The 143,788-nt window shown below is 48.1% G+C and overlaps 3 protein-coding genes across 4 annotated transcripts; 1 reads left to right on the top strand and 2 right to left on the bottom strand.

Annotated features, from left to right (window-relative positions):
• Positions 1 to 40,596: 40,596 nt before the first annotated feature.
• On the top strand, positions 40,597 to 58,370 carry GNAT2 (G protein subunit alpha transducin 2). Its single transcript, XM_038379769.2, is given in 11 exon segments — positions 40,597 to 40,867; positions 45,746 to 45,788; positions 47,052 to 47,193; positions 48,108 to 48,236; positions 48,238 to 48,266; positions 49,863 to 49,886; positions 49,888 to 50,005; positions 50,341 to 50,453; positions 57,236 to 57,257; positions 57,446 to 57,599; positions 58,099 to 58,370. Coding segments are annotated over 11 exon segments (1,083 nt in total). The 5' UTR covers positions 40,597 to 40,749; the 3' UTR covers positions 58,290 to 58,370.
• A 3,736-nt stretch (positions 58,371 to 62,106) lies between these two features.
• Positions 62,107 to 118,295, bottom strand: GNAI3 (G protein subunit alpha i3). The gene is made up of 9 exons (XM_038380015.2): positions 117,949 to 118,295; positions 84,365 to 84,407; positions 84,109 to 84,250; positions 81,658 to 81,815; positions 69,402 to 69,530; positions 65,982 to 66,111; positions 65,245 to 65,398; positions 63,387 to 63,584; positions 62,107 to 63,279 (listed from the first exon to the last, which is right to left on the bottom strand). Exons 1-8 carry the CDS (start codon positions 118,244 to 118,246, stop codon positions 63,415 to 63,417), a joined length of 1,224 nt encoding a protein of 407 aa, XP_038235943.2. The 5' UTR covers positions 118,247 to 118,295; the 3' UTR covers positions 62,107 to 63,279; positions 63,387 to 63,414.
• An 8,491-nt stretch (positions 118,296 to 126,786) lies between these two features.
• On the bottom strand, positions 126,787 to 137,122 carry GPR61 (G protein-coupled receptor 61). Of its 2 annotated transcripts, none has more exons than XM_038380106.2 (3): positions 136,928 to 137,122; positions 129,088 to 131,129; positions 126,787 to 127,699 (listed from the first exon to the last, which is right to left on the bottom strand). In XM_038380106.2, the coding sequence occupies exon 2, from the start codon at positions 130,711 to 130,713 to the stop codon at positions 129,367 to 129,369; it is 1,347 nt and encodes a 448-aa protein (XP_038236034.1). In that variant the 5' UTR covers positions 130,714 to 131,129; positions 136,928 to 137,122; the 3' UTR covers positions 126,787 to 127,699; positions 129,088 to 129,366. The 2 variants fall into 2 exon arrangements, with proteins under 2 accessions (XP_038236034.1, XP_043356275.1); XM_043500340.1 differs by lacking the exon at positions 136,928 to 137,122 and adding an exon at positions 136,505 to 136,847 and having other exon boundaries at positions 126,818 to 127,699.
• Positions 137,123 to 143,788: the final 6,666 nt, after the last annotated feature.

Here is a 143,788-nt window from a genome sequence, read left to right as displayed (position 1 = left end):
CTGGTTTATAGTAAAAGTAAAACAAGTTTATTTAACAGCAGGATATAGGATTATGTGATACCAAGTGTAGGAAATAAAGACAGAAGGGTTCACAAGCAAACAAAAGTAAAAATAGGCTTCTAAGAGTAAAACTTAATTTCAGCACGTTACAATCCTTCCCCTTGGTTGAAGGCTCAGACGTTCTGTGATCTCAAGAGCTCCGGCCTCTGGAATCCCCCAAGAGATGGATACCTGAATGGCTCTCTATTTCTGCTTCCACCTCCCAAAGCTCATTGACCCTGTTCGAAGAAGCAGGAGGACCTCCTGCTGTTCTTCCGTTCCTGTAGGCTTCCCATCCCCCTGCTGATTCATATGTAAATGGGACTTCCATTGTTTTGATTCCATAAGGCTTAATTTACACTGGAGACAGGTAGCTGCCTTCCCTCCTATCTGGGAGAAAACCCTATGTCTGGTCACCAACTTTAAAGTGTAATATCGATGAGTATCCATAATTCCTGCTATAGTGTTAATGCAGACTAGTGTATTACAGGCTTTCCTAAAAGATCTCACTCCATACACTTCTATCACACAGTAACGTTGCATACAATCTGTTGATTCAATATGTATCATTTGAGGGTCAGACCCCCTGTCTTTAGAGCCCAGTAAACCTTTGAAATGGATTATTCTGAAATATATCCCCAGATACAGTTTCTTGCTCCTTCTGGGGTGTAGATGCTGTGTTGGCTCCACCCCTGCTTGATAGCTTTGTTTACCTTATATGTAAATGTACCTTCATTGTCTCTGCCTGAGCCCAGGCTGGTTAGACAAGCAAGTACACATTATTTTGTCTAAGGCAGCCTGAGCTCATGCATTGCTTGCCAAACATGTTTTAAGAACATAATCCTAGCACATATCCATAACCCTTTGTACACCCCTCTTACAGACATCAGGCAAGAATATTAGTGATCAGTGAGATATGAGTTTTTCAATGACATATGATATGCCACCTTTTGGGTATATATCATGGCAACAGTGTGTTAGGTGTAGTGAGTATGTCAGGCCTGACAGAGTTGCTGACACAGAGTAGTGAACAATCAATGGACCTGTGTGTCACACAGGGCAGGGGTCTGATGAGGAGCTCAAGTGGGCTAGGGGTGGGTGGGGAGCACCCTCCTGCAGGACACGCTTGAGAACAGTGAGTGAAGCAGGGGATTCTGCCTGTTCCCAGAGAAGGGCAACAAAGGTGTGATAAGATTATGACCATCAACAGATGGCTCAGGCAGTGGTGCTATAAGGAGGGCTTTGGGATGTATGGCCACTGGGAGGCATTCATGGACAGAGGACAGTTCTCTTGGGATGGAGATGGAGTTCTCGTCATCTGAATAGGGAAGGAAATAGACTTCTAGGATGGAGGCTAGCACAACTGATAAAGAGAACTTTAAACTAGGAATCTGGGGGAGATGGTTGGGAGATGTCCAGGTAATCTCCATGCCAGATTTTAGCATTGAAAGGGAAGAAAACAAAGTAAGAAAGGGTACAGCTGTGGGTAGGAGAATGGACATAAGGAGGAAGGGCAGTGTGGATACCAGTCTAATTGGTCATACTGGCTGTAGAATGACTGTGCCTAACCAGGTAAAGTATGTGAGCGAGGCCAAACAGCAAAAATTAAGATGTTTGTACACCAATGCGAGGAGCCTAGGTAACAAAATAGAGGAACTAGAGCTACTGGTGCAGGAAGTGAAATCAGATATTATAGGGATAACAGAAACATGGTGGAATAGTAGTCATGACTGGAGTACGGGTATTGAAGGGTATGTGCTGTTTAGGAAAGACAGAAATAAAGGCAAAGGTGGTGGAGTAGCATTGTATATCCATGATGAGGTAGAACGTAAAGAAATAAGAAGCGATGCAATAGATAAGACAGAGTCCGTCTGGACAAAAATCATATTGGGGAAGAAAACTACTAGAGCCTCCCCTGGGATAGTGCTTGGGGTGTGCTATAGACCGCCGGGATCTAATTTGGATATGGATAGAGCCCTCTTTAATGTTTTTAATTAAGTAAATACTAATGGAAACTGCATGATCATGGGAGACTTTAACTTCCCAGATATAGACTGGAGGATGAGTGCTAGTAATAATAATAGGGCTCAGATTTTCCTAGATGTGATAGCTGATGGATTCCTTCATCAAGTAGTTGCTGAACCGACTAGAGGGGATGCCATTTTAGATTTAATTTTGGTGAGTAGCGAGGACCTCATAGAAGAATGGTTGTAGGGGACAATCTTGGTTCAAGTGATCATGAGCTAATTCAGTTCAAACTGAACGGACGGATAAACAAAAATAAATCTGTGACTAGGGTTTTTTTTTTTTTTCCAAAAGGGCTGACTTTCAAAAATTAAGGAAATTAGTTAGGGAAGTGGATTGAACTGAAGAATTTATGTATCTAAAGGCAGAGGAGGCCTGGGATTACTTCAAGTCACAGCTGCAGAAGCTATTGGAAGCCTGCATCCCAAGAAAGGGGAAAAAATTCATAGGCAGGAGTTGCAGACCAAGCTGGATGAGCAAGCATCTCAGAGAGGTGATTAAGAAAAAGCAGAAAGCCTACAGAGAGTGGAAGATGGGAGGGGATCAGCAAGGAAAGCTACCTTATTGAGGTCAGAACATGTAGGGATAAAGTGAGAAAGGCCAAAAGCCATGTAGAGTTGGACCTTGCAAAGGGAATTAAAACCAACAGTAAAAGGTTCTATAGCCATATAAATAAGAAGAAAACTAAGAAAGAAGAAGTGGGGCCGCTAAACACTGAGGATGGAGTGGAGGTTAAGGATAATCTAGGCATGGCCCAATATCTAAACAAATACTTTGCCTCAGTCTTTAATAAGGCTAAAGAGGATCTTAGGGTTAATGGTAGCATGACAAATGGGAAGGAGGATATGGAGGTAGATACTACCATATCTGAAGTAGAAGTTTCAGAGTAGCAGCCGTGTTAGTCTGTATTCGCAAAAAGGAAAGGAGTACTTGTGGCACCTTAGAGACTAACAAATTTATTTGAGCATAAGCTTTCGTGAGCTACAGCTCACTTCATCGGATGCATTTGTTAGTCTCTAAGGTGCCACAAGTACTCCTTTTTTTTTGAGGTAGAAGTGAAACTCGAACTACTAATGGGACTAAATCAGGGGGTCCAGATAATCTTCATCCAAGAATATTAAAGGAATTGGCACATGAAATTGCAAGCCCATTAGCAAGAATTTTTAATTAATCTGTTGTACCGTATGACTGGAGAATTGCTAACATAGTTCCTATTTTTAAGAAAGGGAAAAAAGGGATCCGAGTAACTACAGGCCTGTTAGTTTGACATCTGTAGTATGCAAGGTCTTGGAAAAAATTTGAAGGAGGAAAGTAGTTAAATGGGACAAAATACAACATGGTTTTACAAAGGTAGATCATGCCAAACCAACCTGATCTCCTTCTTTGAGAAAGAAACAGATTTTTAGACAAAGGAAACGCAGTGGATCTAATTTACCTAGATTTCAGTAAGGCGTTTGATACTGTGCCACATAGGGAATTATTAGTTAAATTGGAAAAGATGGGGATCAATATGAAAATTGAAAGGTGGATAAGGAATTGGTTAAAAGGGAGACTACAGCGGGTCATTCTGAAAGGCGAACTGTCAGGTTGGAGGGAGGTTACCAGTGGAGTTCCTCAGGGATTGGTTTTGGGACCAATCTTATTTAATCTTTTTATTACTGACCTCAGCACAAAAAGTGGGAGTGTGCTAATAAAGTTTGCGGATGATACAAAGCTGGGAGGTATTGCCAATGCAGAGAAGGACCAGGATATCATACAGGAGGATCTGGATGACCTTGTAAACTGGAGTAATAGTAATAGGATGAAATTTAATAGTGAGAAGTATAAGGTCATGCATTTAGGGATTAATAACAAGAATTTTAGTTATAAGATGGGGATGCATCAATTAGAAGTAACAGAGGAGGAGAAGGACCTCGGAGTTTTGGTTGATCACAGGATGACTATGAACCGCCAATGTGATATGGCCGTGAAAAAAGCTAATGCGGTCTTAGGATGCATCAGGCGAGGTATTTCCAGTAGAGATAAGGAGGTGTTAGTACCATTATACAAGGCACTGGTGAGACCTCACCTGGAATACTGCGTGCAGTACTTGTCTCCCATATTTAAGAAGGATGAATTCAAACTTGAACAGGTAGAGAGAAGGGCTACTAGGATGATCTGAGGAATGGAAAACCTGTCTTATGAAGGGAGACAAAGAGCTTGGCTTGTTTAGCCTAACCAAAAGAAGGTTGAGGGGAGATATGATTGCTCTCTATAAATATATCAGAGGGATAAATACTGGAGAGGGAGAGGAATTATTTAAGCTCAGTACCAATGTGGACACAAGAACAAATGGATATAAACTGACCATTGGGAAGTTTAGAGTTAAAATTAGAGGAAGGTTTCTAACCATCAGAGGAGTGAAGTTCTGGAATAGCCTTCCAAGGGAAGCAGTGGGGGCAAAAGACCTATCTGGCTTTAAGATTAAACTCGGTAAGTTTATGGAGGAGATGGTATGATGGGATAACATGATTTTGGCAATTAATTGATCTTTAAATATTCATGGTATATAGGCCCAATGGCCTGTGATGGGATGTTAGATGGGGTGGGATCTGAGTTACTACAGAGAATTCTTTCCTGGGTATCTGGCTGGTGAATCTTGCCCATATGCTCAGGGTTCAGCTGATTGCCATATTTGGGGTTGGGAAAGAATTTTCCTCCAGGGCAGATTGGAAGAGGCCCTGGGGTTTTTTTGCCTTCCTCTGTAGCATGGGGCCCGGGTCACTTGGTGAAGGATTCTCTGCACCTTGAAGTCTTTAAACCATGATTTAAGGACTTCAATAGCTCAGACATAGGTGAGAGGTTTATCGCAGGAGTGGGTGGGTGAAATTCTGTGGCCTGCGCTGTGCAGGAAGTCAGACTAGATGATCATGATGGTCCCTTCTGACCTTAATATCTATGACAAGGCTGCCCTCACCTCCCAGCACACAAAATGGGTATGCTGGCCGAGCACCACGGGCTCTACTCAGTCCCACCGTAGTCCAGGAGGTCTTTGATTCTGGTGGCACCAGCCAGGACCAGCCTCCAGGGCACCCAGGGGGACACCACCCATTGCTCACAAAGGCGTGGGCTGTGTAGGGTTTCTGGTAGGAGACCTTCCCCCTCGGTGGTCACTGAGAGTAGCTTCCAGTTCCCGGCAGAGAAACAGCAGCTCAGATAGGTGTCAGGGAAGACCTGTCGGGTGGAGATAAAAGAGCTGCCAGTCGTATTGGAGTACCCTCCATGCCGGACTATGAGCATCATAAAGGAGTCTCTGCAGGGCTGGACAGCTGAACAGATGCACCTGACTGTGAATATAGGCCCAGGGGGAGGCTCAGGATACCCACAGAGAGAAACCCAGTACACTCCTGGCCAGAAAAATTCCAGGATCTTCTTCTGGAGGCTGGCTAGGGTCCCTGGGGGTGGGATCAAGGTGGGAACCTGTGCTAGAGCATGGCCAGGACTAGCTAGCTGATCACCAGTACCCACCCCCAAAGGGAAAGGCACCAGAGCAGCACCATCCACCTCCACAACTGGTCAGACAGCCTGGCCTCCTGAGTGATCCAACTCCCCTCAGTGGGGCTGCCATGATCCATCCCTCCCCTGCACAGAGGATACTGTGACCTGCCCCCTCCCCGCCATGATGGGTTATAGTGCTGATCCCTTGGCTGCACCCACAGAAACCTCCAGCCTAGAGCAAGGAGGAGGCAGTCCCAGGGGGCGACTCTGCTCGGGATCACAGGTTCAGCTGCAGGCTCCACATCAACTAGAGGATATTGACAAACAGCAGGGTGGTCAGAGAAGAGCAAGGGGGAGCTGGCAGGTGGGGAGAAACTAAAAGAGCCCAAACCACCCGCTGAGCCAAGCACCTGCTCTGATCTACCAAGTTGGTCCCCAGCCTGCCACGGGGCATTTAAGCAATTGGAGGGAATAACCCTGCATTGGTTTAACAGGGGGTTCCATCCCCGTGTGTTCTCTGGGGTGCAGAGGGCTGGTCCCAGCTGCCAGCAGCTCCAGGTGTCAAGCTGATTGCCTGGCAGCATCTCCCAGCAGCTGCCAGGTCTGCCCAGAATTGCAGCTCATGCACTGAGGACTTTGCTCAGGAGATTAGAGCCATGCATGAAATGGGCTCCAGGGGCAGCCCCGTGTCACCTGATCTCTGAACCGGCAGGGGTTCTCCTTCGCTCTAACCTACCACCACGCAATTCTCTCCTGGGGGGCTGGGTGCCATCTTGCCGTTGGGCCTGTTATAAAAGAGTCCAAGTCACATGCTTCATAGCAAGGTAATAGGGACACCTGTATAGCTGCAAATTCCCCACTGAATCAGTGCTCCAGGAAAGCGCTCACAGGCGCCGTGCTGCTGGCGGGGCCGTCTTTCAGCTGAGACGCAGAGCCAAGGCTCTGTCCACCACACATGTGATGAAAGATTCCTGGGCTCTTGTCCTAATAAATTCTATCCTGGATAACTATTTCCTAGGGGTCACAGAAATTTATCTGGCCCCCATCACTATAGCCTCTGAGCCCCTCACACCTTTCATGGATTTCTCCTGTGCAGCCAGGCAGTTCACAGAGGGGGAACTGAGGCACAGAGAAGCTAAGGCCTGATCTACACCTAAAACTTGGGTCACCCTAGCTGTGTTGCTCAGAGCTGTAAAAAATGTCATGCCTTGTGAGACATAGTTAGGTCGACCTAACATCTGCTGTAGACACTAGGTCAATGGAAGATTTTTTCTCTTAATCTAGCTGCTGCCTCTTGGAGAGGTGGATGTTGAAGCCTCCCTGGGATACTCAAAGCTGTGAGGTACCTCGCCACCACCTGCCCTTAGTCTGAGGAAGCCATGTCTGTGCCTGCCTGGAGTCAAGTCCCCAGGCTACGGCCAACACAAGCCAGCCTTCTAGGCCACGCAGGGTTCTACTGTCACTCCGCAGATTAGCAACAGGTACACACCAGCCCTCAAGTCCTCCGAGTGTCTACCTGGGAGCTTCCCATCCCAATGCTCGCAGAATTCACTGATCTGCTGTTTTCCAAAGACAGAGAACACCCCAATGCACCAGGTCCACCGCAGGTCACCACCCTGCTGAAACACACAGTGCTTGGATTTGTTTATAGTGAAATCAAGTGTAAGTTTATTTAACAAAGCTCAGAGAGTCACAGTAGTAGCATTGGAAACAAATGGTTACAGATAAAATAAACTCATAAGTCTATGCTCTAGAATGGGTGTTAATTAACAAGATGCGCTCCTGTCTAATAATATATTGCTCACCAAAAATCCTTCCCAGCACTTTACAGCCAGTTGCTTTAAAGGCTTCTTTCAGGAGACAGGCACGCCGGTAGTTTGCCTCCTAGGTGAAGAATTCAATGTCTCTTTGCACTCCGAGCTGTACCATAACAATCCTTCAGCTTCATTCATGAGCAGACACATCCCCTGCTGTTTGGTTCTACCTGTAGATTTCCTCTCTTGTCGATTTTGCAATCTCTCACTTGGCCACTGGGCTCAGTGTGCAAACAGCCATTGGTGCGAGGCAGACGATGCACACATGGCTGGACAGGGTTAGGTATCAGTTACCTCCTGCCTGAACAGGCATGTCTCCGAGCTACATCACCTCCTGGTGACCTGCCTTAACACCAGGACCTTAACAAATAGTGTTCAGTACAGACACCACACCTTAACTCTTCTCCACACAGACCATTTCATCTTGATGCCCTGGACTACTGGCTCTCATGCCACCTTTGATGAACTATTAGGCAGATATCTGGCCATGGGGATCCCTGTACAATCTTATGCATCCCCCTATTCCATCAAGCAGTTGCTGGGTCACAGTGGATTACCTACATCAACAGGAAAACCACTTCCATTGATGTGGGGAGCAGGGCTGTCCTTACCCATACGCCAAAGTACACAGCTGCATAGTGGCACCAGAAATGTGGGGCGCCAAATTTCCTGGTGCCCTGTGCAGCTGCGTGCTGCTCCAGCCCCTACTCTGGTCTTCCCTATGGCCCCGCCCCTGCTCTGCCCCAACCCTGCCTCTTCCCACTCCTACTCTGCCCCAGCCCTCGCCCCCACTACAACCCCTTCCTCTGAGGACTGCAACAGGGATTGGGCCCAACCCCGCACTCACTGGGGCAGCGGGAAGTGGAGTGACCCGGCCCTAGTCCGCTCCACTCTGCTGGCTCCCAGCCACACTGCCGATGAGTGCTGGGGGGTGGTTCCCCCCGAGGGAGCCCTGGGGCCAGCCCCTCGGGGAGGGGCTGTGTAGGGCACCAAAATGGCTAGGACGGCCCTGGTGGGAAGCAGCAACACTGCCGCAGCACAGCTGTGCTGCTGGAGCATAGACCATGACCAAATCACGGTCTTAGGGTAAGGGTCCTGGGGGGATGTGTGCAGACCAAGGAATTGACCCTGGGTCTGCAGAGTCCCCAGGCACCATCCTAAGCACAAAGCCATCAATCCCACTGCAATGCTAACCCTGTTTTCAAGGAGCTGCACATGCCTGTGGCATTATGTAAAAATGAATCCAGCACTGATCTAGAATACAACAGGTAAATGTCACAAAGCAACAAAACTGGGTAATTATGTTCCTTATTAGAGATGGGGAAACAGAGGCACAGAAAGATGGACCAACTTTGCCATTGACCTGCTGCGTGACTTTGAGGCGAGCCAGAAAGAGAACCACAGAGCTCAGGTCACCTGAGTCTCAGCCCACTACTCTAAAATATTTCCATACAGGATTTGCTTTCCTCTCATCCTAGAGAGCTGTATGGTGTTTTAGTACACCATTAAAAAACTGTCAGGTATCAGGGGGCAGCAGTGTTAGTCTGTATTCACAAAACAACAAGGTGCTACCAGACTCCTTGCTGTTATTAAAACCTGACGTGCCACCAGGAGGTGGATTACAAAAGTAGATTAAATCTTCTAGATGGATTGGTAGGGCTATCTATATCACGAGGGTCCGGGGGTTATAGTGGATCACAACCTGAATGTGATGCAGTTGTGGAAAAGGTAAATATTCTGGGGTGTATGAACAGGAATGTCATACTTAAGACAACAGGTAATTGTCCCGCTCCAGTGAGACCTCAGCTGGAGTCCTATGTCCAGTTCTGGGAGCCACAGGTGAGAAACATGGATAAACTGGAAAGTCCAGAGGCGAGCAATCAAAATAGTAAAAGGTTTAGAAACCTGGCATATGAGGAAAGGTAAAAATCTGGGTCCATGTAGTCTTGAGAAAAGAAGATGGGAGGGGGGACCTGATAACAGTCTTCAAATACTAAGGGCTGTTATAAAGAGGCTGGTAATCAATTATTCTTTGTCCACTGAAGACAGGACAAATAGTAATGGACTTTATCTGCAGCCAGGGAGATTGAGGTTAGATATTAGGGAAAACTGTCTCACTCTCAGGGGAAATAAGTGCTGGAGCAGGCTCTCAAGAGAAGCTGTGGAATCCCCATCACTGGAAGTTTTTAAGAACAGGAAGGACACACCTCCCAGGGACCCTCTGGGTTTACTTGGCTCTGCCTCAGCACAGGGGCCTGGACTAGATGCTCTCTCAGGCCCTTCAAATCCTGATTCTATCTGTGTGCCTCTACCTCATAGGGATGCTATCCGGCAAAGGAAATGTTTCAAACGCTCAGCAGTAAGCAGCACCCAGGAGAGGGAGGGACGGATGTGCATAGGAAAGATTCTAGGTCAGTTAAATATGTGCTAATAATAAGGGTCTGTTGTGGAAACAGAAAAACAAATCCCTAGGCTGAAGCCAGAGTGAAGGGGTCTGTAAGCAAAGGGGAAGAGCGTTACAGTGAAGAGTTAAGCAAGGGTCAGTGATTCATGTCTCTGCTTGTCCCCTTAGCTTTCACTGTCCCTCATTTTAGGTCTCTAGTTCACTCTGCCCCATTCACCCCTCAGCTCCTCACACTCTCTCCCCCTTTGGGGCCTGGGGTCCACATCTCAGCATTGGAAGTGGAGGGATAGTGGGAAGTGCCGGAGTTAAATTCTGCCCCTCGCTCATACTAGCCCAGCCCCACTGCAAGCATAGCACATGGCCTGTGTTGCACAAGGGGCATGTGTGTGTGTGTGCGCACACACACACACTTGTGCAAGGCTGTGAGCATGTGAGAGTGCTTGTGCACAGCAGGAGGTCCTTTCTTAGCTACCAGTGCCGGCTGAGGGCAAAGCCATCCAACAGAAAGGTCCCTGGGCAAGCAGGCTCCCATCATGCAGGGAGCAGGCTGCTGGGGCCATTAGTCCAGAGCAGGCCAGCCCAGAGGTGAAGGCAGCACTTAGCTCCCACACCAGGACGGGGGCTGTGCTCCAGCCTACAACTGAGCCACTTTAGCCAAGTGCCCTAAGGAAAGGATCCTTCAGGCTGAATGAGGCTGCCCCTTGGTGTCTGTACCAACCATGGGTTGTGGGTGGGGGATCAGCCTGCGCCATCCCCCTTCATTTCTCTCTCTCTCCCTCCCCCACAGCTCAACCCCTCACTTTCTCTCCTCCTCCCCTGGCTTCTCAGCAGCTCCCCAGGGCTGCCTGTTAATTGCAAAAAGGCTGAGTGAGGGGGATTGGCCAGCAGCTTATATAACTCCTGAGCTGAGGGAGGCCGGTTTCCACAGACAAGGCCCCCCCCCAGCAGCGCACCTCACCTGCCCAGCAGGGCTCATACTGCGAAAGGGGGCAGGGAGGGTTCAGTCTCTGAAGTCTGAGCCTGCCAGCCAAGGGGCTGGACGCAACAATGGAGGGGTGGGCCTGCCTGCCAGGAGACAGGCTCAGACACACTAATGCATTTCACTGAGGCCACCAGAAGGCAATGTCTTTCAGGCATGACTGCCCCAGGCTGCATTTGAATTACCAACCTAGCAACCAAAGCAGCCACGTCCCCCTGAGCCAGCCCCACCAGTTCCCCTTGAGACACTTCTTTAAACCTCCCCCATGGCTCTTCTTTAAACCTCATTCACTTGGCCCACTTCTGCTCTTGCCTCACCCCCCTCTTGCACCTTTTGCCTCCCCCTCACACCCCTGTGTCTCTTCTCCAGGGCTTTAGCTGGAGCCTCCTGAAAAGCCCCTAGATGCAGAGCAGCTGTCATACCAGCGGGTGGATTTCAGCCCAGGGCTTAGGGACCTTTCCCAGGCGATTGCTCTGCAAAATCACCCTAATCCGTGGGCTAGCAAAGGGGCTATTTTTAGAAAGCCTCCAAGCAAAGGGAATTCCACACACTCAGCCTGCTGGCTCCTTCCTGCCATGCACCCACCTTGGAGTGTTTCTACGGGAAACCTACAAGGGGATCAACCACATTTGCTCCAATCCCTCAGACAGAGACAAACACCTACCAGATCTCTATCATGCATTCTTACAACTACAATACCCACCTGCTGAAGTGAAGAAACAGATTGACAGAGCCAGAAGAGTACCCAGAAGTCACCTACTACAGGACAGGCCCAACAAAGAAAATAACAGAACGCCACTAGCCATCACCTTCAGCCCCCATCTAAACCTCTCCAACGCATCATCAAGGATCTACAACCTATCCTGAAGGACGACCCATCACTCTCACAGATCTTGGGAGACAGGCCAGTCCTTGCTTACAGACAGCCCCCCAATCTGAAGCAAATACTCACCAGCAACCACACAACAGAACCACTAACCCAGGAACCTATTCTTGCAACAGCCAACTCTGTCCACATATCTATTCAGGGGACACCATCATAGGGCCTAATCACATCAGCTACAATTTCAGAGGCTCATTCACCTGCGCATCTACCAATGTGATATATGCCATCATGTGCCAGCAATGCCCCTCTGCCATGTACGTTGGTCAAACTGGACAGTCTCTACTTAAAGAATAAATGGACACAAATCAGACGTCAAGAATTATAACATTCAAAAACCAGTCAGAACTGGTTCAAAAACCAAAACTTCAATCTCTCTGGTCACTCGATTACAGACCTAAGAATGGCCATTCTTCAACAAAAAAGCTTCAAAAACAGACTCCAACGAGAGACTGCTGAATTGGAATTAATTTGCAAACTGGATACAATTAACTTAGGCTTGAATAGAGACTGGGAGTGGATGGGTCATTACACAAAGTAAAACTATTTCCACATGTTTTCCCCCCCACCTCCCCCGTTCCTCAGATGTTCTTGTCAACTGCTGGAAATGGCCCTCCTTGATTATCACTACAAAATTTCCCTCCTCTCCCAACCCCCCCCCCCCCCCCCCGTTCTCCTGCTGGTAATAGCTCACCTTAAATGATCACTCTCCTTACAGTGTGTATGGTAACATCATTTCATGTTCTCTATGTATATAAATCTCCCCACTGTATTTTCCATTGAATGCATCCGATGAAGTGAGCTGTAGCTCATGAAAGCTTATGCTCAAATAAATTTGATAGTCTCTAAAGTGCCACAAGTACTCCTTCTCTTTTTAAGGGGATCATTAAAGATGATCATTTTCAGGTAGCTGCAAAGCTTGGGGCTATAAATAAGCCATGCAAAGTGGCCAGCTGAGCGAACATGGCATACACATCAAAGAGCGGCAGGGAGCTCAGGGCAGGGCGGAGGTGGAACATGCTGCACCATCGCCTCCCTCTCTGGGAAAGAAGGTCACTACTGCATGCAGTCCCCATAGAGCACCTGTGACTGCCAGCGGGGAGGGGGCAGCAATGCTGCATCAAGCCCTGGGCTCAGCCATTCTGCTCCTCTCCAGATGGGCCCTGCACACACATAGCAGGCCGGTCACAGCCTGCTGTGGCCATTGTGGGATCCAGCTGGTGAAGGAGGATGACAAGATGGGTCAGGACTTAGCTTGGCAGGGCTGGTCTGCAGCTACTGGGGAAAGCAGAAGAAAGAGTTAATGCCCCTCTCCTTAGGCAGGATCTGGAAGTGGGGCGAGGTGCCTTTCCCTGCCTATTTTCTCCCAGTCAGATCCCCACCGAGGCTGGGGATCAGGGCTCCAGGCATCCAGAGTTCCAAGCACCTGCCAGCCAACCTCGAGGCATCTCCCCAGGGACTCCGTGCAGAACCGCCACCCATCCTCCCCTGCCGCATCCTGACTTGAACCGTTCGAAAACTAGTCAGTTTCCAGCCAGATTTTCACTGAGAAAAAGGCACATTCCCATGGCCTTTTGAGCAGCCACTCAGCCTGCCATGCCCCTGCTGGGCACTTGGGACCGGTTCCCAACCCCTCTTTTGCGAAGGGAGCCCATGGGTGAGCAGCTGGCACCAAGAGGTCAGGCTAAGGGTGGGGATGAACTGGCACAGAGTCTGCCGTGCAGGGGGACCCAACAGCTGTGTGAGGTGGGTAGGCAGCGTGAGTCTGTTCCCACTGGCAATGGGACCTTCTGTGGCGATAGGGCCAGGGAGGTGGGAAGGGTCTCATAGAGTAAGTGTGATAGGCAGATATTAAAGGGTTAACAGCCAGGGAAAGCAAGGGGGAGCCTATGACTGGCCGCAGCCCCTGCTGCCAGAGCGATGGGGTCATCTCTACCGCATGGGCTGAACTGCCCATTACCCATGGCAGCAAATACCCAGAGGGAGAGCGAAGCCAGGAGGAGTGTTTGCCTATGGTGGCAAATCCTTGGGATGTGCAAGGCGGCAGCTCCTCGGATGAGAGTGGGAGATGCTGATGCTGTATGTGCGGGGAAGCTTCCTCTCCTAGGGTCTCAGTGCAGACCCACAGCACTCACAGCTATCCCCTATTGTGATGCAGTCCCTCCTCATCTGCTAGCCAACCTCAATGCGTCTCCCCAGGGACTCCCAACTGAGCCCCACCGAGCCAGTCCCTCCTCTTGCCATCCCATGCTGGAGGAGGTGTGGGTTGCCCCAGGCCAGTCCCAGAAGGGCACATGTCCCCTGCGACCTTAGCTCAGCTTGAATGGGTGTGAAGGGTTTGGTATTTTAATTGGTTGCATCTACTGGCACTGCTCCATTATGGATTCCATTAGCAGCAGGTTTATTAGAAGTGTTTAGAGACTTGCATGCTTCCCAGGGTGCTTGGGAATCTTTGGCTGCTCATTGCATTGTCCCTTCTAGAGACCTTCACAACAGGGTCTTTGTTTCCTGTTTAACACACAGCAAAAGAGAGAACAAACTGCCACAAGCTGGCCAGGCCCTGTCTGTGGGTGGATACCAGCCTTTTGTGAGCAGATCAACTGCTGGATCTTAGCGCTTTTAAGGCCCCCAGGTCGGGGTAGAGCTGGGTCATGGTTCCTAGCCTAGGTCTCTAAGACACATTCTCAAGTGCGGCTCCTGTTTCTTCCTCCTTATCTTTGGACATGGGGCTCTGCAGCCCAACTGCCTTAAACCCCCACAACCCACGACTCAGCCTTCCCAAGCCCCCATGCTCCGTCAGAATCCACCTGGCTGTGAGCTCTCTGAGCTTCTTGATGAACCCCTTCAGAGACAACCTGGCAGACAATCAAGAACACAGGGATTAGTAAAGGAATTTTTTAAACCACAGTCACTTTTACTCTTAGGAAACCACTTGAGAGTTACAGATCTTTGCCAAATAACAAACCGTACATACTCACACATACACACACACACACACTCTTCTCACTTGTGAAGTCTGGTCAGTATCTCGGTCTAGGCAAAGTCCCTCCTGCTTCCTCCAACCTGGTCTTCTGGCACATGGCAGCCGACAGCTCCCTGACTCAGCAAGGCCCCTCTTAGCACACTTCTCCAGAGTGGTAGCCATGTTAGTCTGTATCAGCAAAAACAGCAAGGAGGTCCTTGTGGCACCTTAGAGATGCATCTGATGAAGTGGGTTCTAGCCCACGAAAGCTTATGCCCCAATAAATTTGTTAGTCTCTTAGGTGTCACAAGGACTCTTCATTGTCTTAGCGCACTCTTCCTTTTCCCCACTGGGAAATTCTAGCTCCTTCCCCCAGTCAGGCTTCTGTGAAGAGAGTTCATTTTCCTGGCAATGGGCTGGTACTTGAGAGACAATCAAAGCAGATGGCCTTACAGTGCTCCTTGATGGCTTTTCAGCCATAGTCATTCAACCAGGTGTCAAGCGCCTAATGCTACTTGGAGGTTCTAATCCAACATGGAGGTTACACTAGGAAATGAAAGTCACAGTCCAAGATGGTGGTTGCAACGCAAAATGGAGGTTACAATTTGATGCAGACATAGCTTTTGGCACCACCATGCCAGTATTCTTGTGACACCACCCCTCAGGGACAGGGGCAATGCCCAGTCACTGGTGAAATGAGGGGCTCACTTCAGCTCATCTTCCCTTGCAGGGGAGCTGAGGGAAAGAGCTGTGGGCCATAACCCAAAGCCCCTTGGCATCAGGGTGTTTTGGATCATAGCTAAGGGTCCGTTTTAGTCACATATTTTTAGTAAAAGTCATGGACAGGTCACAGGCAGTAAACAAAAATTCACAGCCTGTGACCTGTTCATGACTTTACTATATACCCCGACTAAATCTTGGTAGTGCCGCAGATGCTTGTGGAGGGGCCGTGAGTGCTGGGGAGCAGCCCGGGAAGTGCTGCGGGTGCGTGGGGGGAGGTCGCAGGTGCTGGGGAGGACTGGCCCAGGGGGCACCACGAGTGCTCCAGGGGCGAAATGAGTGCTCAGGGAGGTGCAGCCTGGGACCCCCACTGGTGCTGGGGGAAGGCGGGGGGGAGTTGGTGGGTCTGGCAGACTCCCTACCCAGCTTCTCTGAAGCAGTGACATGTCCCTTCTAAGCTCCTAGCTCCACATGCTGCCAGCTCTGCAGCTCCCATTGGCCAGGAACCACGGCCAATGGGAGCGGTGTGGGTGGTGCCTGCGGGTGAGGCTGGGCGCGGAGGTAGGAGCTGAGGGAGGGACATGTCGCTGCTTCTAGGGAGGCCCCCAAGATAAGCGCTGCCCAGAGCGCTCGTCCCCTCCTGCACCCCAACCCTCAGCCCTGACCCCCCACCCAAACTCCTCCTGCTGCTTCGCTGTGCTGGGGGGGCAGTTGCCTGAGACTGCTCCAGCAGCAGCTGGTGTGACTGGCCCAGGGGCTGCCCTGAGCTGCTCGGGCAGCCCTGGAGCCAGCTGCACCAGCTGCTTACAGAAGTCATGGAATCAGTGATTTCCCGTGACAAACTCTCAGCCTTAATCATGACCCATGGAAGTGGTTGCTTGGGAGGCTGGGACACGGGGAGAGGAAGATGGGCTCCAGATTTTCAGATTCCTTTCTGATCGCATTGTAACAAGAAGGCAGAGCAGGCCAGTCCCTATGCCTTGAGGGAAAGGCCATGCTGTCTGGGACCGAGTTTCTCTGCTCTATCATTCCACCAACATCCAACGGGTTCCTTCTTTCCTCAGCCACGTATTCCAACAGAGGACACAATAAAAGCTTAAGATCAGGATAGAAGTTGCAGCTCCTAGTCCAGAAAGGAGGCTGTCAAAGGACAACGCAAGTAGCATGGGAAACCTGCAAAGAGCTCGACAAGCGTTACAATATAGACATTTCAGGCATTCCTGACGTCTGGTCAAGTGCTGGGGGATGGACTAGATGATCCCTTGATGTCCCTTCTAACCCTACAGTTCTGTGGTTCCATGTTCTCATCCGGTGGTGTACGATGGAAAGGCGGAGAAGTGATGCTGTAGATCAAAAGCAGCAGTGGCAACAAGATGCTATTCAGAAATGGAGAGCATGACAACGAAATACCCTGGACTAATACAAGGAATAAAGGAGCAAGTATAATGGGCTTCTGCCCCAGAGCCCCAGGATGGGGGGAAATAGCAGCAAAGTATTCCTAGGCCAGCACTAGCTACTGTACTACAGTCACAAGGGGTTAATTACCTAGCTGTCTGCTGGGTAGGAAACTTGCCAAACATGCATAATCAAAGTGGCTTCTAAGTTACATATAAGACAAACTTTAGGACACAGAGTGGAGACCCTAAGCCAGCCACCTCAGCTCTACTTCACCCCGTTAGTATGCCTGAGTGGGAAGAATAAGGCAGGTGGGTACCTGTGACTGTGAGGTACCTGAATTTGTCACCGTACAGAACAGGCTCACCTAAGGCAGCTGCAGGAGGGGGGTTTGATTTCAGGAAAGAAAACTTTCGGGAACTGAGAACTCCAGCAGTCAGACTGCACAGGGAGAAGGAGGGAAATGACTTACCCTGTGTCTTAAAGAAGCTCTTCAGTGGGAGATGGAGCTGTGGCATCGTAGGGGAAGATGTACTTTCTTTCAAAGGCTTTTGAGACCAGGTCAGGTGCATGAGGGTCTCCCATGCCTTCGCCACCAGCTGGGCCACATTAGGGTATGACGGCACAGCAGCCTGGGGGCAGGAGTCCATCCTGGCCCAGGCTCCTTCAGAGTTGAGGCTTATAGATTCCTCGATCAACTGCAACTGAAAATCAGATTGATACTGAGCAGGCAGAGACCTGAGTGGAGCTACACCTGCCTCTCGCTACCCTCCAGGGTCAGAAGGGGAAGTCTACCAGTTTCATGCTAAGAGCCAGGGTATCTACATGGGTATCCTCAGGGAAGGAGTCACTGACATCCACCAGTGTGGAAGTGTAACCCTTCTGCCAGGGGGAGCCGGTAGCAACCAGGGCCGGATTCAGTATCTAGGGTTCTTTTTCAAACAACAACACCACAACACAGAACTGGCTCGAGCCCCACCCAGTAACCTGGGAAAATTATACTCCATCTTCAGGCGCCTTTAAGAGGCCATACTTCCCCACTCACAAGCCCAGAGTCTGAGTGTAGAAAAGAAACTTTAATGAAAAGAGGGAAGTCACCCGACATTAATTAGGGAAAATGCTACAAGCAGGATTCATAATCATAAAACTGAGCACGATGCCCACCCCAGAGTGCGTGGGGCAGAGCCTTCCACCTCATGTTCTTGAGTTCTACAACTAAACGTTTCTTTTCTGTGCCCCTCTCTGCTCCCTCACCAGACCCCACTCACAGTGGTTGCCCTGGGTCAGCGATGACCCAGGGCTCAGAGGTCCAGCTGTGTGAGTTCACCTCCCACCCAAGGAAGAAAACACCTTGCTTGCTCCACCATCTGAGCTTTTGCTCTGGCTGGCTGCCCCACCAGCCATGGTTCCTCTCTGCTGGCCACCCCGCCAGCTGCAGTTCTCTCTGCTGGCTGCCTGCTTACCATCCCCCCCAGCTGACTGCTTGCCGCTCCCGCAGGTCGACTGTCAGTTACCTTAGCTGTCAACTGCCTCTCTGCTGTGACGTCTGCAGACCAATCTTAGTGCTTGGCAGCTTTTAGCAGGCTCAGCGGAAACACTGCCCCACCACAAGTGATTTCAGCTCTCACTCCAGCACTTAAAATAACAAAGGCTCCTAATGAAGCCTATTTAGTTCTATCTGAACAATGGGGAGGAACAGGTTAAACCAGACCAGGGATCCTTATGGAGAATCCACACCTTCTGGCTGGGACTCTTGTTCCCCACCCCTCTTTAACATGTCACTGGCATTCGAGCCCCTGGCTTAATGAGATCTTTTCAGCCGAGGGCTACCCCCTTCTTTGGGACTAGTTAAGCACAGTTCTGCTCCACTTTATTTATACAATAAAGACAACAACATTGATAACATTTCATGACCCTGGCATTCTGATTTAATAATTTTATTAAGATAATGTTGAAGTAAAAAGAAAACGGTACAGAGTTTAGGCATAGAAGTTTCTGATCATCAGGGAATAAGATACAGATTATCAAGGGTGAGAAATTCAGTTTAGGAGCAGGTGGCATAAGGAATACATAATCTGCAGTCTCCCCGATTGGGGGTAAAAGTTTAACGGGTCAAAGTACAGACATTGAGATATGGGGGTATGTTGTCCATCTAATGGCTATGTTCAGGTGTGGAGTATAATGAGTGGATACGATGATGAGGATGGATCTACCCTCATTTTGTGGGATTTAATGTTCAGTGAGTTTATGGTTCCAGTTCATATGGTCCAATGAAAAAAAAAAGTCTCTCAGTCCCTTTCCCATGGTTGATGCATGATGTTGTACCGGCTCACACCTCCTGGTACTGTCGGTGGCCAGTGATGTGTTTGATGCAGATGTCTCTGGACCATCGGATTGTGTGCACCGCATGAGCCGTGTGTACCGTCGACCGATCCCGCAGGTCCGCAGCACACGCTCATTGCAGGGGTCCCAAGCGCCCAGGGCTCCGACAATCGGGGCATCCATCTGCACCTCGTAGCCCTTCGTTCTCAGGGTGTCGGCCAGGGGGGCATATTTTTTCCAGCTTAGGAGCTCAGGATTCGCGGAAGGCCGGGGTCCTGTTCTTGAAGGAGACCGTGATGGCGATGAGGATGATCTTTTTCTGGTCCTCGTCGGTGACTACCACGTCAGGTCGCAACTGGCTGTCTGTCCCGGGGATGGTGGAGTTCACGGCGACCTCCCCCAGGCGCAGTGTGATGGCTTTCACCAGGCGGTTCTGGATGGCGTTGTGGTGCAGCTGCCAGGCTCTGGAGTGGGGCTTGCAGCTGTACAGGACGTGGGGCAGGGTCTCGTTGGAGTAGCCGCACTTCCTGCAACGCTTGTCTCAGTTCCCGTGGCAGACGGCTCCGTTGAGCGGGACGCAGTTGAGCCAGGCGCGGTGGATGAACCGCCAGTCGGTGAAACGGGTGAAGCTGCCCCTGGCGAGGAAGTGGTTGCTGGCGTCCCACTTGCTGGTAAGTTCGAAGACTTTACCCTGGTCTGGTTTACACTTCAGGGTTTCCATGTACGAGTGGACGGCCGCCTTCAGGGTCCTCTCCAGCATGCCCCTGGCACTTGGGGTGATGATGGTGTTGTCGTCGGACCTGATCTGCGGCACCAGGACTCCCAGATCCTGGCGCTCCTCGCACCACTCCCAGCGGCAGCCGATGTGCTTCCCCAGGCAACGCGTGGCATTGAGAGCGTGAGACCACAGTGAACCGATGTCACCACCGTCCCGTCCAAATTCGCCATCCAGAGAACCGCTCAGGAATCTGGCGGTGTCTTGGTTGGAGGGGGATCTGCCAATCCGCTTCTTTGTTGCGTCATGGAGGGTGTTTGCTGTGATGTTCCTTACCATGGCGTCAGGACACGTCAGCAGGCGGAAGGCATGGGTGATCACCGCGATGTCACACAGGTCACCCATGCGGGGGAAATTGGCACCGCCATGCCTGTGGGCGATATAGACCAGCTCGTTGCTGGCTCTCTGGGGAAGGAACAGCCACTTCTTCACCAGCTTCAGGACGATCTTGTCTGCCTTGTTGAGGGGTACCTTCGCCACGGCGGATCCCCTTAGGACGAAAGAGATGCGGGGGATCAGGAAGGTATTCAGGGCATTTATCTTCTGCCACGGTGCTAGCAGGGAGGCGTCGATCTTGGCAGCATCCTGTAAGATCTCCTGGATGGTGTCCTCGGGTGTCTGTCAGACACGGAAACCCGTCAGCATGCTAAGATGCCGGTACGCCTGCCCCTCTGCCAGGGGGATGATGGGTTCGCCCTGGATCTGGAACCCTGTTGCCTGCACCGAGTCCCTTTTGCTGCCATCGATGTGGAGAGATGCGCACTTCTTTGCATTGAATTGGAGCCCTATCCAATCGGCAGCTCGACTTGTGGCATCTAGCATACGTTGGAGGTTCTCTGGGTCGTCTGCGGTCAGGACCAGGTCATCCACGTAAGCCAGGACGCTCACCCTCTCGCCGTGGAGGTTGAAGCCATCTGTGTCGTTGGAGATCACTCGCAGCAACGGCTCCATGGCGAGGTTAAAGATGATGGGGCTGAGGGGACAGCCCTGCTTAACTCTGCTCCGGATTGGGATCTCGGTGGTCAACCCTTTGACCGAGCGAATGGTTGTGCTGCATCCCTCGTACACCTCTCGGATCACACGGAGGAAGTTCTCTGGCATCCCAAACTCCTGGAGCGTGGCAAAGATGTGGTGATTCATAGATTCATAGATTCATAGATACTAAGGTCAGAAGGGACCATTATGATCATCTAGTCTGACCTCCAATGGGGCATAGACTACTACAGTGATTTGTACCCCAACACCAGCCAAAGTTGATCACTTTGAACAACACCGCTCTATCTGCTGGATAGCTCAGCAGAGTAGGAGTGTTTGTGTAAATATATAGTTTGCTCCTGAAGTCTCTCCCCCTCCATTCTAGCTGTCAGGAGAGAGTTCATTCAGACCCTGCTTACAGAAGGAAGCTGATATAATCCCCAAATCCCTTGTCATGCCCCATCACCCCATAGGGAGCTGAGGGTGCGCTACACTTTTTAGGATTTTATCTGCTGGATGAAGATGCAACAGACTATGAGCCCTCTGCAAAAGGAGTCAAGGAACCAGAAGCAGCCAGCATGGCATTGCCAGGGACTGATCAGCGATGGGATATTCAATAAAACATGCTAGAAATTGAATAGATGGAAGACAATCAGCCAAGAAAATAGAGTCAGCTGAGGCTTTTAAGGGGCAGTTAAGGACATTAGCAAATGATGAAGCACCATCAGCATTAGGAAAATGCTAATGCTGCCAGGGAAGTTAAGGGGAATAAGAAGGGCTTTTATACTTGTGGCAGGAGGGGAAGAAATATTGTAGGTAAATGAGGAGGGAGACTAAAAATTAATAATGATCCAAAATGGCTGAGATACTGAATGCTATTTACAATCTGCCCTTAAGTCGAATTTTAATTTAGGGCCCAATCCTGCAAGCGCTACCCACTTCCACTGACTTCAGCAGGGGATGCATTGTGCTTGGATCGACGTGAAGGCAGGGTAAATGACCTCAGAGAGGAAGGAAGGCCCAGGGTTTAGGACACCTGCCTGGGACTTGGGAGACCATGAAAAATGGAAACACTCAGAATTGCTCGTCGCTGGTGAAAATCTTGGCCCCAATTGATTTCTTAAGGCACTGTGATGCCACTAACAAAATTAAACACACACAGATTACACAAAGACATGGACATACGCAAGTCAGCATTTCTCAAACTGGGAGTCCCGACCCAAAAGGGAGTCAGAAGGCTATTGTAGGGACATTGCAGTATTGCCACCCTTATTTCTGCGCTGCCTTCAGAGCTGGGTGCCTGGAGAGTGGCGGCTACTGGCTGGGCACCCAGCTGTGAAGGCAGCGCTGCTGCCAGCAGCAGCACAGAAGTAAAGGTGGCATAGTATGGTTTTGCCACCCTTACTTCAGCGATGCTGCTAGTGGCAGCACTGCCATCAGACCTGGGTGCAATATCACAACCCCCTACAATAGCCTTGCCAACCCCCTTTTGGATCAGGACCTCCAGTTTGAGAAATACTGCCTATAGGTTTCAGAGTAGCAGCCATTTTAGTCTGTATTCGCAAAAAGAAAAAGGAGTACTTGTGGCAGTTTAGAGACTAACAAATTTATTTGAGCATAAGCTTTCGTGAGCTACAGCTCACTTCATCGGATGCATTCAGTGGAAAATACAGTGGGGAGATCTATATACACACACAGAGAACATGAAACAATGGGTTTTATCATACACACTGTAAGGAGAGTGATCCCTTAAGATGAGCTATTACCAGCGGGGGGGGGGGGGGGGGGAGGGGGAGGGGGAAGGAGGAAAACCTTTTGTGGTGATAATCAAGTTTGGGCCATTCCAGCAGTTAACAAGAATGTCTGAGGAACAGTGAGGTGGAGAAATAACATGGGGAAATAAAAAGAAAAGGAGTACTTGTGGCACCTTAGAGACTAACAAATTTATTAGAGCATAAGCTTTCGTGAGCTACAAGCTTATGCTCTAATAAATTTGTTAGTCTCTAAGGTGCCACAAGTACTCCTTTTCTTTTTGCGAATACAGACTAACACGGCTGCTACTCTGAAACCAGTGATTATGGGGAAATAGTTTTACTTTGTGTGATGACCCATCCACTCCCAGTCTCTAGTCAAGCCTAAAGTTAATTGTATCCAGTTTGCAAATTAATTCCAATTCAGCAATCTCTCATTGGAGTCTGTTTTTGAAGTTCTTTTGTTGAAGGATAGCCACTCTCAGGTCTGTAATCGAGTGACCGGAGAGATTGAAGTGTGCTCCGACTGGTTTTTGAATGTTATAATTGTTGACATCTGATTTGTGTCCATTTATTCTTTTACATAGACACTGTCCAGTTTGACCAATGTACATGGCAAAGGGGCATTGCTGGCACATGATGGCATATATCACATTGGTAGATGCGCAGGTGAAAGAGCCTCTGAGAGTGTGGCTGATGTGATTAGGCCCTATGATTGTGTCCCCTGAATAGATATGTGGACACAGTTGGCTTTGTTGCAAGGATAGGTTCCTGGGTTAGTGGTTCTATTGTGTGGTGTGTGGTTGCTAGTGAGTATTTGCTTCAGGCTGGGGGGCTGTCTGTAAGCAAGGACTGGCCTGTCTCCCAAGATCTGTGAGAATGATGGGTCGTCCTTCAGGATAGGTTGTAGATCCTTGATGATGCATTGGAGAGGTTTTATTTGGGGGATGAAGGTGATGGCTAGTGGCGTTCTGTTATTTTCTTTATTGGGCCTCTTGTTCATATTCTGACCTATTCATATTCATGGATAGTAATTCCATGCTCGATTAATAAGAATATAGCGGTAGGGATATATTACCGACCACCTGACCAGGATGGTCATAGTGAAATGCTCAGGGAGATTAGAGAGCCTATAAAAATAAAAATTAAAAAAAAAATCAATAATAATGGGGGGATTTCAACTATCCCTATATTGACTAGGTACATGTCACCTCAGGACGGGATGCAGAGACAACCAGATAAAGCAGAGTTAGATGACTGCTTCTTGGAGCAGTGAGTCCTGGAACCCACGAGATGAGAGGCAACTCTTGATTTAGTCCTAAGTGGAGCACAGGATCTGGTCCAAGAGGTGAATATAGCAATCAGCCCAGACTGAGCTGAGCTGCTCTCCTTTATACTAGTACAGTAGTTGGAGCATGCCCAGCAGGGTCTGAGGGGTGGGACTTCCTCCGCCCATAGTGTGGGAATAGCCCTTTCTCGCCTAGTGTGGGGTATGCATAGGTCCCAACTCCATGGGTGCTGCGGGGCTGGAGCACCCATGGGAAAAAATTAATGGGTGCTCCGCACCTGTGGGCAGCCAAGCTTCCCAGCTCCTCCCCCTCCCAACGCTTCTCACCCGCTGTCTAACAGCTGTTTGGCAGCGCTTAGGACTTTCCAGGAGGGAGGGGGAGGAGGCAATAAAGAGGCAGGGTAGTGGCAGAGACTTGGGGGAATGGAGTGGAATTGGGGGGCAAGGGTGGTGAAGGGGTGGGCAGGGGCTGGGGGGGGTCAAGCACCCACAGGGAAGAGGGGAAGTCGGCGCCTATGGGGGTATTCACACCCTGTCACAAAGGCCAAAAAAGAATTCAAAGAACAAGTTAGCCAAAGACTCAAAAAGTAACAGCAATTTTTTTTTAAGTACATCAGAAGGTGGAACCCTGCTAAACAACTCGTGGGGCCACTGAACAATTGAGATGCTAAAGGAGCATTCAAAGACGATAAGGCCGTTACAGAGAAACTAAATGAATTCTTTGCACCAGTCTTCATGGCAGAGGATGTGAGGGAGCTTTCCAGACCTGAGCCATTCTTTATAGGTAACAAATCTGAGGAACTGTCCCAAATTGAGCTGTATTAGAGGAGGTATTGGAACACATTAACAGTAATAAGTCACCAGGACCAGATGGGATTCACCCAAGAGTTCTGAAGGAACTTAAATGTGAAATTGCAGAACTACTAACGGTGGTCTGTAACCTATCATTGAAATCAGCTTCTGTACTAGATGGCTGGAGGATAGCTAGTGTGATAACAATTTTTTAAAAAGGCTGCAGAGGTGATCCTGGCAATTACAGGGCACTAAGCCTGACTTCAGTACTGGGGAAATTGGTTGAAACTCTACTAAAGAACAGATTTATCAGACACGTGGATGAACATGATTTGTTGGAAAAAGTCAACATCATTTTTGTAAAGGGAAATCATGCCTCACCCATCTACTAGAATTCTTTGAGGGCATCAACAAGCATGTGGACAAGGGGGTGTAACCATGCCTTAGTGGGTCACAACTGAGGATGCCAAATTCAGGATGAACTGCTGAGAAATAGGGCAAACACAACCCAAAACTGGTGGTTATTCTTTTATAAGATATACCTGTGATGTTGCACACCATACAATTTTATGAAAATATGCTTATGAATGTGAATATAATGTAACTGGAATATGCTTCATGCAAAAGGTTTCTTGTAAGATATCATAACAAAGCTTATAATCTACTGAGGGGGTCTTTCTATTTGTATAAATGCATCATTCTTGTATCTGAAATGAGAAATATGAAATATAACTCTGAGGTCCTATTGTAATTATGCAAAGTGTGGGCCATTAACGGTGGTTTGGAATCTTGATGGCTCCCATCAGCCAGGACAATTGACTGTGGATGGCTCTGTTTACTTGCAAGTCTTCCTGTGAGTCAGACCGGGAAGAATGAAGGCTTGGGGTCTCATAGGACATGTGACCATGTCACCTGGTACTGGAATCCATCTTAAACCTGGTGCTTTTCCATTTAGGAGGGGTGGGGACTCAGAGAGACAAAAGATTCCTGCCATGTGCCAAAGCTATAAAAGGGGGTGGAACAGACCAAAGAGGGCTGGAGTCATGAGAAATCCCCTAGTTACCACCTGAGCTGGAACAAGGCCTGTACCAGGGGAAAGGTTGGGCCCAGACTAGGAGGGAGTCCAGTCTGTGAAAGAAGCTTATTGAAATATCTCTGAGGATGAGATTTTATCTATAACCAGTTTCTTAATGTATTAGGCTTAGATTTGCCAGTTTTGTTTTATTTTGCTTGGTAACTTTGTTCTGTCTATTATTACTTGGAACCACTTAAATCCTACTTTTTATATTTAATAAAATAACTTTTGCTTATAAATTAACCCAGAGTAAGTAATTAATTCCTGGGGGAGCAAACAGCTGTGCATCTCTCTCTATCAGTGTTATAGAGGGTGAACAATTTATGAGTTTACCCTGTTTATACAGAGTAAAACAGATTTATATGGGGTTTGGATCCCACTGGGAGTTAGGTGTCTGGGTGCTGGAGACATGAGCACTTCTTAAGCTGTTTTCAGTTAAGTCTGCAGCTTTGGGGGACATGGTTCAGACCTGGTTCTGTGTTTGCAGCAGGCCAGTGTGGCTGGCTCAACCAGGCAGGGCACTGAAGTCCCAGCTGGCAGGGAAAACAGGCTCAGAGATAGTCTAGGCACATCAGGTGGCAGTCCCAGGGGATCTCTGTGACCCAACCCATCACAATACCAAACCAGCTACAAAAGTAAACTTCTGTTTCACCACACTGGCTAACAAGAAAACAAAGGCAATTTCCTCAAGCATTCCAGTTCTTAAATCACTGGATTCAGAGATAAGTGGTTCTTTACAACCAGTCTCACTGGTTCTTCTGATCCCAAAGGACCAGCCACACACCCAGGTCAATATATAGCTTAGATCTTAGCCAAAAATCACACTGATGCCAATCCTAGTATCTAAAATCTAAAGGTTTGGTTATAAGAAAGAAAGAAAGAAAGAAAGAAAGAAAGAAAGAAAGAAAGAAAGAAAGAAAGAAAGAAAGAAAGAAAGAAAGAAAGAAAGAAAGAAAGAAAGGTGAGAGTTAAAATTGGTTAATCAATTACATAGAGTAATGGCAAAGTTCTTGGTTCAGGCTTGTAGCAGTGATGGAATAAATTGCTGACTAAAGTCAAGTCTCGGGAGTACATCCACAGTTTGGATGGGTCATTAGTCCTTTGTTTAGAGCTTCAGTTTGTAGCAAAGCTCCTCCAGAGGTAAGACGCAGGATTGAAGACCCAATGGAGGTATTTCCAGGGCCTTTTATAGCTTTTGCCATGTGGAGGGCATCCCATTGTTCTTACTGTGGAAAATCACAGCAACAAGATGGCGTTTGGAGTCACCTGGGCAAGTCCCATGTTCACGCATTTCACCTCAGTCATTGCAGGAAGCCATTACCCACACACCAGACATCACTCAGTGTAGATGGGTGTTTCCCATGGTCCATTGTCAACTAGCTGTTTCTTGATGAGCACTCAATTTGAATAGTCCCTCCAAGATGTGCTGGGCATTACCAGGAGCAAACATTTGAAATCCAGGTATAGAGCCAATACCTATAACTGCACATACAAACACAATACATGCATACAGATAGCATAATCATAATGGGCAAATCGTAACCTTTTCATAGACATCTCACTCAACAACCTTTGTACAATATTTGCTGCAAATATATAACAGTGGTTGCAACAATGATCTAGATCAGTGGCCTCGGTGGCGCGCAAGACCATCCCTGGGGGTGCGCGGCAGGAGGAGCACCACCGAAGGGTCTTTGATTCTTCGGTGCCGGCTCGGCTCTCCCTGCTCCGTCCTCGGCGGCCACAGTGTGTGGCTAGTGTTAGTTAAGAGCCTGCCTGCCTTCAATCCCCGTGAAAGTACTAGCAGCTGGTGGGGAGGCAGCATGGCATGCAGAAGACCTAGGTTCTATTCCCAGCTTTGCCACTGGCCTGCTGGGTGATCTTGGATGAGTTGCTTCCTTGCTCTGTGCCTCAGTTTCCCCATCTGCAAAATAGGGATAATGATACCAACCTCCTTAGTAAAGTGCTTTGAGATATACTCCTGAAAAGCATTAGGTAAGAACAACACATTATTAGTATTCTGGATAAGGGGAAAAGTACGCAAAGGAAAAGAAAAATGTACGGTGAGCCCCAGGAAAACATCACAGGTGCTGACAATTCTGCCAACACTTCTGGGGAAGCTCGTTTTACTAAAACCCATGGAAAAACAGAACATTTCTGTTCGGTTTCCAATCATTACCCCTCTTCTGCTCTTTTAAACACAACTAGAGGTAAGCAAAATTGAGCATTGCCATGCCTCGGGAAATTCCAACAGCTCAACATTTGTTTTCATTCCAAATTGGGACCAAAAAAGTTGAAATTTTTCTCTGGACAGGAAAAAAAAATACAATAAAAAAATTTGTTTTGACATTTTCAATTGTAATGAAACATTCTGACATTTCAAAAATCAAAATGTTTCCTTTGGGCTTGTTGAAATGACCCGAAACACTTCATTTCATGTCATTTCAACATTAAATTGCATTTTCCCATTGTAGCACATTGTCTCATGGGAGTTACAGTTTGGGAGCCAGATGCTCTCATTTTCCCCTATAGGTCAGGCTCCCTGGCTGGAATACAACTCCCCTGATGCACCACACAGAGTTTCGTCCGAGGGAAGATCATAATGCATTATGGGAGATGTAGTCCTCTAGGGAGCTCAGCCTATAGGAGAGACTTGAGGGCTGAACTACAAATCCCATAAAGCATTACAGTGATAGGAAAGTGAAGTTTAATGTTTTATTCAACTGATATGAAACAAAATTGTTGGTCAGTGCAATAAAACAAAATATTCTGATTTAAGTTCAACCAACCCAAAATGAAATATTTCCATTTAAATTTCCCCTACCAAAAAAATATGGAATTTTTTTGGCAAAATTGAGAATTTTTCTCATAGAAATGTTGACTTTGTGGAAACTGCATTTTCCATTGGAAAATAACTTTGGCAGAAAAGTCCCAACTAGCTCTAAAAAAAAAACCTAAACTTTGGGTCGAAAGTACTCTAGCTGACAGTTTCAATATGAATGGGCTGGAATGCAAAAGGGAAATCCTGCTGTGCCAATACAGATTGACTTTATTTAGGCCCAGGTTTCCAGAAGCAATATCTGGCACCCACCGTGAGACCCCCTTGAAGTGATGTAATTTGCAGAGGCTAGGTATTTGGCTGAGCCCTTTTAAGGCATCTTAAACTGGGCACTAAAAATTTGAGACACTCAGCATCACTAGTCACTTGTGAATATCTTGGCCTTAATTACTTTTTTGGCCAAGCAAAGCATGTACATTACACACAGGAAATGCACTCCCACATTGTGATTCTAGTCAGTGCAACTCAAGAAAGGTCTGACTGAAAATAAAACAAGCCTCAAACTATTCCTTGGAATCCCCTGCTTGTGCTTTGGCAGAGCACGAGGGGCAGACTAGGTAAGATGGGCCAGTGGTTAGGGCATTAGCGTAAGAGACCAAAGGACAATTCTCTGCTCTGCCACAGATGCCCTGTGTGACCTTGGGCAAGTCCCTTGCTCCCTCTGGGCCTCAGGTCCAGTCTGTTCAATAGGATAATAGCCCTGCCCTGCCTCCTAGGGGTTGTGGTGCTTTCTCCACCAATGACAATTTTTAACTCAGGATGAGATGTTTTTCTTAAATGTGGGCTCTATTTGGGAGCAGGTCTCTGGCCTGTGTTACAAAGGAAGTCAGACTGGATGGTCCCAGTGATGCCAGAATAGCACGGGGGCCAGATAAATACTAGAGATAGAAGCTGGCTCCATAGGCAGAGATCCGTGATTGAGGCTGCCCTGTCACTAGGCCTGGAGAAAGCAAGCACAATCCACTGGTCAGTGTGTTATGGGTCCCCCCTGTGTCTGAATCCCTGGGGATGTGGATCTGATATAGCTTCAGGCTTTCAGCTCTGGCAGTCCCTGGTGCCAGCCAGGATGGTGACTGTCATCCAACCCTAGGAACCAGTAGCAAATGATGGAGCACGAAATGGCCAGGATGGGACATAAATTTAAATTCTTCTCATGGCATCCTCTCTCCTTTTGTTCACTTCTCCCAGTAGCACCCGACGGATCTACCATCTGGCACACACAGTTTGGAGTGACGAGGGAAAGGATCTGTCAGAGTGTCCTGTGCTAGCCTCTAGAGGGAGCCCCAGGGTTTCTAAGCTTGAGTAGCGACATTGGGGCATTGGCCAAGGTGTCAGACCAGCTCGCTAGGAGAAATACCAACTTCAGTGGGGAGCAGGGGCCAGGCAATAGATTGGGAATGCACCAGAGGGGAGCAGCTGGGAACTCAACAGATTAATCAGCAGGAGAAATGTGCAGAGAGCAAGTGGCTCAGGAGAGAGGATAAGAAAGATATTGTAACATTGTGCGGGTGAGGGAGGGGAGTTTGCTGTGAGCTTTACTGGCACCCACCCAGCAGGCATCACCCAAAGACTGGGAGCAGAGATCTCCTGATCCTTTTAGAGACAGGCCCACCAAGATGCAGGAGGGGAGGGACTTGGCTGCTGCGGGGAGAGGAGGAGGATTTGGTTAGCAAAGCTAACCCTTTAAAGAGCTTAAGTGGCAGGATAGAGGAGCCTGATTAACCAGCGGTAAATCCTTCTCCTGGCATCGAGGGATTAAGAGCACTCATTACCTGCCTCGTCCTTCAGAGCAGCCAGTGCCACAAGGAAGAAAACAAAAGGAGATTCAGTTCCTTTTTTTCCCCTCACTCCCACCCCACTCTGTTGGGAGGACAGGAACCATGTGGCCAGCACTATGCTAGAGAAACCAGATCTATGAACCCTTGGCATGTCTCCCCATTCCTGCAGAGCAGAACACTCCATGGCATTACAGCCTGACACCTGAGCCCTGCAGACCCCAGCTGGCATGGGCCCAAACTTGGCTTCCTCCCTTCCCTGCCTGCACCCCGCAGCAGGCACGGGTCAGAAATCACAAAAGCCATCAGGCTTCATCTTGCACAACAGAAGTTGAGAGGCCAGGTTTGAGGTCAAGCAGAGAACAGGGCGCTCGCACTGGAAACTACATCCACGCTAAGCCCTGCACCTGTGGAGTGGCTCCTGGAAATGGAGCACTTCTCTCCGATGCTGGGTAAAAGCTCTGCAGGTGCCAAGGGCCCACAGCAAGCATCTTTCACATGGATATGCATTGTCCTAATTCATTCAAAAATAGCTAGTTGGATGGGGGGAGCTCCCATCGGCTCCCTTTTGGATGGGGCAGGTTGATTAGTAGGCGAGTTCCAGGTAGGGTGACTAGATGTCCCGATATTTGGGACTTTTGCTTAGATAGGTGCCTATTACCCCCATTCCCATACCAATTTCATACTTGCTATCTGGTTAGCCTAGTTCCAGGCTGCCCCATTGCATGCAGTCCGAAAAGCAGAGGGAGTTTATTGGCCGAATAAAGCAAGGAGTACCCACAGTTCACAAGCTGTTGTCTGCAGGGTGGCTTTTGCAGAACATATGTTTGTGTATAAATGTTCACAGAGTAACTAATCCAAAATAACTGGGTTCACATGGCCAGTTTTAATCTACTTCCCTTGGAATCAGTGTGCCCACATAGCACTGAGTTTTTTCAGAATAAGCGCACAGCATTCTGGGCAGGTATCCCACCATACATTGTCCTGTTCCCGGGGTCTATGAATTCTGGGATTTTTCCTCACAGTGCATTTTGGGATTTCCAGTGGCTTCCAGTGGGTTTCTGGGACTTGGGGGTCAAACAAGTAAAGTCCCAGGATTCCCCTCCTGTCCCAATGATTCACTTGTCTTTTGTGAGCCAGCACCATTTTCAAACTGCTGTCAACCAGCCTGGAGGGGACTGTGCTGGACATGGTGATCCCTGCAGTTGTTAATATACTGCAGCTATTGCACTTGTATTTGCAGGTGCAGAACCAGATGGTTTGGCTTTGGGAAATGCCACTGTGCTGCTGAGCCAGTTTGGGAAGGGGAGGAAGAGGAGGATGAAGTCAAGCAGCTATTTGTGCCTGAACTTTTCCTGGAGCAGCTTCACTCAGGGAACTGCTGTTTCTGGGCTTGGCCAACTAGCTCTGACTGTGGGATGAGACAGTGCTGAAAATCTGGGATGACGCACAACGGCAGCAGAATTTCAGGATGGCAAAGGCTACTTTCCTAGAGATCTGTGCAGAAGCTCAAGCTGGAGTTGCACTGATGGCAAACCAACACAAGAGCTCATCGTGGTGTTAAAAAGTGTGTGGCCATCGCCATTTGGAAGCTTGCCATCCATGGTCAGTAGCTCACCAATTTGGGGTGAGTAGATCAACCATCAGGGTTCTTCTCATGGTTGGGCACACTGCGGTGTGTGCTGCTGAAAGAGCATGCTGATGCCTGGGTCAGACAGCTTGGCAATGCACAGGAGGTTATAAATGGATTTGCACAGGTGGGGTTCCAAAATTGTATTGGTGCCATAGATGGGACCCACCTGTGCCCGTTCTTTGAGCCCCACACAAGGTCTCAGAGTTCATCAACAGAAAGGGGGATTTCTCCAAGGTGCTCCAAGGCCTTGGCTGATCACCATGGCAGGTTTGCCAATATTAACATGGGGTGGTCTGGAAAGGGCCATGGTGCCTTTAACCTGTTTCCTGTAATGAGAAAGAGAACTTTGCTCCCAGGACCACTCTGGACATCAATGGTTCTGATTCCCCTGTCATTCGGGGAGACCAAACTGACCCTCTACTTCCCTGGCTGACAACCCCTTTTCCCGTGCACTTGGACAGGAGAAAAGAGCTGTCTAACTTTCTCCGGAGCAGCTGCGGAATGACAATGGTGTGTGTGTTTGGCAAGCTGAAAGGGAGACAGAGGAGTCTGCTGGCAAGAGATGGAGGTGACTGAGCAGTATCTGCCTGGTGGGCTGGCTGGTTGCTGTGTCTGGCACAATCTCTGTGCGAAGCCCAGTGTGGAGCTTCACCAATGGTGGAGAGGTGGAGGGGCAGAGATGTTAGGAACAGCTGGAGAGGTAGCCTCTGCCAATTACAGAAAAGCATCAGGGTCCAGGGTGAAATGGTGACATGAACGTTGATTACGCACTCTGTCAGGCTGGGCATAATGACTTTACGAAATGGACATTTGTCGGGCTTTTATTAGGCTTTGTGCATCGATTTTATGCCTGTGCCATAGGTGTAGTTTTATACACATGGACTGAACCTGTGTCAATAAGAAACTTCTGTGAACTTCAAACAGTGCAAATAATAAAAATCTCTATTGGGCAGAACAGTGCAACCATAAAACCAGTGAAACATAAAACATGAGACAGTTCAAAGTGCAAGGTACATAGCAGTGCACACCTGGCACACATTTCTAATTTGTTGAGTGCACACATTTGTACTGTTCAGGGCACCAACATCTATAGGTGCAGAGTGTGACTGTTGTTCTTATCTTGCGGTGCAGAATGTCAAGGGAAGAAACCAGGATCCACCGTTTTCCTTGTCATGGGGAAGGAACTGCTCTAGTTGGAACTTGGAGAAGTGTACTGCTGTTCCCAGCATGCATTGCTGGTGTGGGCTCCAGGACATGGCTAGGTTGAGATTGTGAACTATGCACCAAAATGTTCTCCAGCAGGACCATCTGCTTCTGTGTCAGTTCCAGGATCTGTTCCTGCATGTCCCTGTCTCTCTCATGGCTGTCCCTTGTCAAGTCTCTGTCCTTATCTACAAGGAGATCTTCTCTCTACATCTGTGCCTTCTTAAAACCCTCTTCTGAGATGCAGACACAAGATCCCCAAACATCTCATCTCTCTTCTTCCTTTTGCTGCCCTGAAGATTTGTTGGGCAGTTAGAGGTTAAACGCTCCAGTGTTCGGGGGGCATGGAGGGGGGCCAGGTGTGGGAGCTGCGAAGCGGAACAAGAGTTATTATACTAATTCCAGTCTCCATGGCAACAATGAGAAAATGTTGCTGTCTTTTCAGTTTTGGAATACCACTCCTGTTGTCTCTCCCAGCCTGGGGTGAGTTTGGAGATGGTAAGATGTTTGCCACCTCTCCTTGCTGTCAGATAGGACCCCATATCAATCCTGGGTTGCTGGTAGACTGTGGGGTTGGGGTTGGATAGTAAGGCTAAGTGGTGGCAGCAGGGGACAGGTTAGTAACTTCATGTGCATCTCTGATTCACTGATTCATAGATTCCAAGGCCAGAAGGCACCACTGATCATCCAGCCTGACCCCTGTAGAACACAGGCCAAAGAACTGCCCCAAAAGAATTCCTAGAGCCGATCTATTAGAAGACATCCCATCTTGATTTAAAATGGTCAGTGATTGAGAATCCACTGTGGTTGGATTGGTCAGTTGTTCCAATTACCCTCCCTGTTAAAAATGTATGCCTTATTTCTGATCTGAATTTGTTTAGCCTCAACTTCCAGCCCTTGGTCAAGTTAGACCAGGGGTTGCAAACACTTGGCCCGCAGGCTGCATGCGGCCCGCAGAGTTCTATCCTGCGGCCCGCCATAGCTCCCCTCACCTCCGCAAGAGCACCTCGTCCCTGCTCCTCTGCCGACCTCCCAGTGCTTCCCGCCACCAAACAGCTGTTTGGCAGCACTTAGGACTTTCCCGGATGGGGGAAGAGTGGGGATGTGGCATGCTCAGGGGAGGAGGTGGAGGAGAGGCAGGGCCAGGGTGGGGATTTGGGGAAGGGGGTGGAGTAGGGGCAGGGAGGGGGCAGAGATTTTGAGGAAGGGGTTGGAATGGGGTGGGGCCAGGGGCAGAGGGAGGGGCTTTTGTATCTTTGTATGAAAAGGTGTCCGTGATGCAGCCCTCAGACCAATGTACCAATCCTCATGTGGCCCTTGTGGTGATTTGAGTTTGAGATCCCTGGGTTAGACCTTTCTCTGCTAGATCAGCTGGGCAGCAGGTTACTAATTACATTTTTGAAGCCTGTCCCTACCTTGGAGGACATTACCCTGAGGTGTGCTACCAAGAGACAGAGAAGGCACTAGGCAGGCCAGCGCGATATGCAGCGGTGCTAGTCACTAGAATGGTCCCCTGCATAAGTTGCTACTTATGCAGGCAGCCCTGAGAAGGGCATGTTGCCTGGTAATGTGTGCGCCAAAAAGCACTTTGCTTTAGAGTCTCTAACAGCTACAGACCAGCACAAAACGCACTGCAAAACAAACAAACAGACTTCTGCAGGAATTATTCTGAACCCAAGGGGTTAACAATGCAGTGAATCTGAGCTAGCCCAGTGCCCTGTCAGCTCTATGAATTTTGAGCTCTCACTTTGGGATATACACTTCATCAAACACTACGGTTGCAGAAAACTCAGAGCATCGCTCAAAGTCGGAAGCAAAGGGCTGTTTTATTTCTCTTTCCACATTTGCCATTTCAATAAACAAGCCTGCATTACAATGCATTAGATTTTAGCCCCAGTGGCATGTCAGCCAGGGGTGGGGAGCAGCGGCTGCACAGGTGGGAGAGGGAAGTTTTTGATATTTCAGAGAAATAAACACTGCGTAGGTCACAGTCTACCAGTGCCATTGAGTATGTGGGGGTGGGGCCAACAGGGAAGGAGTGCTGGCTTGGCCAATTGAGATTTACATTTCAGAGAAACAAACACTTCAGCGCTTAAATTCTCCACTATGGATCATGCCATTATGAGCAGGGGAAGGAGAGGACGATAAAATCTGAGCAGGTTCAGGCACCTAGCTCACAACTGCCCAGAACAGTCACAGCCACTGGGTCCTGGAACAAAAAAGTTGTTTAATCCCTGTAAGAGAGCTCCCCTAATTTTTCTCCCCAGTGGTGGGAGTCCCTGGCCACGCCCAGTTATCTATCTGTCTTATGTTCAGGCGCCTGTTTCTTAGTCCTTGCAAGAGGAACCCTGCCCTTTGCAGCTCCTCTTGGGTCTCTTCCACTGGCGGAATCAAAAGGAAAATAAACGTTCCAGCACCCCAAGAATAACTTCTTTCCAGGGCCAAGTCACATGGAAGAGCCCAGCAGTGCCATCTTACTCCGGGGCTGTCTGTGTGACGCTGTTCTAGGAGTCCTTCTGGCTGGATCACTGCCCCAGGAGTTCACTGCATTCCCCATAGGACTGGGGGTGGAGATCTCGTAGATGGACATCCCCTTGTGGCTTCAGGAGTCGGGTGACCTGTCGCCTGCTCCCCGACCAGCTGACACTTAGCCAGGTCGGCAGTCAGGATGGCTTTGGTGATCAACTGTAGTACTGCGGAAACATGGTAGAGACAGCTGTCCCAAACTGGGCTATATGTGACTCTCTCCACCAAATAAGCCACAGAATACTGCTCATATGGAAGGAGTACGTGACCCATTCATCTTTGAAAGGTCGCCCCTGCCCCCCAAACGGCATTGTTGGAAAATCATTGGCACAGTCCAAAGCGCATGGCAAACATGGTCTTTTCCCTGGATCCCGGAGTCAAAGGGGATCTGCCAACCCCAGGGGGCAGTGAGGGAGAGTCACCCAGCCTCGTTCTGACCCCAGCCCCACTCTGCTCCAACCCCAGAGCAGTTCTGCCTCATTCTCTCTCCACCTCCCAGCCCAGCTCTGCCCCCAGCCGCAGCTCCACTCCACCCCCAGCCCAGCTCTCATTCCCTCTCCACCCCGCAGCCCAGCTCTGCCCTCATTCCCTTTCTGCCCTCAGGCCATTCCTGGTAAAGCCGGGGGGGGGGGGCAACAGGAAAAGTTTGGGCACCACTGAGCTAGATAGCGCTCCATAAAGTTCACGGCATCCTTCAAGGTCTCATGCCTATGCGTTAACAGCCAGGCCCATCCTCCTGTAGGAAAAGTCTGGGTGAATTGTTCTACAAGCACAAACTCCACCACCCGTACCCCCATATGGGATTCCGGCTTCAGCTACCGCCAGCAATGATCTTTTAACTTCTGGGCTATGGTTCATGGGCATGCACCTGGAAGTTACGCCTCCTCCCAGAACTGCCCTCACATAGTCTTGGGCTGCTACCAAGTAAAGTTTCCAGTAGGTGGTTTGAGCCAGTTCCGACACATGGGGCACCACTAGCATGGCCCAGTGCTCCACCACCCACCCTGTGGTGGATGCCACCCGCTCAAAAGCGGTGAGAAACCCTCTGGCATTGTCAGTGCCCATCTCGGCCAACACCCCCTCGGCCCGGGGGCTGGAGCACTGGCAGCATTTGTTCCGTTGTTGCTCTTGTTGGAGTGTGGCTAATTTGTTTATCAGCGGCTGCACCAGGTATTGCTGGTGCTGTGCGGTGAATTGCTGCTGATTGTCTATAACCTGTTTTAACAGCCGTGCTAGATCTACACCCAGGAGGTTCCTGTAAGGACCTTTGCAGCTTCAGAGCCTCTGTACTCCTGCCTTTCTCAGCAGGGCCGACTGAACACCCACATTCTCAACCACTTGTAAATGAGCCCCCCAAGGCTTTTCTCCCTGATGGTGGGAGTCCCTGACCACACCCAGTTATCTACACTGTGTGGCTTACATCTAGGCCCCAGCTCCTTAGTCCTTGCAAGGGGAACCCCATCTTTTGCAGGCCTTCTTATGTCTTTTCCAATGGGGGAATCAAAAGGAAGATAAATGATCCAGCACCCCCAAGAATAACTTCTTCCCTGAGCCAAGTCAAAGAGGAAGAGCCCAGCAGTGCTGTCTTACTCCGGGGCTGTCAGCATAGCGCTTTTCTAGGAGTCCTTCTGGCTGGGTCACTGCCCCGGGAGTTCGCTGGACTCGCCCTAGGGCTGGGGGTGGAAATATCCCGGATGGTTGTTCCCCACCCCCCGCGGCTTCAGGGGTCAATCCAGCCATTCAGCTCAGCTGATCTAACCCTGTTCCCCCTCCCCAGCTGGCTGCAGTTTCTTCCCTTTTAAAAGTCTCCTCCCTACCACACAGGATAGATAGACCTGCCACACATGGAGACTCTCTGCAGCCTTCCTCATCCATGTGGGCATCTATACAGCCCATCATATCTCCCCGCATACAGCTGTATGGATACATATGAACATGTAGGCCACAACATAGCCCTGTGAACATATAGGCCACAATACAGCCTGGCAGAGCTCCCCACCCCAGCACTGGCAGGCTGGGTGCCCATCTGGGTTTCAGGAGCTGCCTCTTCCTCAGGAGCTGCCTCAGGCTTTTGCATGGGGAAGAGATCCTGGCTCTCTAGGGAAACCTCTTCCACATCAGGGTCCTGGTTGGGATCCTGGCCTGTAGTGGGTTCGTGGTCGTTTCTCCCCCTCTGGCTCAGTGGGAGGCCACTCCGCCTCACTACTCCCTGGGGCACCAACCACTCTCAGGGGATTAGCAGGTCAAGTGCCAGGGCCAGAGGCTGCTTTGGCAAGGCAGAGCAGGGTAGCAAAGCAGTTGGGATGATTCTGACCCTCAGGCAAGGTGGAGCACCAAACAGTCTCTGGGTTTAGGCCCCGAGGCAGGGAAGAGCAACATCCTGGCTCAGGCATATGGCAGACAAATGCAGGTCTTTTGACCTAAGGTGGGGAGGCTGCGACTTCAGGGGTTGGGTTGGCAGCAGGGGGTAGGGAGACCCAGGCCCACCCTACTCCACTGGGTCCCAGCACTGGGCCCAACAGTGGCAGAGGGTCAGTGGGGATCCCACGGCAACACACTGACTCAGGTTCTGACAGCAAAACTGGACCAACGTCTGGTTTCCCTGGGCTACTTCCTACCGGAGTCTGGGAGAGGGGTTCCATAGGCATGGGGTCCTCCGTCTCAGTGGGGTATTGGGCTGCCGGCATTCCCGTGCGCTCCTCGCCACTCTCAGCTTCCTCTGGGGTCAGGGTGCTCCTCAGCTGGGGAGCTGGGCTTGGGGTCTGCAGCAGGCTTGGGACATTCATCTCCTTCCCTGGCTCAGGCTCAACTGAGCTAGGGGCCCCATGCTCACCTTTTATACTTGCTGTCCCGCCCCTTAGCTTCCGGCCTGGCCTGGCTCCGCCCACCAGGTCGCAGAGAGCAGCTCCTCCCTCTCTGGCTCCGTGGGAGGCCACCCTACCTCACTACATGGCCTCTTGGGGCCTCCAGTGCTGTCCACAGAACAACAGGATGCCTCCGCTTGAAAATCGGGTCCAGCTTGTGATAGGAGGGGCAGGGGCTGGGACCATTCCAGAGGCCTGGTTGTCCTTGCCTGTGGAGTGGCACTAAAACTTGTCCTGGGAGTGACCCCTGTCCGTCACTGGATTCGATACAGACTTGTATATCTGGGTAGTCTGATGGTAGCTGCTAAGGCAGGACTAGGCCATCTCCCCAGCTCACAAGGAAATCCATGATCTCTGCACGGCTCCCTGGGGTTGCATGTGGCATGGCTGCTGCACCACTGAGAGGGATACATGACTCTGGATGTGTGTGCACAGACAGCGCACAGGTGATGGCATGCCAGTGTTTAAACTGGGAGGGGACATCCAGTCAATGCCAGAGTAGTAGAAGGTACGCAGGTAAAAAAAACAGGCCAATCCAGATGCAAAACAGTGCAGTGTGGGATAGTAGTGGGAGGACTGCCAGAGGCAGAACTGTTCATTTGAAATACAGAAATGTCCACACAGACCTGTGCTGGACTAACTCATCTCAAAATGGACTCAATCCACTTGCAAAATGGATTAGCCAATTTGCAAAAAGTGGCCAGATAATTAAAAAGAAAAAGAAAAGAAAGACATATTGTGTCAGACGGACACTGGCCATTTTAATCCAAAACAATAGTTAATGTGTGAGTAGGATGGGGGGGGGAACCAACCTGTGTAGAGAAGCTCTTGGTGTTTGTCTGGCTGTTAGTATGTTTCTAACGTGATAACATTTGAATGCTGCATCCGACCAATTCCAAAATTTCAGGGAATGGAATTTCATGGGCAGAACAGTGTGGCTTTTGGTAAAAACTCAACAACCAGAAGGGGAAAAATGGGGAACACCTGGAACCCTTTCATCTGGTTAGCAGACCCAGCAATTTCAACCACTTCTGCCATCATCTATAGATCAAAGAACCAGTTGGTGTTGCCACCTTCCAGCACAACCCCTGCTAGCCAGCTCAGCTCTACCCATCCTCCCAAGAGACTTTAACATGTGACCTCTTGAATTATTTATCTCCTAGATAGAAATAAGACTTGGGGGACTGAAGGGGCATGGGACTGCACACAGAGCCCTTGGCTGGGGATGGGAAATGGAGGACCCTGGTCTGGGGAAGGTGGGGCACACAGAGCTACTGTCATATGTTGAAAAGGGAATGGGGCACAGAGTCCCTGCTATGGTGGGAAAGTAGGGAATGGAGGACGTGGGAGGAAAGGGGAAGGAGGGGGACACAGAGTTGCTGGCATGGGGGAGGGGTGGGAGGAGTCCCTGAAATAGAGGGGGCTGGGAGAGTGGCACCCAAAGAACCTGTGGGGGGAATGGAGGGGAGCCAGGAGCTCCTGGGGTGGGCAAGGAGCTCAGCTGACAGAAGCTATGTAGTGTGCAAACTACTAGCTAGCCAACGATCGATGAATTTCTAATGCACCCATCACCGTGCTACTCTGCTAGGGTGCTGGCTGTTCCCCTCTGCTGCTAAACAGCCTCTTTCAGATCTGGAGCAACAGCAAGGAGAAGGCTGGTTTACCCAGCAGGCCCTGGCTGACATTTTTCATCTAGAGCTCCCCAGCTCTATGCGGCTGGCCTGGGGCCCCCCCAAGTCACACACCACAGGGCCCCTGCAGCAGCGGGATTCCTTCCCTTGTGTGCTTGCAGGATGGGGGTCACTCTCCCTTCCCCCCTTACATAATGAACCTCTCTGCCCCACCCGCAGCCTCGTCCAGTGTTCTCTGTTCCCAGGCATTAATCTTTGCCATCTTGGGCTCATTTAATTGGATTTCCCAGGTCACATGGTGAGATAAAAAGTCCCCAATCCACAGGACAGAAAGTGGGTCATCCATGGGGAATTAAGGGAGAGGGGCAAGGTGAAGGGCTCCCAGGCTGCCTTCGTAGCAGTTTCTGGCCAGCAGCAGTCCGGCGTGGAACTCCAGAGTCAGGCTGTGGCGTGCGGCCCTTCTCTGGTGCTGTGCGGGGTTGGGCAAAGAGATATATTTTTTCTCTCTCTCTCTCTCCCCACCCCGTAAAGGGTGAGCGACCCAGGCTGAAGAGCTGGAAGAGACAGAGGAGCTCGAGGAGTTAGAGGAGGAAGACGCCGAGATGGGGAGTGGAGCGAGCGCTGAAGATAAAGAACTGGCCAAAAGGTCCAAGGAGCTGGAGAAGAAACTCCAGGAAGATGGAGACAAGGAGGCGAAGACAGTCAAGCTGCTCCTGTTAGGTAAGCATGGGAGCTGGGCAACACTGCAGCTTGCCTGGGGCACCCTCAGCTCTTAGGGGTGGATCCAGAAATGAGCGGGCAGAGAAGTGGTTCTGTACCACTCACATGCATGGAGACCAGCTCTAATAAATGTGCAGTCTGCAGAGAATGGCCCAACAGGGGATTCTGGTGATTCGGGATCAATGTAGGGTAGGAGGGGGATGGTTAACCTGTGCCAACCCAGTCTTCAGTTCTTTGTTGGTTAAGCGGAGCCTGGGAAAAAGGCAACCCCCAGATGAGACGTTGTGATGCCAAGCTAGGGGAGGTGGGGCAAGAAAGGAGAAACTGGGGTTATTGTTGCTGGGCCTGAGGACAATCATTTTATGTGAAGGGATTAGAAAATGGCAGTATCTGCTGGTGGCCAAGGGAAGGGAGACAGAAGGAAGAGGAGCGGGAGCATGAAACACAGCCCAGGATCAAGGCAGGAGGGCTTGGTCTGGCTGTTTCAGTCCATGGTGGGTTCAGAGATATGGCCACACTGGGCTTTTTGTTGTTGTTTTTCTCATTTTTTTCCAACTGAGAGGAGGATCCATTCCTAAGTAGCACCAGATGGGCTCTCGTTAGCTTGATAACTTCCTAACTGAAGCGATTAGCTGGGACACGGAGATTCCTCAGCCAATCAGATGTGACAAGAGCCCACAAACACCCTCTTGAGAGAAGCCTGGGTGAAGGGGGCAACACCTCAGTAGGGATTAAAATCTATTTCTAACATTCCAGAAGGGGTGGGAGGAGTGGAAATAGGAATGGCTGTGGCTGGTGTCACCACTTGGTAACTACATACCTGGGTCTTTCAGCATCAGGGGGGTGGGGGGGCTTTGGATTGATTTGGTGACTCACCAAGGGCCATGTGTGAAAAGGGAATTGATCAGAGAGTCATTGTTCTGGTCAAAAATGACAAGCGAAGACACAGATGTAATGTTTCACTTCACATGAGAGTTTAGTGGCTGAAGCATAGGACAGAGGATCAGGACACCCGGGTTCTAGCCCCAGCTCTGCTGCAGCCTCACTGTTTGACCACAGAGTAGCAGCTGTGTTAGTCTGTATTCACAAAAAGAAAAGGAGTACTTGTGGCACCTTAGAGACTAACAAATTTATTAGAGCATAAGCTTTCGTGAGCTACAGCTCACTTCATCGGATGCATCTGATGAAGTGAGCTGTAGCTCACGAAAGCTTATGCTCAAATAAATTTGTTAGTCTCTAAGGTGCCACAAGTACTCCTTTTCTGTTTGACCACAGATTCTCCATCTGTAAAACAGGATGGCAGTATTATCCCTACCCCCACTCATACTGTGTGTGAGGTGTAAAGGCTGGATTTGGCAGCAAGGCTACTCTGGTGAGCAAGGCATTGCAGGATCAAACCCGCAGCTCATTAAACACTGATGAAGTGCTTTGAGAGCTCTGGTCTAGAGAAAGGCAGAGATTGGTAATTGGATCTGTTACTTGCTTGATGGTAGAAAACCCTCAGTGCTCCATAAGCAGAGTGAATAGAAAGGGCTGGACTTTATTTCTGAACACACTGATTTTACCTGACTACTAAAAGCCTCAGTTTAGCCTAATATCCCAGTGACAGAAGGGCCTGTGCTCTGAGTGTGCATTACTGAGTCACCAGCCAGAGGCTTCACAATCCTGCTGATCTCCGAGCTGCAAGCTGGAGCGAATGGGGTGATTCCACTGCTGGACTGGGTGCCTCTCTCAGCCCTTTTACAGGCCCTAGACCATGAGCTGAGTACTGCAAACAGCAGAATACTGGGGCAGGTCTCACTGCCAGCCCAGCCCTGCTGAGGCTAGGGAGCCTGCTAGAAGATGCCGAGGGCACACACAGTTTAGTTTTTCTAAAGCCGTGATGGAGCAGGATTCTTCAGCCTGCTCTCGTTCTCCTACAGTGTCCCCTCTCCGTTCCCCTGGCTCCAGCTCAGAGCACAGCTTCCTTTGGGCCTGTGCTGCCCAGGTGAAGCTGCTGCTCACTCTGGCACATGGCGAAGTCTGGGGCACCCAAATCTTACACGTGGGCACATAAAGTCAGCTAAGAGGGGCCCTGCTTGGTCGCAGCAGGGGCCCAAGTGTCTTCTTCAAGGCTGCTATGGGGGAGGCGCGAGGGATGGATAGGTCCCAGGGAGGGGACACGGGAGATGCAGAAGGTAGGGAGCAGGTGTGAGGGTGAAGGTTAGGCCACTGGATAGTCATGGGCGGGGGAAACCCCCCAGTGACAGGCTCCTCCAACCAATCTCCGCTTAGTGTCACAATCAGCAAGGGTAATTCACCACCACCCTCTTCTACTCAAGATCAGACATCTCCTCCTGAAAGAAAGGCTCCTGCTCACATTGAAGAGATGGGATCAATGCAGCAATGTCTGGCTGAGGTCTCTGGCCTGGGTGTGGCAGCAGCTCAGACTAGATGCACACAATGCTCTGGGGGGCCACCAGGTTGCACTATTCCACCCAGGAACTCATCACTGGGGCTCAGTCCTGGTCTGCAGCTCAGGGTGCTCTAAGCCACCCTCTGTGATTCCTATGCTCACCCCCCATGCCTGGAGAGAACTCCAAGTCTGCGTCAGAACCGCACCCACGTGAAGGCAGCAGAATAAACCCTTGCTCCAGAGGGTGACTGGTGGGGGTTTAGGAAACATGGAACCTGAGCAGAGAATAGAGATTGAGGCTAGAAGCCCCTGTTGGAAACCCAGCCTCCCACCCGGCTCCTAGGAGCAAAGAAAGGCCAGCAGGGCCGTCTCAGCCCAGAGCTGCCCTTCGCAGCTCCTGGGGCGAATGCTCCCTGGAGTTCTACGTTACAACACAGCTGCCTTGCCGCTCACACTGCAGGGGTTGGAAGCCTGCGCCTGACTCTGCGCAGCACTGCAAGGTTCATCCAGGTGACAGCAGGGAGGCTGGGATCAGCGTGATTAGGCCCTAATTCTAAGCAGCTTCCTGGTTTGGAATAAGCTGCTTAAAGCGATAAGATGAGGCGATGCCCGGTGCTTGCAGACAAGAATCGAAGGGCAGGCGATGAGAATGGAGGCAGGAGAGAGGAGGGGGAGGTTAAGAAAAGCAAAGTCCGGGGCTGGGCTGGGTGTGCCCAAGGGCTGAGGCCGTTATGTGCAGGGAATCCCAGCTCCAGGCTGAGTCCAGGCCGCCCGACATGGTCCTTTCTACCGTGCTGGGGCACAGTATAATGGTCCCAGCATGACAGACACACGGGCCCGGCTTGCTGTGTAGGGTTCTACTGCTGGGGAGCTTATGGAGTAACTAGGTCCCCTGACCCCGTAGCAATGACAGGTCCTTTGTGCCGACGACAGCAGCCGGGGGCATGGCTCGAGTGCCTCCTCCCAGCGGCTAGCCTTTGAGCACTGCTGGAGGGAGGGATCTCTAGCCTTCCTGGGCCAGAGAAATGAGTCAAGCCCGTGGGGAGCCTCTGAGGAATAAAAACGGGGCACGAGCAAGGCACAGGGGGGTCTCCCTAGGCCTGAGAAAGCTGTTCATCCATCCCTGCAGGCAGCAGGGCCTGGTGGCTGGAAGGTTCCCCTGATTCACCAGACCAGAAAGGCCCAGTACTGAGAGGAGTGGGTGGGACAGGAGCCAGAGCAGAGAGGCTCAGTGATAATGCACCAGATAGTCTGCAGGGGGGGTTAGGTAGATGGAGGGGGGGGTTGCAGACTTAGGCAAGGGGGTGTGGAAGGACGATGGAAGCTGCAGGGTATTGCTCTGGCAGATGTATCCTGGAGGTGTGAGAGTAGTGAAGGATCTGAATACCAGACAGTCAGGCGAGAGCTGGGACAGGAGAGTTAGGGCAGCCAAGTGGTGGAGGCTAGATACCCCTATCGAACTACAGGGCATGAAGGGACCTCAACAGGATCCTCCTATGCTGAGGCAGGCCCACCCCCATGGCTATTTTCAAGCCCCCCGGCCTCCTGAGCCCACCTATTCCAGCACTGAACTCGCCTTGCAGGTAGAAAGTTATTCCTAAAAAATCCAACCTCAGCCCCCCTGGCTGCCAAGTAAGCGGATTGCTACTTGTCCTGCCCTCGGTGGCCATAGAGAGCACTGGAGCGCCGGCCCCTCTGTAACCACCTTTACATATGTTATGTTCCCCCTCAGCCTTCTCATCTCTAGACCCCACCTGCCCAGCTCTTTCCTCATCCCCTACCCTACGGGGCACAAGATGGTTTGAACCCTGGGCAGGGAGACAGGTTTGGGCTAGAAGCACCTGGCCCAACTTCCACACAGTGAGGCCTTCGTGACTTGCAGCTGGCTGGCACGGAGTCTTCCAAGGACTGGCTCAATGCTAGGGAACAGCGGCAGTGCAGGAAGTGCAGCTGTCCCACGTGTGCCTCCCCTTCCCAGAGCCCAGCTCATCCCGCTCAGGGCGGGCACCATCAGCGCACAGAGAGGGGAGCTGAGCACCTCGGGGGGACGGGGGGTGCTGAAGGGGAGAGTCCAGCTGGTTCTGCAAAAGCAGGTTCAATCCCTGGTTCCTAGACACCCAGTTTGACCACTCCCTCAAAACAAGGCCTTTCCCTGGGCTGGGCTCTTGATGAGCTCTTAGGAGCCCAGGGGCCAGATCAACTGAACTGTTTGATCCACATTAATATGCCACTAAATAACCCTGCACTGGAGAAATCCTTCCGTGCTACACAGTCTGAGGGGCCAGCCTCAGAGAAAGGCGTAGGGGGGACAGGAGTGAAGAGCAGGATAGATGCTGCATTCTGAGTGCTGCAGATCCAGGGCCTTATGCTAGTCCCAGTGCCCAAGGATCCGAGTGCTCCAGAGCTGCTGTCCCCTTGAAGGCGCACGTGTCTCTCTCTTTCTGAATGCTGGCACTCAAACTTTTCCTCCGGCTCTTTTCCAGGTGCCGGGGAGTCAGGCAAGAGCACAATCGTCAAACAGATGAAGTGAGTACCATGGTAGGGCTGCAGGTCAGCTGCCCAGAACACAGCCCAAGGTGGTTTCCTTGTAGGAGCCTAAGCTGGGCATGAATATAGTGTGATTAACCCCTACACTGCTGCTGGGCCAGGCTGCCTGCCATCTGGCAATAGCTTAGCAAGATTAATAAAAAGGGATTAAACAACTCAAAAATAGCATCTGCAGTTACGCTGGCTAGCAGGAAAAGGTGCCCAGGGCTTCTGCTTCAAGGCACAAACTGATCAGGCAGCTGGCGTCTCTTCATGTGCCATCTCAGTTACAAGTGATGGGTGGGGGGGGGGGAAGTTTCATTCCTCCCACACACCTCAAGACAAGGATATCGGCAGAGACAGACAGCAGATCTAGCATCTCAGCACCGTACCCTGTGGAACGTCCCAGGGAGTGGATGAAGTATGGGAACATCCCATGTGAACTGTTGGCATGTGGGGTACTGGTGGCAAGTTCATGGCCAGCCATACCAAACAGCAGGCTGCAAGTCCCCAGGCATCACACCCCCTTTGTGCGTTGCTCCTTGCAATGCTGTGTCACTGACGTAAGCCCCAGGAGGTTGGGGGGGGAGGGGCAGGGAACACAGAGTTACACAGGGAGCAAGTGAGCTCTATGCATCAGCAGAGTCCAGTTGCAGAAGGTCCCATGCGATCTGACCTTCCCCTATGAATCTGAGGTTCTGTCACAGGCAGAGCCATGCGTGGTCAGTCCAGGAGCCAGCGAGCTAATCCATGCCATGGGTCTCAGGCCGCTTGCCTTTCAAAGCAGATACTCTGGTCTTCATGGAGCCAGCCCATGGAGGGAGTTCACTCGTTGTATCTGGCTTGGCTGCAAGGCACCTGGGTAGATCACAACCGGCCCAACTGTGAGCTGGGCTGCATGCCAGCACAGGGGCGGTAGGGGTGTAAGGGACGCCCTTTCTCCCCTGCATGGGGCGACGCATTGTCAGATACTGCTAGCAGATGCCACTGAGGCTCCCCCTCCAGTGTGCAGTGGTGTGGTTTCTCCGCTCCGCACCCCACCCCAGCCAGCACCAAGGGGAAAGTCAGCTATGCCCGGGAAACAGCAGGCATTCCAGCCTAGGAGTAAGCAGGGGCCAAGCTGGCACATTTCAGTCCCTGCACTGCCTCTCCTTTGGGCTAGAGGGCAAGGTGCCAATATCTGTGCTGCAGGGAGAGGACTGCCAGGGGAAGCAAGGCTGTGATCTCTGCTAACAGCTATGTTTTATTCCCCTCCCCACACAGGATTATCCACCAAGATGGTTACACGGAAGAAGAGTGCCTGGAATTCAAGTCCATCATCTATGGCAACGTGCTGCAGTCAATCCTGGCTATCATCCGAGCCATGTCCACGCTGGGGATAGATTACGCCGAACCAGGGAGAGGGGTCAGTACACTGCCCTGCCACCACTGGAACATCTGATTGGCCCCTGTCCAGGGGCCGGCGGAGGGGTGGGTGGGTGGTCCCCCTGTGTTCGTCTGTTCGAGTGCCTGCAATTCCCAGTGATATGCAGGAGTCCTGGGAGAAGCTGCTGCTGAGAGGAAGGTTGTTCCTTCTGAGCCCCTGGGGGGGGGGGGGGGAAGGGGGAGGTTCACTGGTGTTCGCTGGAGCTAGTGTGTGAATAGCAGTGTGGACACTCAGGCCAGCTGTTAAGTCCAAGCCCACCTGACTCCCTGGGTCTAAGGTCAGGGGGCTAACCCGAGCCCAAACTGCAACATCCACAGTGCTATTTTCAGCATGCTTGCTCAAGTCTATCTACCAGGATTGGGAGGCTGTGGTGTAGACAGAGCCTGTGTCTCTCATTCACTCCTGCTAGTGCAAGCTAGAAGCCACTCGGTGGGCAAGGGGCAGTCGTCTGGTTCCTTTTCCTCGTGATGTAGATCGGAAGGGAAGGGCAGGGCAAGACATCCAAGTGTAGGAGAGAGGAGCTGTGGGGAAGGAGAGTCTAGAGATGAGGGTTCTGCTCCTTTCTTATTCGCAGAGGAATGAGGAGTTTGGTTTTCCGTTGTTTCAGCTCCACACTGCTATGTGTGTTGCCATCTACTGGTTAAGGAAAGCATTCTGGGAGCAGCTTGAGTTCCCCACTCCTGACCTGACCAGATAGGATTCTGGACATGTTTCCCCACATTCTCTGGGGAAGCTGTTCTTGAAAATCAGCAGGGTTAGGTGGGGGTAGAATTTAAATTCAAAATCCAATTAAAATCCCACAAAACATGACCCTGTTCAGATGGGCCCAAAGCAGGTCTGCCATTCATGCCCATCTCTGGCCCCATCCTGCTCACCGCCTCTGTCTCTTACAGGATGATGGGCGGCAGCTGTGCAACTTGGCAGATTCCATCGAGGAGGGCACCATGCCCCCGGAGCTAGTAGACTGTATAAAAAAGCTGTGGAAAGATGCGGGAGTCCAGGCCTGTTTTGACAGAGCAGCTTGAGTACCAGCTCAATGACTCCGCTTCCTAGTAAGTCTGTCCCTATGACCCAGTCATTAGGAAAAGCACCTGCCAGACAGTGAGAACCCTCCAGGGCTGGGCATGCACTTACTGGGACACAGAGGGCTCATCCATCGTTGGAGTTTAGTACCTTGAATCGTCCCCTTTGCCTGGTGCTGAAGGGACTGATGTCTTTATGGAGCAGGTACCACCACCCTTTACTGCCACATAAAGCAACTTGGACTCGGCTTTTCACCAGCAGCCAAGGGGAAGGGAAGGAGAACTTCCAGGTTGAAGGGGCCAATCTGCTCCCTTTGAAGCCGGTGGAAGTTTTTAGCACTGAGTCCAAGAGAGCCTGTCATCAAAGAAAGGGTACATGCCCCTTAAAGGGCGTTTAAAAGACAAGCAAAACAGACCAGAATGGCTTTGAAGCATCGAGTTGCATGCACTCTCATAATTCCCTATGTAACAAGCAAGGTCCTCTGTGCTCCCACTTAGCCCAGAATGCTCCAGGTAAGATAGAGAACACAAGGGATTATCCCCATGGACTGGATAGTGCTGCTGTGTCAGACAAAGCCCCTAAACACCACTGACATGCAACTATCACTGCTGTTGCGGGGGCTGCCTGCCTGCGTCACCACCATTACTTGACTCTGCGCAAAAAGCCCTGTTAAACCCAGCCAACCAAGCGATGCCGAATTCAGCCTAGTTCCTGTACCCTTAATTGATGCCCACATGCCAGGGTGGTGGTCAGATGCCTGACATAATCTGTCTCATGTACTATACAGGCTGCACTATCTAAGGCCAATGAGGTATTTCAGGCTTGGCTTTCAGTAGCTCAGGGCCAAATGCTGCTTCTGCTCACAGTAGCGTAAATCCACTGAAGACAGTGGTTACTAGACACACGCTGGTGTCAACACCATTGCAACTTGTCCCTTCAGGTTAGTTCTCAAGGGCACAGAGCCACAGCCTGGCACAACGGCTGCAGAGCAGAGGTCTGAGCACATTACAGGGAATACTGCAGGGAACACACGTCCATTTTTCACGCCGTGATCCAAATGTGAGGCCATCTCTCTGACCCATAAACCCCCGCCTGCACACAGCTCCCTCGTAGGCTGTGGCAGCTGCACCGTCCCCATTCAACAGCAGGATGGAGGAGCAACTGTGGCTGCTGGAACTTAAGGTTATGGGCTTTCCAGACCACAGCATTAACGGAGCTGCTCCATCACCTCCCACAGCAGGGTCCACCTGTCTGTCTGCTCCATCAGTGTCCCCTTGTCTTAGTAGATGGTCCGTTCTTTTGGATATAGCAGACCCCTGTGTGTTCAGCACCTGGCACAAGGGGATCATGGTCCACGCTCCTAGGTGCTGCTGCAATGCAGGTAAGAAGGGATATGCACTTTTTGACCCTGGTTAGTCATGAACTGAGATTTTCTTGCTCTACATTGGGCTAGAAAGACCTCTCCTCTCCCTCAGGCTAGCGGAATTGCTGGCCTTCCCACTGTCCTCTCCTATGATTGCTAGCTCACTGATAACACCTTACCCCAGACCTCCTTCCCCAGCACGATGGCTATATTCCCTATCCCTTAGGGCTGCTCCCAACAGCTCTCTGGCATTCCTGCCTAGCTACCTGAACCAGCGGGATCGGATCACAGCCCCGATTACTCCCCAATGAACAGGATGTACTACGATCTCGAGTGAAGACTACGGGGATCATAGATGACCAAGTTCGCCGCAAAGACCTTAACTTCAGGTGAGCATATATGCACGTGGTACCCTCTCCCCCATTTGGTGGCATCACTGACCCAGGTATCCTGGCCAAATTCCAGCTGGGATACATGCTATTTATTCCATGGGCTGGAGAGTCTTCCTACATCCCATCCTCAACGGCTACATTTCTTGGCTGGTGTAAATTGCAGAGCACCATTGCACCGTCAGTTGACAGCGCCTAAGGATCTGGCCCTCTGCAACTCATATAAACAGCTGCCACATCCCAACCGGGCAGGGGTGGGTTTCTGCTGTGGGTGCTGGGACTGCCTGTGTGTTCGGTGCTCTGGTTGGGAAGGGGCTATTAACAACAGCAGAACTTATTACCCTCCACCAGGATGTTTGTACGTGGGGAGGACAGCGTGTCATGAGCTCAAGACAGTGGATCCACTGCTTCGAAGGCGTGACCTGCATTATCTTCTGTGGTGCCCTCAGCGCCTATGACATGGTGTCTGGTAGAGGATGATTGAAGGGTATGTTCTCTCAATCCCTAGCTGCTGATGGCACTGAGACCATGTCCTCTGTCACCAGAGTCCAGCTGGGCAGCTGCTCTCCCCGTTTTCAGAGCACCAGGAAACGGACAAAACTCCCAGCTCAGCTGGGTGACATCTGAGAGCCACGCCCAGGTTTTAAGAAAAATAGCATCTCCCCAGCACAGACACTTGCTTGGTATGAAGTGCATGTATTGCCTGGAATACAGGGTGGTGTTGGCAAGCAACAGAGCTGTGAAGAGCCTTGAATGTCAGCTCACGTGTTTACCACCTGTGCTGCTTTCCTGGACGCCAAATCCAGGAAGCAAAATAGCACTTGCCTGACATCAGATTAACTCATGTCTGAAAATAAATGCCTGTCTTCCAGCCAGTACAGCTGGCAACTAAAACTAATTCAAGTAGCACAGTGACCATCCGTAGCTGGTTAAGGCAAAGGATATTTTCAGTGAGGCCTGCCTAATGGCTTGCCTTTAAGAGGGCATGAGAAATCAATAGAAGGAAGATGGGCTTATGGTTAAAGCACGAGGTATGAGAGCTGGATACTGTTCCCAGCTCTGTTCCCTGTGTGACCTTGGGCAGATCTCTGACGCCTGGATTTTCAGAAGTACCCGCACTCCTCGCTGATTTCAATAGGTGTGGCGGGTGCTTGGCCCCTCGGGAAAAAAAACCACTCAATTGTTCTGCAGCTTCCCCTCACTGACAGAGGCGATCATAGCACCTACCTCTCAGGGTTAGCATGGGGCTGGATTCAATGGAACATCTGTAAAGCAAGCAGAGGGCCCTGGACGGCCGGCTTGGCATTTTTATCCTCAGCCCTATCTCCCTGCTGCAGAGCAATTGCCACATCGGTTTCAGAACCTGTAAACCTAGGAAGCGAACGTGGAAAGTTCAGAGGAGAAATTGGGAAGGGCTCAGACGTGGAGTCACAAGCATGGAAACCTGCTTCATAGCAAGAAACCTAAAGACGCTCAGTTCTGTTTAGTTTGCCCAAGAGAAGGTTAGAGGTGACTTGATCCCAGCCTGGAAGCTCCTGAGCAAGGAGGTTTCCAATGGCAGAGGATCTTTAATCTAGCAGACAAAGGCAAACAGATCCCAACGGCTTAGACACATGCAGACTAGACAGAAGGTGCACATTTTTAGCAGCCAGGATGTTTAACCGTTAGAACAACCTACCTGGACAGTGTTGGCATGGGGGGCTTAGAGGACTAAGCGCTGCAGTGCTTAACAGCTGCTCAATGGAATCCTCAGCCCCTGGGTCATGGGCCCCAGGCTCCCTATACGATTCATCGGGAGAGCTGAGTAAGAATGGGATCACAAACCCAGCAACCTGAGCAGGGAGCCACCTAAGCTGGCCAGTAGACGAGCAGGGGCTTGGCATTGCCTCAGTGACCTAACTCCATGGGGTTGGGATGCCATCTCAATAGGCAGAACTCTCACCTGGCCTGTGGGAGATCCAGCTTTGAATCCCACTTAATCCGGAGCAGGAACTTGGACCCTTGTCATCCATCTCCCAGCTATGTGCCTGAGGCGTGTTCCAGGGCAGGTCTCCTCTCCGACCTCTCTGCTGAAGCTGTTCTCCTTTTGTCTGAAACACTTTAAATTGTCCTTGGAGCAGGGCATGGGACCCCTGGGTCTCCCAGGAGTTGGGTGCAATAACCCCTGGGCTTACCAGTCTCTCTCTCCCTGGCAATCAGTCGACTATTTCACTATTCCACAATTAAAGAACATGCTTTCGCCAGAAAGAAACGGAAAACACTTCGCCCCTAGAGTACGCCAGCGCCTGACAGTCAGGGCCACTTAGCTGAGGTTCGGGGAGACTTCAAATTCATGTTCCTGCTCTGAATGAAGCAGGGGGATTCAAACCTAGGTCTTCCAGGTGAGTGCTCGAACCACTGAGCAATTGAATACAGGTGTTCTGTGGGTTAGCGTGCGCCGAGCATGTCCATGAGATTGGGCACAGCAAGCGAGACAGGTGGGGTAACACCTCGCTTGAGGATCGGGCAGGCAGCTCAATGCTCTCAGGGATTAGCGGCTTTGCACATGTCCACCAGTGGAAGCTGAGGAATTTAGGCACATGCAGGGTTAAGCAACAGGTGAGTGGGGGTTTGAGAATCTAAATTCTTTTGTGAATCTAGCCTGAGTCTTTAAATCAAAATTGGGTGCCTCTTCCTAAAAGTTCTGTGATAGCTCAACCACAAGCTATGGGCTGGGTGCAGGAATCCCTGGGTGGGGTTCTCTGGACGTGCTGTGCAGGTCAGACTAGATGACCTCTTTTGTTTTTAAAATCTGTGTAGGAACTAGAAAAAAAAGCACAACAGCCAAATAGCATGGCCAAGACTGCAGCTTTGAGAAACTCTGGGAGAATTACCACATCCTGTGTGGGGACAGAACAGGTGAAATCCTGGCCCCGCTAACGTCAATGACAAAGCTCCCATTGACTTCACGAGGCTAGGGTTCCCCTCAGTTAGTGGTTGCCCTGGTTGCTGAAGGTCAGATGACAGCGTAGGGAGGAACTGAGGTTTATGAGTGAAACAAATCCACAGGAAGTGATGCACCTGTAATGAATGTAAGTGCATCAGAGAGTCAGCGATGGCTTGCAGAATTAGCCATGCAGCAAGCTGCAGCTAAACAGGTGCACCCATAGCTGAAGAAATCCCTTAGAACAGTTGGCAGTTTTTCCATGGAAAGCTATTCATAATTCTGCTGCTTATATGTGCAGTTACATAACTGATGGATGGAAAAATCATTGTCCATTCACCCACTGCTTGCTCACTTTGTGTAGCAATGCAGGGGAAGGCAGCCACAGATAGGCCCGATCCACCCCACCACTCTGAACCTGGCTCCCAACTGCAGCTGGAGCCTATCTCCAAGGGGCACCCTCATTACCCTGGGAAGCAGAGATGGAAAAAGATTTGTCCACCATAAACCCCAATCAGCTGCACTTGACTCCCAGTGCAATGCTGTGGCCAGAAGGGCTAATGCCATCCTGGAAGGCATCAACAGGGGACTCTTGAGTAGGAGCAGAGAGATGATTTTCCCTCTGTAGTTGACACTGGAGTGCCCGGTGCTGGAACCTTGTGTCCAGTTCTGGAGTTCACAATTCAAAGAGGATGTTGATAAATTGGAGAGGGGTCAGAGAAGAGTCACAAGAATGATTGAAGGGTTAGAAAATGTGCCTTATGACAGACTCAAGGAGCTCTATTTAGCCTAACAAAGAGAAGGTAAAGGCGTGACTTGATCACAGTCTATAAATACCGATTTGGGGAACAAATATTTAATAACGGGCTCTTCACTCTAGCAGTGAATGGCCTACCATGAGCCAGTGGCTGGAAGTTGAAGCTTGACAAATTCAGGCTGGAACTAAGGCATACAATTTTTATAGTGCAAGTAATTAACCATTGGCACAACTGACCAAAGGTCATGGTGAATTCTCCATCACTGACCATTTGTAAATTGCCAGTGGGCTGTTTGTCTAACAGCTCCGCTCTAGGAACGATGTGGGGCAGAGCTCTGGTCTGTGCACTACAGGATGTCAGACTAGACGATCACAACGGTCCCTCCTGGCCATTGAATCTATGAGTTTGTTGCCAAGCAGTTCCTACCCTTTATTTCCTGTCTTAACCAGTTACTGCTCTATGAGGACCTGCCCTGTTAGCTCACGACTACTTAAGTTTGCTTAAGAGCCTTTGGTCAGGGACCTTGTCAAAGGCTTTCTGAAAATCCAAGTACACTATATCCTCTGGATCACCTTTATCCACATGCTTGTTGACTCCCTCAAAGAATTCTAAGAGATTGGTGAGGCATGATTTCCCTTTACAGAAAACTGTGATGACTATTCCCCAACAAATCGTGTTCAGCCGTGTTTGATAATTCTGCTCGACTGTAGTTTCTACCACTTCGCTCAGTACTGAAGTTAGTTTTATCAGCCTGTAATTGCCAGGATTGCCTCTGGAACCTTTTTAAAAATAGGTGTAACGTTAGCTATCCTCCAGTCATCTGGTACAGAGGATGATTTAAGCCACAGGTTACGTACCTCACTTAAAAGAAAAAGGAGTACTTGTGGCACCTTAGAGACTAAAATTTATTTGAGCATAAGCTTTCGTGAGCTACAGCTCACTTCATTGGATGCATTTAGTTTTTCCACTGAATGCATCCGATGAAGTGAGCTGTAGCTCACGAAAGCTTATGCTCAAATAAATTTGTTATTCTCTAAAGGTGCCACAAGTCCTCCTTTCTTTTTGAGAACACAGACTAACATGGCTGCTACTCTGATACCTCGGTTAGTAGCTCTGTAGCTTCATATTTGAGCTCCTGGGTGAATCCCATGGGTGAACTCGTAGGTGAATCCCCTCTGATCCTGGTAACTTATTACTGTTTAGTTTATCAATTTGTTCCAAATGTCATCTATCGACACATCACTGTGGAACAATGCCTGAGATTTGTCACTCAAACAGGGCCCAAAGAGGACTGATGAGCATATTCTGGTTTTTGGTTTGTAACAGATGAAACAAGAACAGAGAGAGCCTTCCTAAATCAGACCACCACCACTCTTAGGATGATTTGTATTTCAGTAACTCCTAGCAGCCCCAACCAAGACCAGGGTCCCCACGGTGCTACACGCTGCATGGACCAACAGTAGAGACAGCCCCTGACCCAAAGCATTGACCATCCGAACAGACAAACAGCATGGCGGAAATAACGGATTATCAGACCCCAACCTGTGCAAGGGGGAGAAGAACCAGGGAGACTGAGACCTGCCCATGTTCACACAGATAGGGCGTGTGGGTTCTGTTCTGTGCTCTGCCCCACATCTCCTCAGTTGCAGTCTAGTTCCTTCGCCCCAGGGTCTGATACTCCAGCTCCATCAGACACTGGTGATTTGATGCCCCCCGGCAGGGAGAGGGTTTTATCCATCTCTGACTGCTGGGATCCCACAGAGCATCCATCCAGGTCATCTTGCTCTGGGACTTCCTTGAAGAGAAGACAAGAGGAGAGCTAATTCTAGGATCCAGGCTTGTTCCTGCAGTGCCAGTCATTTGGTTCCCGCAGGCCAAACTGAGGGCTGGTGGACTTTCACAGTAGCTCCCCTTACATGCCTCCAGCTTCCTTGACCAAGAGTCTCTCCAGAGCCCCCATTTCACATAAAAACAGCATCAAGAGAAAAAAAATCAGAGCAGCACAGCCTGTGGGGAATGTTTCGGATGCCACTAGTCAAGCCGGGCACTGGCTCCATAGGGGCTCTCAGCCTCTCCTTCAGACAACACACAGAGGGTGAAGAGCAGAGAAAGCTGGTGATGACAAGGCAGAAATCAGTAACAAGATGCCTCTGGTACTCTTGCCCCCTGCTATGAGCATCCCTCTGAGGGAAGCCAGCTCGTTAACACACAGTAGCCCTCCTGCATGCAGATGGTTATCCTTCACACAGGACACCTGCTTCTCTTCCTCCCTCAGGATGGATTCATGCAGAAGGGCTCCCTGGCCCTGCAGGTTATTAAAACAAACTGCTTTGGAGGAGATTTGCAAATCAGAGAACATGGTCTACAGCTTGTGGAGAGTTCTCTTTTTAGCAGACAAGAGACCATGGATGGGGGGAGACTGAACTCCTCCCTCTTCTCTGAGGTTTGACTCAGAAGGGACAAACCAGGGGGCAGCATTTTAGACTATTTCACAAGATGCTGAAAAAAGTCTCTACTCTGGTACCCTTCTAGACAAGCAAGGGGCATGAGAGAGACTGCACGTTCAAGCCCTTGGGAGCAAGAAGAGAAGGAGGAAGAAAGGCCTAGTGGCTAGGGCATGGGAAACCTGGGTTCAATTCTCACCTCAAAGTTCCTTGTGTGACCTTCGGCAAGTCACCTAATCTACCCTATTGCTCAATTTCCTCTATAGAGTGGGGATAGGACTTCTCTGCCTCTGGGGGGTGTTGAGATCCATTAATGTTGGAGGGGTGCTCATACTACCAGGGGGTAGAGTTGGAAGTGGCTTATGATAGTGCCATAGCAGATATTTGGGCCAGTGTGTACTAGTTCTCTCAAGGAAGATCTTCCTAGCACAGCTAACTTGCAAACTCAGAGGATAAGAGAACGATCTTGCTTTGTGAAGAGCACTGTAGTGATCAGAGAGGATGATTTCTGAAGGGCCGGCCTATCCTAAAGCATCTGCAACTCCTTTTGTGGTTACTGCAGGAAGACCCATAGGCGATAGCTCATTAGAAACAGAGCATGTACTCACTGCCATCTCCCACAGCACTCCAAGAACTGGCCATCATTTTAGTAATGGGGTCTCAGCTGTTTAGACAGTGACTTCTCACATCTGATTCTTCCCCACACACAGAGCCTGCCTTGCAGCAATTAGGAATCTGGCATTAGCTTTCTGACATTAGGAGAGATTTACACTGAGGGTGCAGAGTGACAGAAGTCCTTCATTCTGGACTCCCCAGTAGCTGTTGTGAGAACCCATAAAAACAGCCAGCTGCCTACGGTGCGGCAATAGAAAGAAGTAGGGCTACCGGGCTTTGAGTAGCAGGAACGTGAGGATTCTCAAGGCAAAAAGAATCCTCCAACATCTCTAACCAAGCAGTTCAAGACTTTCCTATCATTGGCCATTTTGATAAATATTCTCCCATAGAAACCACCCACAACTTTCTCTTTGGCAATACTTGTGCTTGTTACAGCAAAAGAACAGGAGATCAAAAAGCAAGTACAATTAGCAGCAGCTCAGGCAATGGCTGTTGTAGAGCCTCAGCCTGTGTGAGGAACAAGCTTGAGTAGGAATCGGGACTTGCACATGTTAAGCCACAGAAACTTGAGTGGGGGGAGAACTTTCAGTACGTGTTTGACCAAGCAAGGACCTGCCCGCCCCTACTTTCTGAAACCAGAAAGAGTAGGGTCTTTACAACACAGCCCACCTCTGAAATTTCTTTACAAGTGATGTGGTCTTTTTGTCTATCTTCAGAACCGCATGCACGAGTCCCTGCATCTGTTCAACAGTATATGCAACCACAAGTTCTTTGCTGCCACCTCCATTATTCTGTTCCTCAACAAGAAGGACCTCTTTGAGGAAAAGATCAAGAAGGTCCACCTCAGCATTTGCTTCCCAGATTACGACGGTGAGTTGGTCTAAAAACTTTACTTCCCTCCCTCATTTATGGTAGTGTTAAGGCACAAATCATCCTCACCCAAGTTTAAAAAAAAAATCAAACCTGAGTAATTAGTGGGAAAAAATGAGTGGCACAAATGGATAGAAAAATTATTCTCTTGGGAAAAGTCATTAGGATCAAACTAGGTCTCTGCAGCTGGGAAAAGGAGAGGATCTGTATTAAGCATTACCACCTTTGGGTGATTTGGTAGGAACAAAGAGGTTCTGATACAAGGCTGACCCACCCCAATAAAAAGGTCTGCTCGCTATTCACCTTTTGTGTGGAAAGCACGTCATTGCCCAGGGCTGTCACTCCAGTCCTGTTCTTTAACGTGCATTTAATTCTCTCAAAACATGACAAAGGATCACATTTCCTCTGCTGGCCACAGATCCATGAGCTTTGAGGAGTTTCTAATTAGGACAGTCTTCCTAATCAGCAGCACTTAGAGTTATTTCCTTCCCCCAAATAGGTCCCAATACATTTGAAGATGCAGGAAATTACATCAAGAATCAGTTCCTTGATCTCAACATGCGAAAAGATGTGAAAGAAATCTACAGTCATATGACCTGTGCCACAGACACACAGAACGTTAAATTTGTGTTTGACGCAGTTACGGATGTCATCATCAAAGAGAACCTCAAGGACTGTGGTCTCTTCTAGAACTCCAACTTTTGCAGGTACTGTAACTTCAACCAGAGAACTAAAAGCCCATTGCAAGTCACAATTTAGTCACTTTTACTACCAAACGGGCATTGTGAGGGGTAGGAGACAATTGGTCTGACTCCTCACTGATAGTTAGGGCCCTATCAAATTCAACACGTCATGGATCATGAAATCTGATCTCCCCCATGAAATCTAGCTATTGTAGATGGGGGACCAGATTTCACAGTGTTGGGCGGCTGAAGAGCAGAGGCTGCTGGCCAAGAGCCCAGCTTTGAAGGCAGAGCTGCCACCATCAGCAGCACAGAAGTAACTGTGGCAATGCCATATTATGATGCTGTCACTTCTGTGCTGCTGTTGGGAGTGGCACTGCCTTCAGAGCTGGGCACCTGACCAGCAGCTACACTTCTGACACCGTGAAATTTTTAAAATCCTATGACTGTGAAATAGACTAAAATGGACTGTGAATTTGGTAGTGAGTGCACCGAGCGCTCTGGAAAATTCTGCTTTTTTGCCCTTGTAAGCAGCAATATTACCACTAAGCCACTGGTTCTCAACTTTTTCCATATGGGAACATCCCTCCCCCATCTTGGCAGTATCCTCCTCCTCCTCCATAGTATGGGAACAGCAGGGTGGTTGCGAGCACTAGCTACCCTTTTGAAAAGCCCATGAAACAAACTACTTAAACCCTGCCAGCCCCTGCAGCGGTTGATTTCGGCACGTAGAAGGGGGTTTTTAGCTGAATCTAGTATGCTAAAGTGGGCTAGAGGGTCCAGGAGATGAGTTATGCACAGTGTTCTGCTTTAGACAGCCTTTTAGCTAGCCACCATGCTGTTTTTAAACAAACAGCAATGTTATTTTCAAGTTATGATGTACATTTGTACCAACTGCCCAGAAAAATCTCTGAAGCATTCTCTGTCCACCCCTACCTCCAAAAAACATCCATCCAGTATCCTCCAACAGTTTCCTGGGGGGCAAAATGAGCAATCTTGGAGCTTTCACTCTCCATGCACATAAATAGGAAAGCACGGAAATTAAAGGCAGCCAGCCAGCTTCTCTGCAGGCACAAAGCAGCTTGCAGAAGGGCAGAGGGACAAAAACCACTTTGATTTCACCTTCGCATTGTTCGCTGCAAAAAAACAACTTTCCAATCAGAGCACACAGTCTGTGAATAAAGGCACGCCCACTTTAAACATAAAGGAAGATATTGTGTCATGACAGTAGCTTGGAAGATTTATCGCTGTATTGGGGTTACAAACACTAATGAATACAGCTCTTATAGTAGCGGCTGATTAGATTGAGAATAATTGTTTTAAAGCTTTACTACCACCATTGTATTTTCACACTTTGTTTGCTACTGTCTGAGCCAGACTCATTTAGATCAAGGCATGTTTATACAGCTCTGTTCACGTAAATCAGAATCTGCCCTCAATATTGATATTCTGCAGACATTTATGCACTGGATTTATGCATTGCATTTTAATTCTCTTAAAATGGCCTCTTAATTTTAAAGTTGTAAAAGTATTCAACTTCCTTTTCTTTCCCCTGCCACCTCCCTCAAGAAAAGAAAATGACTTCCACTTAGCATCACTGTTCCGAGAAGCAGAGCCAGAGGACTAAACAAAAATTACTCCGAGTCCACACTAAGACCTGCCCAGCACATGGCTGCACGCCTCCGAGAACAAGCCATCCAGTGAGGCTAAACTTACTGCAGCCCAGTAATTTCCAGGGTAATTTCCTCATTTTTAATAAAATAGTTTCTCTGCAGTCTGTGTGCACTTTAAAACTGCTGCTTATAAGAGATCCAATGTGATCTGAACCCAAAGAGCAAGTAGTCTTCAGGACACCAAATGGATAACTGATACTGAAGTTTCACATCTCTGCACAGCTGCATGTAAAAAAATGTATTATGAACCAAAATGGAAAAGGTGAAAGCAATGCTTTGTGGAATCCTAGAGAAAACCACCCCTCAACTATATTTTGTGGAAATCATCAAAAAAATCCGTAAGTGGCGTGGACTGAAAGGTATTGCTGAAAGCGGACAATGGAATGGATTTAATTTTAACTCAAACATAACTAATCCCTCTTTCCTCATATTTTAGAAACTAACCAATTTACCAGTTGTAAATAAGCCCCCAAGAATTGTGAAATTTTCAAACCTTCCATTGGACAAACTAACATTTGCAGTTCCCTGCAACTGGTGCAATTTGTCCCTACAGCCTTAAGCTGCTGATTGACTATTTTTAGTATCCAACTCTCTCTGTATTGATAGCCTGGAAGGCTGATTAGTCTAGACCTGTTCTCTCTCTATCCATACACTGTAGGAGTACTGAGCCCAGCTCACAGGGTACCTGCGGCTGCTGAGACTTTTGCACATGCTGTCTCATTGATGCCTACTGTAGAAGATCACAGGACAGTAAGACAGCGTTGTATTATTAGAGTTTGGCAAACATTTCACATCTAGAATGGGGGGGGGGAGAACAGGTCAGATATGAAGAGGAAATGGTTACTTGAAAAGATTCTCATTCCGCTATTTAGAGCTGTATCTGCTCTCATTTGTAAATAAGTCTATGCTATTACTGTAGACAAGAAGGTTTCTTGTATCTTCTCAATGTTTACTGCAGAGAATCACTTACATGGCTTCAACTAAACTGTAGTAAAACCAAAATAAAGAAATGTGCATGGAATGGCTGGCTGTCATTTGTTCTGGGCTAGCGGGTTTTAAAATGGTTTCTCAGAGCAAAAGTTCTTGATTCTGAAAACATGAACCACAGTAGAGCTCAGAAGCAGCAGCTGATTTACGTTCTCCATGCTGGCCCTTGTCTTGTAACAGCTGCACATACACACCTCCCACTGCAACCAACGAGAGCCATGTGCACAAGTGGCCACAGAGTCAAGCCAAGTGACAGTCTGGCCACGCTGTGGAACTTCCAGTCACTGCTGCCTTGGCTGGTTGTGTGGGTGCCATTTACAGTCAAGTTCCCCCCTGACCCCACTTTACCTTTAATAGTCTGAGGCTGCAAGGTGCTGAGCACTCTTGGTCTCACTGAAAGAAGAAAAGAAATAAGCACTTATAAGCACAGCCCCTTGCAGGATCAGGCCTTAACTCAACAGTTCCTTCAGGTGGCACAATGTTGGTGTACGATGTTATTGGAGGGATCAGCATGAATGTACGTTTTAAGAATGGAGTGAGCTACTCCTGGCATCACTGTGAAGCTGTAGTGAATCCTACAAGGTCTGGTTAAAAGGAAAGTATGAGATATACACTGACAGTTGAAGAGGATTTCCCCATCAAAACAAGTCGTTTACAATAACTACTGAATGCTGCCACTTATTAGGGATGTTATGCAAGGTACAGAGTATGGGGTAACAACTTGGACCAGCTGAGGTTCTTCCCCCAGGAGCTTAAAGTGCTAGCAGGGTAGTGGTGTCATACTTCCAGGCAAACGTTCAAGCTGGCATGTATCCACCAATTGTAACAGATTGGCGTTGGACATTATTTTTTCCATTGCATTCAAGTGAGGAACTAGGACTCTAGCTAGAGACTTGCCATCAACCAGTACATGTGATGAGTGACATGGGATGTCTGCTGATCTCAATCCAGGCCCAAGCTGCTGGCAGCAGAAGACAGCACTGTGCAAGAGACCAGTCGGTCTAGAGTTCCTGTAGTCAAGGTTAGTAGATCTCTGCTTAGTCCCATCCTATTCACTACTAGCTGCGCATCTCATTCTTGCAAACAGACAAATGTGGACAGAGCACATAATACGGGAGCACATTTCCAGAAACAGCTGGAGTAAACTAGAGAAAAAGGCTAAACTGTTTACTCACCATTTTAATACTGCCAACAACTACAACAGATTGAAACTGTACACATGACAAATTGGGAAAAATCTCATAATGCAATGGTTTCAGCAAAGGAATGTACTGACTTGTTAAGAACATTACTACAGTAAAAACAAATGGCAAACGGGAATTTGGCACCACGTTTACAAAGTAAAGGCATGCTGTCAATACAGTTTAGACGTCTCTGAACATAAAAGGCCATGGTAAAATGCAGAACAAGGGGCATCTTTTACAAGATTCACCACCGCTTTAGACCAAGAAAAAAAAACATACAAGGATCTAAGTGGTTGATTTAGTAGCTTTGTAGCAGCATGTATGCGCCATCCAGTTTGGAATTTAGCAATTTGTCCCTTCAGATGGAAGCATTCCTAGGTAAATTTTCACCCAAGAAGCAGTCTTTAAAGCTACTATCCCAATACAAATCTCAGTTATCTGGTAACCAGCATAGCCCAGGTAAACCCCAACCACAAGTTAAGACGTGTTTTCCTGCTGCAGAAACCTCCACTACCTCTTTTAAAAGCCTTATGGTATTGGTAGCACGATGGTAACAAATTACACATCAGAAGCAGCTGAAGCTAAAGTCATAAGAGTTCTATGGATCTTTTAAATAGCTGCAGAAATATTAAACTGACCATACCAAGCATTAAAAACAGAGTTCCTACTAAGAGGAATACTTTCTGCATGATCTGGTCACATCATGTGCATAGTTAAGTGATTTTTTGTTTTGTTTTTTTAAAACAAGATTCATTTGCAAATAAAGAAATAAAATTTAGTAGTTATATATAGTTTTCTTGATGGAAAAACCTTAAAAACAGACTAGTGGTGGCTTGTAAATCAAAGAAAGAAAAGCTACATACTGAAGTTCTGGAATCCAGCACCTCAATTTTACAACAGCTGTACACATTTGAGATTATGCAATCTGACTGCTGCCTGGATGATCAAATCACACTTAACAGTTGTTCCATTTTGAGATCTTTTAACTTCAACATCCCATATCAATTAAAAAGGTCCCCAATACAGAAGATTGTGCTAAGGAATGCAAGAATTTTGCATGCTGTTTTCATTCCCCTGGTCCTGTTCATGCTTGCAGCTGTCCATGAGGCAGCAAAGAAACAGTTTGCTTCTCAAAACGCCACGTCTTTAAAAACTGAAAGAAGAACACCAAGTGTTAGTGAAAACACATTGCAACCCCCCATTGAGTTGTCAGTGTAAAATATTACTAGAAGTCAGAGCAGTTAGATAGCTCACTGTTACCTTCCTCCTTAATAGAGTCCACATTCCTTCAGGTGTTTTTAATGATAACATCTGTAACGGCATCAAACACAAACTGCACGTTCTTTGTGTCAGTGGCACAGGTGAAGTGGGGGTAGATCTCCTTGGTGTCTTTTCTTCGGTTCAGATCTTCAAACTGACACTGAATGTATGCAGCTGCCTCCTCGTATGTATTAGAGCCTGGAAAATAGGACACCTGACTTTACCCAGCAGCTCGCAGAAGAGCTTGATTCAAATCTTTCAAGCAGAAGTTAAGCTTCTTGCAACCATATGCTTTAGCAAGCTACAATCTTACCATTAGCCCCTTCGGTACAATGGTCACTAGTACTTAATACCAGTACAGCTTCACCCACTAGATTAAACTACTAAATCGAAGTAGGTTTCAGAGTAGCAGCCGTGTTAGTCTGTATTCGCAAAAAGAAAAGGAGGACTTGTGGCACCTTAGAGACTAACAAATTTATTTGAGCATAAGCTTCCGTGAGCTACAGCTCAATTCACTGGATGCAATCGAAGTAGGGGATGAAACATGGACAGGCATGAATGGAGGCCCCATCATTTGGGCTATGACTAGACATAACCCCAAGAGGATCACACTAGAGGGCAGATGTGGGTCTGACCTTTAAAAGACTAGGCATAGAGGGATAGATTCAGGAGAATGACCTGCCTGCACACCATCTGGAACAGGGAGGTGGCTGCAAAGGGTACTCTAGTGGAGGAAATGGGGACTTTCGTTGCTAGGGCAAATGAGTGCTTTAGCATTCACTCACATTCTGGAGACACTATAAAAGGAATTTCCATTGAGCTGAAACACAGTTGTCCTTACACCACCAGTGAGATGCATCGGGACCCAGCTTTGAGGAGCACATGAACAGACCAGACATCTGTTCTATCCATACTCCAAGTCATATGAAAACGTGGACAAGGGTTCCACATGGAGTCAAAGCTTTGAGAAGAGAGAACCAGTGCTGATCATGCCCCAGGTGGGATAGCCCTTCTGACCACCTTTAAATCATTAGACATGTACTGTCCCAGCACAAGACAGAGCCCTCCCCTTGCCCGTGTATGAAGTCCAGACGACAGGAATGATGAGAAAAAGACAGGCTCAAGTGAACTTGGATTTCCTGAGAGTTTTATCTGCCTGGCTCTGGGTGGCACCTTCATGCTAATTCTTCATTTGTTCTTAAAGATAGATACTAAGGTCAGAAGGGACCATTCTGATCTAGTCCGACCTCCTGCACAACACAGGCCACAGAATCTCACCCACCCACTCCTATGAAAAACCTCACCTATGTCTGAGCTATTGAAGTCCTCAAATCATGGTTTAAAGACTTCAAGGAGCAGAGAATCCTCCCTCAAGCGACCCGTGCCCCATGCTACAGAGGAAGGCGAAAACCTCCAGGGCCTCTTCCAATCTGCCCTGGAGGAAAATTCCTTCCTGACCCCAAATATGGCAAGATTCACCAGCCAGATACTCAGGAAAGAATTTTCTGTAGTAACTCAGATCCCATCCATCCAATATCCCATCTCGGGGGATTAGGCTTATTTACCATGAATATTTAAAGATCAATTAATTACCAAAATCACATTATCCCATCATACCATCTCCTCCATAAACTTATCGAGTAGAATCTTAAAGCCAGATAGATCTTTTGCCCCCACCGCTTCCCTTGGAAGGCTACTCCAAAACTTCACTCCTCTGACTGTTAGAAACCTTGGTCTAATTTCAAGTCTAAACTTCCTGGTGGCCAGTTTATACCCATTTGTTCTTGGGTCCACATTGGTGCTGAGCTTAAATAATTCCTCTCCCTCACCTGTATTTATCTCCATTAGCCCAGCTCACCTGTGTACTCTGGGTAGCAGATTGTTAATGGGCTCCTCTTAATCTTTTCCTCAAACAGGTCTTTCTTGTTCAGGAAGAGAATGATTGATGTGTCTGTAAACCATTTGTTGTTACAAATGCTGTCAAACAGTTTCATACTCTCATGCATTCGGTTCTGAAAAGTAATTAAAAGAACAATGCATCATTCCAGGGGTAAATTTGGAGGAGGGTTTTTTCTTTGAGCTTTAGAACAAAGCTACTAGTGTTCAAAATGTGAAGTGTCACTGCTGCGCAACCACACAAATGTTAGTGGTGTTGCGTCAGAGGTCAGGTAATTCTGCACCATGCTTGACCCTGATCAGAGGTCTGTCCAGGAAAGACTGAAACTCCCCATGTCTTAATTTTCCTCAGCATTTCCCCACCCCATAATCTCTCAGATTGTCAGGGAGGCATGGGTTCCGAAGAAAGCATGTATTTGTTGTGGTTGTCACTTTCTGCAGTGTTTGTTATTATGTGCTCTTGTAGAGGAATAGGCTAGAGGCTGCTCTTGAGAAGCCCATTTCCTGCACAGTGCTATTGCCAGATGACTTAGGGGAAATATTGCTTTCTATCACCATCTCAAACACAGTTAGTACTAGCACAGAACAAGTTATGGTTAGAGTCCCATAAAACCTGGATACAAAGTCTGTAGGGCAGCTTGAAGCTAACTTCCAACTCAATCCCCTGACTGCAGCCAGGTGTTAGCAACAGTGACATACCATTTCTTCATCTTCTGCAAGGACAAGGTCATAATCACTGAGGGCTACACAAAATATGATTGCTGTCACGCCTTCAAAGCAGTGGATCCATTTCTTTCGTTCTGATCGCTGGCCACCAACATCGAACATCCTGGAAGGGTGAAGGGAAAGTGGCTCAGATGTCATGCAGCACTCACCTTCCTACTCACAGGAATGGAGAAGAAAAACTTTTCAAAGCAATCTGCTTGCTGAAAGTGCAAGGGAAATTCAGAGATACACAAAGCCTTTCCATCAATAAGGCCAGAAACTCAAATCCTCCAATTTAGGGGATCTTAATTATTTTTTCTAATTAAAACTCCAGTTTTAATTTAAAATATGAAGATTCTATGCCTCCCAGTTGGAAATAACCCTCAAGGGTTTGTTTGCAACAGTATCTTGAATGGAAAGAATAGAGCCTGCTGCTTCACCGTGGCACTCTTCCTTATTTGTTATCTCACATTCCCAGCAGCAGTAACCCATTGGCTTCACTGGATGCAAAGCACCCACTCTGCATAGGTCAGTTCTTCCAATTACCTGTGCTTGGTTCTCTGAGGTAACATGACCTGGACCTACTGGGATGCTGATGGAACTTTTAAGAAGTTGGGTGTTGCAGCAGTTTAATATATAATTAATGAGCTACAGGGGTTTGAAGGTTTGGGGTAAAAAATTCCTACATTTTGCTGGAAGATTTCTGACTATAAAACAAAGATATGGAAGTTTATTGGAAAGTTACAATGCACTCTGAAGAGAGACTGTATTCCCTGCTGGTTTCAAACTGACCGCAATCATTAATTAAATCGGGTCAGATACAAGTCAATATCCAAGAGGTACAAAACCAAAATCCAAGTTGACAATCAGAGCAAACAGGCAGTCAGACAAAGAGAGGAACTATTCAGTGTGTGCCAAAAGGAACACAATTTAATGACTGATCAAAAGAGCCAGAATTGTGGCTCCATGCTTTTATTCAAAACACGCTGTCCCAATGGGCCACACTAGGAAAGAGGGAATTTTGTATAAATATACAGGTTTAGTTTGTAAAGCTCTCCATTATCTTTGCTGTTATTGCAAAGATATCTGAAAAAAAGAACAGTGCCTCTCAACCCCACTTCTCCAAGCTGATCCTGAATTCACAGTCATGCCTTTAGAACATCTCAGCCCAGTAGGGAAGTGCAGTGCCAGATTCAACATTGTGACTTCATTGCAGTATGAAAGGAAGATACATTAGGTTGCAAGAGAGAAGACTGCTGCTTTGTGTTTAAAATCTATTTAAGCATTTCCCGAAGCAGGCCCATCCCTTTGAAACGAGATGCCTTGTGTCTCAGTTTCTATGGATGCCCTGTTAGCCCTGTATAAGCCAGTCTCCTAAAGGGAGGTATGAATGCTCAGCCTTAAAGATCTAATTAAAAAAAAAAAAAAAAAACTATTAGCAATAACACCTATCTTTACCCAAACCCACATGATCTAAAATCGCCTCTTTGCCAAATCTTGGCTGGGCCCTTCTACCCTCATCACGTATCTACTCTCACTTCTATATCCCATTCACATGAATACAGAGAGGGATACAGTCATGCTTGTAGGCCCCCACAGGAGGTTGGAAAAGGGTTGCAGTGCCTTAGACAATGTCTGTTATCTGTTGCACAGCAGATAGCTGGAAACTTTTCCTATCTTCCCTATTCACAGGGAGGGTTAAAATAAATGCATCTGCTGCATTAAGCTCAGCGTCCCAGGAGTCAGAAACCAGAAGTTTTTAAAAGAGCGCTGCACAGCACAGCAAAGTTAATTCCAGTACACAGTGATGGAAGACAAGGTTCCCCTGCGCTCACCAATAGCCATAAAAATAGCTCTGATGCAAACTACACAAGCATTTTCTGTTCACAAGTCACAGGTTACACAGCTCAGAAGACAAGCTGCCACTGTATCCTCAAGAAGTGTGCAATGAGTCAGATTTCATATAAAATGTTTAGATTTTTACTATGTCCCTTTCAAACCTGGTTACACAAAAGGATCAAAATCATAGCTGGCAAATTGATGCTTATTTAAAGACCTTATGTAACTAAAACTTAACAGCATTCCTGACAGGGAAGAGAACCTGGCCCATAATACAAACACAGCAGCTTCCTATGACAATGTTAAACAGCACTAATGTCCACCACACAGGATTCTAGCTCATGTGTCAGTGAACACACTGAGTCCAAAGCAAGGGTTAGCTAGAAGAGTAAGCAGGAAGCTGGGGAAGCCTGTGCTAATCCTACCTTTCCCCCCGTACAACAGCTTGTATGGAGGATAAAGAGGGAACTCTGATTTATCATACTTAAAGGGACACTGTCAAGGTTAGGCTCAGTATCTGTATCCCTTCAAAGGGTTTTACTTTTATTATACTAGAGGGCAAGTCCCAACCCCTGGACTCTTGCACAATAAAGGCAGTCATTTTTGCCACACTTATGCATGCTAGGGGGCTGGAGCACATGATTTATGAGGAGAGGCAGAGGGAACTGGGATTATTTAGTCTCCAGAAGGAAAGAATGAGGTGGGATTTGATAGCTGCTTTCAACTACCTGAAAGGGGGTTCCAAAGAGGCTGGATCTAGACTGTTCTCAGTGGTACCAGATGACAGAACAAGGAGTAATGGTCTCAAGTTGCAATGGGGGAGGTTTAGGTTGGCTGTTAGGAAACACTATTTCACTAGGAGGGTGGTGAAGCACTGGAATGGGTTACCTAGGAGGTGGTGGAATCTCCTTCCTTAGGGGTTTTCAAGGTCAGGCTTGACAAAGCCCTGGCTGGGACGATTTAGTTGGTGTTGGTCCTGCTTTGAGCAGGGGGTTGGACTAGATGACCTCCTGAAGTCCCTTCCAACCCTGATATTCTATTCTATGCCCCCTGCTGCTTTGCAGCAGAGTTAGTCAGCACGATAATATGTCAAGTTTTACTAACAATGCCATGCAGGCCAGTAGGAGCCAAATTAACTTCAGCTCCCTTAAAAACACAGGAAAACAATGCATTGCAAATGACAGGAGACCAAAGCTATAGGGAAGGGCACTTATCAAATGAAGGGATTAAATGCAAACTAAAACCAGTAGCCAGTGTCCTTTTAGTAGTTTTTGATCCTGTAAACAAGCATTCAGTACCTGTGTTTGTGATTCCAACAGAAAAGCAGCTGAAAAGAACAAAAGAACGTAAATAAAAAAGTCAGAGGTACCCCAAGTGAGCAATTCCAGTAAGAACAGAGTAATTAATGACAAGGGAGTATAGTCACAATTTACTTGAAAGTGCTGAATAAGAACAAGGCTCCACAATGTATGCATGAGGGAAAACTGGATACCAACCATCACAGCACTCAGTAGAAGAAAACAGTGCAATCTGCAGGGAGGAATGACATCCTGCAGCAGCCTGCACCATACTCACTTGAAGTACAGGTCCTTGAAGGTGAAGTGAGTTTCCACAATGCCTGTAGTCTTCACTCTGGTCCGCAGAACATCTTGCTGAGTTGGAATGTAGGTCTGCTGGGATATTCTATCCAAGTCGTTTAGGTAACTAAACCAAAGAGACAATCCAAGACATGCTTTTTTTAGTCTGCTTCCTTGCTATGAATCTTTTCTAAACCACAGAAGAAAGTCATGTGGAAGTGCATTAGTTCTGTTAGCACAGCCCAGACCTCCAAACATACACCTGTATTCTAGGGTTTCCTATAGCCATGTACTATCCAGCCTAACAGAGCAGTCAGTCAGTAACAGATGGTGCTCAGCTAGTCAAACTCAAGCTGGGCTATAGAATAAGAGCGTGGAAGACAGCAGAAAAACGATCATAGAATTCCCTCTGTCATTAATACCTTTTGTTAAAGAAATTCACCTGGAGGCCTCCAAAGACTAAACACTAACATACCAGAAGAGAAGTGAATAAAGCCCAGGTTTCTGCTCATTGTAAAGGGTAAAAGGCAGAAAGGGACAGAACAGTAAGCCACGTTCATAGCCCTGTCCAAAGCATGACAAATCCAGCCATCCACTCAGGCAAAAGCAAGCAGGAATCTTTCCCTGACAACTTGGGAACCCTTACCCACCAAAATCTGGAGAACAAACTCAATCTCTAGCTTTATGGGCAAAAATACTTGTCATGTGACCTGATACATTGCTGCCTCCCTGTGCCTCCAGGCCCTCCGAGACCAGAATTCTGAACTGCCCAAGGCCCAATTCTTCACTCCAGCACCCCGCCCATATGGGCTATGCACCTAAGCTCCCCAGAGGCTGCTGGGAGGAATCCTTTCCTCTCTGCAGCATCACAGCCACTCTGCAGCAGCGTATCCACTGAGATCACCTTCAACTCCCAGCTTCATACAAACATCCCCTTTAGAGCTTCAAGGCATGTAATGGGTGCATCTCTTCTAGTCTGGACCCACAAATCATGCTCCTGCCTTTCATCCATTTTAGAGCTGGTGTTAACCACAAGCTCCTCTATCTTTGGCAACCTGAGAGTAATCTATAACAACTGTGGGTTTCGAACTGGCAGGCTTTAGCCTTTGCCCCCACTTCTAGCCCTGCCAGTTATCTGACTCTTAGACGACATTTTCTGGCTAGGCCCTCCCTCCTTCTTCCAATGGATAATTTGTCATGGGTTGGTTCTATAGTCCTTTCCACTCACTAGCATAACAGACAAGTTGCTAACTAATTCAAAGAGTAAACTTCTCAGCTGTCTACAAGATACCCTATTCTGTGCCCTGGCATATTTTTAATGAGTTTTTAGAAAAACTATATAACTGCATTTGGTGTAGGTAATGTTACCTTTACTAGTCTTGTGATAAAAGTATATTTCTGTTAGGAAATAAAGATCCTTGGAATTTCTAGTCCTGATTAGCCTAACACCACAGGAAAATGTAACTGCTCTAGTCAGACACCAGAACATAGCTAATTTAGCAACAAAGCACTAATGGAAAAGCAGCTACACAAACCAGACAGAAAAGCCAAATGAATTAAGTAACAGCACTGGCAGTAAGTATTAAACTCTAAACAAGCTGTGTCCTGTTGGTAGAAGAATGCAAGTGCTACCTCAAGAGCTGGCACTGTAACAGCTTGGCTTTGATAACAAGCATGTGACTAACTAGTGAATTAAACAGATTCCCTGCTTCCTCCATTAGCACATTTGTAATCTACTCACTACATTGTCAGGTTTCAGCACAAGACCTATTGAAAGCAAAACTGGTTCAGTTCTCTCATCAGCTCTTTCTACAGCAGATGGAGAAGATAAATAACTTCAATATCTACTACCAAATGAATTGAGAAATCCCACCCATATGCTTACAACACAAAGCTACTTTAGTCCGGTAAGCACCTGGTTTCCATTAGTGTTTGGAGTGTGACTCTTACAATGATCAAACAAACCTGGCCCAATTGATTGGAGAGAAAAATCTACAAAATAATATATTACGAGTCCATGAAAGATCTTAACCAAGTCATTCGAAAAGGTGGAAATGAACAATGCTACAGGCCAGTAATCATCTGACCCTCCCTAGTCAGAAGAAATGCATTTTAAAATGATCAGAACACTGGCAGCATCAAAAGGAACCTTCTGACACCAGGAAGTAAGCCTTCGCTCTTCAGTTTTCCCCCATACGCATGCACGTAAGCCTTGTGGATCTGCGACAAAAGCTCCCTCATCACACTTCCTTATCTGTCATGACTTGACAGATGTGGTTTGCTCTGTGTGGGAAGTGGCTGCAGCCACACCCATACAGCATTGTCCTGCAAAAAAGTGCTTTCTACATAGGGAAGCTGCAGAATCCTAGTCAGTTACAATCTGCTACTAGATCTGTGTGTGCACAGCTTCTGTATAACACGACCATGTAAAAGCTGTCAGCCTGAAAAAAAGTAGAATGCAAGAGAAAGTGGGGGACAAGAGAATGATGCAGAGACCACACTAGGAGACTTAATATTAATAATCCAGTTTTCCCACTTCTATGTAGATAAAAGTTAAGACAAACTAAGACGAGACAAATTTATCTACCATTCAAAGAACAGATGTGTTTATCCTAATATGAGAGTCTTCCTATATCCTACCTGGTTTAATAATGTTCCCTTCCTGGCTGAGCACCCAGAGCTTTCCCTCACCTTCTTAGATAATTTTTTCCCACTATTTTTGACGCAAACATTTGCTCCCTACCCCACACCCTCTCTAGCGGAGGAAGCTTGTTTTCTTGCTTCAACTATCCCCTGTAAAAGTGGAAGTCCTAAAATTAAGATTTCAGCTACAGAGGGGGTGACATTTTCATAATTAAGCCCAGGACTTGGCTGACCATTGAGGTTTCCCAGGAGAACCCACAGTAGTTCTGGGGCAGCTCCCCAACGCTTGCATGTCCAGAGATTTACCCCTCCAACTTGAAATCAAATAAAATTGGGCAGCTTCAGATTACTCTGAATCCAAAACTCAGGAGGAACCTCGCAGTACAAAGCAGAACATTGATTTCTCACAGAGCTGCTCAGGAGACAGGCAGATTTTGGCAAATGTTATCAATGAGTTGGACAGGATTCAGTTGGAGGCTACAATAGGCTCTCCCTCCTCCACATGTTCACATGAGCACCAGGGTGGTATTTTCCTAACAATGCAGTCATATTTTTTTAACTACTGGGAAGAACAGTTACTAGGCCAAACAGCTAAAAGCTCTAAAAGATTCATACAAAGCATTTATTATGGAAGAGGCTGTAGGATACAGAGTAGTCACAACTTGAGCTAAGGGAGTTGTGGTCACTAACGTCTCTAGGGAAAAGCAGAGAATACAGAAGACTGCCTTCTGACTCCACACTGAGGAGAGGGTATAAGAGGCATGAAATCCCCATGACAGTATTCAGATAGTTCTGTATTTGGGACAACTGAACTACAAGCTTTCTGGAAAGGCCGTACCAAAAGGCCAACACCGATAAGAAACGAGAACCAGGGAGGTGCAATATCTTCTAGGGCCTGACTAGAAGTTCTCCTTCTCAGGAGTCCTAGCTATTGCTCTAGTTATAGCTCCTCTGACTCACAACCAAAGAATATCCATTCAACCCTTCCTATGCAGTTCTCAGGAGCCAGTCCTTCCTGAACTGAAGATAGCAGTCAGGGAAAACAGCCCCATGACAAAGTTCTTGTGACCCAGGAATTGAGATAGGAGACTGAATTCCCTGGATGCAGAAATAGGTTGTGCCTTCCCTGCTGTGGTTAGCTTGAAGTTAGGGAGGTGTTGTGGCTATGTAAAGGTAGAAATAGATGCACCAAACTGCACACGACCTCCAGCATCCCCAACGAAGGGAAGGGCAGATTTTAATTAGTTTTGTCAAACTGAATATGTCCCTTCAACTAACAGGCCCAGCTGGGAAGGGGTCAGGAGATCCCTATAAAGGGCTGTGACAGCTCAGGTGAGAGAAGCTGCAGGAGGAAGGAAGGGTTCCTGAAGTAGGCCCTGCAGCAGGGGGAAGGAAGGGAAGGCGTGTTCTTTCAGCACCAGGGGAAAGCCCCTGGGAGCTGGGTGGAGGATCTGCTTTTGTTTCACCTATATTTTACATATGAAGAATAAAACTGTTTGAAGAAAGATTTGGATGTGGTGGCGAGTCCTTCCTAGGAAGGTCAGGTGCATGAGCAAGGGGAAGCCGAGGCAGTGAACAGCCTTGCACCCAACCAGGTCAGGTGCTGTTGCTTCAATGGACCTTTACACAATACAAAGTCCATTGTACATGAAGCCCGACAGCACAAATGGAAAGATAGGAACGTGGAATTAGCAACCACCTCTGAACAATCTGGGTTAAGTGATTTGTAGAGCATCACATAGGAACTCTGGCACAGGGGGGATACAATCCAGTTCCCCAGGGCAGCATTCGATTGCTTTACCCAGGAGCCCATCCTCTCTCTTTCTGCAATCTCCTGCCTCATTCACTACACATCTTCCAACTTCTGCAACCACTGAAGCAGAGAGCATTACAGACACCACCCACCTTTTGCTGGACAGATTCATCCTGTGAACTGGATGAGGTTGAAGTGTAGAAAATAATAATGGCATGTGATCACATAATTAGATTGCACCATAATGCATATGCACAATGAGACTGGATTAAGTTTGCACAGGTAATCTTAATTCCAGCATTTCCCAATTTTGGGGTGATTAACTTTGCAACATTAGCATTCATTTCTTGTAATTTTACTGTGTAATTTCTTATGTTTTTTTTTTTTTAAATGAAAACAAATTCCATCATGTGGATCATACTGACACCCAAAGAGGTCATCAGCGGGGTTGGAACCATTAGATCCACTTCTGACACTTGATAGCGGGACTAAATAGTCATCCACTAAGATGACGAGCACTAGAGAAGGATGGAAAGCTGCCATTTAGAGGGCTTCCAAATATTTAGTGATAGCAGATGAATGGTGAGACTCAGGAACCTTAGGTTCCAATCTAGGCTCAAGAGGGGAGTGTGCTCCAGTGGGCACAGACTCTTCAGCTAGTTTCCTCTCCTCCCACCCCATCCCGGCCCTGTCCTCTAGTTCTCTCTCTTCCCCACCCCAGCCAATCCCACTACTCCCCACACCTCAGCTCCACAGCCAATATGGCTGCCCCCCCTCCCGCATCTCCCTACCCAGACTTCTCGTCTACTCCCAAAGTAGCCATCACCCTCCCCGCTTCTTGTCCCTCTCTTTGCCCGGACAATCCCAGTTGACCCCTAGCAACCTCCTCATCAGATCAGTGTCATCCCCTTCCCCCCCAACACCCACCCACCCACACACTTCTTCCCCTGCCATCTCAGTTCCAGTCACTTCTAATCACCACCCCTTTCGGCGACTCAATCTCAGTGTCTTCCCCATCCCCACCGCAACATACCGACTTAGTCCCCTTGCCTTTATCATCTGTCTTTCCCTTCACTCTAATTCCAAGTCCAAATCCACCCCACCTCTTTGTCCCAAGCTACTTCCCTGCCATCCCACCCCCAACAAATCCAGCTCTAGCCTTTAAATCAGGCAGCTTCCTCTATGGTACGCTGACCCTGAAGAGGAAGTCAATATGGGGGGGGGGGCAGGCTTCCTGCTCACAGGACCAAAACATGATCCCCAGCAGCCCAAAACCGCAACTGCAGGGAAACTTCTACTCAGCATGGACAGAATCTTCAGGGAATTTGGCTGCTAAAAAGGAGTCTAGTGAGCATGTGCAAACTGCAATTTTTCAAAGGCTTATAATTCGGCGGATTTTTGATGGATTTTCACAGGGCTGACAAAAGCCACATCCCTGACACAAAGGCCAGAGCCCTGCCAAGTTTCAAGTCCCTGCAAAAAGCAGGGGGGCAGTAGAGCCGTCATAACCATACAGCTAAGGGTAGCCTAGAATTCCTCCTTACCTGTAAGGGGTTAAGAAGCTCAAATAACCTGGTTGGCACCTGACCGAAAGGACCAATGGGGAAAAGAAGATGCTTTCAAATCTTGGGTGGGGGAAGGTTTTGTTTGTGTGTGTTCTCTTGGGAAGCAGAGAAGCATCAGGTCAGAAAACTCCTCCTATAAACCATCCTAAAAGTCTCTCGTATTACAAAAATTGAGACTAAAAGCCAGGCAAGGCATGTTAAATTATCTTTTGTTCTGCTTGTGAACTTTTCCTTTGCTGGAGGGAGGTTTATTCCTGTTTTTTGTAACTTTGAAACTAAGCCGAGAGGAAGTTCTGCTGTGTTTTTGAATAGTTTTTTACCCTGTAAAGTTATTTTCCATCCTGATTTTACAGAGGTGATTTTTAACTTTTAAATAAAATCCTTCTTTTAAGAACCCAACTGATTCTCTATTGGTCCTAACATCCAGGGTTTTAGGGCTGTGATCATTTTGTAACCAATTGGTTAGGATATTATTCTCAAGCCTCCCAAGGAAAGGAGGTCTAAGGGCTTGGGGGGGATATTTTGGGGGAATAGGAACTCCAAGTGGACCATTCCCTGATTCTTTGTTAAATCACTTGGTGGTGGTGGCGGCAGCATACCCTCCAAGGGCAAAGAATTTGTGCCTTGGGAAAGTTTAACCTAAGCTGGTAGAAATAAACTTAGGGGGTCTTTCATGCGGGTCCCCACATCTGTACCCTAGAGTTTAGAGTGGGGAGGGAACCCTGACAAGAGCTTTCCAAAGAAAAGGTCACCAAAAATTCCACACATCCAGCATGGAAAAGTTAAACCCAAACAGCTAAAGTTTGGCAAAGTTGTAAGCAATCAAAAACAGGTTCTCATAATGGGAAGCATCGAGGCTGCCAGCCCGGGCTAAAATACATAACCACCGTTTTGCCTGAAACTGTTTCCCAGCTGGTGGACCACCAGAAGAAACCTGGTGAAAATTACTAAAATTAACTGCAAGAAAACGGATTTTCCAATACTAGTTTTAGGACCTCACAGTTAAATGTCGTTCAATACATATTTGGTAGCTTAATTATGAGTCTAGTTTCCAGGAAATATTAATCCTTACATTAATACTGAGGAGACCTCAAGTCACTTTCCAGAGAAGCTGCGGCGACACAGGAGCTAGCAAACAGAGCTGTAAACAGGGGAGTTTGAGTGCGAGTTTGTATAGTGGTGCTTGTTTGGGGTTTGTTTTTGCTGTGGGGGGTGGTCTTTTTGGTGTGGCTTGTTTCCCAGATTAACAGGACTTAGGTGGGAAGGCTATGATGGACACAGAGGCAGCTGTGGGAGTGACTCCTGTAGTGGAAGACACAATGAGGATGATGGATGTATGGAAGCTGTGGTATGTACATGATCCTGGAGGGGGGACCTAGTAAGAGTTTTATCTGCATGAGATGCCATCTGATAGAGCTGACTGAGGAAAAGATCCAAGGTCTGGAGATGCAGGTGAAAAGTCTAGTTGAGTTTAGGAAGGGGTTTGAGCAGATGAGGGAGCAAAGACACGAGGTATCTGAAGGGAAAAGCTCAGACTCATGGATGGAAGCAGGGCTGGGGAATTTTGAGGGGAGACTGGTTGAGGAAAGTGGTCAATGGAAGCATGTGACTAAAAGAACCAGGCAGAGGAAAAGACGGGCTAGTGAAGGAGAAAGAGAGCTTAGGAACAGGTTTGCAGAGTTGGAAAATGAAGGAGTTCAGCAGGTAGTCGCTGAAGGTGGAAGGGCAAGGAAGAAGAGGAGAGAGGCTAGTCCTATAGGAAAAGGGGAAGAGTCAAGGGAGACTACACCAAATATGAGCCCCAGGAGGATACAGGATGGGTTGAAGATTATAAGGGAAAATAGGAATGGAAAGAACTTGCAGCCAGAGGGAACAGGGGAGAGACTGGAGAATGGCACTGTCACCAGGAAAAGGCAGGTCTATGTGATCGGGGACTCTTTATGGAGAAGAATAGGCAGGCCTGTAACTAGAGCTGATCCAGAGAATAGAAGGGTGTGCTGTCTTCCAGGTGCCAAGATAAGGGACGTAGACCTGAAGTTGAAAAGGATCCTAAAGGGAGTGGGAAAGAATCCCCTAATGATCCTCATGTGGGAACAAATGATACGGCTAGATTCTCACTGGAAAGTATTAAGGGAGACTATGCTAGGCTGGGGAAAACGCTTAAGGAAATAGAGGCTCAGGTGATCTTTAGCGGGATCCTGCCTGTTCCTAGAGAAGGGCAACAAAGATGTGAAAAGATTATGACTGTCAACAGATGGCTTAGGCAGTGGTGCTATAAGGAGAGCTTTGGGATGTATGGCCACTGGGAGGCATTCAGGGACAGAGGACAGTTCTCTCGGGATGGACTTCATCTGAATAGGGAAGAAAATAGACTTCTAGGATGGAGGCTGGCACAACTCATTAAGAGAGCTTTAAACTAGGAATTTGGGGGAGATGGTTGGGAGATGTCCAGGTAATCTCCACGCCAGATTTTAGCATTGAGAGGGAAGAAGATGAAGTAAGAAAGGATACAGCCGTGGGTAGGAGAATGTATATAAGGAGCGAGGGCAGTGTGGATACTAGTTTAATAGGTTATACTGGCTATAGAATGACTGTGCCTAATAGGGTACAAAATGTGAGCGAGGCCAAACAGCAAAAATTATGTTTATACACCAATGCGAGGAGCCTAGGTAACAAAATGGAGGAACTAGAGCTACTGGTGCAGGAAGTGAAACCAGATATTATAGGGACAACAGAAACATGGTGGAATAGTAGTCATGACTGGACTACAGGTATTGAAGGGTATGTGCTGTTTAGGAAAGAGAAATAAAGGTGGTGGAGTAGCATTGTATATCAATGATGAGGTAGAATGTAAAGAAATAAGAAGCGATGCAACGGATAAGACAGAGTCTGTCTGGGCAAAAATTACATTGGGGAAGAAAACTAGCAGAGCCTCTCCTACGATAGTGCTTGTGTTATAGACCTCCGGAATCTAATTTGGATATGGATAGAGCCCTTTTTAATGTTTTTAATAAAGTAAATACTAATGGAAACTGTGTGATCATGGGAGAATAACTTCCCAGATATAGACTGGAGGACCAGTGCTAGTAATAGGGCTCAGATTTTCCTAAATGAGATAGCTGATGGATTCCTTCATCAAGTTGTTGCTGAACTGACTAGAGGGGATGCCATTTTAGATTTAATTTTGGTGAGTAGCGAGGACCTCATAGAAGAAATGGTTGTAGGGGATAATCTTGGTTCAAGTGATCATGAGCTAATTCAGTTCAAACTGAACAGAAGGATTAACAAAAATAAATCTGCAACTAGGGTTTTTGATTTCAAAAGGGCTGACTTTCAAAAATTAAGGAAATTAGTTAGGGAAGTGGATTGGACTGAAGAACTTATGGATCTAAAGGTAGAGGAGGCCTGGGATTACTTTAAATCAAAGCTGCAGAAGCTATCGGAAGCCTGTATCCCAAGAAAGGGGAAAAAATTCATAGGAAGGAGTTGTAGACCAAGCTGGATGAGCAAGCATCTTAGAGAGGTGATTATGAAGAAGCAGAAAGCATACAGGGAGTGGAAGATGGGAGGGATCAGCAAGGAAAGCTACCTTATTGAGGTCAGAACATGTAGGGATAAAGTGAGACAGGCTAAAAGTCGAGTAGAGTTGGACCTTGCAAAGGGAATTATAAACAGTAAAAGGTTCTATAGCCATATAAATAAGAAAACTAAGAAAGAAGTGGGGCCGCTAAACAGAGGATGGAGTGGAGGTTAAGGATAATCTAGGCATGGCCCAATATCTAAACAAATACTTTGCCTTGGTCTTTAATAAGGCTAAAGAGGATCTTAGGGATAATGGTAGCATGACAAATGGGAATGAGGATACGGAGGTAGATATTACCATATCCGAGGTAGAAGCAAAACTGAAACAGCTTAATGAGACTAAATCGGGGGGCCCAGATAATCTTCATCCAAGAATATTAAAGGAATTGGCACCTGAAATTGCAAGCCCATTAGCAAGAATTTTTAATGAATCTGTAAACTCAGGAGTTGTACCAAATGATTGGAGACTTGCTAATATAGTTCCTATTTTTAAGAAAGGAAAGTGATCCTGGTAACTACAGGCCAGTTAGTTTGACATCTGTAGCATGCAAGGTCCTGGAAAAAATTTTGAAGAAGGACATTGAAGTCAATGGTAAATGGGACAAAATACAACATGGTTTTAAAAAAGGTAGATCATGCCAAACCAATCTAATCTTCCTTGAGAAATTAACAGATTTTTTAGATAAAGGAAATGCAGTGGATCTAATTTACCTAGATTTCAGTAAGGCGTTTGATACCATGCCACATGGGGAATTAGTTAAATTGGAAAAGATGGGGATCAATATGAACATCAAAAGGTGGATAAGGAATTGGTTAAAGGGGAGACTACAACAGGTCCTACTGAAAGGCGAACTGTCAGGCTCGAGGGAGGTTACCAGTGGAGTTCCTCAGGGATCGGTTTTGGGACCAATCTTTTTATTACTGACCTTGGCACAAAAAGTGGGAGTGTGCTAATAAAGTTTGCAGATGATACAAAGCTGGGAGGTATTGCCAATTCAGAGAAGGATCGGGATATTATACAGGAGGATCTGGATGACCTTGTAAACTGGAGTAATAGTAATAGGATGAAATTTAATAGTGAAGTGTAAGGTTATGCATTTAGGGATTAACAAGAATTTTAGTTATAAGCTGGGGATGCATCAATTAGAAGTAACGGAAGAGGAAAAGGACCTTGGAGTATTGGTTGATCATAGGATGACTATGAGCTGCCAATGTGATATGGCTGTGAAAAAAGCTAATGCGGTTTTGGGATGCATCAGGAGAGGCATTTCCAGTAGGGATAAGGAGGTTTTAATACCATTATACAAGGCTCTGGTGAGACCTCACCTGGAATACTGTGTGCAGTTCTGGTCACCCAGTTTTAAAAGGGATTAATTGAAAAAAAAGGGGCAGGTACAGAGAAGGGCTACTCCGATGATCCAAGGAATGGAATACTTGTCTTATGAAAGGAGACTTAAGGAGCTTGGCTTGTTTAGCCTAACTAAGAGAAGGTTGAGGGGAGATATGATTGCTCTCTATAAATATATCAAAGGGATAAATACTGGAGAGGGAGAGGAATTATTTAAGCTCAGCACCAATGTGGACACAAGAACAAATGGGTATAAACTGGCCACCAGGAAGTTTAGACTTGAAATTAGACCAAGGTTTCTAACCATCAGAGGAGTGAAGTTTTGGAATAGCCTTCCAAGGGAAGCAGTGGGGGCAAAAGATCTATCTGGCTTTAAGATTCTACTCGATAAGTTTATGGAGGAGATGGGATAATGGGATTTTGGTAAGTAATTGATCTTTAAATATTCAGGGTAAATAGGCCTAATCCCCTGAGATGGGATATTAGATGGATGGGATCTGAGTTACCCAGGAAAGAATTTTCTGTAGTATCTGGCTGGTGAATCTTGCCCATATGCTCAGGGTTTAGCTGAATGCCGTATTTGGGGTCGGGAAGGAATTTTCCTCCAGGGCAGATTGGAAGAGGCCCTGGAGGTTTTTTGCCTCTCTGTAGCATAGGGCATGTGTCACTTGAGGGAGCTCCTTGAAGCTCTTTAAATCACAATTTGAGAACTTCAATAGCTCAGACATAGGTGAGGTTTTTCACAGGAGTGGGTGGGTGAGATTCTGTGGCCTGCATTGTGCAGGATGTCAGACTAGATGATCAGAATGGTCCCTTCTGACTTTAGTATCTATGAATCTATAAGCTACAACTTGTCTCACTACACTGACGTTTACAAACAAACAGACAGTTGCCTTCCCAGGGTAAAAGTAAATCAACAAATTAATTCATTCATGACATTAGAAACACAAATAAGTTTTTCATATGACAAGGGGAAGACAGCAATAAATTCTATAATGGAGGCAGTTGATCCCTTTCCTTTTCATTGCAAGATCTACTTTGATCAGCTAAAGAATGGAGTCACAGAATCATCGACATGTAGGACTGAAGAGCCCTCAATAGAGCAGGCGACTGGACTAGATGACCTGAAGCAGGACTAAGTATTTAGAGCCAATCCCCTCCTGTCCCAGGATATCCCATTTTGCCAATCTACCCAGCTTAGGTAAACACTTCCTGAAGCGTGACTTGTACTCCCATTAAACGCCTTCTGACTGCCCTTTAAAGGAGCACCTAGGCACTGGACATACCCATTGCTCTGACCACAACACAATTTTAAGTGGCGTGCTAGCTACACCAAACACTGGGGGCAGTAAGAGTCTCTTACTAGGATGCAGAGTCATTAAGTTGATACTCTCTTGATCTGCTGAAGCAGGCCTGGACCCCAGCATCTCGCCATAATCGTTTAATCACTCCAGCTAGCTCAGGAGTCATCACTCCTTCCTCAGCACTTCCAGCCAACACAAACAACTGACGGGCATCGTCCTGCAGGAAGAGGGTGAAAGGAAGATTCAATCATACTCCATAGTTAACACCACAAGCTAAAATGAGGCTTAACCATCACTTAAACCAGAAATAGGTTTATACCTGACTGGCATAGCTAGATTCCCCTCCCCAGTCTATCTACCCACTATGTTAAATCAATATTCCTCCTTCAACCAGAAACACATTGACCGAGCAAGAAGCAAACTGCTCAAGAGCATCTGGTTTCAGGCAAGCAGGATGCATTAATCAGAGGGAGGTGGGCGTCATCCTTAGCATACAGCACACCCATAGTACCACAAACCCTCTCTTTGGAGAGGGTGATCATAGTTCCAACTTAACAGGCAATGTTTAGCTGTTTTAATGAGGTACATGGGGCAATATGAACCTTCAGCATTATATCTTGTGAATGGCGCATCTCCTCAGAAGTGCGGCTGGCTTTCAAAAGAATACCAGTTCTGTACAAGCTACTGAAGGAATTAAAGCTTTTCCTGTCTAAAACTACAATTTACAGTTTATTAGAGGCCATACTGTATAATACCCCAGCAGGGAAAAATCCAGCACCAAAAGCAAATACTGGGTGATTAAAGGTTTTAGAGCTTTGAAGAATTGCCATCTCCCATAAGAACTGTCAAAAGAAAGGGGAATTCCAGTTTTTTAATGGGAACATTTCACAGGGAGGAAGGATCGGGACCACTCAGGATTCCAGTGTTTGTTTGCATTTGATTACATGAAACACTTGTCAGAAAATTTAATATAGGCTCTCGCTTTTCAATAGGGAAATTATCAGCCAGATTTGCAACTGAGAAATAGGCTGACCAACATTGAGGTTTCTGTGATGATGCAAGTTATGTCAGCTCTATTTAAGGGGTAATGTTGCAAGGCCCTTTTACTCTCCCAGCAAGTCCACCAACTTGAAGAGCCTGTCTGCTCCTGATACTTTCTCCTGAAATCAGTCCTCAGAATGCTGCTGCAGGGCATGGAAATAATGAACAACCAAGGTAGCCTGTAGGGTAATGCCCAGGTGCCACCTCTAAGGGTATGTCACTGCAGAGTTAGCCCAACTGATCAGTATCTGGCCCAAGTTTATGCAACCACACTGCAAAATCCTACCCGAGTTACAGAGCCTTCATTAGTGCTGCGCTCCTTTTCCTCTCACTAGGACAGCTGGGAGCATATCCCAAGCCTCTATGGCTGCAGTACACTGAACTGCTCTTGGATTCGCTCTCAGTAAATTGTGGGAGGAATTGCCTATCCTTCTGGGCACACAGTCCTCTAGTGCCTTTGCACAATTCTATCAGCACTTGAGTGGCTTTAGCCTGGATCATCCCTGCAAAATGGGCAGGATACCAGCCATAGTGAAAGCAGAACTAGGGCTCTAACCTCACTACCAGCCATGCCAGCTAGTCCAGGTTGAAAGCACAACTGGACTCAGGAGAGAGGCTTGTTTTTGTGGACAGGGACATCCTGGAGGGCTTAATCCCACAATTACACTATTTACTTCCTGCTCTTTTGTATTTGTGCCACCTTTTCAAGTGTCTCCTGGGATTTTCCTCCTTTGGTCTCATTGCTTTCTCCACCCACAAAAATCAAGAAAGAATGAAGAAATGCCAGGAAGTTTGCTAGATAGGAGGGACTCCGAGAGGGGAAATTTTAATGATATCACAGAGGAGGAAACCATATGATATGATTTGGAAAGGAGAAAGTCAAAGAGTTATGATGCTTGTGATGCTCTTAGACTCAGACTTTAAGGTCAGAAGGGACCATTATGATCATCTAGTCTGACCTCCTGCACAACCCAGGCCACAGAATCTCACCCACCCACTCCTGTCTGCAATAAACCTCTCACCTATGTCTGAGCTATTGAAGTCCTCAAATCACGGTTTAAAGACTCTTGATCATTTTTAAATTGTGAAAACACTTATTAGAATCTGATTTAGATTAAAAATGTAAAGGGGCGTAACTTTCTGAAGTATGACTGAACTCTGATGCAGGAGGCCAAGTATTTTAAATTAATCCATAACAGTCTTATTAAAAATGTAGTAACTTGATCTGAAACCAAGTATTTTGTATTAGAAACAAGTTCAAAAGCTGTCAAGGGCTCCTTTCTGTATCTACAGCAAGATACTCCAGGCAGGGTGTTACTCATACTTTACAGGATTATCAGATGTACTCCACTACTGCTATCTTGTGGCTTAAAAATATTTCCACCACATGTTCCATGGACTGAACTTCAGATCTTCATTAACAATCTACATTACAGAAGCAAGCTAAAGGAAATGAGTGAAACACTCACCGCTCTGGCAACTTCCCCAAAGTCTATCTTTAGCCTTCCCATGGCTCTTATTATTGCAATGATGGACTGAATAGTATTGCTGTAGACAACCACTTTATACTGTTTGCATTCTTCCTCTGAATAGCCATCTTCATGGATGATCCTGGAACAAAAACAAGCCATAATCACAAGCTAAACCAGGACAATGCTGATTTCTTATTCAGTCTAATACAGAAAAGGAATTTACACAAATTTAAATATCTGGGCTTCTACTTACTTCATCTGCTTCACAATGGTGCTTTTACCAGACTCTCCTGCACCTGAAAAGTACAAATAAAAACTCATGTTAGTTTTAACTTCAAATTAAAACTAAGAGCCAAAGTGAGATGTAGCCCCATATTTAGATGTGGATTGAGATTGAAGTAAAGAACTTAATTGTGCAAACTCATCAGTTAAAGATCTCCACATCAGCTATTCCCCAGAGTGACCCACCTCTGATAGTGGCTCCCTAGAGAGACCAGGCACCAGTACACAAGGGTCAGTTTGTATTCAGTTTATAAAGGCTGACAACCGAGTGCTCATCTAATCACATAAAAAGAAAGGTTATACTTCTGAATTTCCAAAGTTCTGACTACTCATTTACTCTATCTTCCAAGCAGATAGGACTGTAAAATGGGTGGAAGGGGGCAAAGGTACTTCAGTTTGTACACCAGCCAATCACCTCTTCATGCAATAGTACGCTAATGATCTCCCAAGGCAGCGCTCCCATTACGCACATGAATCTGAAGGATACAGAGCAGTTTAAGTAACAGGCATTAACACTTAACTGCTAAGATACCATTCAGCCAATGATCTCAAGACACTTCTGTGATGAAGCAGGACTGTTCTTAATGTTTCCTCTGAATATTGTGGGGGTGCCTCAGTTTCCCCTATGCAGTTCTTGAGTTTCTAGATGGTGGGATAAGGGTGTTTGATTGTTGCAGAGCCCTAGAGGGCAGGTGCGTGCAGAGGTCTGGACAGAGAACGGCCAACACCCTGTTTCCTGCCAACTGATGGCCTGGTCCTTCCCCCCTGCAAGGTGAGAGCTAAAGGGTTGGAGAACAAAGGACTCAGGTGACCTCCTGGCCAGAGAAAGGGACAAACCCCAGAGGAGGGGGGGCTAGAGAGAGTTTCAGTTTGGGGCTGGCTGGGGACGAGGAGTGAAGTGCAGACGTGGTTGTTTGGCTCACTTCCCCCCAGAATGGGCCCAACTGAGGGATCCTGTTCTCTGCACCTACAAGCTCTGTGTTAGACCATGTGCCTGTCGTCTAATACACCTCTGTTTTTCTGGCTGGCTGAGAGTCACGTCTGACTGCGAAGTTGGGGTGCAGGATCTTCTGACTTCCCCAGGACCCTGCCGGGGCGGACTCGCTGTGGGAAGCGCAAGGAGGGGCAGAGGATGCTGAATGCTCTGAGGTTAGACCCAGGAAGGTGGAAGTTGTGCGAGCTGTGTGTCCTAAAGAGTCTGCTCACAGAAGACTTCCCCAGAGTCTTGACTGGCTTCGTAGGGAGCAGTTCCAGAGCATCGCCCGGGACTCCGTGACAACTTTATAAATAGTAAGCCTCACAACTACTAGTGAGGTAGATCGCTATCTTACTATTTTAAATGACGAGAAAGCCTAGGACAGAAGTCAAGTGATGACCTAAGTGTCTCACTGAATTGACAGCAGAGATTTGACTCCTAGGCCCCTGCTCTAGCCATCGAACTATTAGTCAATACCATTTCCCATGTGCAAATTGCACCAAGGAAGTTCAAGATTTTCACTGGAAAATATACCTGCACCTTCCCATTATGTACAGAACATGAGACAGCAAAGTTTGAAACGTTTGGTGTGCGAAATGAAAAAGAATACAGTCTGGGCCATATGTTTCCAGCAGCATGATCTTCTGTGATTCAGAAGCCAATATGAATAAGACGACTGTACTCTGACTTTACTACTACACTTGGTCTTGAGGATAATTCCTAGCAGTGCAGATGTTCGAGAAGAGGAAAAAACCCACTGCCATCTTCTTTCCCTTGGTGCAAACAGCCACAGTAATATTCCAACGTGCTAACCTGCATTTACACTTTGTCTAATCTTAAAACCAATGCTTAGGTTCCCATTGTTTGCGAGTTATGAATCAAAATGATGGATTATAAACAAGATGTGATAGAAACCCAGCCTACTGACAAGTTCCAGCATCCCCATCTTCTGCACCAGCGGTATGTCTTCCTGGAAGTGGAAGAGTCTCTAATGAAGGCCTCATCCAGATTCTATTCTGCAGCAGTTTATGGAAACCTAACCTAAAATAGCAGTAATGCTATGTTTGTTGTAATTATAGGATAGGACTGAACTAAAGAATTCCTTACATGTCAGATCATAATCTTGTTTTGCCTAAAGCAGTCTCAAGCAAGGAAGGCTTTTCCCCATTTTAGGGCAGCAGTCTGGGAAAAACTTTTAGGACAGAAGGTTCCAAAGATAATGAGAAGTGACAGTTTGCATCAAGATTATCTTCTTGGCTAGATACCAGGCCTCCCAGCTGTACTATTTGGCGCACACCCCTCAAAAAATTTGTCTTCACATGGAATCATTTTCCTGATTACAGTGGGGTGAAGCCCCACCTTGCCAAAAGTTCAGACCCAGACCAGAATCATCTTAACTATTTGCCTCTAGAATGTACTACTTTTAGCCCTGGTCTACACTACGGGGTTAGGTCAAATTTAGCCGCATTAGATGTATTCATTTTAAAATCAATCTACACAACCAACCCTGTTCAGTCAACCTAAAGGGCTCTTAAAATTGACTTCTATACTCCTCCCCGGCGACGGGAGTAGCGCTAAAATCAACCTTGCTGGGTCAAATTTGGGGTAGTGCAGATGCCATTCGATGGCCTCCAGGAGCCACCAATATCCCAGAGTGCTCCAATGAGACTGCTCTGTACAGCACTTTGAACTCTGAAGCACTAGCCAGGTACACAGGAAAAGCCCAGGGAAATTTTGAATTTAATTTCCTGTTGGTCAGTGTGGCGCGCTCAGCAGCATAGGTGATCATGCAATCCCCCCAGAATCGCAAACTAGCTTCAGCATGGACCAAAAGGGAGACAATGGATCTGATTGCTGTATGGGGAGAAGAACTGTGTAGGCCAAACTTCAATCAAAAAGAAGAAATGCTAATATATATGCCAAAATCGCACAGGACATGGTGGAGACAGGCTACAACAGGGACATACAGCAGTGCTGCGTGAAAGTTAAGAAGCTCAGGCAAGCCTATCAAAAGACAAAGGAGGCAAACAGTCGCTCCAGGTATATGCCCCATACAAGCTGCTTCTATGATCAACTGCATAGCATTCTGGGGGGGGGGGGGGGGAGACTCAAGAGTAGCAGCCGTGTTAGTCTGTATTCGCAAAAAGAAAAGGTGTACCCGTGGCACCTTAGAGACTAACAAATTTATTAGAGCATAAGCTTTCGTGAGCTACAGCTCACTTCATCGGATGCATTTGGTGGAAAAAACCAAATGCATCCGATGAAGTGAGCTGTAGCTCACGAAAGCTTATGCTCTAATAAATTTGTTAGTCTCTAAGGTGCCACGGGTACGCCTTTTCTTTTTAGGGGGGGGACTGTAGCACTACCCCACCACGGTCCATGGACACTTGCAAGGGGGGAGTCTCACACAACAGGGAGGAGGAAGAGGATGAGAATGTGCAGCAGGCAAGCCGTGAATCCGTTCTCCCCAGCAGCCAGGATCTTTTCGTTATCTGGTCTCCCAAGTTTAAGAAGGATGAATTCAAACTGGAACAGGTACAGAGAAGGGCTACTAGGATGGAATGGAAAACTTGTCTTATGAAAGGAGACTTAAGGAGCTTGGCTTGTTTAGCCTAACTAAAAGAAGGTTGAGGGGAGATATGATTGCTCACTATAAATATATCAGAGGGATAAATACTGGAGAGGGAGAGGAATTATTTTTTAATCTCAGTACCAATGTGGACACAAGAACAAATGGATATAAACTGGTCATTGGGAAGTTTAGACTTGAAATTAGACGGAGTGAAGTTTTGGAATAGCCTTCCAAGAGAAGCAGTGGGGGCAAAAGATCTATCTGGCTTTAAGATTAAACTCGATAAATTTATGGAGGAGATGATGGGATAACAATTTTGGTAATTAATTGATCTTTAAATATTCATGGTAAATAGACCTAATGGCCTGTGATGGGATGTTAGATGGGGTGGGATCTGAGTTACTTCAGAAAATTCTTTCCTGGGTATCTGGCTGGTGAATCTTGCCCACATGCTCAGGGTTCAGCTGATCATCATATTTGGGGTCGGGAAGGAATTTTCCTCCAGGGCAGATTGGAAGAGGCCCTGGAGGTTTTTCTCCTTCCTCTGTAGCATGGGGCACGGGTCACTTGCTGGAGGATTCTCTGCTCCTTGAAGTCTTTAAACCACGATCTGAGGACTTCAATAGCTCAGACATAGGCGAGAGGTTTTTCACAGGAGTGGGTGGATGAGATTCTGTGGCTTGCGTTGTGCAGGAGGTCAGACTAGATGATCATAATGGTCCCTTCTGACCTTAGTATCTATGAATCTTTGAATCACCCTGGAGCCAATACCCTCCCAAGGCAGGATCCCTGACCCTGAAGCCAGAGAAGGCAACTCTGGTGAATGCACATTTGTAATTACAGTACAGAGTTTAAAAGCAATAGCATTTAATGTTTGATTTGCCTGGAAGAATTGGGATGCATTCACAGACAGTACAGCTACTGGAAAAAATTCTTAATGTGTCTGGGGATGGAGCGGGAATCCTCCAGGGTCATCTCCATGAAGCTCTCCTGGAGGTAGTCTGAAAGCCTTTGCAGAAGGTTTCTGGGGAGGGCTGCCTTATTTCGTCCTCCACGGTAGGACACTTTACCGCACCAAGCCAGTAGCAAGTAGTCTGGAATCACTGCAGCACAAAGTATGGCAGCAAATAGGCCTGGGTTTTGGTTGCATTCAAGCAACATTTGGTCTTTATCTTTCTGTTTTAGCCTAAGGAGAGAGATATCATTCATGGTCACCTGATTGAAATAGGGGAATTTTTGTAAGGGAACAGTAAAAGGACCCCGTTCATGCTGGGTTGTTTGCGCTTGGCTAAAAGGGATCGTCCCAGAGAATACCATGTGGTGGGGTGGGGGGAGGTGTGTGCTGCACACCCACCCGAAAACCGCAGCCCCTCCCTTTAAATGTGAAACCCAACCGGCATTGCTTGCTATGGGAAAGGATGGCGCTGCAGTTTGAAACCATTCCCACATGTTATGAAGGTGTAAGAAGCCAACCCTGCGTACCAGAAGGCTTACCATGGCTGCCTGGAAACTGAATTCTGTTGCCCAGCTGTTTGCGATGTGTCTCCATACCGGCAGGCACTCAATATAAAAGGCAAAATGCGACCTTGTACCTAAAGCACATGTGCCGTCTGCTGTGAATTACTTGATTCACTGTGAAAGTCTCCCTTTTGTTCTCAGAAAGGTATCAAATTTTACACTCCCTTTTTATCTCCCCCCAGGTGCAAATGTTTCTAGGCTTCCCCTATCATCTCCATCCCTGAGGTTATCGCAGATTAGAAGACGAAAAAAATGCACTCGCGATTACATGTTTTCTGAGCTCATGCCGTCCTCCCTGCACTGATAGGGCACATCTGAATGCGTGGAGGCATTCAGTGGCAGAGACCAGGAAAGCATTAAGTGAGCACAAAGAGCGGAGACAGGAGGCGATGCTGAGGCTAATGGGGGAACAAACTGACATGATGAAGTGCCTGTTGGAGTTGCAGGAAAGCCAACAAGAGCACAGACCCCCAGCTGCATCCATTGTATAACCGCCTGCCCTCCTCCCCAAGTTCCATATCCTCCTCACACAGACGCCCAAGAACACAAAGGGGAGGCTCCGGGCACCCAGTCACTCCAGAGGATGGCCCAAGCAACAGAAGGCTGTCATTCAAACAGTTTTGATTTGTAGTGTGGCTACTACAATAAGCAATGTGGTCTTGTCTTTCCTTCCTCCTGCAAACCACCCCACCAGATCTACCTTGTCAGTTATCTCACTTTTTTTTTTTATAATTAAGAAAGAATGCATGGTTTCAAAACAATAGTTAATTTCCTTTGCCAGCTGTGATCGAAGGGGAAAGGGTGGTTGGCTTACAAGGAACTAAAATCAACAAAGCGGGTGGGTTTTCAGCAAGGAGAAACACACACGACTGTCACATCGTAGCCTGGCCAGTTATGAAACTGGTTTTCAGAGTCTCTCTGATGCACAGCGCACCTAGCTGTGCTCTAATTGCCCTGGTGTCTGGCTGCTTAAAATCGTCCGTCAGGTAATTTGCCTCAACCTCCCAGCCCGCCATAAATGTCTCCCCCTTACTCTCACAGATATTATGGAGCACACAGGAAGCTACAACAATGGGAATGTTGGTTGCACTGAAGTCTAATCTAGTCAGCAAACAGCACCAGTGAACTTTTAAAAGTCCAAAGGCAAATTCTACCACCATTCTGCACTTGCTCAGCCTATAGTTGAACTACTCCTTACTACTGTCCAGGCTGCCTGTGTATGGCTTCATGAGCCATGAAAGCAAGGGGTAGACTGGGTCCCCAAGGATAACTATTGGCATTTCAACATCCCCAACAGTAATTTTCTGGTCTGAGAAGTAAGTCCCTTCTTGCAACTGCTCGAAGAGCCCCGAGTTCCTAAAGAGGCGACCGTCATGCACCTTTCCCGGCCATCCCACGTTGATGTCAGTGAAACATCCTTTGTGATCTACCAGTGCTTGCAGCACCATTGAGAAGTACCCCTTGTGGTTTACGTACTGGTTGGCAAGGTGGTCCGATGCCAAGATAGGGATATGCGTTCCGTCTATTGCCTCACCACAGTTGCAGCAACCCCATTGCAGCAAAGCCATCCAGTATGACCTGCACATTTCCCAGAGTCACTACCCTTGATAACAGATCATCAGTGATTGCACTGGCTACTTGGATCACAGCAGTCCCCACAGTAGACTTCCCCACTCCAAACTGCTTCCCAACTGACTGGTAGCAGTCGGGCGTTGTAAGCTTTCACAGGACTATTGCCACTCGCTTCTCAACTGTCAGGGCAGCTCTCATCTTGGTATTCCTGCGCTTCAGGGTGGGGGAAAGCAATTCACAGAGTTCAAGGAAAGTGGCCTTGCACATGCGAAAGTTTCGCAGCCACTGTGAATCATCCCATACCTGCAACACTATCCAGCCCCATCAGTATGCGCTAGTTTGCAGGGCCCAGAACCGGCATTCCACTGTATCAACCAGCCCCACTGTTGCCATGTCGTCCAAATTGCCACAGCCTGTGCTTTCAGGAACGTCTGTGTCCATGTCCTCATCACGGCGTCTCTTAGCCCGGTTCTGCACATACTCCAGGATAATGCACGAGGTGTTTACAATGCTCACAAGAGCAGTGGTGAGCAGAGCGGGCTCCATGCTTGCTGTGATATGGGGTCTGCATGGGTAACCCAGGAAAAACCGCTTTCACGGAGGGAGAGAGGGGCAACTGATGACATGTACCCAAAACCATGCGCCACAATGTTTTTGCCCCATCAGGCATTGGGAGCTTAACCCAGAATTCCAATGGACTGCGGGAACTATGCGATAGCTACCCACAGTGCACTGTTCTGTAAGTCAATCCTAGCCATGGCAGTGGAAAACTACGGTGACTTAATGCGCTTAGTGGGGTCATACACAATTGACTGTATAAAATCTATTTCTAAAAATAGACTTCTATAAAAACAACCTAATTTCGTAGTGTAGACATACCCTTAGATACTTTGCTTTTCATTCTGGAGCATCACAGTGCTTTACAAGTAGGGTGACCAGATGTCCTGGTTTTATAGGTACAGTCCCGATATTTGGGGGTTTGTTTTATATAGGTGCCTATTACCCCCGAGCACCGACCAGATTTTTCACACTTGTAAATAGGGTGACCAGATAGTAAGTGACATATGCACCCTGATGAAAGGCAGCCCCCTGGAGAGTGGAGGTGGTAACCAACTCTCAGAGCAAAGGGCACAGAAGTGGAGCGGCAGGTATGTTTTAGACAAACATTCTGGAGCAAACACTAGTCTTCACGTTCTAATATTCACCAAGAGCAAAGAGGACATCAGTTTAAGGTCTCATCTAAAAGAAGCACTCAGTAAACTGTAGAATTTGATTATGGACAGAAAGCTGAAGAGAAGCATTCCTAGTTTGGACTTGTGGCTCATGGGATTCTAAGTATTTTAAGACTGATAATATGACCCAACCTCCTGTTCACTTCTAGCGTGAGTATGCCAGAGCTTACTCTAGAATCTTGGTAATTATGTCAAGTGAAATCTGGGCTTTGGTATATGTTCTTGTCACTATCGATATAGCAGAAGTTTCTAATGCCTCCTCTGAGAGGCATGTCCTCCATAATAAAGTTCCAAAAATCTTTTGCTAGATTCAAATAGAGATAAGGAGGACAGCCATTGATAGAGAAACTGCTGTATTCAAGTTTATTTATTACATCCTTAAGATGTCAGGAAAGCTGAACTCCCAGAGAGAACCATGAACAAGGTTTGAAAGTCACTCTGTACATTCCATCTGTTCATGGTCCTTGATGTCACATGCTGCCAGAGAAACCAGGATATCTGCAGCTTGGATTTCTGAAGATTAGAGAGGTGACTTTGTTATAACAACTTCTGTATAAGAGAAAAATTACTTTGTATTGAATTTTACAGATGTGTTTCAACTTTGCTGAACTTTTTCCCGTTCCTTTATCATTCCAAACAGTTGTTTAAACCAGGATAAAACGTTGGGCTAGCATGGACGAGAACTAAGAGTACTTGCATGAGAATGTTAAGTCTCAAGGTACAAATGGCGATTAGAGAGAAATGGAAAGAGAAAATATACAAAATATTGTGCAAACTTCAACAGGGAAAACAGCTGTCGCCCTGGAAGCAGGATAACAAGACAATAACTATGCCAGAAATAGAATGGGACGATACCTGCAGTCTTTCTAGATGATTAAAAAATAGATTTTTTTTCTGCAATGTGTGCCCTTGACAACAGGACAAAACTGAAATTTATCCCTGGATTCAGCCACTTTATTAAAGTGTACCATAGGCAATACAATAGTAATTCACTACAAAATTATGTTTCTCATTATCTGTCAGGGTAACTTTATACTCAAGTTTATATTTCCCAATTGTAGTTTAGATTGTTTTAGTCTGAACAAATTGTCCTAGTATTGCTTGAAAACCCTGGGTGGCTGAACACAGTAGGTACGGACCAGCTTCTCCATGCCTCAGTGTATTTGACAGTAGGTTGAGTCAGTGCCTAAGGCTTCAATTAATGGCATTTATCAAGAGAAAGAATGACTTGAGGTTAAGACACTGAGCTTCCAGAGATCTAGTTCAATCTGCAGCTCTGCTACAGAGCTAGTGTGTCCATGGGCAAGTTGCTTCATCTCTGTGCCTCAGTTGCCCACCTGAAAAATGGGCATACCACTTCCTTTTCCCACTCTTCGGGTGACTAGTTTATCTAGATTATAAACTCCTGGGGCCCATCTACTGCTTTGCACTTACAGAGTGCCTTGCACAACAGAGCCTCTAGGCACCTCTAATACAAAACCACGGCCTTAATCCATATGGTAGTTCAGGTACATGCGTTCTGTACAAGTTCTGCTATTGAGCACATATGTTGATTTAATTCAGATTTACTGCCTGAGGCCATACCAAGTTAGAGTGTAAACTCCTTAAAATACTCGGAGCTGATCGGAAGATGCTAGTTGTTACCTGCCTCAGAATCGCCATCCGGATAGTAATGCTGCTAGCTGTCCCACAGGACCGCAAGTTCGCTTCCAAGACAGCATGGGTAATGCACTCAGAATCAATTAGTCATTAGTTGGGGGGGGAGGGGAGGAGAAGAGATGGGATTCTGACTTAGCCCTGGTCTACTATACAGGGTTAGGTCGAATTTAGCCGCGTTAGGTTGATTTTAAAATGAATGCATGTACACAACCAATGCCGTTCCGTCAAGGTAAAGGGCTCTTAAAATTGACTTTTGTACTCCTCCCCGGCGAGGGGAGTAGCACTAAAAATCAATCTTGCTGGGTTGAATTTAGGATAGTGCAGATGCAAATAGAAGATATTGGCCTCTGGGAGCTATCCCAGAATGCTCCAATGAGACCGCTCTGTACAGCACTTTGAACTTTAATGCACTAGCCAGGCACACAGGAAAAGCCCAGGGAAATTTTGAATTTCATTTCCTGTTGGTCAGTGTGGCGAGCTCAGCAGCACAGGTGACCATGCAATCCCCCAGAATCACAAACGAGCTCCAGCATGGACCAAAAGGGAGACAATGGATCTGATTGCTGTATGGGGAGAAGAACTGTGTAGGCCAAACTTCAATCAAAAAGAAGAAATGCTAATATATATGCCAAAATTGCACAGGGCATGGTGGAGACAGGCTACAACAGGGACACATCAGTGCTGTGTGAAAGTTAAGAAGCTCAGGCAAGCCTATTCAAAGACAAAGGAGGCGAACGGTCGCTCCAGGTATGAGCCCCATACAGGCAGCTTCTATGATCTGCTGGATGGCATTCCGGGGGGGGGGACCCTACCACTACCCCACCACTGTCCATGGACATTTGCAAGGGGGGAGTATCACACAACAAGGAGGAGGATTTTGTGGATGAGGAAGAGGAGGAGGAGAATGTGCAACAGGCAAGTGGTGAATCCGTTCTCCCCAGCAGCCAGGACCTTTTCATCACCCTAAAGCCAATACCCATGTTGATGTCAGTGAAACATCCACTGAGAGGTTCCCCTTACGGTTTACGTACTGGTTGGCAAGGTGATCCGGTGCCAAGATGGGGATATACATTCCATTTATTGCCCCATCACAGTTAGGGAACCCCATTGCAGCAAAGCCATTCAGTATGACCTGCACATTTCCCAGAGTCACTACCCTTGATAACAGATCATCAGTGATTGCACTGGCTACTTGGATCACAGCAGTCCCCACAGTAGACTTCCCCATTCCAAACTGATTCCCGACTGACCGGTAGCAGTCAGGCGTTGCAAGCTTCCACAGGGCTATCCCCACTCGCTTCTCAACTCTCAGGCAGCTCTCATCTTGGTATTCCTGCACTTCAGGGTGGGGGAAAGCAACTCAGAGTTTAAGGAAAGTGGCCTTACGCATGCGAAAGTTTCACAACCACTGTGTATCATTCCATACCTGCAACACTATGCAGTCCTACCAGTCTGCGTTTGTTTGCAGGGCCCAGAATCGGCTTTCCACTATCAACCAGCCCCACTGCCGCCATGATGTCCCAATTGCCACAGCCTGTGCTTTCAGGAACGTCTGTGTCCATGTCCTCATCACATAGTCCTCGTGCTGGCGTCTCTTTGCCCAATTCTGCACATACTCCAGGATAACGCACAAGGTGTTTACAATGCTCACAACAGCAGTGGTGAGCAGAGTGGGCTCCATGCTTGCCATGATATGGTGTCTGCCTGGGTAACCCAGGAAAAAAGGCACAAGACGATTGTCTGCCGTTGCTTTCACGGAGGGAGGGAGGGGCGACTGATGACGTACCCAAAACCACCCGCGACAATATTTTTATCCCATCAGGCATTGAGAGCTTAACCCAGAAATCCAATAGGCAGTGGAGACTGTGGGAACAGTGCACCTGCTCTAAGCCACGGTATTGAGGACTTAATGCGCTTAGTGAGGACACTCACAATCAACTGTATAAAATCAATTTCTAAAAATCAACTTTTATAAAATAAAAGCTAATTTCATCATGTAGACATACCCTTAGATTTCAGAGTAGCAACCGTGTTAGTCTATATTCGCAAAAAGAAAAGGAGTACTTGTGGCACCTTAGAGACTAACAAATTTATTTCAGCATAAGCTTTTGTGAGCTACAGCTCACTTCATCGGATGCATCGGTGGAAATTTCCACCAAATGCATCCGATGAAGTGAGCTGTAGCTCACAAAAGCTTATGCTGAAATAAATTTGTTAGTCTCTAAGGTGCCACAAGTACCCTTAGATGTATTTCATCAGAGCAGCTCTGTGCTGTTGAGGCAAAGTACCAGCAATGAGTTTTCAGCTGTTCTGTCTTTGACCCAACCCAAGGCTATAAGTAATGAAAGGCAGTTCAATATTTTAAACAGTATTTCATGTGGCTCAGCCTCATTCATCACTTACACATCAAATACTGAGGTACTTTCGGTTCAGTCTCAGACAATATAAAATATCTATCTGGATCCAGCTGCTAAAGCAAACAATAGGAACAGAAAGAGGACTTTACACCAGGTCTCAAAGCAAGTTTCTTTTCTCCAAGATTTGTGGCAGATGTCTGCTCCATAAAGAAGATACTGCAAGACTGAAAAGCAATGAGGCTAATGAAACTCAAAATCTTTAGATTTCACAGATGACTTTAGTAATGGTCTTTTAAGAATCAATGTGATTTTTCCTTACAAAAATATCTTCCATTTAGTAAGCTAGCTCTCTTGTTCTCTTCCCTCTGTACTTCAGTAGCCAAAATGGCTGCCCATCATTTCTGAGCAGTGTGCATTTCAACCGAGATGACATCAGGAACGTCCATCACTCTGAGAACTTTGCTGTGCTCTTCTTCCACTGCTTCTCATGCTTTCAATAAAGAAAAATATTTAAGGTTAGACCTAAGAATTTAGTGGTTCCAATATTCTGTATATTCCTTTTGGAAATTCCACATTGGGCGCAGGGGGACACACAAATTCATTTTATTTTGGCAGTGATCCTCTAAATTCCCCTTAGAAACAGAGGAGATATTTGAAGAATAGCTTCAATGTATTTTGAGCAGCAGTGTATACAGTTTTGTAAAAAAACAGACTATCCCCCCACCACAAAAAGCTCTGGCAGCAGGAATTCTCATGCAGGCTACTTTCAGGTGTATTCTCAAATGACATTTCCCATTTCTGTGTTTGAGGAAACTTCAATAGCAATTTATCTTAAAGCTATCTATTTCTGCAGCACAGTCAATGCTGAATGTGTGATAGCATAATTTTGACATTTTGTCAGTGAAACAACATGCATCAATAACTTCACTATAGGCCAAGATAGGCTATAAAGGATGTTCTAATTTTAAAAAAAAAAGTATATTTCCTTTTGTTTAAATCTTCCCCTCTCATCCCAAGTCAGCCCCCACTCTAAAGGATGTTCTAATTTTAAAAAAAAAGTATATTTCCTTTTGTTTAAATCTTCCCCTCTCATCCCAAGTCAGCCCCCACTCTATCTCAAAGGGGGGGGGGGAGAAGTGGTCCTCAAACTATCTGATGAGAGAGCATCTCTCATTATCTGATTCCTTCTAACAAGGTAGAAATAGAAAAAAAATAAAGTAGTTAGAGAAAACATTTTAGGCCACCTGGTCCTCTCCTCCTTCTCACATTTCAATTTTCCTTCTTTTTCCAGATCACTTATAAGCAGACCCAATTCTGTACCAAGACTATCCCAACCAACTCAATAATTTGATGTTTAATCACTATCCTTTATTTACTGTTTCAGCCAGCTTCAGTTATGATGTATATTCTGTTTAAACATGACTTGAAAACTTACCCCTAAAGTACAAGACAACCACCTCTAGATTACTAAATAGGAATTTAAATACAACAGAAAAAAAACTTTGTGATTTCTCTTGCCAAATATCAGTTTTCCGAGTAGGCTAGTGTGACTGGATAACATTACATCTGATGTTCTTGTGGGTCCTGCATGCATCCTCTTATTTAGGGATCAGAGGCAGATCCCGAACAAAAGGTAAAAAATATAAAGCTTTCAAAAGCTTAGAGCTCAGGAAATAAGAGTCTGTATTTTACTGGGCTCAAAAATAACTGGAATTCAGAAGCATTAGACAGACATTTTCACGAGCAAAAATGTAAGTGAGGCTGTTCCTTTTGCTTTGATTAGAACAGCTACCCACAAGATCACATTTCAGCATGAGAAATCTAAGCTGACTGGTTAACCAATGTCAGAGCAGGGACGTTATAATTACGTGGAGAACAGACATCTCAATTCCCTTCTTCAAAATTAGCAGTATGAAGACAATGAACCCCAGGGCTCTGTTTGCATACATGCAAAAGTGCAAAGAAGAGATGACTGAAAATGAGACGGAACTCAAATTACCAAGCAATGTGAAAAAAGCCACCATAACAATAGGTTCACACGAAAGGGTAGCTTGTTTAGAACCAGTGTCCTCACTGCTAGGTTATCAGGAAGTCTGACAGAATTGCTTTAGAATTTTTTCCCTATGGAAACCAGGCCAAAATCTCAGGTGCTCCCACAGGCGGACATCCACTCCACCCCAATCCACAAAAATCCCAAGAGCCTACACCAAGGTCTTTAAAGGGATATTTCATACATGGTCAACTATTAGAATTTGTATTATAGGGCTTCTTTCACCATTATGCTGAGGGGTAGAACAGCAAGTCTACCCCTAGTTACACATTTTTGTAACAGCTATTTAAGATCCCACAGGGCATGTCTATACTGCAATTAAAAGCCCATGGCTGTCCCATGCCAGCTGACCCGGGCAGGCTCACGGAGCTCAGGCTAAGAGAACAATTGCGGTGTAGATGTCCAGGTTCTCGGACCCTGCGAAGTAGGAGGGTCCCAGATCACTGGCTTCTGCCCAAGCCCGAATAAATCTCCCCACTGAATTTTCCACTGAATGCATCCGATGAAGTGAGCTGTAGGTCACAAAAGTTTATGTTCAAATAAATTTGTTAGTCTAAGGTACCACAAGTACTATTCTTTTTGCTAATACAGACCAACACGGCTGCTACTCTGAAACCTGTCATTACGCAAGGCACTGAATTTAGCTGTATGGAGTGGAAATCAACTTAATGAAAAAAAAAAAAAACCTCAGATACAGAGAGACATCTTCCTTTCCAAATGAAAACAGATGGACATCATACCAAAAGGACTGAAGGTAAAAAAATCCATTACAATTTACATACCACACAGACTATGCTGACAGCTTGTGCCGCACACTCTCAAAGAAACTGCGGAACCACCTGATCAACATCCTCTACAGCAAACAGGGAAAGATGAAGAATGAGCTCTCAAAACTGGATACTCATAAAAAAACCTTCCACACAAACTTCCTTGTGGCTGGACTTTACAAAAAGTAGACAAGCCATTTACAACACACTTTGCTTCTCTACAAAAGAAAAGAGACACTAAACTATCCAAACTACTACATGCCACAAGGGGCCACAACAGTGGTTCCCTTAATCCACCCAGCAATATTGTTAATCTATCCAGCTATACTCTTAGCCCAGCAGAAGAATCTGTCCCATCTCGGGGCCTCTCCTTCTGCCCCTCCACTCCCACAAACATGATACAGTTCTGTGGTGACCTAGAATCCTATTTTCGACATCTCCGACTCAAGGAATATTTCCAACACACCTCTAACCAACGTATTAACCCACAGGGAAGTTCCTACAAACCACTGAGTAGTGTTGGAGCATTGGCCTGCGAAACCCAGGGTTGTGAGTTCAATCCTTGAGGGGATTTAGGGATCTGGGGCAAAAAAATTGGGGATTGTGCCTGCTTTGAGCAGGGGGTTGGACTAGATGATCTCCTGAGGTCCCTTCTAACCCTGATATTCTGTGATTCTATGACTACAAAAAAAAAAAAAAAAAGGATTCTGGGTGGACTCCTCCTGAACGTCAAAACAGACTGGACTTCTACATAGAGTGCTTCTGCCAACGTGCACAGGTTGAAATTGTAGAAAAGCAGCATCATTTGGCCCATAATCTCAGCCGTGCAGAATACAATGCCATCCACAGCCTCAGAAACAACTTTGACATCATAATCAAAAAGGCTGACAAAGCAGGTGCTGTCGTCATGAATAGGTCAAAATATGAACAAGAGGCTACTAGGCAGCTCTCCAACACAACTTTCTACAAGCCATTACCCTCTGATCCCACTGAGGGTTACCAAAAGAAACTACAGCGTTTGCTCGAGAAACTCCCTGAAAAAGCACAAGAACAAATCCACACAGACACATCCCTGGAACCCTGACCTGGGGTATTCTATCTGCTACCCAAGATCCATAAGCCTGGAAATCCTGGATGCCCTACCATCTCAGGCATTGGCACCCTGACAGCAGGATTGTCTGGCTATGTAGACTCCCTCCTCGGGCCCTACACTACCAGCACTCTCAGCTATCTTTGAGACACCACTGACTTCCTGAGGAAACTACAATCCATCGGTGATCTTCCTAAAAACACCATCCTGGCCACTATGGATGTAGAAGGCTCTACACCAACATTCCACACAAAGATGGACTACAAGCCGTCAGGAACAGTATCCCCGATAATGTCACGGCTAACCTGGTGGCTGAACTTTATGACTTTGTCCTCGCCCATAACTATTTCACATTTGGGGACAATGTATACCTTCAAATCAGCGGCACTGCTATGGTACCCACATGGCCCCACAATATGCCAACATTTTTATGGCTGACTTAGAACGCTTCCTCAGCTCTCATCCCCTAATGCCCCTACTCGCGCTACACTGACATCATCTGGACCCATGGAAAAGAAGCCCTTGAGGAATTTCACCACGATTTCAACAATCTCCATCCCACTATCAACCTCAGCCTGAACCAGTCCACACGAGATCCACTTCCTGGACACTACGGTGATAATACGCGATGGTCACATAAACACCACCCTATACCGGAAACCTACTGACTGCTATTCCTACCTACATGCCTCCAGCTTTCATCCAGACCACACCACACAATCCATTGTCTACACCCAAGCTCTATGATACAACCATAGATCCTGGGTATCTGGCTGGTGAATCTTGCCCATGTGCTCAGGGTTTGGCTGATTGCCATGTTTGGGGTCGGGAGGTAGTTTTCCTCCAGGGCAGATTGGAGAGGCCCTGGAGGTTTTTTTGCCTTCCTCTGTAGCATGGGGCATGGTTGACTCGAGGGAGGCTTCTCTGCTCCTTGAAGTTTTGAACCATGATTTGAGGACTTCAATAGCTCAGACATGGGTGAGGTTTTTCATAGGAGTGGTGGGTGGCATTCTGTGGCCTGCGCTGTGCAGGAGGTCGGACTAGATGATCAGAGTGGTCCCTTCTGACCTTAGTATCTATGAATCTAAACCACATTTGCTCCAACCCCTCAGACAGAGACAAACACCTACAAGATCAAGCATTCTTACAACTACAGTATCCACCTGCTGAAGTGAAGAAACAGACTGACAGAGCCAGAAGAATACCCAGAAGTCACCTACTACAGGACAGGCCCAACAAAGAAAACAACAGAACGCCACTAGCCATCACCTTCAGCCCCCAACTAAAACCTCTCCAACGCATCATCAAGGATCTACAATCTATCCTGAAGGACGGCCCATCACTCTCTCAGATCTTGGGAGACAGGCCAGTCCTTGCTTACAGACAGCCCCCCAACCTGAAGCAAATACTCACCAGCAACCATACACCACACAACAGAACTACTAACCCAGGAACCTATCCTTGCAACAAAGCCCGTCGCCAACTCTGTCCACATATCTATTCAGGGGACACCATCATAGGGCCTAGTCACATCAGCCACACTATCAGAGGCTTGTTCACCTGCACATCTACCAATGTGATATGTGCCATCATGTGCCAGCAATGCCCCTCTGCCATGTACATTGGTCAAACTAGACAAAAGAATAAATGGACACAAATCAGACGTCAAGAACTATAACATTCAAAAATCAGTCAGAGAACACTTCAATCTCTCTGGTCACTCCATCACAGACCTAAAAGTGGCAATACTTCAACAAAAGAACTTCAAAAACAGACTCCAAAGAGAGACTGCTGAATTGGAATTAATTTGCAAACTGGATACAATTAAGTTAAGCTTGAATAGAGACTGGGAGTGGATGGGTCATTACAAAAAGTAAAATTATTTCCCCATGTTTATCCCCCACCCCCACTGTTTCTCAGACGTTCTTGTCAACTGCTGGAAATAGCTCACCTTGATCACTACAAAAGGCTCTCTCACACACAAACACACACACACCCTCCCTTGCTGGTAATAGCTCACCTTAAGTGATCACTCTGGTTACAGTGTGTATGGCAACACCCATTGTTTCATGTTCTCTGTGTATATAAATCTCCCCACTGTATTTTCCACTGAATGCATCCGATGAAGTGAGCTGTAGCTCACGAAAGCTTATGCTCTAATAAATTTGTTAGTCTCTAAGGTGCCACAAGTCCTCCTTTTCTTTTTGCGAATACAGACTAACACGGCTGCTACTCTGAAAACTGCAATTAAAGAGGCCCACGGCCTGAGCCAGCAGGCACAGGCCCGGTGCAGGTATCTAACAGCAGGGTAGATAAACCCACAGAGGCTAAACAAAAGCTCAGGCACAGAACTCCCATTGGCTTCAAGGAGGAGCACTGTACACTGCAGCTTTGTGATGAACCCCATACTAGTAATAGCATCAGTGAGTGCATTTATGCAAAGGGGACATTATCAACCATTCACTTCCTTAAAGGAAGCCAGATGCCTTCCTGAAATGAAGAAAAATCCAAGCTTCACAAGAAGCTAAAATTGATCAGTTAACTGGGAAGCAACAGCAAATCAGTAAACTGCCAAGAAACAGCTTTGGATAGCAATTAGATGATTGCATGTTTCAACATTCTCGGTACAGAAAATTAAATGAATGCAATAGTAAAAAAATTTGAAGCCACCCCATTGTCCTGGACCAGAAATTAAATATGCCTTTTAGATAAAGGCACTTTTTACCAGTAAACATCATTATTGTTTTGGAAGCAGTGATCAATCATTAGACTAAAGTCCTTGTTTGGGAACCAACTCAAGACTGCATTAACCTGGGCTGCAAAAGGGAGTGGGAAAAGCTGGACAGGACTGGAAAATTTCTACAGAGAAATCTGGTCCTTGTTGAGACCACTTCCTCCTAGAAGCTGCAAAGACACCTGGAATACCGGTGGGGGGTGGGGGGGAGGAGGAAGAGAGATTTGCAAACAATGGCAGCCAAGCAAGGGATCTTAGGAGGTGTCTAAATTTTATGGGAGTCCGAGTACAGTTTCTACCCGCAGCTACAGTCCATATTGGGTTTATAATCTCTGCAGGACTCCTGTGGGCAAACTTTGCAAAGTGCGCCAGACCATTCCAGAAAGGAGCAGACGCTGCAACCTTTGGAGAATTTGATGAAGTTCACTGAAAGTTGACAAAATGTTCATAGGTTCCTATTTCCACCATGAATAAACTTTTGCATGAATAATCCTATGCATTCCATTTCATCAAGGGCTCCTAAATAAATCTGAAATGTCAAGGCCTAGTTGTATTGGAGGTAAGAGGTCAAGCGCTAGACTTTTTAAAAAGTTCATGGCATCATTTTTCCCTCTAAGGTCCATAGGTGAGAAACAGCTTATTTTATTTGCCTCAAATTTTGTCAAATTCCCCTACTTTGATGACAGGCCACACGCACGATCTGAAATGGACAATTTTTCTTCTGGTATGCTAAGGGAGACCAAAGTCAGCCTTATATTGCTGTAACAAGATTTCCAATAACTCTGGAGAGTCTGTGCGTCTTTCTACAGTATCTGGAGAAGAGTTACGAGTGCGGAGTGGGAGTGACTTAAGTCAAGTCATCTGACCCAAAGGGATGTTATCTCCCTTTCTCATCCCTTATTCGGTGTTTCTCCCTAGCCAGTGAACCTGAATGCTTCCCTTCTCACACAGAAATGCTTATACTTTCTAGTACACTACTTTCCTGGTTTAAGTCCTCAAAATACTTGAAGACTTAGAAGCAGTATTCTTTTCTCTAAATCAATGACAGCGTTTAGAATCAGTGTGACTTTCAGTAAACTCTTCCATGCCAGAACTAGAAACCATGTGCTACTTAAGGACTGCTGCTAAAGCAGACAAGGTCGAGGGAAGAGGAAGTGAGGCCATCAGGAGGAGAGCAAAGCAGGTCAGATAGCCAGACCTACTGTCAATTAGCCCTCATCTACAATAGGAGTTGGTCGAATTTAGCAGCATTAAATCGATTTAACCCTGTCCACACCACGAAGCCCTTTTTTTCAACTTAAAGGGCTCTTAAAATATAGATTTCCTTACTCCACCCCCAACAAGGAGATTAGCACTGAAATTGGCCTTGCCGGGTTGAATTTGGGGTACTGTGGATGCAATTAGACAGTATTGGCCTCCAGGAGCTATCCCAGAATGCTCCATTGTGACCGTTCTCGACAGCGCTCAACTCAGATGCACTGGCCAGGTAGACAGGAAAAGGCCCGTCAACTTTTGAATTTCAATTTCCTGTTTGGCCAGCGTGGCAAGCTCCAGGTAAGTGCAGAGCTCATCAGCAGAGGTGACCATGATGGACTCCCAGAAGCATAAAAACAGCTCCAGCATGGACCGAGCGGGAGATACAGGATCTGATCGCTGTATGGGGAGAGGAATCTGTGCTATCAGAACTCTGTTCCAGTTTTCGAAATGCCAAAATATTTGTCAAAATCTCCCAGGGCATGAAGGACAGAGGCCATAACAGGGACCCAAAGCAGTGCCACGTGAAACTTAAGGAGCTGAGGCAAGCCTACCAGAAAACCAGAGAGGCAAACGGCCGCTCCGGGTCAGAGCCCCAAACATGCCGCTTCTATGATGAGCTGCATGCCATTTTAGGGGGTTCAGCCACCACTACCCAAGCTGTGTTGTTTGACTCCTTCAATGGAGATGGGGGCAACAGAGAAGCAGGTTTTGGGGACAAGGAAGATGAGGATGATGAAGTTGTAGATAGCTCACAGCAAACAAGCGGAGAAACCGGTATTCCCGACAGCCAGGAACTGTTTCTCACCCTGGACCTGGAGCCAGTACCCCCTGAACCCACCCAAGGCTGCCTCCGGGACCTGCCAGGTGGAAAAGGGACCTCTGGTGAGCGTACCTTTTAAAATAATACTATACATGGTTTAAAAGCAAGCATGTTTAATGATTAATTTGTCCTGGCATTCATGGATCTCCTGGATGTACTCCCAAAGCCTTTGCAAAAGGTTTCTGGGGAGGGCAGCCTTATTCTGTCCACTATGGTAGGACACTTTACCACTCCAGGCCAGTAGCACGTACTCGGGACTCATTGTAGAACAAAGCACTGCAGTGTATGTTTGCTGGCATTCGAACACCCCCGTTCTTTATCTCTGTGTTATCCTCAGGAGAGTGATATCATTCATGCTCACCTGGTTGAAATAGGGTGCTTTTCTTAAGGGGACATTCAGAGGTGCCCGTTCCTGCTGGGATGTTTGCCTGTGGCTGAACAGAAATATTCCCCGCTGTTAGCCACGGGGAGGGGAGAGGGGCTAGCCACACGGTGGGGGAAGGTAAAATGCGACCTTGGAACAAAAGCACGTGATAAATATTAACAACAAGGTTTACTGTGAAAAAAAGTGTACCCATTGTTCTATAAAATGTGTCTTTTTAAATACCACTGTCCCTCCCCCCCCCCCCCCACCAGTTGCATGTGTTTCAAAGATCACAGGATCTTCTCCTTCCCAGAGGCTAGCAAAGATTAGAAGGCAAAAAAAAACGCACTCGCGATGAAATGTTCTGACCTCATGCTGTCCTCTCCTCACTGACAGAGCACAGACAAATGTGTGGAGGCAGACGTCAGAGTGCAGGAAAGCACAAAATGACCGGGAAAAGAGGTGGCAGGCTGAAGAGAGGGCTAAAGCTGAAAGGTGGAGGCAGCATGATGAGAGGAGGCAGGATTCAATGCTGAGGCTGCTGGAGGATCAAACTAATATGCTTCAGCATATGGCTGAGCCGCAGGAAAGGCAGCTGGAGCACAGACCACCGCTACAGCCCCCGTGTAACCAACCACCCTCCTCCCCAATTTCCATAGCCTTCTCACCCAGACACCCAAGAATGTGATGGGGGGCCCTCCGGCCACCCAGCCACTCCACCCCAGAGGATTGCCCAAGCAACAGAAGACTGGCATTCAATGTTTTAAACTTTTAAAGTGTTGTGTGGCCTTGTCCTTTCCTCCTCCACCACCCCCCCAGTGCTTCTCTCCTTCACCACCCCTCCCAGGCTACCTTAGCAGTTATCCCCCTATTTGTGTGATGAATTAATAAAGAATGCATGAATGTGAAGCAATAATGACTTTATTGCCTCTGCAAGCGGTGATTGAAGGGAGGAGGGGAGGGTGGTTAGCTTACAGGGAAGTCGAGTGAATCAAGGGGCGAGGGGTTTCATCAAGGAGAAACGAACAGAACTTTCACACCGTAGCCTGGCCAGTCATGAAACTGGTTTTCAAACATTCTCTAATGCACACCACGTCCTCCTGTGCTCTTCTAACCACTCTGGTGTCTGGCTGCGCGTAACCAGCGGCCAGGTGATTTGCCTCAACCTCCCACCCCGCCATAAACATCTTCCCCTTACTCACAGATTGTGGAGCGCACAGCAAGCAGTAATAACAATGGGAATATTGGTTTTGTTGAGATCTAACCAGGTCAGTAAACTGCGCCAGCGTGCTTTTAAACGTCCAAATACACATTCTACCACCATTCTGCACTTGCTCAGCCTGTAGTTGAACAGCTCCTGACTACTGTCCAGGGTGCCTGCGTATGGCTTCATGAGCCATGGCATTAAGGGGTAGGCTGGGTCCCCAAGGAGAACTATAGGCATTTCAACATCCCCAACGGTTATTTTCTGGTCTGGGAAGTAAGTCCCTTCTTCCAACTGCTCGAAGAGCCCCGAGTTCCTAAAGAGGCGACCGTCATGCACCTTTCCCGGCCATCCCACGTTGATGTTGGTGAAACGTCCCTTGTGATCTACCAGTGCTTGCAGCACTATTGAAAAGTACCCCTTGTGGTTTATGTACTCACCGATTTAGTGCTCCGGTGCCAAGATAGGGATATGGGTTCCGTCTATGGCCCCACCACAGTTAGGAAATCCCATTGCAGCAAAGCCATCCACTATGACCTGCACATTTCCCAGGGCCACTACCCTTGATATCAGCAGATCTTTGATTGCATTGGCTACTTGCATCACAGCAGCCCCCACAGTAGATTTGCTCACTCCAAATTGATTCCCGACTGACCGGTAGCTGTCGGTTGTTGCAAGCTTCCACAGGGCTATTGCCACTCGCCTCTCAACTGTGAGGGCTGCTCTCATCTTGGCATTCTTGCGCCTCAGGGCAGGGGAAAGCAACTCAAAGATTCATGGAAGTGCCCTTACGCATGTGAAAGTTTCACAACCACTGAGAATCGTCCCAGACCTGCAACACTATGCGGTCCCACTAGTCTGTGCTTGTTTCCTGGGCACAAAATCGGCATTCCACCACATGAACCTGCCCCATTAGCACCATGATGCCCACACTGCCAGGGCCCGTGCTTTGAGCGAAGTCTGCTTCCATGTCCTCATCACCACACTGACGTCACCTACTCACCCGGTTTTGCTTTGCCAGGTTCTGGTGCTGCATATACTGCTGGATAATGCGCATGTTTAATGGTGTTTAAATGGTGTTTAATGTACTCCTAATTGCCAGAGTGATTTGAGCGGGCTCCATGCTTGCCGTGGTGTGGTGTCTGCACAGAAAAAAGGCGCGGAACGATTGTCTGCCGTTGCTCTGACGGAGGGAGTGGTGACTGACGACATGGCTGACAGGGTTGGCTTACTGGGAATTAAAATCAACAAAGGGGTGGCTTTACATCAAGGAGAAACACAATGGTCACAGAATGGTCCCCTCAAGGATTGAACTCAAAACCCTGGGGTTAGCAGGCCAATGCTCAACCCACTAAGCTATCCCTCCCTCTGGTATTTCAGGCAGGACTGAATCTCCATTAAAGTTTTCAAGGTGCCCCTGACAGACCTCACCGAAACGACTGTCAGCCATTGATTTCACGGAGGGAGGGAGGAGCAAATAAATACAAAACAAATCTGGTCTATTTCTTGTTTTGATCCACTTCATCTATCTTTTAGATCTTTGGTTGGCAGCAGACGGTGCAGTAGGACTGCAAGCCATCCTCATCTCCTGCCTGCCGAGCAGAAGATGGTACAATAGGACTGCCTGCAGGACTAAAGAGAATGACCCGGTCAAGACACTCCTAATTTAGTCCCTGTGCCCATGTCTGGACCGGCCTTACCGAGGCGGCCAGGAGCACCTCAGACATGATGAGGATGGTTTTCAGGCCTATTGCACTGTCTGCTGCCACAAGGCAATGGGTTACTGCTGCTATGTAGCAATGCAGTACCGCGTCTGCCAGCACCCAGGAGACATACGGTGACAGTGAGCTGAGCGGGCTCCATGGTTGCCGTGGTATGGCATCTGCACAGGTAAGTCAGGAAAAAAGGTGTGAAACGATTGTCTGCTGTTGCTTTCACCGAGGGAGAGAGGGTGGGCGGGCCTGGACGACACGTACCCAGAACCACCTGTTTTTTGCCCCATCAGGCATTGGGATCTCAACCCAGAATTCCAATGGGCAGAGGAGACTGCGGGAACTATGGGATAGCTACCCAGTGCAACACTCCAGAAGTCGATGCTAGCCTCGGTACTGTGGAAGCACTCCACCAAGTTAATGCACTTAGAGCATTGAGTGGGGACACAATCTACTATATAAAAACGATTTCTAAAAAACTGACTTCTATAAATTTGACCTAATTTCGTAGTGTAGACATACCCTTAGAAAAAGGGCTAATCAGATAGTTTGACAGTGGCCAGCATCCACACTGCTCCATTAAAAGCTGAGGTTGTTACAAAGGAAGGAAGTTAATCACAATATAACAGGATGCATTCATCACACCAACCTCTAAGTCAGAAGCCAAAGGCAAAAATACTACATCCACCCAGTGTGGCATAACAAGACACCACCTTCTCTTCTGTAAAAGTGTTAGGTTAAAAAATGGCCCAATGCAATCAGTTTGTGCATCTCCCCTATTACTAACTATTGAAGCAGATAATCATGTGCATTTATTTCTGCAGGAAACAGATTTTTCTAAGATAGGAAATTAAATACAATAATTTAAGTTCATATAATTGATTGAAAATTCACAGCAGCAAAGTAATTAGAGTTATTAGGCACAGAAGTTAAATATAGCAATATAGTATTACGTCATCCAATCCATCTCAATTTTAACTGGACAAACCAGGTTATGGGACCATTACACTGTATATGTATCAAAGACATTAAAGTTAACATTCAAAATACTGTCACTTTTGAGCATATAAAATGTTCATGGCACTGTTTATTAACCTACTTTTTACTTAAGGGACTAAATATGTAACAACTGCCTCAAGGCTTTTGAAATTGTAATTGAGAGAGTGCCCTGTAGGAAGACTGGGAAGTACTTGGCATTGTGTATTATATTTGAGCGCAACAGTCATGCCTGCCAATCAAAAAAACCCAAATAAACTAAATAGAACAAGAGCCAATCTGTCTAGGCCAGCATAAAAACAGGTTAGAAACTTATTTAAGAGTTCCATATAATACTATTTCACAAATGAGGTCACTAAGGCAGGATGGCCAACGGGAAGCAGAAAAATGCTGAATTCAAAGATACAGGTAAAATTTACGCTTTATACGTGGAGAAAAATATTACAACTTGTGACCTTTCATAATGTTTAAGTAAAATCCACAGCAGCCTTTCAAAAAAAAAAAGGCTACAGACATATCAGGACATTACAGATTAGGAAACTTGATTTAGCCATTAGAAAATACAAGGGTGCACTAGAGAACCTACTCTCTAACTGAAGGTCAGGCAAAGAAATATTGGTATATGGAATTAACATAAGTAGATTTTTAGATAAAAAACCGCAGAAGAGGAAACTAATTATTTTGGGGTGGGGGGGTGTCTAAACAATATGCATTATCCCTAATTCAAATCTAAGTCTTCTGTGGAACTGCTTTAACCAACTCTCTGAACTGGATCAGAACAGTCCATCCCCAGATTCAGCTATAAAAGCACTAAAAGTTGTAGCCTAGAGGTTTCAACATGGTTACAGGGATAAAATAAGGTCTTAGCTCCATTACAACTTGTTGGCCATGTTGTAATGGGGTTAAGGAACAATAGTGTTGTAACCAGTTCAGCTTTACAATTAGACAGGATCTCCTACGTAGACAGTCTTCCATGATTCTCCGAGGATCTTAGTATACTCAAGTTCTGCAACATAGTAAAGTTGCTTATTCCCTTTATAACCTATGAGCATATCAGCAAAAACAGGATATTTGATTATGCTAGAAGGCTCTCTGCATTCAAAAACTATGTGCAATAATATTCAAATTGCAGCATTCATCACTGAAGCACTTTGAACTTGTTGCTAACCATCACTAACACACCATAATGATTAGGTATGGGCAGCAAGAAGATTGAATCCAACAGATAATAGTGGAAAATAGATAAAACTTGATTTATAGTAGAATTGTTAGTTTCCACATGAATATTGACAATGGAGCACATCTTTAGCACACAAAATTAACCCCAAATGCAAAGAAAGGCCTTCACAAACCTGACAGATTGCTCAAAGCCTTATTACTCAATTGCATGGGATTTCAGGGCCTTATCCACACCAGGGTTTGCTCTAATTCCAGCCATCAGTGGCCAACTGGTATAAGCTCCACCTGTGCAAATACTAGCTGTACCCATCTATACTAGGGGCTTGCACCAGCAGAGTTACATCCCTGGTTGATAACAGAGCAAGTCCATAAGATTACAAAATCTCAGCAGGGTCTCATTTCCTCTCCAGAGAAAGATTTTTTTTTTTTTTTTTAATACAACTAAAGCATTAGAGACCACTTCTACGTATCTTGAACTATGCATAGTACCACCATCATCCTTGCATTTTTGTTTTGTAGTTGTTTTTGCAGCACTTCACACTGCAGCCTTGGGAGCATTTAAAAGCCAACTAAACCCATGTTACCAACATGGAACACAAGACACCTATTGATACTAGTCATGAAAAGCACTAAACATTGTTTGACAAAAGATCAAACAAACATCTCCTAGGTAAACTGCTTTAGCTGCCTCTTTCTCACCTACACAGGTTTACATCAAGCCCAGCTGTCATACTTAAATGTGCAGGAGAATGAAAGGGATTAAAATGCTGCAGCATTCCCTAGTCAATCTTTTAGTTGGAAGTACTTCAAACATCTACCCAATCATATGACTAAAGTCTTCCTCTTAATGTCCTTTCACAAAGGCTTTTTTCTATTGAATGACATAAGAACTAAGTTAAAAATATTCATTCTTGAAGTAACTTAAACATGCCATATGTAGTAGTCACACACACTCATACTCTGACAGCCAGATCAAATAAAGCAGTTATTCTCAATCTTTTCAGGTTGGCAACCCCTGATCTGAAGTAAACAAAATTCACAAGTCCCTTATCATTTATTATAAAAAATAGAATAAAAAAGTATCAATGCATTATTAAGCCTATATAATTTGTGTCTGATATAAGACCAGACAGAAGAAGACTTGATCTTAAAAAGTTACCAGGGCATGGTATGAAAAGGAGGGAGATTTTCTTTGCTTTAGGCCATGTCTACGCTAGTGCTTATGCCAGCAAAACATGTGTCACTCAGGGGTGTGAAAAAACCATAAAAAAACAAAAACCCCTGAGCGACATATGTTTTGCTGGCATAAGCGCTCATGTGCACAGCGCTATGTCAGCAGGAAAAGCTCTCCTGTGGACGTAAAACCAGCTCAATGAGCGGTGGTAGCTATTATGTCAACAGGAGAGCACTCTCCCATCGGCATAACGCGACTACATGAGCACTCTTACAGCAGCCCAGTGTAATGGCCACAGACTAACGAAGCATTCAGTGCTGGTGACCTTCCCCACCCGGATTGCCTTTCATAAGCCAATCTGGGGGTTGTGACCAGTTTAACCACTGAAATAAGATTAGAAATCAGATGCAAACAACTGCTAATTTCAATACTGGAAAACAGCAGAAAGTTATGACATTAAAAATTGAGGAAGTTGGATGCAACAGGAATGTCCCCATTCTACTTCTTATGAAATGGGACATAGCAAAGTCACTATAGAACAGAATGCATACCAACTATCTGTAAATATTTAAATTGTAGACACTTAAAATTACGAGATTGCTTTTGAATCATACATACACAAGGAATATAAAATGCTTTGTCGGAATTAACTTAGTTGTGATTTGTTTAACTTACAGAGAAGAGGACTTGTCTTTGGGGCACCCCTTTCTAGTTGAACAAAACCTGTTTGATGCTATGCCTCTAAGATTAATGGAGCAAGCATGCTCAGAAAGCTTCTGAGGGGCAGGAAACATCGATCTACCAATGGTTAAGCAGTACTTTACAAAACTGTTTGTCCTCAGCTATTAATATGATGATGATTATCCCAGAAATGTCCATCTTAGCTCTTCCACACAAATGGTTTACAGATGACCCAAGAAGCGAGAGAGAAGACTGCAAAGCACCATGGCACAAGTCTCATTCCAAAGCTCACAGACCACCACTTTTTTATTCTATGCCATAAAGTCTCTGACAGCAGATTTACTCTGATTGCCTGATGGATCAGGGCTGTCTCCTCAACCTTGAGAGAATTAAAGCCTTTCACACTGTGATGAGTAAATGGTTTGTAGATAAATACTTCAGTTCTTTGGGGGGGGGGGGGAGAATATGGAGGGGACATGACAATTCCCTGCGTCACTCAATGAAGTTCTGGAGGTGCAAGGAGAACTTTCATGAATCAGATGCCTTAGACAAGCCTCCTCACAGTCTGGGTTGAGATTTAGGTACTGTATAGAAACCCAACTTGTATTAGATGACCTTGTTACATTAGTGCACCGTAATTTCCACTGTCTGCCTTCCAGTTTTAGGCGGAGTTTGAGAATTTTGCCCTATGAAACCCTAGATGTCCTGTTTTTGAGGTACTGTCCAGAGCTGATCAGCTGTGGCACTAAAGCACTTGACTTTCTAGTTTACCAGGAAGTAGTGGCAAGGCATTTTCAATGAATGGCCCTCACCCTTGGAATTCATCCTCCAGCCCTTTGGTCAGAAATAGCCAAAAATTGTTGAACTTCATGGCACAACACAGAGCCCGTTATCCTGAGCTCAGGGAAGGGCTAAATAAATAACTGGTGGCTCAGGTCTCTAGAGAAGGTAGGGAGTGTTTTGTAGAATGTCTCTTTGGTTAAACTGGTTACGTAGGTCAGGGTTGTTTTAGGATGGGCTTCTGTTTCAATTATTTTGTATGTGTTTTTAAATTACATTCAAGTACCTTGGAATTAGGGGGAAAAAAAGACGGGTAAAATGCATGTTATGCATGAACAGTTCAAACAGGGGATGCGTCAGCAAAGATGCCATCTAGCAAAATGTTCTATTCAGAGGAGTGATACCAACTGGATTCAACACTGGAACTGCCTGTTATATGTCATATATTATTATATATGTCAGTATAAACCCATTTTTACGGAAAATTTCACAGGTTTTACAAGTATTATTCAGTTTTTTCCAATTTTCACCATACTCGTGTCATTCAAATATATAAAAAATAAACTTGTTTTATTAGGAAAATATAATACATTGCATGAGATTAATGTATTATGATAATACATTAGTCTGTGTGTATATGCAAAGCTGCCTGTTGAAGGAAGGCTATGCATTAGTTTAGAAGATATACACAATAAACAGGCTCACACACAAGCTCTGAAGTGTGCGCGCATCTGCAAGTACTGATGAATCTGACATCCATCACATCCACATTTCAAACGGTTAGCAGGTAACGATTTAAAGATCTGACACTAAAACGGAAAGAAAACAAAAATCTGTATTGGAATAAGTTTCAAAACGCAAGGAATTATTCAAAAAAGTTTTAAAAACACAAAATGAGAAAAGGATGAAGTGGAGTGTACGTGCTGCAAATGGCATGACCCAATTATTAAATGTAAATATTTATAGGCTAATACTTCTAAGTCTACAATAATAAACTATTTATTCAAATGAAAAGTTATTTGTGGATTAGATACACATTGTTTTCTTTAAACTCGGAGGTTTTGTTCTGTTTTAATTCTGCAGCAAACCACACTGATGAATGGCATTCAAAGCATTAATCTACTGAATACTTTCCATACACCAAAATAAACCTTGATATTTACCCCCCCCCAAAAAAAATAGTTTTTCACATGCATTTTCACCTGTTTTTGTTGTTGTGGTAATAGACACTGAAATTCCCAGGAAAAAACAAACAAAACAAAAACTAAAAAAGAAGGACCCTACTTACAGCACATGGTAGGAGTTAAACTGAGTAGGTAAAAACCATACAATTTCCATACCCTCCCACGCTTTGCTGCTCACCGTCACAGGAAAATCCCACAGAATTATACGGCATCTAAATTGCATGTCTGTTCCTGCACAGTAGCATTTTCTTGGAGGAACTGGTTACAAACTAATAGAAAGAAGGGAGTGTGGTCTAGAGCAGAGATCTGAGCAAGGACTCCTTGGTTCTATTCCCTGCTCTCCCACAGATTCTCCACAGTCTCCCATATGCTAGGAGATTGACCTGCTGTCAACAATAGATGTCAACAATGTTTTCTATAATGTTGCTGAAGACTGGTGTCCACACCAGTTAAAGCCATTTTCAGCACTAGTTCAAAAAGACCCATTAACAGCAGTCAGCAACAGGACAATTACCTAGTGCAGACACGGTCGTGTGTGATGTTGGGCAAGTCACTACTCTCTTCTTACATTTCCTTATGTCTAAAATTGGTGTAACACATTGCTACCTAACAGGCAGGGTTGTGAAACAAGCATTATTTGTAAAGTAATTGGGCACCCTTGTATGAAAGGTGCTACAGAAATGCAAATATGGATATACAATTCATCAGGTTACACTGATGACCCGAGAGCCGCCGTGAAAGGGCTTAGTGAGCAAGACCAGACAACTTAGAACCCTATTTTTCTTCCAGTTCTGGGCTGCTCTCAAGAAGGGCAAAACCAAAACAACTGCAAAAAAGAAAAGAAAAGTAGAAACCCAGAGGAACAAAAAGGGCCTGTAGTAACAGGATGTGTAGCTGAAAAAAGGCTAGTCCAAAAATTCTAGAATCTCTTTTTAAAAGGGGCGGAGAAGAAGTCAAATGCAGTTAGAATCCTGAGATATGGTGTAACCCACATTTTGAACAGTGTAGTAATTTAGAAGTATCATAACATTGAAGATTCTGTTAAAAGGCTGAGGGAGGGGAAAATGACTAGATCTTGCCTATGTGAGCTTTCCCAACCTACATAATTCTGCAGAGAAGAGCAAAACTAGGCCACTTATTTGAAGAGCTGCTGGGAAGATGTATATGGAGTGTTCTCACCTTCATTCAAAGTATTTCTGAATTTTAAAAAGATGATTACAGAGTGGGTTTGGACTTTACATAAAGCAACACATTTCTTCTCAACTACTCTGCATCAGCATTGAGTGCGTTGCTCCAGTTATTAAACACTCCAAAGGTCTCTTACAATTTAATGAAATGAGCTACGTTGCTTCAACGGAGACATTTTTATATTCATTTTTTAAAGAAAAATGCTATCTCAAACTGTTTAAAATTCACATGCTGTTCATCTAGCTTTCTGAAATTTTAATGCAATGACTAAAGCATGCATTTTATCCTAGCAATTGATTGTTCTGTTTTAGCTGTACGTTACCAAATACATAGAGAGCAAACATCTTTGTGGGATCCTTTAATTCAGAGACCTTACTAAGCTCGGATTTTTTTAAAATACGAGTTATACAGAGACTTTTTCAAAAACACAAATGGCCGTTAGGCCAATTAACAGCCACTGAAAGACAACAGAAGTTAGGAGCATAACCACCATTCATGCTTTTGAAAAGTCTCTCCCACTCTGTGTGAACACTGCTACGTATTCTGATTATTCGTACAGCTTTTCTGTACATTACTTAGGCCTCTTGTGTACAGGCATAACTGCTAACACCATTGCAAATTCCTTTCAAAGTGGCATTTCAGTGTTAGCTGTATTCCAGCATCATGGCGCACAAAAAACCCCACGTACACAGTATCAAAAAGGTTACTAAGCCCATTGAAAGTCCCTTCTCTACCAATTTTGCAACTACTATTTACTAACAAAGGAACAAACTCTCAAGGAGGAAGACTTACCACATACAGCCAATCAAAAAATTTTCTATACAAAGGACCATGAACCTCAGTGCCTCACACAGTACATACAGGTGAAAAACAACTTAAGCAATACACATTGCTCTTAGGATTCCCATGGCTGCCTCCCATTAGGAAACCAGAAATCTTAGTAAAAACAATGAGGAGTACTTGTGGCACCTTAGAGACTAACATTTATTTGGGCATAAGCCCACAAAAGCTTATGCCCAAATAAATGTTAGTCTCTAAGGTGCCACAAGTACTCCTCGTTTGTTTTTGCTGATACAGTCTAACACAGTTAGCACAGTGAAAGAAATCTTAGTGTAACGTTTCCCACACAAATGAGAGAAGCTCACTAGTACACATACTTCTAAGTAGATCAATACACAAACCAGAGCTAGATCATGTCTCTAACTGAAACTGCAAACTTCACAAAGCAACTGATTATGAAATAGAGAAATTAGCTAACCCACCTTCCACCCCAAACAAATGCAAGGTTGTTCCTCACACTTGATTCTTTAGCTCATTTTAAATTACTCAAGAAATGGGATTGTCACCATTTCACTTTGAAAAGGAGTGCACCTTAGAGACTAAGGGATTTATTTGAGCATAAGCTTTTGTGAGCTACAGCTCACTATTCAGCAATTTTCCCCTAAGAGGCAATCTTTAATTTTCATTTGCTTCATTTTATCTCAGTATTCTTCATTATACCCCTATGCACAAGCCTCCAATAGGGTTAATAAAAACCAGACAGAACACGGCACTTTATTTGTAGCCCCAAAATATTTGTTTATTCAAAGAAGTATATTGAAAAAACACAAATCAACAAACTTTAATAAGTAAATACTGGATTGCAGGCAAATATTCTTGCAGCACAATGTTACCATCAGAAAAGTGACCTATTTAAAAATAGCATCTCCTTACTCAGAGGATATGCTTCCTGCACATGTCCAGAACTCCGATTTTGGTGACAACAAGACATTATATTTCACTCCTGCAAGCACTGTGGAGACCAGTTAGCCACGTCTCCACTACGGATCTTACTGCGACACAGATGCGCCACAGCAAGATCTCTCATGTAGCCGGTCTATGCCGGCGGGAGAGAGCCCTCCTGCCGGCATAATTAAAACATCCCCCGTGAGCAGCATTAGCTATGCTAGCAGAAGACGCTCTCCCGGCGACACCGTTGCTTTTGTTGGTGAAAATTATGTCGGCCAGGGAGAGGTTTTTTTCACACCCCGACTGACCAAAGGTTTGCGGACGGAAGAACTAGCAGAGACGCAGCCCGAGTCACGCAAGGAGCCGGACTCGATTTCGGCTGATGCACCAAGCGCCAATCACAAGGGCTGGTGAAGCGAGCGTGCCCACCAGCTGCCGGGCACGAGCACCTTTGCTGGCGAAGAGGAGCCGCTCGGACCCGGAGCGGGGCGCTCGCGGAGCCGCGTCCGGAGAAGAGCCCGTCTCCGAAGCCCTCGCTCTCCACCGGCGAGCCGAGCTGCCAAGTGCCCCGCCTGCCCAGAGAGCTCCCCCCCCCCACCGGAAGCGGGCGGCAGGACAAGCAGCCCCGGGGGCTCGTTCGGCCGAGCCGGCCGCAGGCCCAGCGCTGGGCGCGCCCCGGGAGCTGGACGGCGGCGCCCCTCCCCCTCCCCTCCCGCGGCGACAGGGTCCGGCCCGAGCCCCCCCCGCCGGCCCCTCCTCACCGAGCAGCAGCAGCTTCACCTCCTTGGACGCCTTCTCGCCGTCCTCCCGCAGGTTGCGGTCGATCATCTTGCTCCGCTCCACCGCCGCCTTGTCCTCGGCGCTCAGCGTGCAGCCCATGGCGGGGCCGGGCCGGGCGCTCCGCTCGGGGGACTCCGGGCTGCGCCTCTCGCTCTCCTCAGCCCGGCGGCCCGAGAGTGGCGGTGGGTGAGGCGGAGCCGGATATCCGCTCCGGGACCGCCGGCCGCTAGCCGCGGCGCACCCTGGGAAATGTAGTTCTGCACGCACGCCGTCCGCCATGGCCCATGGGCTTAGAGCGTTGCATGCTGGGATCCGTCCGGAGACGCCCCCGCCGCGTTGCATATTGGGACGTGTAGTCTTATGGGCAGAATGGAAGCATCGTTTGGCAAGGCCCGTGGTCTGCACTGGGGGGCTGTGTGCACGGCAAAGGATTGAAGCAGGGGGCTGCAATTCCCCGGTGGGCTGGTGTCTCTCGTGGAACTGGGTTTCCACTGTACACTCTGGGCACCGAGAACTCACCAGTGGCTCTGTGCTGCATGCCACTCCCACTTGGAACCAGGCAGTGACAGTGGGGCTAGAACCCAGCTCCAAAAGCCCAAATCCCTGTTGCTCGAGCTAATAGCAAATTGCCCTTGATGGCTGGCAGCATGGAGCTTATGGCAAATAGTGTGTCAGCTCTGATTCCATCCCGCAGACGGCAATATTAAATGTAGCTCACTCCAGTACATGCACCCACCTCAGTTCATTACAATGGTTACACCACTGCTAGGGGATAGGTGTAAAACTGCACAAACAATGGGGTCTTCAATGTAGCAGAGAAAGGTCTAACACCAAGGGTTCTCAAACTGGGAGTCGGGACCCCTTAGGGAGTCATGAGGTTGTCACATGGGGGGTCGTGAGCTGTCAGCCTCTACCCTAAACCCCACTTTGCCTCCAGCATTTATAATGGTGTTAAATGTATAAAAAAGTGTTTTTAATTTATAAGGGGGGTTGCACTCAGAGGCTTGCTGTGTGAAAGGGGTCGCCAGTACAAAAGTTTGAGAACTACTATCTAACACTATCTGAAAGTTGGCTGGAAGTTGAAACTGGACAATTCAGACTGGAAATAAGGTACACATTTTAACAGTGAGAGTAATTAACCAGTGGAACAATCTACCAAGGGTCATGATCGATTCTCCATCACTGCCCATTTTTAAATTGAGATGGGCTATTTTTTTTTTAAAAGCTCTGCTCTAGGAATTATTTGGGCGCAGTTCTCTGGCCTGTGTTATACAGGAGGTCAGATAAGACAATCACAGTGGTCCCTTCTGGCCTTGGAATCTATGAAGTCTCCAGCTACTCAGCTGACAAGGGATGTGCATTAGTTCTTTTACCTAAGGCACCTGCATACCGAGCACTGCGGCCAACATGGGCCATGGACTCAACACAAAGTAGGGCTCTGAGCTACAAAACATCATCTGCTGCTTGCTCTTTGTCTGCCCAGCTCATTGTTTCCCTTTGGAGCGTGTGACAAGGGTATACAAACCCCACACTGGTAAGGAAGGAGTTAAGCAGGTGCTCTGGGCCCAGATGGCCCAGGATTAGTGCAAGCCAATTTACCAAGTGGGGGTTCAGAGCTAACGAGGCCAATCAGGGTGGATGTGGCTCATTCCCAACTCACACCTTCTTGTCAACTGTTGAGAATGGGCCACATCCACCCTGATTGAGTTGGCCTCGTTAGCACTGACCCCCCACCCCACTCAGTAAGGCAACTCCCATCTTTTCATGTGCTGTATATTTATACCTGCCTACTGTTTTTTTTCACTCCATGAATCAGATGAAGTGGGTTTTAGCCCACGAAAGCTTATGCTCAAATAAATTTGTTAGTCTTTAAGGTGCCACAAGGACTCCTCCTTGTTTTTGCTGATACAGACTAACACAGTTACCACTCTGAAACCAGTTATTTGATGGTTATTGTTTTATCATTGGGAAACGGGACTGGTGAGGAAGCGACCCAGGGAGGTAGCAGAGTAGCACTTTGGGCACAAGATTTAGCTGCCTCCCTGGATTGGAACCTGGTGAAGAGGGCTGGCATAGCCTGGGTTCCCCTACCAACCCCAAGGTGGGGGGAGTGAAGCAGGCATAAACCCTCCCCATGAACAGGGAAGTATCTGGGCAAGGGAAGACCCTGAAGGCCCATCTCCTAACTTAGAGTGCTACCCCATTGCAGGATTCTATATGCCCTGAAAAGAGTGGACAGAAAGGAGTAACCAAGCTGGATCGGGGGGCATGAGATGGGCAGACTACTGCAGGGCCAGAGCAGCTGGGGCTGCCAATGGGCGGCTTTTTCGCTTTTGTGCTGGGCCCAGCCGCCCTACAGCACCAGGGGCTGACGGCACATTGGCTGCTATGCAGGGCCCCATTTGTGGCAGTCTAGCTAAGTTCCTATAGGGTACCCCTCACAGCCAGATCCTTACCAACAGTGAAGAGGGAGCAGGCTGCAAATGCATCTGGAGGACTGGGGTTGGCGGTGGGGACCATGTGCCCAGAGAAGGTACAATTGTCTTCTCCCACTTTTAAACTTGTGGAGCATTCAGGTAACATGCTGCAGATGTTACATCTTGGATGGACTCTTATATTTTTGGTATGAATTTGGTGCCCAGCCTGAAAGCTCTTGGCAATGGGATCCTCAATGCCCCGGCAGTTCCAGGACATGGTACTCTCCCACAGTGCCCCCTGCTCACATGTCTCAGCCCTAACCCAAGGGATGCCCTCCAAAGGAGTATTCAGTCTCTATTAAGTCCTTCGTGGCTGTGCTGAGGTTGCCACCCATTAGTGCCAAGCCTAATGCCAACTTTTGTGATGAAGACACCTGTCTGTGGGGAGCCAGCCTGAGACCCACCAAACTCCCCTCTCCTGGGGAAAAGAACTACCCTGCGATAGCAGCACTGAGTCACTGCGAATGGACGCATTCCAGTCAGTGACCTTGAGGCGAACGGCTCTTCATTATCCACCCCTGAGCCACGTGCTCCCCCAAGCAAGGAGCACAATGCCCGTTGGCAAGAGCTAGCACTGATGGCATATGCCCGCCAAGCTAGGATGGCAAGAACATCTAAAACTTCCCCAGTCCCGACGTATAAACCAGCCCGGCTCCGCATTAGGGGACGGAATGCAGCCCGTCTCTTTCCCAGACAGGGGGACACTTACAGCTGCTCCCAAAACAGCCGCCAAACACAGGAAATATTACAGCTGCCACCAGCCTTCCCCAATCTGTTCACCAAATAAAGGGCAGTCACCATAAAGGGCATTCTGCCGCCCTCTTGTGCCTGTTACTATTCATAACACCCAGCGCCCTAGGAAGAAAACCCCAAGCTGGTCTCTGGATTCCATCAGAGGCAAGAGAGGGGGGTGAAGTTTAGGGGCGCACCAACAATGGGCCTAGTGCACCCCTGGTGTAACTAGATGGGAGCCGGGAGCGCGCAGCCCCTCTGATAACCAGGCATTTGTGTAGAGGCTTAACCATAGGCCCGCCGGTTTAGCCGTGGCCAGTAAAATCCCAGCCCAGGAAGGGTCTATTGGCTGGGGATTCTTGTGCCAGGTGGGGCGCTGCAGGAGGCCTTCAGCTAAGGTAATCAGGGAGAGAGCGGAAGGAGAGAGCCGGAGGCTGCAGGAGAGTTGGGGAGAGTGGGAGAGGGAAGAAACTTAACCTGTGTTTGCACCTTGTCAGCACAGGAAGGGTTAAGCAGTACATTCAGCAACAACGACCCTGTGCTTCAGCAAAGTAGAGGTAAGTGGCCCAGGGGCAGCCCTGACATCCCTTTTGCCCCTGCTGGCTCAGTAATGAAGAGCTTAACTCCCATTTCCTCCCTGATTCAGAAAGCTGCCAGCAGCCCTGGTACTGGGAGGCAGGTTTCAAACGCATTTTACACCCGAGGGGGCAATGCCAGCCCTAGTTTATACCCTCCCCAGCCTCACCGAACTCATATGGGAAACAGTTGGTGTGTGCTGCAGGGCTTGGGGACTGGCCATGGGCTTGTAGGCTCCAGTCGGTGGGCTAGTGAAATGCATTGGGGGGCTCAGGGATACTCCCTGTGGCACTCGGCAATCTCCATTCAGAGGGGCCCAGACCTGGCCGGACTCCCTCTCACTCCATGGCTGGGAGGTGCTGGGGGATCTTGCTCCTGCTGCTCCTGCTCTAGTAATGAGCAAAACTCCAGTCCCCAAGGCAGGAATATCACATGGCCAGATGGGGATGGATGGTGAGTGGTGGCCACACAGGGCTCAGGCAGGCTGGCAGAGCAGCTAGGAAAGCCAGGGGAGGAGGAAAGGGGAGAGGGCCAAAACTCCGCAGCCATCCCAAGAGAAGCTACTTCATCCAGATTCGAGCTGCTCCCTTGCACCTGTAGAGCCTGGTGCCAGCGTGGCTCCCATTTCCCTTTGCCATGTTTCTCCATTACCCATAAAGCAGCTTATTGCACCAATTGCAAGACACAAGCACTTTCTTCTAGAGCTGCTGCTCCGCCCTGCCCAGGTGTGGGAAGCGCTCTTCAGAGCAGAGCTATTGCTGGGGGCTCCAGGCTCCAAGGGACGAGCACGTGAGCCAGCGTGCACAGGGAGGCTCTGAAGAGCATGAAAGGTCAGACCTGCTGGATCCTACAGGAGACGGAGGGGGAGGCGGTGAGGATGGACTGTGCAGGAGATGCTGGAGTGTGTGCATGGATCACATGTACAGTGCCTGGGTGTGTGCATCCAGAGCCACACTCCATTCAGGAAGGAGTCACTCATGTGTGGGGTGGCTCAGCCTGCAGGCCCTAGGAAGACTCCCCGGGAGGGATCCCAAGAGCAGAGCTGCCAGAACAAGGTGGTTGGGTTTCAGCTTTCTGGCTGCAAACAGTGCTCGCTGAGTGCATTCCTGGCCAGGGAGGGGCCAAAGGGGCAGAACTGAGCCAGGTGCCTCAGAACCTGACCATTGCGCCACGGCGCCTTGTGGCTCAGAACCTGACCCCCAGCAAGGCCAGAGGCACCTTCTACCAGAGAGACCCAGCAAGGCTAGCCTGGGGAGGAGAACAAAAGGCTCCAGGGGTGTATGTGGAACATGTGGGATTCAGGCCCCACAGATGGAGCCAGTCCCCTTCCACCCACCTGTGGGAGTAAAGGATGCAGAGACTCAGACAGCAGCTGGCTTGGGGGAAATAGCTCCTTTGCCATAGGCTGTCAGGGAACTTTGCTGCCTCTTGGTATTTCCTGGCCAGGCGCCCTGGCTCCATTTGGGCAGAAAGAGAAAGGGCTCAGGTGCCTGCTGCCCCCACCCCCATGTGAGACCCCTGAGCAAAATTGGGCAAAGACTGGTTTTTGAAAAGGCCACTTGCCCAGGCTGCAGCCAACAACAGGAAATGAAAGCTGAGTCCCTCAGACATCTTCCTCCTCTGGGATCCCCAGCTGGGCAAGGAGAGCTTCTGCTGGCAGGCAGCACAGTCACAACTCAAGCCCTGCAGCTCCCTGGAGTTATTATTCATCATACAGTGAAACCAGGAGGCTCTGAACAAGGCCACAGCCCCATCATGCTGGGTGCTGCACATACAGCCCCTGCCTCAAACAGCGTGGACGGCGGGGGAAGGGAGCGGAAGAGTGAGCCAGTAGCAGAGCCATGGCTAGAACACAGCTGTCCTGCATCCCCAGGCCTGAGCTGCCTCTCCCGTTGTCTCTGTCTGTCTGCACTTTTCTGCACAGCCTCCAGCAATAGCTCTGCTCTGAAGAGCGCTTCCCACAATCATTCACACCAATGCCTGTTTCCTGGGGATCTCACAGTACTTCACACTCATTAGCACCCATGTCACTCCTGGGTGCTAGACCAACTGGCTGAATTGCACACCACTCTGGGGAGGTGTGTAAATGAGTCATAGAGTTCTTACGTCATGGCAGTCCAGGCCAGAGGGAACCCCCAGATCACTGTCCAAGCGCCTGTATCCCAGCCCACCAGCACCATCCAATGCCCAAAATGAGACCCAGCTATTACAGCCTAGGCCCTGTAGTGGCACTGCCCATTGTTACAAAAACACAGAGGGCCATGACTCACCCAGAGAGACTAGGGCAGCGTTTCCCCTGCTCTAACCACTAGACACTATTGCGTTCCCTCATGATTATCCCTTTGTGTGGCTACTGGACACTGGCTACCAAGCGTGCAGATGTCAGTTGCTAAACTCCCCTTCCAAAGGCAGGACCTAGCTCCTAGGTGTCCTGTGCAGTCACAGTCCCCAGGCTCCCTGAACAATGAATGCTTGGGGAGAGAGCCTCAGAAACCAGCATGCTGAGCGGGGAGCTGCCTAAGCCAGCCGAGGTGACATGCAGAGGGGAGGGGCAGGGCTCAAGCCCAGATTCACACTTCCCATTCATCTGAGCCTTGGGTGCTTGACTGAGGAGCCCCTCTCTGCTCTGGATCCCCATCTGGGAGCCCCCTGCGGGAGTTAAAATGCCAGCAAGTCAAGCCTTTCTTAGGAACAAGCAGAGACCTCACCCCGTTCCAGCCCAGGCACTCACCTGGCATGAGGTGAATCTTGTCTCTGCTTGATTGGGAGCTGGGACTTGAGCCCAACTTAGGTCTGCCAGCTGGCAGGTGAGTGCCCCAATCCTCAGGGTAGACTGGATGGGGGCTGTCTGCTGTTCCACTGCCTATAAATAATTCGGTGTTCACTGGGCCAGAGACTGACTGTATAGCCCAGTGGTACGGGCCCTCAGCTAGGCTGGAGAACTGTCTGGGTCAAATGCCAGCAGGTGAACTAGATGGGGAACACCTAGTCTGAGAATCCTGCCAGGGATCTGAGCAGCGCGTTCACTGTGGGAGTGCTGGGATTCGGGCAGCTCTGTGCGGGCCTATAGAGGCACCTAAGTCCCTTTGTGAATCTGCATGAAGGGCTGCAGCTCTTGGCTCCATGTCTAGTTGGCAGCCGGTATCAAGTGGAGTGCCCCAAAGGTCGGTCCTGGGGCTGGTTTTGTTCAATATCTTCATTAACGATCTGGAGGATGATGTGAATTGCACCTTCAGCAAGTTTGCAGATGATACTAAACTGGGAGGAGTGGTAGATACGCTGGAGGGTAGGGATAGGATACAAAGGGACCTAGACAAATTAGAGGATTGGGCCAAAAAAAATCTAATGAGGTTCAATAAGGACAAGTGCAGAGTCCTGCACTTGGGACAGAAGAATCCCATGCACCGCTACAGACTAGAGACCAAATGGCTAGGCAGCAGTTCTGCAGAAAAGGACTTAGAGGTTACAGGGGACAAGAAGCTGGATATGAGTCAACAGTGTGCCATTGTTGCCAAGAAGGCTAACAGTATTTTGAGCTGTATAAGTAGGGGCATTGCCAGCAGATCGAAGGACGTGATCGTTCCCCTCTATTCGGCATTGGTGAGGCCTCATCTGGAGTACTGTGTCCAGTTTTGGGCCCCACACTACAAGAAGGATGTGGAAAAATTGGAAAGCATCCAGTGGAGGGCAACAAAAATGATTAGGGGGCTGGACCACATGACTTATGAGGAGAGGCTGAGGGAACTGGGATTGTTTAGTCTGTGGAAAAGAAGAATGAGGGGGGATTTGATAGCTGCTTTCAACTACCTGAAAGGGGGTTTCAAAGAGGATGGATCTAGACTGTTCTCAGTGGTAACAGATGACAGAACGAGGAGTAATGGTCTCAAGTTGCAGTGGGGGAGGCTTAGGTTGGATATTAGGAAAAACTATTTCACTAAGAGGGTGATGAAACACTGGAATGGGTTACCTAGGGAGGTGGTGGAATCTCCTTCCTTTGAGGTTTTTAAGGCCAGGCTTGACAAAGCCCAGGGCTGGGATGATTTAGTTGGGGATTGGCCCTGCTTTGAGCAGGGGGTTGGACTAGATGACCTCCTGAGGTCCCTTCCAGCCCTGATATTCTATGATTTTATGATTCTTCCTCTGCTCTGGGGCTCTAGCCCCTGGCACATTTCAGTGGGGTGGTCTCAGGGGAGCCCAGTAGCCTGCCAGGAAACATCACTGTGTTCCACTGCTCCAGGAGGAGCAAGGGCCAGAGCTCACAGCCAATAGCAGCTCCCTGCCCCCAGGTTCCTGTGCACAGGTGGCTAGATGAATGGATGAGGAGGCAGGACTCCTGAGTCCCATTCCCAGCTCTGCTATGAGCTCGCCGTCACGCCATCAATTCTCTGTCTTCACTGCCCCAGCTGTAATGGGGCCGATATTAGCACTTACCCTCCTCTGTGATGGGCTTTGAGATCTCCGGAGAAAGGGCCCCGGCTGCCTGTTCTGCCCAAGGATTGCATCTGAGTTCAGACTCTGAGCCTGTGGCGAGGCAGGTCAGTATCCTCATCCCTGGTACACAAAGGAGGGAACTGAGGCACGGAGCAGTCTTGAGCCTAATGTTCTCAGGTGCTGAGCACCCAAAGTCAAACGGGTCAAGGGGAGGCTGGGGCTCAGCACCATGGGACAATCAGGCTACTTCCTTAAGTGCCTCAAAGTGGATTTGGGAGCCTAGGCTCATGCCCATTTGGGGGGCTCTTGGCCTAGTTATGGGCCTAAGGTCACATGGGGCACAGACTGCAGTTCACCTGACTCCGGATTTGTGGCCAGAGCCCTGTGCTGAAATCATTGGACCCTGTCCCGTCCTGAGCTCAGCTACAGCTGATAAGGCCAGGAGAGAGAGAAACTAGTTTCCATTAGAGCAAGACCCACCTGGCCACAGCTAAAAGCCCCATCGGAGCAGGATGAAATTCCTGGTGTCCTGTTCTGGACCCTTTGTTCTGAGCGCCAGGGCTTGGAGCCCACCAGGTCCCATGCAGGCAGGGAGCCATGTTTCGTAATAAAGAGTTTTATTTGGTGCTCCAGGTTGAAACCGTCCTAAATGAACGTCCTCGCATCCTAGCCCTCGGGAAGCAGTGATGACGGAGCTCAGATGGTGCTGCTCGGCTGGGTGTGCTGGCTCGCCAGCTCAGCAGGCAGGACCCGCCTGGAGAGGGCGCTCCCAGCTAGAGCGAGCCCCTGCAGGCTCTGGGGTCAGGACACCCCCTCGCTGAGGTTAGTGCATAATCCCATGGCAAAGGTGGCAAGGCCTCTTTTCCTGGCTATTTCTCATTCTCCAGCCCAGCTGGGAAAGGCTCGCTGACTACAAGGGGCCCGGTCTGTCCCAGTTCTGTCCATGCCCGGGGTAGTTTTGCCAGAGATCCCGGCAGGCTGAGGCTGGTTGGCTGAGCAGATCTTTGTTCATGGGCTGAGATGTGAATGCCGTTCTCCTCTCCGGCCCTCGAGAGCAGAGATGAGACAAAATCAGAACCCCTCTCCCCGCCCCATCACCCTGCACTGAGGGGGCAGGTCAAATAAATAGTACCTGGATTGGAACCACTCCCTTGTTCGGCAAGCCCAAGGCCTGACCACTGAGGTCTTACCAGACCTAAACCCTTCCCACGTTTTGGTTGACAGAGACGGGCAGGGCCAGACCCAAGCAGACAAGGTGGGTGGATAAATGCAGCTTGGATCCCACGTGCCCCTAGCTTGGGCCGTGTGATGGGCGAAGGCTCAGGTTCAGCCTGGCTCTGATCAGACACGACCCCACGACCAGCTGTTCCTAAGTCTCCGCCAGTGATCAAAGATGCCATGAGGGGGCCAACCAGTGGGGATGACTTAGCCCTGCGGCTGCCCCGCTCATGCGTCACATGGGCTCCTTGCGTTAGAGTCCCCTTTGCCATGGGGAGACAAACCAGAGGGGGCGGTTCTGGAAGGGAAAAGATGTTTCATGTCAATAAAAACAAATCACTATCACTGTTCCCTTCCCCCTACCCAGCACCCCGGGACAGCCTGCCCTGGAGCACTGCTTCCCATGTAGCAGTGATTCTGTTCTCTGGGGCGAAGGCTGTATCTGATGTCTGAGCTGGGCCATGCATGGGCGGGGGCTCCCCTGGGGCTCCAGGGCAGGGGATCCAACCCCAGGCCATGAAGCAGCACTGGGGGACAAGGCAGGAGAAGAGTGTGAGTTGGGGGGAGCGTAGGGCCCATCACTTGAGGTGCTGGGGAAGGGGGAAGAGACCCACAGTGGCTCCCAGGGCCCACCTCCCGCTGGGCAGGTGTCATCACTTAAAAAATGATGCACCACTTTGGAGGAGTTTGAGACAGAGCAAGGGGCATGCTGAGGAGGGATTGCTGGAAGACCATGGGATAGGGACGGAGATTGTGCTCGAGCCTGTGCTGGGTTCAGGGCGTGCCTGGTGGGAGGCTGTGTTGGAGTCTGGGGGCTGGGTAGGAAAAGATGGGGCTGGATCCTAGGAAACCCCTTTCTCACAGCCTGATCAAAGGTCTCTTGTTCAGCTACTTTCCCTTGAACTGGTTTGCCTGAGTCTTCACCTGCTCCTTCCACAGACACGTGGCTCCGCCGTGCCTTGTCCAAGGCCTAGCCAGGAGCGTCCTGGCTCAAGCTTGTGCTCTCCCTTCTCCTCAAAGGGATCTCAGTAGGGGCAAATCAGGGAAGTGGCATGGTGGTGGGGATCCCAGCTGTCCCCCTTTTCCTATTTGGATTAGGGTGGCTAGGTGCTCAGTTTTCGACCGGAAAGTCCAGTTGAAAAGGGGACCTGACAGTGTCGTGTCAGATCTACTGACTGGACACTCGAAGTCTGGTTACTGTGGGTGGGGAAACTGCGCCAGCCCCTACTCAGCTGGGGCCGCCTCCTACCTGTGTCGGGCGGCTGAAGCTCCCATTCCGGGCTCTGCATGTGGGTCCCTCCTGACCCTTGGGGGACAGGGGGAAGAAGGGAGGGAGGGAGAAAGAGGAATGAATGGGGGCAGGGGCAGGGTTTGGGGGGGAATAGGCAGAGCAGGGGTGGGGCCTCGGGGAAGAGGGAAGAGCAGGGGAGGTTCCGGCATTCCCGCTGGAGTGTCCATTTTTTAAATATTACCAAGGCGGTAACCCTAACTGGGATGGAGGTAGGTTCACACAGTTGGGGGTAGGGATCAGATCAGAAAGGGTTAAGAGAATATTGAATTAGAGGCCCCCCCCAAAAAAAATCAACGCTCTTTTCATAGACTCATAGAAACATAGAGCTAGAAGGGACCTCAAGAGATCAGCTAGTCCATCTCCCCGCACTGAGCGAGGGCCTTTTGGAAACTTACAAGGGACAAATTGGAAATTCCAGGGAATTTTTAACCCAAGAGGCTATTTCGGCTTCAAGTGGAAAAGGGACAAATCATAGAAACGCTACGATATTGATCTTAGCCAGCCAAAATGACTCAGCCACCAGAACCAGCTGCTTGTCAGCGTGGGCGCTCAGGTGGAGGGAGGATATGTCAGTTGCCACGGTTGTGTTTATTAGGAAATCATGCCCTGTTGACAGCTGGGTTCTGCATTATTCCACACATCAGAAAGACTAGGTTGTCAAGGGCAAAGGTCTGCTATGGCTCGGGCTTTGGCGTGGGCGCAGCCCGGATGTAGCTGTCGGAGACCGTGATGTGCTGGTCGAGGAACTCCGAGGTCTCCTCTGCAATCTGCCCAGGTATTCGGAAATCAACGCCGGGTGGCTCCCTTTTGGGAGAGGCAACGTTCCTGCTCTCTGTGTTGCAGCCTGTCCCCTGCAGGAACTGCAAGAAGTTCTCCTCGATGGAGCCTTCGCGACTGGGCAGCCGGAGGTCCTCCTCTGCTGGCTGCTTGAAGAAGCAGCTGAGGTGCCTGCTGAGCTCCCCACGGATCTGCCGGTTGAGGCACCCGTAGAAGAAAGGGTTGGAAGTGAAGCAAAAGTAGCCAATCCAGGTGACCACACTCTCCACCTGCCGGCCCGGGAAAGCCTGAGAGCTCAGCGCCAAATAGAGATGGAAGGAGAAATAGGGCAGCCAACAGAAGAGGAACTGCCCTCCGACTGCTAGGAGAATGATAGCAGCCTTCCCACCCCCAAACGTCCTCTGAGGGGTAATTCGAGGGGCACCCGAGCTGGTCACCATGGTGGACCTGCTGCTGAGGGATTCCGATCGCTGCCGCGGTGTATCCATCCAGGTGGGGAGTGGACCATGGTGCATGGCAGCCACCCTGGCCACCTTGAACATGCTACAGTAGACCACTAGGATGATCAAGACGGGCAGGAGGAAGTAGAAGATGGCAAAGAAAACCACAAAGAACTTGCAGTAGGAGCTCTGGCTCCACTGCAGCGAGCAGCTCTGGCCACTGTAGGCTGGGGAGGCACTGAAACGATCCGGAGAGAGCCAGCCCAGGACAGGGATCATGGACATGACCACCGCCTTGATCCACACCCCCACCAGGACGCAGACCACCAGGCCAACGGTCATCTTGACCTCGTAGCGCATGGGGTGCACCACATAGTAGTAGCGCTCCACGTTGACGGCCGAGATGGAGAGGATGCACATGCTGATGAAGCAGACGCTCAAGAAGAGGTAGACACGGCACATGGCCTCACCGAAGATGGTGCTGTTGAAGAAGGCGGAGCTGGACAGCATGGCCAGAGGCATGAGGGTCAAGGCTGCCAAGAGGTCCACCAGACAGAGGTGGAAAACAAAGACAAACTTCCTCAGTGCTGGTGTCTTAATGATGACGGTCATCACGGCCACATTGCCCACAATGGCCGTCAGGTCAATCAAGAGCATGAAGAAGAGCCCAATGGATTCTGAGGCCACGTCCCTGGTCTTGGTGTCCAGGGTGGAATTGGGATGCATGGTGCTCTGGGATGTATGGAGAAGCCTTCCTGGCCTGGAGGAATTCCACACCCACTGGGTAGGGAGTGAAGGCTCCATGGAGACTGGTGTCAACGCCCACGGCACCTCCCCTCACAGGTCCATCATCCATCCTATTTTGGGTCCCCTAGAGTAATCAGAGAGAATTAGCCAGCAAAGAGGGAGCAATCCCAGCCCACAGACTCACATTCTGGCTGGCTTCTTCACCAGCTGCCAAGCCCCAGAGGACAAGTCCATGCTCCAAGGGCATTTACACTTCCCGATGCTGCTGGGTTACATTGGCCATCCTGCTGCTCAGCTGCACCAACTTTGGCACCCTTGTCTGTGTCTTGCTGGATTGTGCTTGGGTGGGTGATGCCCGCTGGTCCAGAAAAGCCATGGGATTGCAGATGGGGCTGGCTAAGGGTCTCCTGCCTGTTTTGAGCCCTCCTGGTATCTCATCTTGCTGCTCGCTTTTCCCCGGCAAAGCTTAGCACCTACAAAGAAATGTAATTCCGTGTTAATCACTGCATTGGCTAAGCCGAGAGCCAGGGCCAAATCCTGGGCTCATGCTGATGATGGGAATTTTTCTGAAAGGACGGATATACCAGAGCACATGTGTACACTCAAGCATGTTCGTAAGTGCTTTGCTGAATCAGGGACACAGATCTGAGCAGACACTGAGGATGGTGCTCAGGTTCTGCCCCCCAGGGTCCTACCTGATACTGCTAATCCATTAAACCACTTTGATTTTGGGAGGATTCCAGCCCCTCTGCTGCTCCAAGGGCTCCTCCCAGCTTTGGACCTTGGTTTCCAACTCCAGGGGCATCCCCTAAGCTCCCAAAATGGATGGGGTAGAGAGACCCATCTATCATTATTAGGGATTGGGAGAGATCTTCCCGGGGTGGGGGGCAGGGGCAAATTGCTCCATGTCTGCTTATTACTGTGGGTTTCCTGCACCTTCCTCTGAAGCAGCTGATACTGGTCACTGTCCCAGACAAGATCCTGGACTAGATGGTCCCTAGGTCTGATCCAGTCTGGTGGTCCCCAGATCCCTACGTTCCTTTCACCTCACCAGCGGGGCCTGCTGACTCTGCAACAAATGTCATGGGAGTTCTGGATTCTCTCAGGATTCTCCACCGTCCTGTCATACTGGGAGCCCCAGGGCTGCCTTGACTAGTGCGTGGCTGCTTCATACCCGAGATCCCAGGAAAGGCAGAGGAAGGATGAGCTATGCTCACCCAGAGAAAGAAACCATCCACAGAGGGCCAGGGGTGTATCTGGCTCATGGTGGCTGATGCCCCATCAACCTCCTCCGGCCATCCCCTCCTCCCTGCTCTCAGCAAGCCCAGAAACTGGCCAAGATCCTGGGCTAGTGTAATCAGCACTGCTCCACTGAAGGGCCATAGCCCTGGGCCTCCAGCTCTCACTGGCCTCTGTGCTGGCTGGGTCTGTGCCTGTGCTCACCAGATCTCGTCCAAGGGGCCTATAGGTTTCCGAGTGTTCGGGATTCCCCAGTGTACAAGCATCCAGCGTATTGCCGGGTATGTTCAGCATATTCCAGGGGATCTCCTGTTTCTCAGGCATCCGTTATATTTGAGAGGTAGCCTCATTATCGGGGGCCTAGGGTGTTCCATATGCCCTGCCTCCCATTCTCAGGGAAGCAGTGAATCTTGGGAGTCCCCGTTATCAGAGGTCTAGCATATTTCATGGGCTTGTGTATGTCAGCGGGTTCCCATTCCTGGCCATCCCAGCGTTCGGGAGTTTCCTGTCACTCAGACACTCGTTGTCCTCACACAGGGAGTGGAAGTGTCCCTTGTGGAGTCTCTGCCCAGTTTACAAAGTATACCAGAAAAATAACCTCCCTGAAAGGACAGGAGCTGGGACTGTTCCCCTGGCAGATGGTAAACTAGTACCTTGCGCTCACACAGCACCTTCCATTCCAAGGAAATGCCAAAGCACTTCACAGGCTTTAGCTAGGCAGGAGTCCCTTTGCTCACAACTGAAATGCAAACACTTCTGGAGTGGAGCACAGCAGCTGTTTAACAGCACACCACAACACTGCCAAATTGCTGAGGACAGAGAGTGAAGAAGACCATGACCACTTGAAACTACAAGGGGAATTTAGGCCATCCGAATGTAATTACGTAACCTGGAATATGACCAGGACATCAGAGCTCACATCCTTACTTTTGGGAGAAAGCACATTAAGATCTTTCATGCTAACAACAGAGAGCAGAGCCCCACTTTCTGAGAGGTATAAAACCCCACAGGACTCAGCTGATCCGATTCTCCAGTGCACCATACTTGATACAGTTATTTCTACCAGTGCATCTTGCTGCCAGAGCTTCATAAACGGGCCTCAGTATCACTGAGAATCACAGTGCTGGTGGGGTGAACAGATGTCCTGATTTATAGGGACAGTCCCGATTTTTGATCGTTTTCTTATATAAACTCCTATTACCCCTGACCCCCATCCCAATTTTTCACTACAGTCATAAGAGGGGCTCGCCAGCCACAGTAGGAATCCACCTCCCCAAGAGGCGAGAGCAGATGAATTCTTCTGTTGCCCTAGTGCTGTCTACACTGGGGGTCAGGTCAGCTGACTACATCACTCAGGGGGGTGGATTTTTCACACCACTGGGTGATGTACCTGGGTTGACTTAACTTTTTAGTGTAGACCAGGCCTTGAAGAGCCATCTCACCCTGTGACACAAGCATCAGGGTATGTCTACACTATGGAGGCCAGACCGCCATAATCCCATAGGATAGCTGCAGCCTACGCCGCCGGAAGGGGGATTTCTGTCACTTAGGAATGCCACCTCCCCGAACGAAGTTAGCTATGTCAATGGAGGTCCTCTTCCACTGACGGAGCTGCATCTGCGCTGGGGGTTTAGTTGGCATAGCTACCATGCTCGGGGGAGGATTTTTCACATCCCTGACCAATGTAGTGTTGCAATACAACCTGTCAGCGTGCACCCAGCCCAAGATAGTGCACCAGACATATGCCGCTTGATGAAATTAGCCAAAACGGAAAAAAAAAAACCCAAACATCAATGCCTAGTCTAAACTTAACACTGATTGACATATTTCAGAGTAGCAGCCGTGTTAGTCTGTATTCGCAAAAAGAAAAGGAGTACTTGTGACACCATAGAGACTCACAAATTTATTTGTGAGCATAAGCTTTCCTGAGCTACAGCTCACTTCATCGGATGCATTTGTTAGTCTCTAAGGTGCCACAAGTACTCCTTTTCTTTTTACTGATTGACATAGCAACTTCACTCAGGGGTGTGGAAAATCCACACACCGAATGCTCTAGCTGAGCTGACCCAGCCCTCCAGTCTAGATGCAGCTAGGTTGGCAGGAGAATGCTTCCATCCAGGTAGCTACCACCGCTTGGAAAGGTGAATTCTTTACAGTGATGGGAAACCCCTTCTGTTGCCATAGGAACCTTCTACATCACGGTGCTACAGCGCCATAGCTACGTCACTGCAGCACCCGTAGTGTAGACATGGCCTAAACCTCAAGCACTGTATAAAGGAGGGAACTTACTGCCACCAGCTGTGGAAACGCATGTGACTCCAAAGGGTCCGGGGAAAGCCAGTCGAAGGAACTTTGATGGAACCATATTCCCTGGGAAAATGCAGTTCCATTGAAAGCGAAACACTCTGTGAAACTGGTCGATTTTGTTCCAATTTAATTGGGGAGAGGAGGGAAATTGCAGCAATGTTGCAATGTCCCATTTTGACATTTTCAGAACAAAACATTTCAATATTTTTTTTAAACAACTTTTCATTTCCGATGGTTTTGGTTGGTATGATATTCTAACATCACACAAAGTTAAAAAAAAAAATCAAAGCACAAGGGACTGGACATTAATTTCTTTTCAGAATTTTCTTGAGTGGAGAATTTCAAAATGTTCAGTTTTCACTCTGATTCAGAATGAAGCCAGATTTTGAAATCTCAAAAACCTTTGCAGCACAGAACTCCCATTCTCCTCACAGATCTAGTTCTGGGTGCTGAGATGCCATCTCCAGCAGAACTATGTATCCTGAATCTAATGGCGTGGGAGAGCTCAGACATACCAGATCCTCAGCTGGTGATCATTGGCTTTGCTCCATGGACTCCAATGGAACTAAGGCTGAAGATCTGGCCCTAAATTTTGATTCCTAAACACGGAATTGCTCTGATGGAAAACTCCCCCACAGGTGAAACAGTGGTTAATGTATCTGCTGAAAGCAGCACCTGGGGAGGAGGGCACCTACAGGGAAAGAACAGACAGGGCAACATTTCAACAAACAGTAACAACATTTGCAGCCGTCTGAATAGTTAGATATTGACCACTGATGGAATTCAGTACTACAGCTGTTACCAGCTCAGGAATCTGCTGAACAGTCAAGCATCCCTAAATGGGGAAACAGCAAAGCACTGCCTGGTTTGCACTGTAGCACTGACCTGGAAAAAAGGTTGGTTGGATACTGTACAATTAATGTTACTGCTGATTAAAAATGCCAGGCCTAACTCTCAGCAATATAAGGCTTCTCTGTACTAATCTGGTAGTGGGAAGGGACCTGAAATTGGGAGTAATTTACGCCAACTGCAATATAAAGGGGCTAGAGCATAAATGAGAAGTAGGGCACAGCACCCACTAACAGTAGGCCGGAGAATTAGGGTAAGCCCTGACTCAGAGGGAAAAGCGCCCCCTACTGACTCGCCCAAAGCAGCAATGCAACACCTACCACCATACTGTGGCATTGGGGTCAGCACTGACTCCACATATAATGCTCCTTACCGCCCTGTGCCCCCAAGGGCCATGCTGGAGCAGTGGAGTCAGCCCCCTACTGAATGACTCACCAGGCCCCGCCGTGTTTAGTTCACAGCAATAATTGGGATCTCAGCACAAATGGGCCATTGCAGTTTCCTACTGGGGCTGCGGGCACCCAGTGCTGGCATTTGTAGGCTGTAGCTGGCACAAAGCGGGGAGCAAGGGGAAGTGCATGCAGTCCAGATCACAAAGACTGTGAGGCAGCTCTACCTTTGTGTGATCCACACTGGCAACTTCTCCCCCAGTCCATGTAGCCACCCACGACAACGGAGGACGTCCACCAGCCCCCAGGAGCCCGTTCCCCCCAGAGGAGCAGTGCAGTAGCAAATGGGCAACTCTGTCATCAGGCACCTTTCCTAGCAGACGAAACCTGTTCAAATTCAGCACATCTCTCCCCTGCCCGCCCCCCCCCGACACTGGTGGATGTTCCTGAGGTGAAGCGCTGTGGGACAGGCAGGGCAAAGGCATTGGGACAGGAACACTGGGGAATGCTCACTGGGGTCACACCCACTGGCCCTATGGCTGCAGTGGTACTGATTGAGATCGGGGTCTATCAGTTCTTATGTTTAAGGGCGCCAGCTGATCGCCAGCTGGGGGTCAGGAAGAACCCCCTTTTGGGGGAATGGTATTAAACGGTTAAGTATACTACACGGGATGCACTATCCTTCATCTGCAGCATCTGGAGTTGGGCACCATGAGATGCAGGGCACAGGGCGAGATGGCTGGCTGGTGTGTTCAGTGTTCTCTTTCCCCTGCCCTTCCCCAGCTCCCTCCGCTCTCCCCAGCAACGTGCCCTCCCCACTGCTCCGATCTTTGTCCTGATCAGCCCCTCAACACAGGATGCTTTGCTCACCCAGGCCCCTAGGCAGGCTGCCCTCTACCCTCTGGACGCCCACCATGATGTTGTGCCCAGCTCGCATGAGCCAACCTGATCAATCTGAGGGTGACCCTCCTCCCCTGTTCCTGCCCAGGCTGCCCCCACAGCCTCCCATTGGGCCCTTCACTTCTATCCACTCGCCCTTCCCCTTGCAGGGGCAGGATTCTCACCCTGTGCTTTCCACCTGCGCAGCGAGCCCCAGCATCCTGCCAGCAGGCCCTGGCCAGGGGTGGAAGGGAAGAGAGCCAGGCTAGGAGATCAGAGTGGCATCCAACCTGGCCCTGCTCATTCCTTCGCCCTGGTGCTGCTGAACTGGCTTCCAGCGGGACCCTCTGAAGGGCTGCCTCCACCCAGCTCAGGTCCTTGCCCCTCCATTAAAACGGATCCTGGAGTCCCTGGTGGCCAGAGCTCAGGTGCCCAGCTCCGGTTCCGCCCCAGCTCCTTGAGGTTTCAGTTAGGAGACTGGACTTGGCTCTGTGCGTTTCTCCCATCAACCGAGACACTCCAGATACCTGGGGACGCAGAGAGAAATGCTGCAGCCTAGCCAGCCCCAGCCCTCTCCTCCTGTCCCCAATCCAGGCATCAGCTCCTACCTTTCCCTGTGCAGCTTGCCAGAGTACTGGGGACCTCTCAGCTGATGCTCCTTCACTGGAGATGATGCACAGAGTCACTGCAGTGAAGGGTGAGAGGCAGCCAGCAGCTTGGAGATCATCAAGGTTTCTGGGTCCTAAAGGCCTCCTGGTTTGCAGTTTGGTATAGCTGGTCCTGCCCCATCCACGGCTCACACCAGGGATCATAGAATCATAGAATATCAGGGTTGGAAGGGACCTCAGGAGATCATCTAGTCCAACCCCCTGCTCAAAGCAGGACCAATCCCCAATTTTTGCCCCAGATCCCTAAATGGCCCCCTCAAGGATTGAACTCACAACCCTGGGTTCAGCAGGCCAATGCTCAAACCACTGATCTATCCCTCCCCCATAAAGAGTGCAGGTCAAGGCCTTGCCTGCAAAGCATCCAACCTCCTTCTAATGCCAGGCTAGCCCTACAGCGTTCCCAAGAGAGTTAGAATCATTGCCTTTAGCAGCTTCCTCCAGGTTACGTCCGGCTTCTGCCAGCAGGGCCTGCACCAGGAACAGCATGTCCCAGCACCGGGCTGGTGGCCCAGCGTGCTCAGTGCTCTCTAATGCCATTGCAGAGATGGGACGTGCTCAGCTGACGGAGGACAGCACTTCCAGGAGGAGATGCCCCTACTACCACATTGGGCAATGGAACATGCCCAGACCATGAAAGTCAGAAACTCCAGCAGCACATCACCCCCTATCCCTGGGATTGGAAGGTGGAGGAGGGTCAGCATATGAAGGCCCCACCTCCGCTACCTTCCAACGAGCCTGCAGCCTGGCTTCCCAGCCTACCCCCATAATTCTAAGTAGAGCTACCCGGGGCCAAAGCATGCAGAGAGGGGTGAGTCTCCCCTAAAGGAGAACAGCTGAGGGTTTGCACCCAGGCATAGTCCACGATAAGTCACCATGAACTCAGCCGCCCTCTTCCCATCATGTCACCAGGTCACTCTGAATGGACAAGAGGATTTGGTTGTGGCCCATCCCCTGTGTTTAGCTAACTCCTCTGAACCCAGACCACACACGAATGATTTAAAAATGGCAATAGCATGATCCAGCAGGGAGGACATAGGCCCGGACTCCTGGGTTCTGTCCTGGCTGGGCCACATATACCTTGCAAATTGCATCCCCCACTCACTCTCTCTCTGTGCCTCAGTTATTCCCATGTAACAAAGGAGCAATGATACTTACTCTCCTTCATAAAGTTGATTGCTAGAGCAGACAGGTGTGTTGTTACCTCTCCTGTGTAAGGGACGGGACCACAGGTGAGGTGCCATGGGGATTACACAGCCCTGGCGGCCCAGCCCAGGGGCAGACACAATGTAGCTGGAGTTGGTGAAGCTTTAGTGGGCGAGAGAGGCACTTCCCTCAGGAAGCTGTACATCATGTAGGGACTGCCTGGAAGAAGGCACAAAGCCCAGGGGGTGAAGGACACAAGGGAATCAGAAAAGAAGGGTTGGGGCTGAAACGATGGGCAGGGGCAGGGGCAGGAGCAACCTCTTTAAGGAGAGGGGGAAGATGGATAGTGACCCCACAAGGAGTGGGGGATGGGGGCATCAGAAAGGGCCATGTCTGGAGTAGAGTGGAGGAGGCAGAGAGGGGAGTGGGGAAGGCCAGTGAGGCAGAGCAGGATTGAGTTGAGAATGGGAGTGGTCTGATATCTCAGCAGCAGCATTGGGGAGCGAGGGAGGGACAAGGAGGAGCCTGGGGCTGGGGGCTAGATGGTGACAGGGAAAGGGGGAGAGTGTTTGGGGGCAAGGCACCGTGTAGGAGTCTATCCCTTGAGGGCCAGGGGCCCTGGTTTCCAGCCAGGGAATACCCAACTTGGGCAACAGCTGTAGGCTAGTGGACTAAGCACAGGGCTGGGGCCAGGACTCCTGGGTTATTGTTAGTAGTAGTGTCACAGCCATGCCATGCCTAGGGGTTCCAGCATGCCAGGCGCTGCCCAGACACACGGAGTAAGAGACAGTCCTACTCTGAAGAGCTCACAAGCTGAGAGAAAGGAATCAGCCCCATGTTACAGAGGGGGAATTAAACGTGGGGAGCAGAAGGCCTAGGTTCCCAAAGGGATTTTAGGTAGCACAGCACCTAACTCCTAGATGCCCTGCTGCTCAGGGGAACCTACTTCCAGCCCCACATCCAGCACATGGGGAGAGCCAAGTGCCTCGGAAAGGCATTTGCAGAAGCCAGCCAGGGTGAAATGCTGACAGCGTGGGGCTTAAAGCCTCCATCTGCACAGGGGCTTAGTGCCTAACTCCCCTTGATCTGGGCCTTAGGTACCCTAGGGACAAGGTGGTGCCTGCCTCCGCTCAGGCTTCCCAGCCCTGACCCCTCTCCTGGTCCTGACCCAAAGTCTCCTGGGAAACCTGTGGTGGAGGCAGGAATTGAACCGAGCTCTCCCGAGTCCCAAGCTGCTGGGTTAATGATGGGACCTTCCAACCTCTGCTCCCAGCTCAGCTACTGCCTCTCTGGGCACCCTGGGTAGGTCATGTCCCCCCTTTGCCTCAGTTTCCCCTTGGATTGCCAACCCTCCAGGATTGTCCTGGAGTCTCCAGGAATTAAAGATGAATCTGCAATTAAAGATTATGTCATGCGCTGAAACCTCCAAGCGTACGTCCAACCAAAACTGGCAACCTTCTCTGTAGCACAGAGCCAACAATGCACAGGATTAGCAGCAGCTCTGGGAATGGCACATGGAAATGGAAAAACGATGCAGATTAAACCATTCAGAGAATAAACTCTCTGGTTCCTCAAACCTCTCCCAGGGCACCCTGGCAGCTGAGCAGGGGCACCTAGAGCAGGTGTGTTTCCTCCTGCCCGGAGCTGCAGCCAGGGGCTGGTCCTGGGGGGCACAGCGTTGGGTTCTGGTTAGCTTCCTATATGGTACTAGCATGACTTTTTTTAGCATCTGCTTCTCCCATGGGAAAGTGTAGGCTGCATCGTGGCATCTCCCCCAACACAGCCAGCTGCATGGCCCCAGCCAGCAGGCTCGTCATCATTTCAGCCTGGCCTTTTATTTATTTAATCGGTTTGGGGGCTTATGCTACTCCTTTTCATCTGTTCCCTCTTTGCCACTGCACAAGGCTAGCACCAGTGAGACTACAGCTGCGAGCTCCCTCATAGCAGGGCCCTGGCAAGGCCAGCCAGGACCCCAGGGCTGTGATCTTCCTCCCAGCAGTGTCCTCAGCTCTGCCAATGCTCAACCATATCCCTTGCAGCAGTGGCCCTGACTAGCCACTAGCAGGCACTGTCAGAACAAGAGAGAAGGCCGAGCTTGGCAAATCCTTTGTAGTTGCCTGCGTTGGCTGCACGGGCTCCTCGGCTGCTGAGTAGCAGCTTGGAGAAGGTAAAGCATATTCAGGCTGCAGCCACCGCTGGTCACGTGTACCTATTGCTAGGTTACAAGAACCCAAAAATAAATCCTTCCAAACTAGATTAGAAACAGAGGGACCTCAAATGACCTGTGTTCCCAGCACTGTAGTAGGGGAGCGAGTGCTGCTAGCAGCAGGGATATTAATGAGTGGCAGAAGGGGAGACACGGGGAAGATCCCTGATAGGAAAGGAGGGCCGTCTTTCCCAGCCCTCCCTGGACAAAACAAGGGAGCTGCTCCCCCCTAGGCAGCTGCAGACCTTCAGCCCCAAGTCTTCATGCAGAGCTGAGGATGCTGGGCTGCTTTCATTAGTGCTGGCCAGCTGGGGCACAAAGGACCAGCACTAACCGGGCTCACAAATGGGAAACCATCTTCAGCTGCGAATCACTCTAGGACCCTCCCACAGAGCATCTGCCTGCCCCGCTCCAGACTGAGAGACTTAGGCAGCCCCATACGTAGCCCACCCAGCACAACATGGCCCTGCAGGTGACCTGAATGCACTTGATGTGTCAGTGGACCAGATCCCCAGCCTGTATAAATCGGCATAACTCCATTGACATCAGTGGGCCAAATCCCCCACTGATGTAAATAGCTGTATTGGAGTCAGTGGGCCAGACTCCCCTCTGGTGGCAATCCCTGTGTCTGCACTGGGTCAGTGCTGCTACTCTGATGTGCATGGCTGAGGGTCTGACAGGCAAATGACACAAGGACATGGACGCAGGCCACTTCACTCCTAGGTTAAGGCGTGAGGACATAGTAATTGTGCTGTTCTGTCCTGGGTCATTGGCCAGAGGCATCACCAGTAAATCCTGGAAGTCAGGCTGCGGGATGCTTTAACCAAGTTAGCCGAACTTTTTAAACATGGGTTCAGGCTATGATTGAACTAATAGGGGGCTTGAATCCCCCCTCACTCACCTTGGAGTAAATCCAGAGTCACCCCACTGGACCTAATTTCCCCCCCCTCACTCACGCCAATGTTAGTCAGGAGTCACCCCACTAGGCCCGATTCTCCTCTCACTCCGGTTTGAATCAGAAGTCAGTAAGTGAAGTCAGAAGCAGGTCAATACAGAACAGTATATGTTGCATCAGAAATAACTAGGGTATTTGGGATACTGTATAAATGAGCAATGCAGGACCCTGAATTTGGGAGTACAAACCGTGGAACAAAAAACATCTCCTGAATCCATTCCAGAATGGAGATGAACCTAGGCAGCAATCCATCCATCCAGCTGGCTCAAGTCACTGCACCTTCTCAGAGTGATCTTCTGCAGAGCGGGCATGCCTCGACCTGGAGAGCCCCACCAGACCAGATACTGCCAAAAGTGAGACGGCACCACGAGTGAGACGGCATCTCTGTGATGCAGGGACACCGACTATTGTAGGCCGGGATACCAGTAACACTCATTATGGAGCATCTTTGTAAGGGCCTGATAGTCTGATAAAGCCCCAGGACACTCTGTGATATTGAGCCTTGCTATGTTTGCTTCAAGCAAGATGCTTTTGCTTCCATTTGGGCGTGGAGATCATTAGTAACTGAGCCATATGTAGGGACAAGAGGTTCCTTTAACCACAAGCCACTGGTGCCCCTGGATAAGCAGCCAGGGACTGCGGGGAAGTGAGATGTCAGACTCCGTCTGCACACGACAAGAGACAATGCGGAGGTAGTGTCTGTACCCAGCAAGGCCTGGCTGATGTAACCCATCTCGGCACCCGGGGGATGTCATGGAGGCAGGAATGCTGCAGACAGTTGAGGAAACCTAAGCAGCCGAAGCAATCAGGCCAGGCTTTGGAGCCGCTCTTCCCAGAGGGGCTCAGCCTGGCAGGCTGTTGTGGCATTAGCTAGCAAAAGCACAGTGGAATCCACTGTGGGTATCAGAGCATGGCAACGAGCAGGGATGTCCATCTGATGGCCCAGGATTGAGAAAGGCTCCAGGGCCAGAACCTCCGCTGGTGGGTTGGGCCCACAAATGTTATGGATGCCCTAGCGATCCCCAAGCTACTGGAAGGGCAGAGAGGACAATGCAAACCCAGAGAGACGCTGCAACACAGGTGTCAGGATTCCTTCCCCGCTCTGAACTCTGGGGTACAGATGTGGGGACCCGCATGAAAGACCCCCTAAGCTTATTCTTACCAGCTTAGGTTAAAACTTCCCCAAGGCATAGATTCCTTTCTTGCCTTGGGATTGCTGCCACCACCAAGTGATTTAACAAACAATCAGGGAAAGGACCACTTGGAGTCCTATTCACCAAAAATATTCCCCCAAGCCTACACCCCCTTTCCTGGGGAAGGCTTGAGCATATATCCTCACCAATTGGTTACAAAGGGACAACAGATCCAAACCCCTGGGTCTTAGAACAATGGAAAAACCAGTCAGGTTCTTAAAAAGAAGGATTTTATTTAAAGAGAAAAGGTAAAAGAATCACCTCTGTAAACTTAGGCTGGTAGTTAACCTTACAGAGTAGCAGAAAATTCAAAGAGCCCAGAGGAACCCCTCTAGCCTTAATTTCAAAGTTACAACAAAACAGGGATAAACCTCCCTCTAGCAAAGGGAAAATTCACAAGTTGAGAAAACAAAGATAAACTCATATGCCTTGCCTTGCTGTTACTTACAAGTTTGAAATAAGTGAGACTTGTTCAGAGAGATCTGGAGAACATGGACTGACATCCGGTCCATCTTAGTCCCAAGAGTGAACGGCCACAGAAAACAAAGAACCCAAAACAAAACCTCTCCCCACACCCAGATTTGAAAGTATCTTTTGTCCCCCTTTGGTCAGGTGCCAACCAGGTTACTTGAGCTTCTTAACCCCTTACAGGTAAGAAGGGATTTAGGCTTCCCCTGCGGTTATGACAGCAGGCACCCTGTCCTAGCTCGACTCACCCACAGGGCAACAGAAATAAATAGAACAAGAGCCACCCAGCACAGCTGAGGGGGAGGCAGCTGCTCTCAGGGGTGAGCTTAGGTCCTTCAATGGCCGTGTCTTTCACAAGTGCCGCAGGCTGACACAGGAGGAGTTGGGCGGCATCTCACCCGAAGGGAGCCACATGGGCTTGGATGAGAACGCACCTGGCTGACGACGAAGGGGGGAGCAGACCCAGGCAGGGTGCAACTCTTCAGGAGAACCAGGGGCTCCTCAGCTGGTGTAAATCAGCTTAACTCTATTGATAGCGATGGGGCCATCTTCATTTACATCAGCTGTGATTCTGGCCAGTAATGCCCCTTCCTGGCCAAGCCTGACACTGCCAACATTCCTTGCCTCAGCTCCCTTCCCCAAGATGGGTCTTCTTGGGTTTCCCTACACTGGTCAGGGTTGGGTATGTGGCTTAGCTGTCCAGCTAAGGCACCAAAAAACTCCACCCCTTCTGGGGTCACCCACATAAATACTAAGAGTCCCAACAAATGAAAAGGTTCTTCTGCCCTTTGGGGGCAACCCTTCCTCCCGCCTGTTCTCACCCCCTTTCTGGGCTC

The sequence above is a fragment of the Dermochelys coriacea genome, chromosome 21, assembly GCF_009764565.3.
Source record: "Dermochelys coriacea isolate rDerCor1 chromosome 21, rDerCor1.pri.v4, whole genome shotgun sequence".
Lineage (NCBI taxonomy): Eukaryota > Metazoa > Chordata > Testudines > Dermochelyidae > Dermochelys > Dermochelys coriacea.
The sequence above is the reverse complement of the archived record's forward strand: the minus strand, read 5'-3'. Positions and strand labels throughout refer to the sequence as shown.

What these genes read in the sequence shown, in the direction of transcription:
- GNAI3 (XM_038380015.2), bottom strand. Translation starts at nt 118,246, where the DNA reads ATGGCGGACGGCGTGCGTGCAGAACTACATTTCCCAGGGTGCGCCGCG. An exon ending in ACCATTGTGAAGCAGATGAA is followed by an intron (nt 84,251 to 84,364) that starts GTAAGTAGAAGC and finishes TTTTTGTTCCAG; the next exon opens with GATCATCCATGAAGATGGCT. An exon ending in TTCAAGGACCTGTACTTCAA is followed by an intron (nt 66,112 to 69,401) that starts GTGAGTATGGTG and finishes TCACCCTTCCAG; the next exon opens with GATGTTCGATGTTGGTGGCC.
- GPR61 (XM_038380106.2), bottom strand. Translation starts at nt 130,713, where the DNA reads ATGGAGCCTTCACTCCCTACCCAGTGGGTGTGGAATTCCTCCAGGCCA.